At 41.5% G+C, this 144,179-nt stretch overlaps 1 protein-coding gene across 3 annotated transcripts; it reads right to left on the reverse strand.

Annotated features, from left to right (window-relative positions):
- Positions 1 to 51,548: 51,548 nt before the first annotated feature.
- On the reverse strand, positions 51,549 to 111,249 carry CNKSR3 (CNKSR family member 3). Of its 3 annotated transcripts, XM_050893847.1 has the most exons (14): positions 111,174 to 111,249; positions 79,143 to 79,306; positions 71,336 to 71,538; positions 69,899 to 69,986; positions 67,347 to 67,397; positions 66,980 to 67,021; positions 64,960 to 65,079; positions 63,129 to 63,188; positions 60,263 to 60,331; positions 59,371 to 59,517; positions 57,443 to 57,567; positions 54,777 to 54,985; positions 54,214 to 54,303; positions 51,549 to 52,690 (listed from the first exon to the last, which is right to left on the reverse strand). In XM_050893847.1, the coding sequence occupies exons 1-14, from the start codon at positions 111,223 to 111,225 to the stop codon at positions 52,392 to 52,394; spliced, it is 1,719 nt and encodes a 572-aa protein (XP_050749804.1). In that variant the 5' UTR covers positions 111,226 to 111,249; the 3' UTR covers positions 51,549 to 52,391. The 3 variants fall into 3 exon arrangements, with proteins under 3 accessions (XP_050749804.1, XP_050749806.1, XP_050749807.1); XM_050893849.1 differs by lacking the exon at positions 67,347 to 67,397; XM_050893850.1 differs by lacking the exon at positions 67,347 to 67,397 and having other exon boundaries at positions 54,202 to 54,303.
- Positions 111,250 to 144,179: the final 32,930 nt, after the last annotated feature.

Consider the following 144,179-nt stretch of genomic DNA (forward strand, 5'->3'; position numbering starts at 1 on the left):
TGACCTGATTTTACTGATTTAGAAGTCAACCAGTGCTAAGGAACACCAATTCAAAGCTATCCAAGCTTTTCTATGAAATAAGCAGAATAAAACTCATGGATGTGGTTGGGAGGTTGCTCTTTGTTTGGTTGGTTCGGAATTATTTAGGAAATGAATAGAAAATAAATAAGTAAAACTCGGGGCAGGGTTTTTTGTTTGATTTGGTTTTTACTTTGAAAGAAATCTATAAGATTTTGATTTAAGTTCAGCTGAGCTATTCCCACGGGATCTCATGCTGGACCACCCATTCTGTAATGAATTGCAGTTTTTCCTTTCGGAGAGCAAAATCTGTGCAGTCCAACAGCAGATGCTAGGGTTTATTTTCCAAAGATACACAAAGTTAGCAGTTATCCATTTAGGTGAGAGTTCAGGTGATTTCATATGGTATACACAACAAATAGTCAACTTCCTACATGATTTTCCTTTGGCTGGGTGATGAAAGAATCAGTGCAGTGTACAAGATGAAAGAAAATATACCAACTTTTTAGTGCCAGCAAAGTTCCTATAAAACTCACCCCTCTGCATATGAAGGAATCATTCAGTGAAATGGGAGAGGATACAAGATTCTGTTGAAGTGAGCAAGAAAGGATTTCCAGAAATGGAGCCACACTTCAGAAGAATTTCCAATAAGAACTTTTTCCTGTTACTAAAACCAGTATTTAAGATATGTGCCAATCCTCATACATAATATTTGTTTTAGTTTGAAAATAAAATCTTAAAACAGAAAACAAAAACCCACCTACTGGCTTCCAGCAATTTCAAACCAAAAATAGAAAGGCAAACAAATACATATTTTTCTGGCTCCCAACTGTTTCTGTTCAAAAATAGAAAGAAACACTTTCCTTAAATGGCTCAAATTGAAGTTATATCATGATGAGGAGAGATGTTATGGCAAATAATTTCAAGGATGTTTAGAAATCATAGCTAGTATAAACAAGCAGAGGAAACACCTTTAGTTATACAAGCAAATTAACATCGAGCCTGCAATACCGAGCCAGAAAGCAAGGGAATAACAGACCAAATTATAGTAATTATTGTGACATGTGGCCTTTTTTCTGTCGTTTCTTCATTTCATGGGTGCTTTGGGTTTGGGGAGGGTGGGGTGTAATTATACGAACTGCATAGATTTGAATCAGCCACGGTACCAGGAGCAAGAGGAGAAGCGTTAGTTAACTGGCAAGGAAATGTTTCCGCCTGCATGCTTTGTGCCAAAGGAGTTGAAACGGATTTCAGCAGAACCTTCTCAGTGACTTGAACTCAAACTTTTGTTTAGTTTCCAGACACTGGATAAGCAATCTTTGAGCAAGCATCCAATTTTCAAAAACAGCACTGACTTCTGTCTCATTCTAGTTAAGAGTATAATTTATTATTCCCTGTGTAAAGAAAGGTATAAAAAAATCACAGGTTCACTGCAGAAATAACTCTCACACACATAACCTGACTTTATTTCTCCTAAGTAAACACAACCTGAGTGAGATTAGTTACACTGTGAAATGGCATTAGGATTTTTATGTCCACTCAAGTGTACTCAACTGTTGCAAAACCAACATTTCAGAAGGGTTTAACCTGTTTATCTCTGCACTACAGTAAAATAAGCAGGTTTTAATACATTCCTTTCAATTTTCTGGAGGTGTATTGTGAGAAAACCATGTATCCTTTCTAAACAGACAGGTGAATTAGGAGAAGGAGCTGGATAAATACGGCCACTCAAGTAGAGCTAGTCTGTACCCACCTTACTGGATGGTCCAGCATGAATCTGCAGGGGCTGTCTCTGGGAACTGTAGCCCCCCAACCCCCAATATTCCCATCCCAGACACTGCAGTTAGTATCCCCAGCTGAGCTGTGCCCCTCACACGCCCTCTGTGCGATGGTAGGTGGTCACACCATGGCAGCCCAGGAGCGTGCCCAGGGCTGGTGGTTTTGCTGGCAGAAGATCTTCCGAGCCCACAAAAGCTACACCTGAGCTCGGGAGCTTGGCAAGCCAGCAAGAGGTTAGTAGGAGACAACACTTAAGTTCATACCACCAGGAGGGTGTCCTGATTCCTAACTGGAACAGCTGCAGCAGGAGAAAACTTGGCCCAGACCACCACATTTCCCAGCACTCAGGGCGCTACATTACAGACTGGAGACACCCATGTGTGTATCCTTGTCCTGACTTCAGTAGACATTGAATTTGAAGCGGGGGTCTCACCCCCAAAGGTGTACCCTAAGCACCAAGGTGAGGATGTGGGGTGCAGCCCTCTTCCTAAGACTCTCCATTTGCAAAGAGGTAAGATCTAGGAACAGGAGAGGGAAACCCTCCAGCCTACAGATTAAGGCACCCACATGGAAAACGTGCACCAGGATTGCAGTCTGCTGAGATGGATGTTCAATTCACTAAAATTGCAAAGTGGAACAAACCAAAGAGAGAAAATAAAACAAGGCACAGTGAAACCTTTCCCACTTCAAATGGCTTTATAAAGGAGAAAACAAACTTGAATCTCTCACTTCCTGGAGGATAAAATGTAATGGATCTACTGGATAAAAGCAAAGGGGATGGATTTACATTATCAGTTTTTTAAACCATACCTACATTTCTTTGGCTTTTCTTAGAGGTGCCTGAAACAACTCATTTAATTTCAGTCTGAATTGAATACAATATGTCAAAAGTGGTTTCAGCTAAAAGATTTCTAGTTCAAGTATTTGAGGGTTTTTTATTTTGATTCAACAACTGAACTATAAATATCAGTTTGCATAGCTTTATTAGTCCCACTTCACTCCTGCTCTTTCAAGAAGAGTAATAAACAAGTAGGTGCATGAGTAATAGCTGATGCAATAAATGTGGAAACACAGCAAGTGACTTATCAGAAATATCTTGCAATCATTTCCATTTGACTACGTTATCCCTTCTGAAATAAATAGAAATATCTCTGTTAAAGATCAAAAGCAATGTTAAGGGTGGAAAAAGTGGAAAAAAACACTGAGGTTCCAATGATTCTAATTGCAAAAAGCAATCTTAATTCATTAGCAATATTCCTCTTGTGGAAGTCAAAATCCACAAGGCCTGATGCTGTCTCTTACCAGTACAAGCTACAGTGAGTACATCGATCTGCAATATTGGTATAAGCCTGCCAGACATGCCTTCCAGGCATCCCTCAGATGACATCCAGAGTGGGCATATGCCTTCCTGCTTCTGAGCAAAATATTTGAGATATGTAACATGACTCAAATTATTTGTGTTGCAGAAGTACCCAAAATGTGCGTAGCTCAGTTCCTGTTCAGATGACATTGACACAGACTACTTAAAAAAAAAAAAAAAAAAAATCTGTTTTACCAAGCACCAAGTCAGGGCTGTAAGACAACCTAGAAAATAAGCTTTTTTGCCTTCCTTCTGTTTACGTTTCTCACACTGGTCGCCAGTTTTAACCTCTCTGCTTGCTTTCTGTTTATTTGGCTGCCTGCAACAATCCACACTTCAATGGGCAATGAATTGACAGGCGATATGAAACTAGTGATAGTGCTGCAAAAACTCCCCTAAAAAAATCAATGATTACTTAATCACATATCTCACTTACCAGGCATTAGGAATAACATTGTCCTAAATTATAGCAGCGCTTGAAGCCCTGTCCTGCGGCAAGGAGACAGCCTTACATAATAGTCCTAAATTACCACGTTACCTCTAACTGGGGTTCTTGCAACAATGCAGGGGAAAAATAATCACAGTGATTGTAAGCTCATAATTGTCCTTTGGGTTACTAGAGATCAATTTAATCTGACAGAACCTTACCATTAACTACTCATTAATCAGATCTAGTCAGTTACTTAACTGGTTAATTAGCTATATAAATTGACTATCTTACTTGTACAAGGAGTTTCTTGATCTGCAAATTTTCTCTTATTTACTGGCTCACCAGGAAAGTTGGATATTAAGCTGGTGCTTTGCCACGGGGCAATGACAAACAGACACTAAGGCACTTTTCACAAAAGTTCATGGACCATCCCACCTGTGTTAAGTTGTGTCCCACCCACCTTGGTCCCCATGACTTCGTGTTTCCATTTGCAGATGAAACTACAGATTCACCATTAGCATTGGAAACAAGTCCATTAAAGTATTATCATAAGTCATAATTGTCAGAGTATACCTTCAGCTTTGGCCACAATGGATAGATTTAAGCTTGTTAAATAAAAATTACTCTTTGAAAAGCCAAAAGGGTTCTTATCACAGGCCTAGCAGCAAGAAACTGCATTTGTCACATTGTAATACCATTGGTTACAACCTTATTTTCAAACGCATTTGAAATTATTTAATCCCCTCACCTGCAAGCAATTCAAAAAGACAACTTCTGACTCCGTTTGGGAGAAGGCCAGGAAAAACTGGAACAAAGTTCACTGCTCCTGTCTCTGAGACAGAAAGGGTCTGGAGACATCGCCCTGCTTGAATCACGGCCAGGTTCCGTCAGTCCAGCCAGGAAGCCCAAGAGCGGCAGGTTACAGGCGTTGACAGCTCTGAGCAAGCAGTTGCAGAAGCCCACGCTCACCGCCTTCAGGAGGAGAGGGGCTGGAAAGAAAGAAGAGATTCAACAGAAAAGAGATGCTCCAGCTGCCTCTGTGGCCTCATAGACAAAAACAAGAAATCAAAATGGTATGCTTAGTGAAGTGCATCTGCCCCAAATGTGAGTTTGCATGCAGACTCCTTATAGCGTTGAGCTGATTCCTAGTGCTGTCATGTTTGAAGGCCAAGGAAGAGTTTGCAGAAACATTAACTAAAATACTGCAATCACTACTGCCTCCTAGCTGGCTCTTTTGCTGTGGCAGGCAATAAAAGCAGGCAAAGTTAAGTTGGCTGCAGAAATGGGTGAAGAGTTAGTGCACTTAAGGGGTAAGGAAACATTCCAGGTCTAAAGAAGCACTTCCCTGGTGTTCTGCTCTCTTCCAAAGATGCACAGTTCTTTGCTAGCCCAGAAGATAAAACAGAGAGGGGAGGCAGGAAAAAAAAGCCCAAAGCCTATAGCCCCTCCTGAGACAACAATCAAAGGGGTTTCTCTTGAAGCAAGTCCCTTGCAAAAAGATAGAGATGAGGGGGAGGGGGGGAGAGTGAGCATCGTTCCCTCCTCTATTTTTTCAGATCAGCCATTCAGCAAACACAGCTTTGAGGGAACACTGCAAGGTCCAGCACCTAAAGAGAGAACGAGGTGGATGTTTCCCCCAGCACAAAGGCACAGAACCGCCGCACTAATTGTAAATGTGGATCATCGCAGTGACAGGAACCTGAGACATCCTCACTGGAAGGCAGTTCTGACAAACATTTGCTTTCAAGGCATTGCAGAAGGTTTTATGCATCCAATGGAAGGTAAAAATTGAAAAAATTAATCACGGCAATAAGCTGCTGCAGAACATTTTGTGAATTTGGAGGATGAGGTTCAGAGGAAAAAAGAAAGAGAAAAGGTATTGTCATCAAAATGAACCAGGTTTCCCAAAATAAGACTAATGAAAAAAATTTCCGCCAGATAGAGCTGACGTGCGGAGGCTGCCTGGCAAACCCCGGCTTCCCGCTCTGCCCCGCACCATTTCAAGAACAAACTGACTTTGGGGCCCTTTGCCCAGCACAACACAGCGGCATTTTCCTTTTGGAGAATTTTTACCATTTCCCCTCCAGTGGCCATTGGGATGAAAACCCGCCTTGGAGGCAGGAGTCCCCCGGGCGGGGAATGGCCTCCCTGCAGCCCCGCAGCACTGCCAGGCTGCCCGGAGGGGCTCAGCCCCCACCCACACATTGCCAGAGGCATCTCATGGGCAGCGAAAATTTGATTTAAAGCAGCGAAGCCAAGGCTAGAGCAGAAGCCGACCAGTCCTTCCTCTGTTTACAGCTGTTCTCCAGAGCACTGTGGATGGAGTTTTCTCCTATGTCCAAAAAAACAGAGTTACCTGAGCAATATTTCCCGAGCTGCCACCCTGACAAGAGGTGTAACAAGGAAATTCAGTCCCATTACAACTGCCACAACCGCAATGTAATACATCAGGATAACAGGAGCACACTTTTGCCTCCTACATTTGAGAACAAAAGGCTACAAAAAATTGCTACTGTTTGCACTCTCTGAAGCTTAGATGTGAATCCTCTCCTCCTTTCTTCCACTCAGGCACTGTTCATTATATCGACTGCACTATACAAAAGGCCAGTGTTCACACTTCCAGAGAAATGTCAAGAGAACAAGTTTTAAAAAGTAAAACAAAATTGTTATGCTGATGAAGTAAGGAAGAAATAGCTGGGGGACTTGCTGCTTCTTCCATCAAAGACTTCCACTCCACGTTCACAAAGTTCACAAGAAACAGAAGTCTTGAGAGTCCTGTTTGATTCTTCATTAAATCATCAGGAGCATTGAAGAGTTTATCCTCCTTCTACCCTTCACAATACACAAAGTACATGCACTGTACTCAAACGCCACCTCTGCAATAGAGCAATCTCCGTGGGGCAAGGTATAGCAATGGCAAACTGCCCTGGCAGGTTGCACGAGAGGAGGGTGGAGCTGCTCCTGCACTACAGCGTGGTGTCAGCCATAGAGCTTTGCATGTGGTCTTCTTTTCCCCATGGGTGAAAGGCATTTCCCCAGGAACAAGAGAATGGAGAAAACTGGACTGCTCACATCAGAGCTTCTCCAGAGAAATTTAACCAGCACCCGTTCCTCAATTCCACACCCAGGTCCACATGCTAGTATATAACATGGAGTTTCTCCAAGGTCCAGGACAGGCAGGCCAGCAAGCTGGGCAGACAACTGGGAGCCCAGTGCTGTTCTCAGTACGTCTGAGTTAGACCAGATATGGACTGCTGAGAGGCAAAAAGTCACCTCTAGGATAAAAGCTCGAAAATACGATGAGAAGGTGCTCTTAGAAACACTTTGCCCTGGGAATCCAGTTTAATCATCAGTAGCTTCCCTGCTTCTAGACTATTTCAGCAGTAGATTTGGTTTTCTTTTAATCACATTAATTCTCATTGTCTGTTCAAATTGCTACCAGCCATCTTTACTTTGACTTACGTTTGCAACGAGCAAGAGAAGAAAGCCTGCTTCACCACACAAAAAGAGCGTAGTAAGAAATATCTGCTAGAAGATAGCTTCCCACCAGTGTTAAAAGGGGGTCTTGTCCAAGATGGGTAGCATAACAAGCTGGTTGGCCCTGAGAGCTGAAACGAAACTTAGAAAAAAACGATTACTGGTTGCAAAAGATTGCTGCAATACTTTTCTGCAGCTGTCAGCACCTCCAGGCATTCAGGATTTACTATGATTCTTGCTTCTTAAACACTATAGCCTTTGCCAGAACATCTGCACACAGAAATAAATCATTAAAGATGACTATTTGCTACTCCTGCAAATGCAGATCTGACTACATCAGACACTTGCTTCTTGAATCTTACAGAAATGAACTCTTTTCCTTACTCCTTTTCTGTGGGGTTGCCCTCACTGTAGTAAGATGTAAAAGTAAAGCAGTGAGCATTTTTCTAAAGGAGAAGGTAAGATGGTGAAACTATTTACATAAAACTAAAACCTGAACTTGTTCTTTCACAGGAACAATTTCCAGGTTTCTCAGAAGATCTGGATTTTTTTGATGTCATAAGCTGTATGACATCAAACTTTTTCCCTTAAATTCCACCATATTATGGCTCTCCCAACACTTTATACAAAGTTAAGTCTGTGTCTGTCTCTCTCCTTTTTCTTCTAAGGAGAGATCCTCTCTCTTCTGTTTTTCTTCTAGACCAGTCCCCAGCTGTTTATGTCCTTTTATATTTAGATGAGTGTATTCCAATATAGAGTACCTCCATTTTTAAAATTAATTCATATACAAATATCTTTCAAGTTTTACATAAGAAAAGCAAATAGTCAAAATAACTTTTAGACTTCCCAGTGATAAAAAATATTAATAAAGACAAAATAAAATTAGTATTATCATCTATTTAATGGCAATGTATAGCTCACAGTAATTGCAAACTCAATAGTTACTCTTACTTTTATGATCCTTTTTAAATAAATTACTTTAAATTGTTACTTCAGTTTTCCCTCTCATGCCTTGCGACATTTTGGCATCAAAAAAATTTGTCAACAAAACCCTTATGGTAGTACAAATAATTAATGAGAAGTAAATGCTGGGAGAAAAGCAGCTCCATGCTTGGTATTTCCCATTGCAGCAGAGCTATAATTTATACCAGTTAAAGACTCTGAGGCTAACATAAAGATTTGAAACACCCATAATTTAAATTGTCTCAGTTTAAATCAACTCACTTGCTGACACAACTTTCAACACACACTTTTTCTGACACAGGACGGAATGGTGTATTTGTCTTCCCAGCTGATCTCTCAGGCTTCTCTCAAATAAGTGCCACAACGCATCCTGTTTCTGTTGGCAGCCAGATAGCTTCTCATGCCTTCTGACCAGATATTATAAATCAGCACATCTGTTTTGCAAGCATTGTCAAGCACAACAAGGTTGTAATACTCCTGTCTTGTTAAAGTCATGGGAAATATTGGAAAGATTGAAAGATCATAAAAAAATTTGGATACAGCTCCTCTAGGCACGACTGGCAGAACACAACTGAATTACTACCTCATGATGGGTGATGGTGCTTTTTAAACACGTGGGCATGACCAGAAACACCTCAGTGAGCACACAGAGGTCTGAGGGGAACACCTGAATGCAAAAGTCCTGCTCAATACCAGTAAGCACTTCGTCTTTCTAGGCAACAGCTGTTACTGTCCATTCCACCCTCATTTTTTCAGTGATGAAGAAGTATCTTGAAGAAAGTCTAAATGTGAACAAGATAAGCATCACACTTAAATGACTTTAACATGCCAATATGACAATCTTAAATCCCATCAGCTAATGTGAGTTTTATTACGCTAAGAAGTTAACGCCATAATCATGACCACAGAAGATTTCTCATCTTCAAGCTATCATTAGTTCTACTTTGTACTTCTCTTCCACAGACAATCTCAGAGAAAACAATGTTTTCATTTTAAAAAAAAAAAAAAAATTGCTCTCCCCAGAGATTTTAAAACAGAAAATAGAAAAAAAATTGTTAAAAAATATACAGCTTTGAAGGAAAAGTCTTGCTTTCTTACCATGAAAAAATGAAGAGAATTGTAAAACACAAATTAGATACACAGTCTAACAACTACATGACTATTCAGACAAAAATAATTTTTTTTCAGTTGTATTTTTTCACTATATTAATTCCTTTTTTTCATTAATCTTCCTTTTGCTGAAAACTATAGCCCAACATAGGATGACAAAAACATTAAGTGGAATCAAGCCACAATATCATGTCTAAAGTTCATTATGTCCTGATTTTAAAATATTTATTTTTCAAATTCTATTACAGTCCTTAAATTTCAATTTTATAACTTACATATAATTGAGCAATAACATAAAATGCACCCAAATTCATAAGAAGGTTGGCACAAGAAACCCGCTTCTCATGAAGTGGACAGACTTTTGACCATCAGTCTGTGATTTGTTGAGATCAATGAGGAAGAAAAAAATCCAAGCCACTTCAAATAAGAAAATCAAACTACTTCAGAGGACTCACTCTCAAAATATTTGTGTTAGGGGTTTTTTTTAATGTCTGCCACTCCAGAGTTTAAGCCCCGATTCTTAGCAGAAGAAAGTGAGCTGACCACAAATATTAGGATAAAAGAATGCTGAAATGTTGAATTCAAGGTAGCCAAGGCTGAAACTCCACAGGGCTTTGTAAGTCAGGTCAGAAGGTTGAACAGCTGTTCAAACTGGACGTCAGTCAAGTTTTGACCACATTTCATAACGTGTTGCATGTGCTACCAATATGTTCCTGCTGTGTCACTTCATTAAAAGTGAAAGAAGGGGAAGCAGCAGTGGAGAAAAGATACGAACTTTAACTGAGCACCCGATGTCCTTGCACATCCACAGGCAGCAATATAGGACTGAAATAGAATATCATGTGATACAGTACAAAGCAATATTATGGCCCAAAAGTAGGAGCAAAATAGTTAAGCGTGCTGAGTAGCTGTCTCTAAAGCTGTCCAAAGGTTTCCATCAGGAGACAAACAGGCTAGAACGCAACCCCCACCTGAAAGTATATCTCATCTGAAATCATCAAAGTGGAGGAACTGGAGAAAGCCATACGGACTCAGCAATTAACCAATACAAGATCAAGATATCTCTTCTGTGGTTGCAGGAACCCAAGACTGGGGTTAAGTTGCTGTGATTCACTGTGTTTCTAGAATTGTATCTCCACAACGCATCTTTACTGGAAACGCAGTTTATGCCAGGCACAGACAACATGTCCAGAAGACAGAAAACTGCTGGAGGATCTTGCTTACCCCTGCAATGGCATGTACTATGCGGCACTTTACAGTACAGCTTCAATCTTCATCTCAGCAGGAGGAAAAGTGCTCTAAGTGCACTGGTAGTGCACTTGGGTGCAACCCACAAGACTCCAGACAGAGACACAAGACAAAAATCACACCTGAAAAGAAGCCCTCCAGTGCACTAAATTGCTAGTACATGATAATAATAATAAAAAAATTCTGATTCCCCATTCCACCCCCCTTCCCTCCCCTCCCCTCCCAATTCCCTGTTTTGCTCTTAACTGAAGAGATATTCAACTACAAATTTGGGAAGTGCTGCTTCCTAATTACTACAAACATCTTCACACCGTTACTTTCTGAGAAAATTTGACTATTTGACACCATCTCTATTCTCCTTGCGCTTTGTGAGATCCACACAAATCATTCAAAGACTGTATTAGGGAGCTACAGAAAGCTCAGACACATAAGCAAGTTACTATGTGTCAGCTGAGACATATTAACTATGACAGAGATTTAAGCTGAACTGAATTGCCTAGCAGTTGCATTTGCTTTAGATTAAGAGAAAATAAGCACAATTAATATGACTAAGTTGGTATGGTATTTTGATGATGCTTGTACCCCGAAGCTGTTCCTGGAAGAACGTTATAGACTTGGATGCACCAAAGAATAAGAGCATTAGTTTTCCTGAGACATTGCAAGAAGGAACAAGGATAACGAAGCAGCTACACAATGCAACAGAGCAGGCAACTATGTAAAATGTAAAATTTACAGCATTACCACCCAAAATACTGTTGAAGAGACTTTTCTGAAGTATTAGCAATAGGGATTGCAGTATGTTTATTTCCATTATAATGGCCCATGTGTCAGGTACTGTAGGAATATGGAAGAAAAGAGTAGGTAACTCTGCTCCTGGCAGCTTCCAGTTTAAGACAGGATACAACAGGAGGATGTAGACAGGAATCAGATGGAGTCCAAGACAACAGTGAGACAACAGTCATCAGGATCATATGTTGGGTCTCAGCATGCCTGAGGACAGACATTGTCAAGGTTTGTGTTAGTGCCGTAGCAAGCGGCTTTGAAAAATAATGAGATATAATGTTTTCAAATGTTTGTAAAACTAAGAGAGGGATCCCAGGGAGGGAGTCATGCCAAGGAGTTCAAAATGAGAGTTAAGGCTCAGTATGTTTGATGCTACCCAGAAGTGTAAATAAATAGGCTGGGAGATTCAACAAAGAAGCAGAGCGAGAAAATGATCCTTGCAGTGAGTTTCTGAATTGATATGAGGTGGTGAAATTACTTTTGTCAAGGCCAGAGAATAAGAGAATTTAGTAAACGTGACATGAGATAATGACAACTTGGATGGCAGTTTATTTCTGTGTATGGAGAGTGAAGACATTTGAAAGTGTGTGCAAAATTTAAACATACCTTGGAAATGAGGACCTATAAGGATTGAAGAAGGCGCTTAGACCATGTCCTGGTTTCGGCTGGGATAGAGTTAATTTTCTTCCTAGTAGCTGGTACAGTGCTGTGTTTTGGATTTAGTAGGAAAATAATGTTGATAACACACTGATGTTTTTAGTTGTTGCTAAGTAGTGTTTATACTAAGTCAAGGATTTTTCAGCTTCTCATGCCCAGCCAGCAAGAAGGCTGGAGGGGTACAAGAAGCTGGGAGGGGACACAGCCAGGACAGCTGACCCAAACTGGCCAAAGGGATATTCCATACCATATGACATCATGCCCAGTATATAAACTGGGGGGAGTTGGCTGGGAGGGGTGGATCGCTGCTCAGGAACTAACTGGGCATCTGTCGGTGAGTGGTGAGCAATCGCATTGTGCATCGCTTGTTTTGTATAGTCTAATTCTTTTAGTAGTATTATTGTCATATTATTATTATTATCTTTTCTTTCTTTTCTGTCCTATTAAACTGTCTTTATCTCAACCCACGAGGGTTTTTTTTCGATTCTCTCCCCCATCCCACTGGGTGGGGGGAGTGAGCGAGCAGCTGCGTGGTGCTTAGTTGCCAGCTGGGGTTAAACCACGACAGAGCATAATGTCGTTGTCATTAATGAGCAAGGATGATTTAGGAAAGGCCAAAGTTGATCATGCTGGATCCAGCTAAAGGCTGAACCACGACATATCAGAGAGACAGGCCAAACTCTACATTTGGTCAAAAAAAAGACAACTCTGTGTTATAGGAGTAGATCTGCCCTCCATAGGAGAAGAAGCCATGCTGCTGATTGTGAATAAAATTACTCGGGCATAAGGTGCAGAGGAAAAATGGATCAGAGGATAGGATCTTTTAGTAGACCTTAGACAGTATTTTGGGGTATACCAGGACCTTCTGAAAGGCAATTTGTAAGTGTGTCTCAGAAAACAGGTGGAGAACCATTGGCAGACAGAATCATGGACAGTAAGGTTTTAAGAAGAGATTTTCAGATAAAATCAAAGGTAAGTGCCAGGATAAAATGATGGCAGAGAACAGAGGGGTTTTTGGTTGATTGTATTTAATAGAAGAAATAAAAATATATTGGCTGAGGAAAAGGAGAAAGACTAGAGGAGGTTCTGGGGAAAAGCAAGGTAAGGAAGTCAAAGGAAGATGGGCTCTACCCAGATGAGGAAGCCATATCTGCAGGAGAAGCAGCAGTTAAAGAAGTAATAGGTGAGGCAAGGCCACGTCATTATGTTGATTCCCCCCCACACACACACCTTGGAAGCAATCGGCAAGACCTGTTTGGAGAGGAAAGAGACAAGAACATGGGGGAAACTGAAAGTGTATGCACAGAGAAAGCGTGACTCAGCTAAGCCAGAGGCAGGGGATAGAGCTAAAGGAGGACAGACACACTCGTCGTGGCAGAAGAATTCAGTCTATTCACAGGACTTATGCCAGAGATGCCCCATAGCAAAAGGAAAAGAAGCAGACGCTGGAGGGCAGCCAGCCTGTAACCTGATGATAGGAAAGAGAAGTGCACAATTAGAGGCTAGAGGAGGCTGCAGAAAGGAAATATTTTTAGAAATGTATGTCGCTAAGGCATAAACAGTACACACACATAGGCACTTTGATGAGCTATGCCTTTAACCGCATGTATTGCTTTTCAGAAAAATCCTTGAGAGACAGAAATGTGGCTCTGCTTCAGCTGAGAGGGAAGCTGAGATGCAGAAAGGGGTAATAGGTATAGTTTCACATGCAACATTACCTCAGTGCCCATCTCCCTGTTTAGTGACTGTGTAACCACACTCAGCATGATTTCATTAGCAATAAGTGATGCATCAGGCAGGACACTTTCTCCAGACCCATGAACAGTACTAGCTACATTGGCCCATAAAGAGTACTAGGTGTGTTAGCAGGTGGTTGAGTGATCCCTTGAAGACAGTTCCGTGCACAAAATAGTGAAACTATTCAACACATCATTTAGTGACCCAGCCCTCTCTCTGGGTTACTGCTCCTACCTCAGGATACACCACCAACTGAGAATCTGCTAGGACCTCCACATGACAAGCTGATTAGCAGCAGGCTGCACAACCATACCATTTAATCAAGCCAGTGCACAATACTGTTGTCTGTACAGTGTCCTACTGCAGTGTCTTTATCCAAAGCAGTCCTCATCCTATTCACCCACAACCAAGTCACTATTAGTTTAGCTAGATCACATGGGAGTGTGGAAGGGATGGATTTGGTGGGCAAGGGGAAACATCTGGAATTAACAAGGACAAAACAGAGAGCATCTTAACAACTGTGGAAGCTCTTCAGCCCATGTTCGCTCGATGCCTTCCCCAGCCACCTTGCAGGGACTGCACAGACGCTGATGGACAGCGTGCCATGCTGAGCATGCAGCACCTGGCTGCTGCACCCGCTCAGGGAAACACACTCAAAAAAGTGAGATGCAAATGCTGCTTTCTGGCCACTGTACAGCCCAGCAGGAAATCAAGTCTCCCAGTATGCATGGGGACAAGTAGCAAGCAGCTTGCACAAAAAGTTCATGTGAACATCAGCAGCTTGGCATTAATGGCTCTTGCCATTTATAGAGTGAAACAGAGCTTTCTGTCATCCTGTTTCTTCCTGGCTCTGGTACAGATGCTGTTGTGAAGCACGCTTTGCAGACAGTATACATTTTAATGTGCCCTTTCAACTTTCCCACCTACGAAACCAGTATGACTTTCCAATGGAAAGCAGGTGCTGGAACGCAGTGCACGAGGATCTGCTCTCTCTGCTTCGAGGAGCAGACTGCTCTCTCAGGGGCAGCGGTGAGGCAGCACACGGGGAGAAGTCAAAGCGATGCAGCATTTGAAAGCAGAGAGCTTCAACACCCCTGACCCGAGGCACGCAGCCTCCGCCATGCTGCAGGACTTCCGCCTGATCAAATCATGTGCAGCTGTGTCACCAGAGTCAACGCCAAGACAGGGATATGGTGGGAGCTTCTCCTTCCCAGAAAAGCACTTTTCACCTCTGGAAAGTGCAAAAATTTCACCACGGGGTGAAGGTATAGAAAGGCCATTTCATTAGAAGTTACCAAACAATTTCTCTCTCCTTTATGAATTGTCACAAACCATCAAATGTTGGCATAATTGGCAGATAGAAAAATCCTGCTGAACTGAATTGCAGTTCCTGAGCAGGGATAATAAACCTTCCAAGATATCTAATTAATACAATTGAGCCCAGTAAAAAAAATATTACCCTACATCCCAAAAAGAACTTGTTGGAAGCAAGTAGGTAAGTGAATGATTAAACAAGCTGTTAATCTCAACTTTCACCAGAGGCATATTTTGTTGCGGAAAACTCGAGTCCAGAGATGCAGTCAGGGTTTGGGGTTTTCTGTTTCAGTGCAAAGGACAGGATATTTTAATTCCAGCTATCCTTTTGTTCACAGTATGGGTAAGCCCATTCACATGGTACTTTTGCTGTGTCTTTACTCACACAATCTCATATCTATGAGAAAAATATTAATTTTAATGTATTCTGAAATTCTCTTCACATTAAAATCAGAAATCAATCTGCTCTGTGCTGTCACCACAGCACGTTACAGTCTACCCCCATATTGCACCTTAAATACTCTTTACACGATACTAGATTTGCACATTTTTCTCTAGGAACCTAAAATCAATAAAGGAATTGCTTCCATTTCCATATTATACACTTGTCTTCACAAATATCCAATTTACATGAAACAGTCATGACTAGACTGTCACCCTGTCCTTTGATGGATCTGAAAATGTAACTGAATTAAACTTGTCCAAAATAGGAATCATTCACATACATGTTGTCACTTGTCCTCACTCCACAAACAAACTCCATTATTTCTAATGATTTCAATATTTTTAAGTAATCCATTTGCAGTTTTAACCAAAAGGGGGGGGGAGGGGGGAGGGGAAGGAAGGGAAGCATAAGATCTTTTACACAGCCCTTAAAAAGAGGGCAATTACTTGCCAGTGTAAACTTCCTTTATTGTAACAAGTAAGCGTTGTTTCTCATCAGCTAAAACCATATTAAAAAAAAAAAAAGAAAGAAAGAGAAAAGAAAGAAAGTAGATGTCAGACAGAAGCAACTAACATTTGTCACTTAAGAGGGAAGAAATAAGCCACAACCTTACCAGCAAGGAATTCTGACGAACAGCCACACTTGTCCTGCCAACTCCCACCCCTCGCAAAGCAGAGAGGAAACTCTTACAGAAATTGGTTGCAACGCTGAAATTGCCCAAGAGGAAACTGGTGTCTCTTTTACAAGTCATGACTACACAAACCACAAGCCAGGCATCAAAGCAAGTGCTAAAAGCCATGCCTGCCAGAACTATTAATACTAGAACCAAGCTAGGTGGAAATGGGGTAGGGGATGGAACTAAAAAATCAGAAATATTCCCAGATAGCTAGTTTTTAATTTTGTTTGTTTCACAAATGGAAATTGGTTTAAAAACTGTGTTATCAAATACTTCTGAGAAGAGGGTCAGAGTGCATGGTGGGAGACAGGAGAAAGCATGTTATAGGCATCCCGTAACAAATTGCACTATCCAAGCCTCAGTGCAACCTCTGTTGCTAACCCATTCCCCAGAGCACCCCTTCAGCCTCAGTCTCCCAGGGGCCCTCCAAGGTCCAACCGTGCACCCCAAGGTACGGGAGAGTTCCTGGGCAGCCCGAGCCCAGCCATGCCGAGGCCGGGGAGCCCTTGGGACAAAAGGAAGGATGGGGCACGAAGTGCTACCAGTTTGGTTCTTCTGGGTCACCTGCAAGGTGTGTGCCAGGAAACACCATCCAAGCAGGGATGGGGCTGACAGCAAGGTCTGCAGAAGAGCGCATGGGTCTAATAGTTTCAAATCAACAATCTTTATTTCCCATTTTTCCTTTTTGACTAGCTAATACAATGGCAAGCCAAAATTAATAGCCCTATTAAAAATATGAGACAGATGCTTCTGTAAGTTACATTTTTACTAGGCTTGGGGAACAAAGAAAAATAAAAATCAGGACCTTGTAGTTTTGGGTACTTTTCTGGCTTATGTATTCAACAGTTTCAGCCACAGGTATGTGGACTTCAAGGATGAATAAATATCTAACTATAGCACAAATATGTAAATAATTTTCATTGCTCTCTACACAACTCTTTACTTATTTCACATATCACATTAGTCTAGAAAAGACAGAGCACGCACTCTGTTAAATCTCATCCTTCTTCAAAGTGATAGGCACTGCTAAAAATAAGGTAGATCATTGTATGCTTTGAAGTGAATTTTTCCTTTTTGACTCACTGGAATATTACAGACCGGTTTCTTCAAAGCAGGATGGAGGCATGCTGCTGCCTAGGGATTCTCCTGTGTTTCCTCAGATCTCTCTCTGCTTCGGTAGGGAAATTCCAGGGTCCAAAGGCAGGTAAAGGAGACATCCAGAGATCTGAATGCTTTACTATTCATGACACCACAATTACAGTGCCACCTGTAGGACACCCAGAAGAAATTTAATTTGGGCCTTGCTGATGCCACGAATGCCAGTTGTCATAATTACAGGGCTTTCTAGTAGCCTTGGCAGAAGCATAAGAACACAAAAAACAGATGACTCATGTCAGTCTACAGGGAGTAACTTGAAAGCCTTGTTCACACTGAGCAACATACATTAAGTACCTCAGTGCACCCGGAAAAGGATATTTTGCTACAAAGATGAACCTTTGGGGCGGGGGGGGGAGGGATGTGCCAGTACAATGCACTCATAGCTCAGCTACCTTAGAGCTTCTGCCACTGTAGGCAGGATAGAACTGCCACATCCTCAACCGCTTCCAACCAAGACAGACATCACCCCCAAACAGATAAATCTGAGGAAAGTTTCTATTATGGCTGCACACGTTTTTTGTTTGGTTTTTTTTTTTTTTTTTTTTTAACTTTTCCACTTTTAGTTTACTTTTTAAACTATTGACTATGTAACTCAATGCATCATACTTCAGTGACTGGTATTCGCATTGCATGCATATAGTACTTCGCATCAGCGTTGGGAAGCACTCATATATCCTTCAGAATATACTAATAGACTTATTTTATGTTGCTTTCTCCCCCCCACCCTTTACCAACAAAGTAATTTTCCGCTTTTCCAACCCAGAGCTAAAGTGATGTCTGTAAAGACTTCTCTCCAATGTATCATTTGAAGATACACAGTAAGACAAAGGTAAGTATATGCACCTTTGTTGTTAAATTTCCATTAATAACATTTGAAGTGGAAAATACTCAACTGATTAACTTAACAGCTCTGTTGCTGCAAAAAAGCTTAAAAGAGGAGGTGTACGACATGTTCAAAGGCAGCTTCTGCTTAATGTTCAGCTGTGGTCAAAAACAGAACAAAATGTTCAGACAAATGAGGAAGGGAACGGTGAATAATATAATGGATTTAAGAATGCTTTTGTTTAAATCAATGGCAGTTTTGTGTGGAATATTATGTAAAATAACCATCACCAAAAAAAATAGAAAGGATTCTGTAAGACTAAATAGCAAAGAGTGAAAAGAATGATCAAGAATTCCCAGGGAAAGAAAGCTCTGGTAGGAAGATGGATTTTAATGCAAACAATGCTTTGTACTGTGGCATAACTGATAAGGCATTCAACATAAATATTTTAAATTATGATTTATATAGGGAAAACACAACTCTTTCTCAGTCATCTAAAACAAAAAGGGAAGGAACAAACAATTAAAGGTGATAAACAAAATGGACAGAAGGAAGTGGGTTTGAGCACAGTATTTGGAACTCACTGCTGCAGTGAACCAAGCGTGGAAATTGGTGCAGAATTGAAAATATTACTCTGTGAAGCAGGGCAAATAGTGATTCACTGTGTGCGGAGAGCAGTAAATGAGGTGATTTCCAGGAACATTAGGTTGAAACATACATGGCAAATTTCATAGCATAAGAAAATTATTCTCTCAGTTTTACTAGCTTCTTATAGCTACAGCAGTGACAAAGAGTAAGAGACCTTCACTAACTTTTGAGGTAGATGCTGCACATCACAGGAATAAAAATTTCAGTAGGATAAGTGATGCAGAGAGTTAAAAATTATGCATAAAATTGTGCAAATACAGGCTGTAGAAATCACTAGGCTTCCATCCAGGGAGGTGGGGGAGGCTGGAGCAGAAGAGAGATTTCTGAAGGGACTTCCAAGTCCTTGACAGCTTGCCAACATGGCTACAAGGACACAAGAAAACTTGGGGAAGGGAACCACAAAAATTTAGGAATTCCCAATTCTTATTTATCTGGCAAACTCCCTGTGAGGAAGCACAGGATAGTGGAAGCAGAATAACCAAAATCATATGTACCAGGAACATGAGGGCAGCTCACAGAAGTGAGAAAAGTAAGGCTTGGTGAAAGCAGGCAGGTTAAACTACTTTTCCATTGTGTTCTTACACCAGATTTCAAATCCATTGGATCTGGGCATTGCGCAGGGGAAAACACATCTGTCTGGTTAAAAATTCAAGACATAGCGTCTGTATTTTCTCCTTGAGCCAAGCAGCAGTTGTCACAGGAATCGGAAAAAGTAGTGACCCAGTTCACAGCTTATTTGCAATGGAATCCCATTAGACACTGTGTCTTTTTTATTCAAAAATGCTTTGTGAGTGTTTGTTTCTTACCAGACAGGAAAGTAAGGTATCATCTGAGCCTTCTTTTGCCTATTCAGCCAACTAAGTAACCGATGAATGTACCAAAAGGTATGGGAAAGCCACTGAAAGCAGATTACATATCACTTACCAACAAACCCTATTGGCTGCATGACTTCTGCCACAGGCTGCAGAGACCACAAGTGGGATGAGATGAGTCTCAATCAACCAATATGATTCATATTTGCCATATCCATCTGTTACATGCAAACCAGTTGCTGCTGGCACTTAACATTTATGACTGAAATCTACCAGCTCCCACTACCATGAAGTTTTCCTTCTAAGCAGTAAAGATGTCCCAGCTTCCTCTGTGAGCTTTCTTTCCTATTTTAAATTGTTTCACATAATGAAGTGAATTTGAAACTGAGAGTACTAACCAGCCCTTGAACACTCCAGTATTGAGAGAATGGTGGGGTTTTATACACATCACTTCAGTTTTGTATTTCTCTCTCCCTCAGATCAAGTCAACCTGTGGGAGCATTATTTGCAAAATCAAAGGAGAGGCTAAATCCCAGTGTAAGACTTGGAGAATAAAATGCTGATGGACAACATGGGCCTGGCAGCCTTTGAGCAGGGAATGAGCACTCAGAGGCTCCAGCCCTGACTGGCACTGACTTACCACTTGACTTTGAACCGACCACTTCCACAGCTTTACCTCCACACTTTTAAAGCAGGTACACAGTAATTACCTACATTGGAGCAATATTATGAAAATTTGCTCATTAATACCTCTAAAGTGTTTGGGGTTCCCCAGATTAACTGTTTCACAGGAGGGCAGTATATTAGCTATCTTTATAATGACAGCATTATCAGAAAAGAAAAAACAGAACATCTTTAAAGTGACCAGAAAATTGCTTAAATGTCTTGAAAACAAACGGTTGCCAAAGTTAAACATTAGACACTGGTTTTATTGCAGCACTATACTAATCAAGGAGTTTAACATATGTACAGAATCCTAAATCCCACTCTGCTTCAAAGTCATTTCTTGCACAACCTTATGCCACTGCTTTCCCATCTTCTCTGATAAAAAGCCTTCAGCAGTTCCAGTCATTAACACTACTGCTGCTTGTTGTGGTTGTATACGTTCAAAATGCATTGACCTGCCAGAAAACCTGCAACAGCTTCCCATTGTAAATATTGATATGGATAATTTCATCACTAACCCTGTGATAGAAACTGGGTGTTCCAGATACAGTGGGAGTGCGGTGGGCTTGCAAGAAGGCCAGCAGCATCCTGGGCTATACTGATGGGAGCATAACCAGGAGATCGAGGGACATAATTATCCCCCCTTGCTTGGTTTGAACCACATCTAAATACTGTATCTGTTTTGGGATCCCTCCAATATAGGAAAGATGGTGACAAACTGGAACAAGCTCATTAGGGGACACCAAGATGGTTGGAGCTGGAGCACTTGTCCTGTGAGGAGAAGCTGAAGGACTGGGACCTTTCCGGCTTGGAGAAGGGACAGCTTCAGGGACCATCTAACAGCAGCCCTCCACCACCTACGAGGGAGTCAGTAAGATGATGGAGATGGGCTCTTCCCAGTGGGGCATAGAAGGATGAGACACAACAGGCAGAAGCTGAAACAGTAGAGCTTCAGACTGGATATAAAGAAAACCTCTTTGCCCACGAGGACAGTGGGACCAGTCATCCAGAGAGGTTGCGCAGTCTCCGTCCTTGGAATTTTTCAAGACCCAACAGGACAAAGCCCTGAACTAGCTGATCTGAGCTCACAGCTGAGCCTGCTGTGAGCAGGAGGCTGGACTGAGATCTCCTGAGCTCCCCTCCAGCCTGGGTGGTGCAATGAGCCTGTCATTCCCTGTTAGATCCAAACCTACCTCTGACTAGCAGATCATCCACAAACCTGTAGTGAAGATATTAAAAAGTCTTCCCAGAAGTAGAAAGATGCATATATTTTCAAAAAGCAGGATATGTATGAATACACATACAAGTTTAGGAGAACTTGTGTATTTGTGCACATTCGTAAAAATCTATGCTAAAATCCAACAACAAAATATCACTGTTAGGGATATGGTAATGAACTGAGACTATACACCTTGAAAAATACACTCCTTTAGAAGTTTTCTTTTCTCACTGAGCCAACACATCCTTCTCCTTCATTCATACATTTCAGCTGTTCTGTCAATTCATCCAAACTTAAAGTGTTTAAAGCATGTTTTTTCACAGACAGAAGAAGGGATAAGACCTTTATACAACTATGTCATGTTTAAAAAGTATTCGAGAAAAGAGGGGAGTTGCTGGATGTAACATTTTTATTGAGAAGAAAAAAATTAGTTAAATAGGAAAAATAAACCAACCACACACACACTTTTTGCATTCTCGCTCAACTGTTTCTATTCCAAACACAGGGTCATTTCACAAAAGCAAAAATTAAAAAGGAAAAAAACTAGTATATTTCTTGAAAATGAAAATATTTTAAAGTGTTTGAAAGTCTTCAGAAAAAAACCATTATTTTCACATATCTCAAATTTATTTTTTCAAATAACTCTAGAGTTGTGCTCTAAGCTTCCTAAGGCTAGCCCATCTAATTACTTGTAAAGAATTGAAGAGAGAGATGTACCTTTCCAGTGTAAGATAAATAGATAAAAAGCCAACACAGCCATTGACTTTTGTCATCAAGTTCAACAATTCGTCAACAATTCATCAATAAACTTTAATCACTTTGTATGTAAGTCACTGAGAGTGCATTGAATTCAATCATACTTTAGAGTCACATGAGCTGCATTTAAATTCAAATACTGTCATGATACAGCCATCTGAAATGCAGAGCCTTCAAACATCTTTAACTTGCAAAAGGTCAGGTTTTGAAACATTGGTAGGAAAAGGCTGACATATATTGGTCTTTTTGTTTGCACATCTATTTATCAAATAATGGCTTTTCAAATGATACTATCATTAGGTATATACACATCATCTGTATTCATTTGGATTAATTTAATTTCCCAAAATCAAATTCCCTCCCAGCTTATTTCCTTTTGCACATCCTTGGGCTGAGGGAAGCTGACTGCTGAGCTCTCACACCTCCGAGGAGCAAAGGGGATCATGCAGCAATGCTGACATGTTCACCAGGAAGAGCACCAGCCTCAGCTGCGCGTTTGTTGTTTCTCATCGGTATTTTCTGCTGAGGTTGCAAAGCGTCCGCGATTGCTACTTCCTCTTTCTCCCTCTTCCTCCCCCACAGCATTCGTCCCCAGCACAGCAACCAGCCTACCAGGATGAGCGTGAAGGATGCTCTCCAGTCACTCTTTCTGCCCAGCTATGATTTTTACCTTTCCTCCACTCCCCCAGCTTATTTGCATTTTTCATCATCAACAGTCAGTCATAATAAGGTGAGAGAAGGGAATAAAAGCATTTCGCAATACATCTTAGTAAACATTTGAGTCATTGCGGTCTAGTGGTTAAAATCTCTCTCTCTATTTTGAATAGGCTCCTATGCTAGTACCTAAGGACTAGGCTTCAAGAAATGTAATTGAGACTCCCTGTCTCAATTTTTTTTACCATGTCATTTTTCTTCTAGGTTCACATGTGCCTCAATAGGGCACTTCACCTTGGTAAAGACTTAAGTCTGGAGATCTCCGAACATCTTAAGGAAGACAGCTCAGTGTTAAGTCCATTGTATAGATGAGGAACGTGAAAGTGTTAGGATTAGATCGTACCCTGATTAAACAAAAACAAACAAAACCCTAAGAACTTGTGTGACACCTCTACCAACACTTTTACATTGCTAATGACAGCAATTTTGTGCAAAGGTACTGAAACTTCCTGTGGAGGCACACTGAGGATATCCCACTGGTTTCTGCTTTGTCGTAAGGGAGCAATTGCTTAACGAGCTCTCAGAAAAGCCTTCCAAATATTCTTTGATTAAAAAGACAATGTTATCTATGGTATCGTCAACTCTAATTTTCAAGCTCATCACCACAAGCAGAAATTTATTTTCCTTTTACACCAGAACTGATCAGTCTTTGGGCAACCTCCCCTGAAAGCAGCAAGGTTCAAGCCATTGCAAACAAAGCAGATGAAGACCCCTTACACTGCTACTCCACCCCCGCAGCCAGCATGACTCAGTGGCATTGCCACATGCCGTCCTCCCAACACTTCAAGCAGGCTCAGAGCTCCTCCACCCCACCGCTACTCCTACAGAGTTGTTCCACCGCTATAAACAGCTGCTGAGACCCAAACAGCTCATCATGCAAGGCTTTGGGCATAGCAGCACTTCAACAAACACTTCGAGCTCACATATTATATTTTTAGTTCCAACAGTTCCTGTTATATAGGAATTCCCTGTCTATCCAAAAAAGAGACGAAGGGGAACAAAGGTGAATGGTTACAGAAAGAGTGAAAAAGGGCAAGTGGGAAGGCAAGAGAGAAGATGTGATTAGACAAGCCAATGGTACAGATTCCTGCTTTGCCACACACCTTTTCTCCAAGAGCCTGCACCAGTTCTTTGCTGAAGAGTTCAAAGGATCTTTGAAACTTAGAAGAGCACCATATCTTCTGAGGAGCTCTCCATAGCCCCCCAGGTAGTTTCTGCTTGCCAGGACACCCACCCACCTGGTCTTCCAGTTTCAGCTCTCTAAGGAGCTCTACATGTTTTCCCCAGTGTCATCACTTTAAAGTAGTTCCCTTCTTGTTGTACAGCCTGCTACAACAGCTGTAACCACAGCTGTAACGTCCCTGGTGCTCCCCACAGTCGGAAACAACCAAGGTACCCTACGGGCATTCTTGCTTGTCTTAGACCTTGGCAAAGCACCTCTCTGCCTGCCCTGTGTCCCGCCGGCCACCTCCCTGCTACCACTGAGCTTTGGCCCAAATGCCTAGGCCAACATCACTGCCAAGGCTGACACAGACAGTATGAGCAAGGCACTTCCCACAGCTCGATACTACAGCAAGATTCTGCAAGTGAGGTTACAGGTGGTGCACAAGGCTGAGAGGTCCTGGGCAAGTCTTCACAGCACCAGCAGGATCTCCAGAATTGAAGCAAGCTTCCTTGGCCACTGCAAGGCAATGCAATGTTGTTCGAGAAGAACATACATATGCACATGTCATCCCCGGCACTTTCTAGAGAGCTTGACCCAAGGCTGCTATATAAAAAGAAGTATGGACAATCTGGATGTCCCAAGGGGATGCGGAGATGAAGCACTTGTATCTTCAATAACAAGCTGAAGAGAATTCATCCCACTGATTATTATTTTTTCTGAATTACTTACATGCCAGATTTTGAGAGGAAATAAAAGTGGAATTTTTATTCAATGCTCTGAACTAGGTCAGAGTAAAGGTAATCCCAAACCCTACCTTTGACAGTGGCCAACAGCAGATACCAAAACAGAGAGCACAGGAACAGAGACAATGTTAACTGAGGCCTCCATGGGAACTTCTGCCATTCCACAGTCTGGGCACATCCTGAAGGAAGATCTGCACAGCTTCGTGGTATGCAATAGCTCTCAACAGTGTCTCCTTCCATAAACTTTTCTCCTTGCTTTTTGAACCCATTTACACATTCAGCAAAACAAAATCCACAGTAACTCCCACAATGTAAGTGTGTGGTGTGTAAAAAAGTACTTCTTTTTTGCTTAAATTTACTATCAATCAAGTTTGTTGGGGTTTTTTTGTTTGGTTGTGGGGTTTGGGGTTTTTTTTGCTTTTTTCTTGTAGTAAATGGTGCATATTAGTTTTCCTGTGAAAAAGTGGGTATTCAGTGCCGCTCTGTAACCATCTCTGTGCCAGTCATAGCTGGCAGACCTTTATCACGTTACCTCTCAATCATCTTTTTCAAGCTGAGGAGCCCCAATGTACTGAAACTCTAGTTCCCCTTTTCCGTACCTTGTTTCTGACCTTCACTTCCCATCTTTTAATTAGCTGTTAACCCACAAAAGACCTGTAGCTGCCTAGCTGTCACAAGCCTTTGGCAATAGCCTTGCCAAAAGACTTCTGGAAATCCAAGTCCACTGCACTGATACACACATGGGCAAGCAGTGCAGTAGGCCAACAACAACGAATTTGTAGAGCAAAATAGGTGGTGTCAAGGATCTGACATGCACGCAAATATTGCAAGTGAGTATCCATAGTCTAGTCTCATGGACAGAGTAGCAGTGCTCTCCTGGAGCGCATCTGGTTTAATTTTATTCAAAGGATACTCTTTTAGTATAATGCGAGATGAGTCTGTGTGAACCACAGCAAGGTAAGTGGGGATAATCAGATTTGCTTCGGAAGTGCACTCCTGATCTGAATTAACCCACCTATGGCACCACATCCTCTATCAACTGGACGCACCTTCAGTTGAGATTGGCTCACAAATCCAAAGAACTCTGGGTTTGTGAAGAACATCATCTTTACCCCCAAAAAACAAAGTTAGTATTACTCTCCCTTGATGGTGTGAATCCATCTGGTTATTAATTTGCCACTTTCTATTCCTTTGGTACCCTGTAACTAATTCAGGTAATAAATTACATGCCATAGTATATAATTTAGCACTTCTTTTTCCCAGTTGCTTTAGAATTCTCCGTGAACACTGCCAAGTCCTGAAGATCTGTCAGCCTTTTTTACTTATTTGTTTTAAAAGATATTCTTGTAGTAGTTCAGTTTGAGACAGTTCTTTAGATTTCTTCCACACAAAAAGGCTCTCCTCTAGAAACATTTAGTACAAGGGCTCATTTAGCACTGTTTCTTATGGTCTTGTCATCTTTTCCCACTTCTTTTACAACTCAAACAGCATCAAAATCTTTCTCTGGTTTCTGTTTCTAATGATCTGAAAGGATTTTAGTGTGTGTGTGTCGTCCCCCCCCACTTCATTTTTTATGACTTTAGCAATCAAACCAAAAAGACTAACAACTTTATTTACCAGAACTTCTGGTCTTTTCCATTTTACTCTATTGAATATGACTTTGAATTTTTGAAAAACATCTTTTTATTTCTAATAGACTCTTGTAATTCGCTGTTTACACATACTATCTTTTTCATTTTATTACTGGTACCTTTTAATCTTCCTTGACAGGTGATAAACATTTACTCTTAGTTTCTAATAATGGCATGTTTAAACAGTCTTCATGCCATTTCAAACAGCTTATCCTTTTAGCTGCCTCTCTTATTTTTCTTTCAGCACATGTTTTCATATCATTTAGGTCCACTTTTTAAAGTTACTTTATTTGGTTTCTTAACTACCAGATTGATGCTGAATTTGAAGTCACTGTGGTTCCTACACTTGTTTAACCTAATGAAGATGAGAGATGTGATGCTTTCTTTGGCATTCCCCCTAACCAACTGACACCTGGAATTAAATTTTTATCCAGGATGTTTTCTTTCTTCTTGAGAAGCGCTTCCTACTAAACAATCTTTATAATCGAGAGCTTTTGTCCACCCTCAGAAGGAAAATCCCTATAGATTAAGTGCTGATGTTCGCTTTCTCAGAAATCCCAAGTTGGAAGATTAACAATAATAATAAAAACAACAATAACAATTTCACCTCAAAGCCAGGGTGCCGCTGGCACAGCTCAGCCGCAGGGAGCCAGGGCGGCTGCATTAGGCGGCAGGGTGCTGCTGCTGCTGCCGTGCTCTGGGGCTGGTGACACCTGGCAGGAGAGGACAGGAGCCGGGCTCTGCTGGGAAGCAGCACCGTGCCCCAGCCATATGCAGAACAGCTGCTCGCCTCTCCTGCTATGCAAAGCTACTTGTTTAATAAATCCTACGTATGCATGCACACACTAAGCATACATTTGTACAGCAGTGTATTTACAAAAGCCTTTCTATCCCATCCCTTAGGCTGTCTGCCAGACACACTCAACTGCAGCAGTTCAAGATTTCTCTACCGCCTAACCCCACATAAAAAATATGAACCAGCATATGACCCAGCCTCCACCAGCCATAGAGTGTTTTAACTATTAACTACTCATTGGACCGTGGAAGATTTCTATCAGCAGCACACTTCCTGGTCCAGCCACCGTGTTAACCCAGCGCTTCATCCAGCTGTAAAGAGCAGAACGTGACGGCTGGTGGAGTGACCTCCTCCAGCAGGGAGGTAAGCAGGGACCTACGCTTGCGTGCAGGGCTCACCCTGTGGAGAGCTCAGGTTTCAGTGGGAGGCCCCCTTGGACCTCTTGTGCTCTGAGATGAGATGAGGAGAGACAATAAGACATCTAGTTTCTGTGCACAACTCCATCAGCTCTGTGTAACCAAAGCATGGTAGAAGCTGGTTACGCTGGAACAGCATTCAGTTGTGTAAAATGTTAGAGATTACAGTTATACAAGGTATTCAAGAAAGCACTAGTTATAACCATTTTTTAATCCCATGAATGGTAGTCAGATTAAAATTTTTAAGTGTCCTTTCCCAATCCTGCCCTATCACATATAGGGAAATCCAAAAGGAACATTACATACAGCTAAAAAGCTTTTAGGAAATACGTAGGAAGATATTTTGAAAAAAGTGCCGCATATAAATTCGAGTCTACCAAAATCTGTAGAAGATAACAGCTTTGTTCCAATGATTACAACCCAGCAGAGACTCCCCCTCCTGCAGCTGTCTACTCAGCCTTCTGCTACAGAAGGTGACAACAGTATGCCTATCTTGTCCCCAAAGAGACCACGCTCTATACGCCCACAATGGAGCGGGCAGTGGAAACATCACAAACCACAAACCTTGAGCCTCTCTTTACGCAACTTTTCCATGCCACAGCTCAAACCATTTTCTTCTCCCTTCTCCAGTAAGGAGAACTGTGCGCATTCTAATCCAGGAGAATTAAACAGAAATAAGATTTGGACCCTGACCACTTCTGTTACCACAAAAAGACAGTGGAATCACTCCAAACAGATCAAAGTGGTAACTAAAAATCTTAACAGAAGATTAAAACTCATTCTGGACAGAGAAATATCTAACCAGATGTTTTTCTCAGTGCTAATTTGCAGACTTTCATGTTCTTCATTAAATACAGTTCAGATGAATCCTCTGCAGGCACAGGAACTCCATCAAGCAGAGGTCATTTCAAGGACTGAATAACTGGTAGTGACCACCACCATATACTACTGAATGATCCACAGCCACTGAATAGTTAAGAGATTGACAGCAGGGAAGATAGTCCAGCTGTAGAAGAGCACTAGTTTACAATTCAAGGGCTCTCCATTCCCCCATTTGCTTTGCAGTGCTGAGAAAACTTGGCTTACCTCCATCTCAGTTCCCCAAATCACCCAAGGAAAGCGACAGCTGTTCTCTCCTGCAGATGGAAGCATTGTGAAGAGCAGACATAAATCCACTAAACGCTATAGAGAACTTTGGCTCCCTAGCCGTGGGGACTGCAGTCCGCAGGTACCACCCAAAACAAGTATTTGTTATTAGATGCCAATCGAGATCAACCTACCTCACTAACAGCAGCAGTTAGCCTTTCAACCAGAGGAACTAAAAAGATGCAAAGACTACTAATTGCTGACCAAACTCTCATGATTTTAAGTTAATAAAGCTGATGACAATGCCATAGAAGTCAGCAATGACACAGAAGTCAGCTCTCGGTGCAAGAACAGGAGGTACCCTCTCACAGAAACAACTCTGGTCCAGGTGCTACCAGCACTCCAGTTCCCAGGAGCTGCCACGTAACAACATTAACGCCGACGCATTCTTGACAGTCATTTTCCTTAGGGTTATATGCAGCATCCACTTATGATCTCTGACAGCAGAGCCTGAGGACAGAACTAAACTTTCTAAACCTACCGATCCTTCTACACTTCTGTAGCAAGAGTGTTCCCTACACCAAGCCTCCAGCTTCCAGGCACTTACAGAATAAACTCCTCATACCTCCTTTCCAGAGAAGCCAGGTGACGGAGCCGAACCTGTGTGTTTAATTTTAGTTTCATGAGATGTGGTCTCGAGAAAATGCTTCCTTTTACCCACCCTGTTTAAAAGTTTCAGACATTGCTAGATAATAAGGGAGTTTCCCCAACTTACATAATGCTTTCCCTTCTCCTCCTCTTCCCTTACATCCTCCGAGCCGGTGAAGCAGAGGACGCGGACAAAGCCCCAGAAGTCTGCACAAGGAAGAGCAGCGGTCCTTGCTACATTCTCGCCAGTCGTGCTACAGACCTCCCAGACCCGACCAGGAGACGAGGTGAGCGCCGGACTTTCTCTATCACGTGGGGATGCTCCACATCAGAGACAATTACACCTCTGCTCAGCGATTCTCTTCAGAGAGACAGAAGGAAAAGACAACTCCAGACAAACATATACGGTTGCTTTGCTTTCTCTCTTCAGACCTAGTGACATCCCCTTTTCCTACTCTTCAGTTCAAAGGATTGTATTTTACCTGCTGTCCTTACTCCAGCTCCAGGAACATCTGGATCTAAGAAGCAACCGATTGTTCCGGGCAGCTACTTTTTCCAAGCCTCCAGCAGCCCGGCTGCAGCCACGTTCGAGTTGCAAGTGTGACAACTGAGCAGGGAGAGAAGCTCTGGGAGCTTGCTCTGGCGTAAGCTAAGGGTGGGAAGACTGGAAGAGGACTGACGTACCAATGCCTGTATAAGGCCTTGTGACAACTAGCAGTTGTCTCGGTGGTTTTACAAGTATCAGTTGTATTTACTCTAGCTGAAGTGTTGCCGTCTGCAATAGAAATTCAGGTTTCTTGTGGCTGCTTCCCAATTCAACATTCATGAAACAGCCAACACCCTTGGTCAGGATCAAGGCCTCATCATGGTAGATACTAGGTAGATAAAGAAGATGACATCATCCCATCCCAAAGACTTGGCAAAGATAAAGAGGGAGTAAGATGATGGCAACGTTCCTGGAAAGGCAAAAACCAAATCCAACCATGCCCCCTCTTGGCCTCTATCAAAATAGTGACTATGTGTAAAGCCCTGATTGTGTGCATACACGTAAATAAAAATCAAGACTCAAACTCAGAGCCAGGAAGTTGTTTAGCTGAAGTCTGCAAGCTCCTGCCTGTAATAATCTTCCTGCCTTCTGATTAGAGCCAAGAAAAGAGTTTAGCATTTTTCCTCTTCTCTAATCTAATACTATTTGTAAATGCATTTTTCCTCCCTCCTATCTTTCCAGTTGGTTTTATTTATGTAGACATGCCAGTGTGGTAAATTTCAGACCTATAATTTGTGGCTTCCTGACTTGGGGATGGTTCTGAAGTAGTTCTCATGTGGCTGTTCCTCCAGCTAAATATTTACACACGTATACACTGTGCATAGCTTTTACTTATGTGCATGAGCAAGGGCTCTGCATGCTTCACATAATTTTTCAGAGCCTACATGTGTTTCCGATCATGACAACACATTGAAAATATGTGCCTACAAAACACATTTTAAATGTATTTATACAAAACAGTATGTGCTTACCCTTGAGGTGTTTTCTATATATAGAAAAGCTGAAGATTAGACTTCCTGTTCTCATTCTTTCCCTTCAAGTTCTTCTCTTGTTATTCATTGTATCCAGGTTTCCATTACGACTCAGCTATACATTATTTTTCACTGGCATGGAATCAGTTCAAACGTGAATTCTGATAATACACACGTACATGATACAGCATGAGACTATCCCCTAAAGAGACATCTGGGCTTTCACATTTCAGTCAGTTCAACAACAACGATGGTGCAGGAATGAGCATCATTCCCCTGCTCAGTGTCTGCTGAGAGATCACAGCTTACAAGTCTTCAATGTATCAAAAAGGAGTATAGTTATAAATGACTATCAATGTTCATTGCCATCATATTTAACACATACATGCTTTAAATCTCTTTTCTTCAAAAAAAACTCTAATAAATTCAATCTTGTCTACCAGAGTGGTTATAAAAAGTCATTTAGCTCCAAAGCCCTTTTTCTTTGGTTGTTTTAGCTTGTGGATGAGGCCAAAAAAAGTCATTCTAAGTTTTCTTCCTGAAGGCATTAATAAGAAGTTTCACACCTGAACCTTGCAATAAGCTACATGCACTATAAAATGTCAGTCACCCTGTTGACCCCAAACAGGAAATATAAAGAGCCATGGCTAGTTCTTGATTGCCTCACACTTTTGAAAGTATTCACTCTTATAAGACTGTGTAATATGAGAGTTAAACATTACTTTCTCTACTGTGACCTTCCTTTTCCTACTGCCGAGACGCAAGACGGCAGGCAGGCTGCAGCAGCCCTGGGAGCTGCGCTCACAACTTGCAAGTTCCCAGTTAACAGCTATTCACCTCTGGGATAGCCTTCCCCTGCCTATGAAATACAAAATACATATGACCACAGCCTGAAGATGGTAACACATTAAAATAGATGAGATTTAACAAAATGACTCTGCATATTCCATAGCCTTTGGACTAATCTTATAAACTCGAGCAGTCCTCTAAAAGTCAACAGCACTACATAAAGGTATTCACATGCTGATAAATGCTTGCAGGACCAGGGCCTAAATTGAGTAGATTCTACAGACCTCACTACTATCTGGATTTACAGAAGATGATCTATTCAACTTATGTTTCTTTTTCATCATCATTATCTTGAATGGATTTTTATTTATGTGCATGACTGGACAGTCTGAGCTTTTTATGAATACCTGTATTCATCCACAGAGAACAATAAATCATCTTTCTCCCACCGCAAAAGTTTGTCAGGGAGCAGAGAGAGACCCACATAGCTCAGCCAGGCAGCCAAACACCACAAATAACAAATAGGAAACCATGGAAGCAAACAGTTTCCAGAGGACTTGTACACCAGGCTGTTATACACGAGCTGCTTGTCACAATGTTACAAACAAGTCAATTTGTATGATTCAGACTTTTCACAATCTATTTGAGATAAAACAAAAGAGGGCTGAGTGGACCACAAACTCCAACCAGCGCTAGTCACCACTGACAACTCCTCGGTAGCCCAGCTAGCTGAATAGTTACTGTCGTGCTCTCCTACAGCAGAGTCATACAGATAAAAGCCTGACTGCCCAACCAGTCAGACTGCAAGCGCCATCTGCTCACACAGTGATATTTGAAAAAAATGTTAAATAATACAGCAGCAAAACATTGTCAGAAATTCCAGATGAGGGCTAGCCTTTTACGTGGATCCATCTGAAATAAATCTAGAGAAAGTGAGATGAGAATATGCTGTATAAATAATACACATTTCGGTAGTCACTGTCTGCACACTCACACATGACTGAGTTCCAAGTTCCCATCTTGGCCAAAACCAGCAGAGACTGATATAGGGTCTGCCAGGGTTACCAACACAAGATGCTGCAGTTTGCAGAAAAGCACCAGATCTCTCCAGTTGTACCTCTAATGTCCTCGTATGCTCTGTGAAGGGGGCAGGGTGAGGAGGCTCCAGCAGGCAAGCACCAAAGAGTATTGCATCCGAGAGAAAGACCTTTCTCGGACAGACCTTCTGACCAGCGCCATAGGCACAAATGCCTCAGGGCACCAATGCTGAGAAGTCACTTGCTGCCAGTCTCACAGGACTGAGGTTCAGTGGTGGTACCACTGTGCCTGCTTTCACCTCACACGATGACGGAGCTGTGTGGACTCTGCAGACATCAAACATGATTTGGTGCAGGGTATCTTCCTCTTTGCTGTAATCTACAATCCTCCTCAGGGATCTTCAGCAACACCCAGTGCTCCTGGCACAACAGGATAATCAGACAGACGCCCCAGCTCCTCCAGCCATGGTCCAGTCCCTACCACGACAAAGAGGAGGCACCATTCCTCCTCCACCTCCACCCTCGTGAGCAGGACCTGGCGCTGCTGCAGCCCTCTCATGCCGTGGGAGGAGTCCAGTGGAGAACCACAGACACCGGGAGGACAACCAGCTCACTCAGGAGCTTTCTTATAGCCCGTTGGTCCCAAAACAAACTCTGGACTGCACCCTCTCTCACCCATCAACTATCTCTTCCTAAAGAAAATGCCGGGCCCAGGACCTGCTGGTAGAGTCATCAGGAAGAGGAAGGTACTGATGAGGAGCTGTTTTGGGCAGCGAGGAGGCGGAAGGGCACATGATGGCATGTTTGGAAGAGAAAGGCTTAAGCATGTCCTGAATGCACAAGTCTTCCCGACGAGTGTTGCTGTGCTGGCTGTGTGTCCCTCCCAGCTGTGCTTCAGACTCCTAGTGCCAGTCAGATATCAGAGAGGCAGACACTGAGGGTAAGAATAAATAAATAACCCACAGTCTCAAGCCAGAAGCCATTTGGGCTAAGGGTTTTGTTCCCTGAAACATTTACCATGTTTGAGTCTTGTTTTAAGCTTGGAATGGAAAGTCAGACCACTGTTTTACCCAAATTTTATCCAAATCTGCAAATTCATGGGAAAAATAAGACAGGAATTTTAAGTCAAATTCTCTGCTAATAAAACTGAGCACAACTTTAATCTAGTTTCTCCCACTCTGGTAAACCCATAATTTGACACCATCTCTGGTATTACAAATTTAATCCAGAATAATCCACTTTTTCTATTCATTCTGATAAGGGTTTCTCAGGAGAATAAATGTATCTTTAAGACAAAAGGAATTGAAATAAAGTATTTTTTTTAAAAAGGTTAAGTGGCGCCTGATAGTCTACAATCTGTCAAGTTAAGCAAACAAGGAGGGGGGGAACCCTACCTTGTAAATAAGGCAATCACAAATCTAGTTTCTACAATCTGGAACGAAGCCAGGAGCTAAGTGTGAAGGATTGAGAGGAAAATCTGTTGTTAATTCCTTCAAGTGAAAATCCCTATTTAAAAGGCAGAGAACACCAGTTTTAGAAAGGTCATGAAGTCACAGCAGCTTTTTCAAAGCACAACTCTAAATGTCAATTTGACCTCTTTTTAAAGGCAGAGACAGACACAGCTGCACTTGGAGTGTAACCCTTACACTAGAAAGAGAATAGCAATGATTAACAAGATGTTTTGCACTGAACATTGTGTAGACAGTCATAAAAAAATTTAAATACCTACTCAGCAGGCATCACAACCTCAATGATTGTGAAAACTTATTGGTTTATATTCTCAGTTTAAAGAAAAAAAAAAAAACAAAAGCAAGATAAATATACCCCTCGTACAGGCATAAATTTGCAAGTTACACATGAGCTGCGTCATTAAAGCTTTCACTTGAGCCTGTTTTTACCCCCTTTCTAGGTAAGGGGACTTGCTGTGGGGACAGGGAAGTGTGGCAACTAGCAGACCCATGTGCCCTAACTATAGTTTATAAGTCTAAGCTCTCTGGGAAAGGTTGCAGCAAAGGTGAAAGAGTGACTCTGAAAGACAGAGCTGACAAGTCCTGCCATTCCATCTCTGACAAATATTATAGATGAGTGGTTTAAATTTGGGCAGGATTCAAAAATACATGGCTATATATACGTATACCCATGAACGTATACACACGTAAATGCGCTCATATAAAGCTCAGGCAAATTCCACTGAAACTAGGAAGCTGGACTGGAAGATTCACTTTACATTAAGCCTTTGCCTTTTATTCATAAATTAAATAGACTGTGGGTGTTGTGACTAACTGGCAGACGGTAAATTGAGACACTACATGGTGTTTACCATGAGGCAAACTGTTGCTTCTCCTGATTTTTAATTGGAGGTTAATTGAACACTGGCGCACTCCACTATAAACAAGTCCTGGCACTAAAAAACAAAGAGACAAGGAATAATTTCATGAATGTATTCCCATAGTCCATCAAACACTCATCACTTACATTGCCCAGATGTATGCCCAGATACCGTCAAAGGTGATAAACACACACATATCAATAACAATAGTCTGATATTCTGCTCCATTCCTCATCACAGAGGTACCTGATCCTGCTTTCCAAGGGAAGCAAAAGCATAGGGTGCAACCACATTCAAGAACATGAAAGATCTGGCTCTAACTCTCCGAAGCCTTCCTGAACATGTATAGCATAACATGATACCTTGATCCTGGCCCTCCATTTCTATTCACCTCAAACATAATTGTACACACATGCAAAAGTGACTATGAAGTAGATATAAAATGACCTAGCAACATTTGACACACATCTCCTATGTAACACCAGAAGGCCCCGTGGCAAATACTCCAGTCACTTGCTGTTACTCCCAGTCAGGATGCTGGCAGATCACCAAAAAAAAAGACTTCGCAAGAAAGAAGGGTCCTGGCAGAAAAGTGATAGTAAATCCTAGAACAAAACTACTATAGCACCATAGGACATGTAGGTAGACTCAAACAGCGACCAGCTGGCAAAGCTGCCACATTTCAGGCAGTACATATCAGAGCATCCCCAACCTACTCGGAGCTGTACTGTGGCTCAAGCAGAGATGAAAAGACACAAATATCTCATTTGTAGCTTTCTGCATACTTTAAAAAACAGAGGTTATTAGTTATTGTTTTTTAGCTTATCAGATTGTTATTCTCTTGCATTGCTACTTTGCTATGTATATTATTCCCCCCCCAAAAAAATTAAAACAAAACACCCTTAATCACAGGTTGTTCCCACTAATAAATTACCTATTTAATATGTTTATATAGGCTCTTTTCCACAGTACGAGTGATGTTGAAATTGCCCTAATTAAAATATTTCCATTTATTTGCATGACTAATCAGTATTTATCAGTAACATGGCACTTTATATCTTCAAAGCACTTTAATTTCATATAAATGGATTATCTGAAAACTTGCCCAAGAACATATCTTGGAATCTGATGCACAGACTCAGCTATTGCTTCCTAAAATAACTACTGCCTTTACATGTGCATTGAATCACCGTGAGGGTAATAGTGACAGGCCTGAAGAAGCATGTGTGTTACTTATGGAAAGAATGAATAGTCCATAGAAGAGATAAAGACAGCAAACCAGACAGTGTTCAGTGATGACACGGAAAAGCAGATGGCTCAGTCCTTTGAGTGGTAGAAAAGACATGGTCTATCCCACTTCCCATCATGCTTTTTGCTGAAGAGAGCTGTCGTACTCATGTGCAAATGAAGTCCCACATCTCTAAAATTGCTTGCAAGAGACTTGCCACCGTTCTTTCACTTCCTCCTCTTTGGAGCTTTCTACAGACTTGAATGCCAAAATATTCAGGGCATCTGGTGCTGCTTTCTGGAGACTCTGGCCACTGATGACTTGCACTGTGTGGGTAATTAATTTCTCAGTATAATGCCAGCACTGTGTCTCCCCACAAAGCTCTTATCCCTGGGCCCCCCATTGGTTGAAACATGAGGGTAGGTACTTTTTTTGCTTCACAGCTTATTTTAGCAAGGAACTTACATACGGAAACAAGCTACTTTCCATAAGCACTGAGCTACACTGCCTGTCCGCAAGTTATTTTGCTTTTTAAAAATTAAGGATTACAGTAGGAAGGGGGGGGGTGGGGGGGTGGAGGTCTTTCAACTCTCATATCAAAGAAAGCAATATAAAAGAGTAGATTTTGTAAATATGTTGTTTTGGTTTTCAAAGACTAAAATATCTTTTAGAGTTATCAAAATGCTCTCCCTTGAAAACTCAGAAGTGTAGCACCATCCCTAATACTTTCCCTTTGTTAAGGTGAAAAAAACGTGTAGTTCATCAAAATAAATAGCTATGTTTTTCCAATGTTCTGCAAGTGCTTTGACTGAAGGAATGACAATAGTAATTGCAAATGATGATTTTATTCTAGATAACTACAAAACTCCAAAAGTACTGATTTTGTATGTTACTGCTCCCTGTCCTTTTTTCCTGTACGGTGCCACTGAACTGAATCTTCTCCTCTGTTCACTCGATTGCTTCAGGCTCCTTTAAACCGCAAAACTTCACTTCGGTTATAGTGATTTGAAGTGTATATGGTGGCTTTCATCCAGAAAGACGTGAAAGCGCTTGATGAACTCTACCAGGATGCAGTTATATACAGCCTACTCACTTCTCTGCAGATTCATAAGGTTGGAAAGAGACAGCAAGAGATCGTTAAGTCTGTCCCTCCCAGCAGGATCAATTATACTTGGGCTATTCCTGACAGAGGCTGCCTAACCTGTTCTTAAAGACATCAGCTAATGGAGGTTCCACAGCTTCCTTCAGCAGCCTAAAGCAGTGCTTAACTCTCCTTGACATTAGGTTTTTCTACCAATTTCAAGCTCCATGCTGTAATTTAAGCCTATTGTCTCTTGTCTTATAAAAATCTGTCCTATAAATTTCTTAGATAAGTCTTTATCATCTTTGTTCTTATGACACCAATTCAGTCACCTCTTCTTAAGACTATGCAACATCATTTTATTTAGTATTTCCTCAAAGGCCAATGTTTTCTAAGCAAAGAACCCTATAAGAGGGCTGTTGCCCCCTCATTAGAACTACCTGCTGTGGTGAGTACTTCAGGTTATGTGACAGGCACTGCCAGCCCTAAAATGACAGTCACCAAAAGGAATGGAAGTACCCCCGTAGCACAGTCGACGAGAGACTCTCTTGAAGAACCTGCTGAGAACAAGAGCCTCGGCCCTTTTTTCTGTTCTGTGTTGGTTACAAACACAAGCAATTTACTATCATTTCCCAGGCAGATTATTATTCATGCTGACACAGTCACAGAGTTTGGTATAGACTCAAAAGAAGATTTGAACGCCTGCTGGTTGTGTCCCTCTTCAGCTTTGGGAAAAAAAAGAAAAGAAAAATCGAGCCAACAAGAAGATCTCTGAGCAACGTTCTTTGCATTGTTTTTTCCATTCTGCTGCTCTTTAGGCCTTTTAAACTGTATTATTACTATTTAGTACGAAAGTGCCTAGAGGCCAATTAAATCACTGACCCAGCATACTCAGGAAGTTACAACTGTAAGATATGGCTTGCTACAAAAAAAAACTTACGATCTAAATAGATTGGACAGACTGTAATAAAGGGATAGAGCATAAAAAACCCCAGTTAACTTGTTTGCCAATGTAAACAAAATATCCCACAGAAAACTAGATACATCCTATATGTGGAAAACTAAAGATGTTGTAGCTGCGGGGGGCGGGGAGGGGGGGGTGTCTGCAAAACTACTGCTCCCCCCCAACCCTGTCACCTGTGTGTCCCACTCCTTAGCTGGGAGTTTTCCCAGCATTAAACAGCCCTTCACTACCATGGAGCTTAGGTAGGTAAACATGTAAATTAAGTTTACAACATAGGCAGCACAAGAGATAAGTCGAGTTACCATTTTCTGGCTGGTGGCTGAGAGGCACCAAATCTCACAGTTCACCTCCTGATTTCAAGAGGGGAGCAGGAGACACAGAAGCCACCCAGTCTGAAAGATCCCCAGCCCTAGCACAACTCCTATGTCCTCCCCACGAATCACTGCTTGAAATATAACCTATACTAAGCAAACCATGCCTGAAAAGTGTATAAAGCATTACTACTTTAAAATAAAAACACTTTATAACCTAGTTGTAATATATATTGCCTCTTCCCATCCTCTGAACATAGTTTTAACTTACCATAAATCTAGAAATCTCTCAGGAAAATCGTAAAGTTTGCACATATGAACAAAGAGGGCTCCCCCCCCATGGAGACTCCTTCCCGTCTTCCTTTTCTCCCCCCCCCGGCCCCGACTACAGGAAGAGGGATCACCAGCTGCCTGCTGAAGAAAACAAGCACCGAATAGTGTGCATCATTCAGATGGCTTGGATGATTCAGCTTTTCCACGTGAACTTTACTGAAGTTGCACACAAATGGTGCTTTGTGCATTTCTGAATCAAACACGTAATTAATAGTCGAAGTACATATCAACACAATTTCTATTTGAAGAACAATTTTTCATCTAAAATGCAGCAGTGCATCCGCTACCTTAGAACAGCTCCAGTTCTCAAACCTATTAATAATTACATCTACCTGTGCTTATATACTGCCATATCTTCAGCCTTTAAAAATCCATTTTATATTGTTCTCAAAAGTTGCACCAAACAGGGCAGTGGAAAGAGGATCTAGTGACGAGCTCATCATTTTGAAAGCCACCTGATGTGATGTGCATTGGTTTTAGAGTGGGAGGGCTGGGAAGGAACAGAAAAGCCAGATGTTGCAAGCAGTTTGCTCTCCCAGATACAACAGCACAATAAGCAGCAGGTTGATCATAAATGTCCCACAGTTACCTGCAGCTACATTTTGAAAGTTCAAGATATTCTCATTGTCTAGAAACTTGTAGAAGAATAATATTAAAACTTTCCAGACAGTAGGCTGAGAGAAAAAACACACACAAATGCAAAACGCATACACGTTTACTTGGTGTATTTTTGGTTTAGCACTGCTCAAAGATGAAGAAATAGTGCCTGTTTTTACTTCTCTAATTTCCTTGGTCTTTTCTCATTTGTTCAAATGTTCACTTGAATTCTCTTCATCAACAAGATCCTATTTTCATTTCACCCCTGCAGCCATAAATCAGAAACGGCTCTAATAAACCAAACAGATTTCACACAAAAAGTAAAAAGAAGAACCAGACCTAGTGCTGCCTTGGACAGAACCTCTTGCCAGACAAGCCCTGTTTACTTAGCAGGAGAAATGCTTGTTTATCCTGGAGTATAAAAGCAGCACAACCATGTCGAACACAACACTGCCTTCTGCAGGCACACAAGCGTGACAATGCAGAAACTGCCCAAGGTGCTCAACAAGGGCAGCCAAACTGGAGCCGTCTAGAGGAACACACAACTGTTGCCCAAGTGCACGTGCAGCACCCGTGCCACCACAGGCCACCTTGCTTAAACAAAGGAAGGAGGCGGCAACAGATTGAATGGACTGGTCATCACTGGAAGTCGCTCAAGACCTAGAGAAAAATAACAGAAACGTTGCTTGGCCTGGTGCTTTGATCAACAGAAGGAAGCCTTTGGGGTCACCTAGTGTGCTCCTTTCCATTAGGGCAGCACCCGGGATTTTGTCTTAGGGGTGCAAGTTAGGTAAGACTACTGGAAAGCAACCAGAGAACCACGCTTTGGAAGCATCTCTTCTTCCACTAATGGCTCTTGTTTGTTTTTGTGTTTTTATAACTGACTTTCACTTCATTTTAGGATGTAGACACATTATGTACGTCCAACCCGAAGAGCTTGTATCAAACTAGCCAGGCTGGTGCAACTCTCACCTTGCAGCTCCTGCCCCGAGTCAACACTGCCACTCACTCGCCCTTGCCAAGATGTCTCCAATCACACCCAGCTATATGAGCAGAAAGCACTATGAGACCACAGGGTGCCTGAAATCATCTGCATTTTGAAAACATGTCAAATACTTCATTGGAAACTAGACGAAAAATCCACATTTGCAGCAGTGAGCTGTGGGAGATGTCATGTGCTTCGGTTACCAGCAGTGGTTCAGGTTTTCTGAACTTCAAATTTCTGGTGATGGTTTTTTCATTCCCTGTCATTTCTTGATAGCAACGGGAGTACTTCTCATCACGGCTTCCCATCACACTCCTCCTCTTTGGTCAACCACTGGGAAAATGAGGCGTGATACTGAAACCTGAGCCTCTTCCACCTCCTGCTAGAGGCCTTATTCCCCACAGACCATATCCATCCCAAGCACAACAGCAAACTCCAGTCAGTAGCGAGTCAAATGCATTTCTTGTGGCCAGGCTCACCCATGCGTGAGCACCCCCGGGTGTCTGCCTCAGTGCCTCGCTTCGCAGTCTCTCCCAGACAACCCCAGCTTACTTGCCCACTTGGCTTTAATAAAGGCTTTTTGGTGCAGCACTAGGTGAATCATGCCCGTGCTGTACAAGGAGCTCATACGCTGCCAAACATTTTTTGTTTTTTAAATAATGGCTCCCTCACATTACCTCTGCGTTAACACTGTGCTGTGGGATACATCATCCCTCCAAACTGTTCCCACACTTCCACAGGAAAACAAACTTTGCAAATCAAAGAACAACTCATGTATCTTATCACATTAGCCTTTCAGTCTGGTTTTGAGTTTTCTAGTCGCAGATTCATTTGCTATTCAAGTATACTCGTAAGCTAGTTCCGACCTACAGCTCATTGGGATGACAGTCACAGCAATCAAGTGCAGGTTATTCACAAAAGGACACCACGCAGCCAATGTGGACCAGGTATGTGACCCAGCATACCACACCAGCCTCTCCCCTCTCTCCCTGCTAACAGGGAGTGAGTCTCACATGGCTCCCAGCTCACGAAAAAGCCACGCTGGGGGAGGAAGGAAATCCCCTACTTGACTACAGGGCAGCAGAAAGTTGTCAGTGCGGACGCTATTAGTAAAAATCCAGCCCATCCCTGAAAAAAAGCCAGAGAGCAGCCCCTGCGTGACAGCAGGAGACACAGCCACAGAGCTCACCAGTAGCCTGCTGCTTCAAGTGTTAGTGACCAGCCATATCGGCAGCATCCCAGGCAAGCCTTCTGACTGGGAAACGCTTAGGTGCACTAGATCCTAAATGTTTGTAGTGCCTGTCTGAGTTTATTACTTCTAAAAAACTACCTGAATAATTACTCATCTCTTCTGCAACCAAAAACTTTCCAAATTTCTATTTTGCGAGCTGAACCAGAGGCCTGTCACTCAGCTCCTGAGCAGGAGGAAGAGAAGAGAGGGACCGCTGTTTTAGCTGCTGGGCTCCTCGCCTTCTCGTCCCTCCATCCTGCCGAGCAAATGCGCTGACAGCAGGAGAGGGGCAGGCAGGAAAGGGCAGGAGGCCTGTGCGGTAGGTCCGCACCCATCTCTCCAACAGGACCTGCGAATCCAGAGTTACAAAACTCAGAGCGAGGAGAAAAAGCAGACCTTTCTTCCTCTCCAGTGATAAGAAGCTGATGTGTTTGGAGCTAAAGGGCCAAGGACTGCTTGGGGTGGTCTAAGCAGCTTCAAAGCAGAGTATAAGCTAACAGCTTACTAAGCAGAGAGGAATTCTTATGCGAATCCAGCTTGGAAATACTGTCTTGCCGGCAGCGCTATTTTTACTGGAAAGCTCTGGCCAAAACTATCTCGGACAACAAAACAGACTAGATTATGCTATAAATATTAAAAGCTTTATAGCTGTTTGTTTCTGCAATAAATTCCTGGAAAGTCCCTTGGCCTTAACGTAGGGAGGAGAAGGTCAGAGAGGAAGGAAGTAAGGAAAGGGAAATAATTCATTTTGGAGATCATTTATTTTGTTCTCATCCTACTCACTTATAGCAACTTATACCAACTTCCCACCACAAACAAACAAATGGTCAAGAGTTGTGCCAGAAGATATTAAGACTTCTGCGTGTTCAACGAGAAGTTCAGTGGCCTTGGGGAAGACAGTCTCAGTTAGAGCTGCGTTATGCTTAAGAAAGCCATTGATCAAGTTCTGTGGAGAGAAATTTAAACACCACAGTTGCTCTACAAGAACCTGCGATACCTGAACTACAGCCCTCGCTTCCTACTATCATGTAATAAAATCAAATAAATCACCCAAGATGCAGCCACTAAAGTTTGGCTGATCGTTTCACCTGGGTGAAAATCCTTAGTTTCATTATTATTCATTATCATTCATGAAGTTATTATTCAAAAGGTAGAAAAAGGGTTTCTTCCTGTGTTTGGGGGTTTTTTTTGTTTTGGTTTTTTGGTTTGTTTTTTTACAGCTTACAGATAAAACTTTACAGCCCATTTGTGACTACTTGGCATTATTAACATTTTCACTGGAAATATGTGAGGATTTCATTAAAAGCATTTGCACTGGAAACAGCTAACGGGGGATGGAAGAGGGAAACACGTTAATAAGTAGCACCGAGAAGCATGCAGTTACTTGGAAAAAACATTAAATACATGCATCAGTTTAGACTGTGGCATTTTCTGTGGCTCTCTAAATATTTCCCAAACAAAAAAAGCATCTAAGCGAAGGTCACGAGGGTGTGAGGCTCATTACCTGCAAAGGCACTCCCAGAGTACATCAAAACACACGGCGGCTGAGTGCTGGCAGCAAGCACAGCCCACTGCTTCATCAGAATCTCAGATGTGCTCCACAGGTACGTTTCAGCAGTTCCTACTCTGGCCCATCCATACTGAAGGAGGGCTACACTTACAGGAAAAAAATTCAAAAAAACCAAAAACCAAACAAATAAAAAACCCAAACCCAAGCAACTAACCCACTTTGCTGAAAGTGGCACTGTAAATTGGACTTGGTTGTCCTCTGATTCTTTGGCTGCTGCCTAGCTGCCAAACTGCCACCATGCACGGTGAACATTCATCCTCACCAGAGCCCAGGGAACAAACAGAAACTGCAATCACAAACTGACCCCAAGAATTCTCCCTGTAAATCAGCACTGTCCAGCATTTGTTTTATGGTTAATTCCTCCGTCTCCATACTCAGTTAACAAACCATGTAATCACCTAAGAAAAGGTATCTTTGCCCTCTCCCAAAAAATACATATTAGGTTACTCCATAACCACTCCAGGGAGAAAGTCAGTGGCTTACATCATCCTGAACAACTGAAGGTGGCCACACAGGGAGGTTTAAAAAAAAAAAAAAAAAAAAAAATGTTTACATCTATTCTATGTCATGCTAAAACAAACACATTTCTCCCGCTGGCAGGAACTGGAGGACACCCAAAGGTCTGGGTTTTTTTCCTCCACCGAATATGTAATCCTCATTTTTCTTCCTACTTGCAAAGTACGTGCAACAGACAACTCCTGCCTGTTTCATATTTAGTATGCATAACAAAATCCCAACTCTAAGTGATATTGGCCCAGCAATATTGTTTTTAAATTTGACTTTCCACTTCTGGACCGAGTCCAGAGTAACCCAAACTAAGCTTTTGGACCACTGTGTGAGGCCCCGTGGGAATGACACAATCTCACCAGCAGCTACCAACTATCACAAAAGAAGGCAAAACTGATGGTTATGCACTTGCCAGAGAGTTGGATTTGCATTATGCAGGCAACAGGATAAAGAGGGGTTACTATTTTAAACTGATGCAGCAGCAGCGTAGGCAGTAGAATTTGGTGAAATTATATATTGACAGCAGCTCTTGACTGCTTTTGTCATGCATCTTACAGCTCAAGTGCCATGCGTGGAACTATATATAACTACTTTGAGTGACTGCTCGTTTCATATTCCAGCACCACACAAATGTAGCAGTAGAAACAAATGGGCATGTAGCACTTGTGTGGGTTGTTTTCTCTGCAGAGTTACTGCTACACAGCTGAAACGGTGTTCGACACAACACAGACCCATACATTCAGCTTAGCCCAGCCCCTCTTTCTTCATTCTCCAAACTGAGCCTTTTTGGAGTGCTCTTTCTACATTTTAGTTTAAGTCGATGGCTTTCTCGAGAGCTCTTGTCCATTATAAAACCTTACAGCCTGCAAGACGACAAAAGCATTTCTATGTGATGGCCACAAAGAGTGCATGCTCCATAACCACAGCATGAGCAAAGGAAAACTCAGACTAAAGAGAAGAAAGAAGCCACAGTTGTACAGCAGAACAAAGTCATTTTACTCCAAAGGACCCAACACTTCTTTCCAACTGGGCACGAGCATTTCTAACTCACGCTCTGAGATGGTGCACTAGGTCGTACGGTGGAAGCTGGGGAAGAAGTACTTATCTAAGTGCAGAAACCACAAACACAAGCCAGCACCTAGCCTTCTCCAAGATACCAATCCTGCTGGCAAAGGCAGTTCTGAGAACGCATGCACACAAGAGTCTTGCTGCCCAGATCATATGTAAGAGACTCCAAAAACTGACTGATGAATGCAGAAAAGCTCCTGGAGGAAGTAAAACCTGCAAAAAAGGTTTCAGCTGAATTTATCATCAAGGTCCAAGTTAAAGCCCGATGAGGGGTTTAACTTGGTCTATTCAGGATGTGGCCGCAGGTATAGAGCAGTTTGTGAAGACTGCCTCCTGGCAATGTAATAAAACAGGACATAAGATTTGGACAATAAAATCATTTTTGTAAAAAAAATTCTTTATCCTCTCCAACTATAAAGCTAGTCTTTACCATCTGTTTCCTGGTTTGGCTAAGTTTTAGATTCTGCCTCCCCCCCCCCTTTCTGTTCAATGAGCACCCAGCTTATGGAGTATGTTGTTTTTAAAACAAGCCCTGCTTAGGAGGAAGAAAAGGTTATCAGTTCATTGATTAGTATAAAATTAGTATAATCATCACAGCACTCTGTCCACCTCTGTTGCTCATCCAGAATTCAAACACTGATTAATTTCATTATCCATAATATTAGAGGAAACACATTGCTTGAAGAATTGCCCTGAACTCTGTCTCTACAAGCCATTAGTATTAATTTTTATATCTTACTTCCTCTTGCACATTACCATCTAGAACAGTATTTTCTCACAATGATTATGTAAGGGAACACCCAAGGTATTGGTTTGCAAATACTCTACAGACTAAAACAGAAGCCGGCTCAGTATTTCTGAAGTGCACATTCCTGAAACCTCACTACACATATATGCAAGAGTACCAAATATTCTTTTTGGGTTTTGTGGGTTTTACAATCTTTTCCAATTAACTATGTTGTTTTGCCACCGTGACAGAGTATTCAGAGTATTGTGGAGCGCTGTACCATAGCAGGATAAATGGATACGTATGTTGTACTCATTAGGGAAGTCAACCCAAGCATAGTTTTTGTTATAACAGATACATGTACCTTCAATACCAAGAGACAAGTCAAGTTTCTGCAAAATAGCAGTTTCTAACTTGTAACCTACTTTTTTCTCAGACTAAGCCAGAAAGATGTTGCCTGTGACTTATTCCTAGATCTGTGGGTCTTTTTTTTACCCCCAAACTATAGAGCACCCTCTATATTCACTATACACAGTAAGAAGTTAAGTGATCAACATCTTTCAAATTTAACCTCTTGGACAAAGAAAGGGCACTACTCTTTGGGAGTTCAGACTTTTCAGATGTTACCCCTCCCTTTTCAATTAATATGGTACAAAGAGGAAGAGCAGAAGAGATGGGTAGGAGAAATTATTCCACAAACACAGGACAGATTTCACCCTCTCCGAATGAGATTAAAATGCAAAAGGAATGATGTAAAAAAGTTGAATATTTAACACTTCTCCATACACTAGAACTTCTAACAGGAGCTGTTACTGTAAAGAAGAAAAATAACCACACTTAGGAATATTGTGACATGCACTGCTATGGGTCTTTCCTGCATTTTAAACCATTCTCCCAAACCAACAGCAGCATTTCTCCCACATGGTAACGATAGTGGTAAATCTGTGCCATGTTGCTATTTGCTAAACATCAGCTGGTTAATATTGCATGTTGTGCACAGACATAGAGAAAGCTGAGGTTTTTAATCTCTAGTCTTTGCTAGGGAAGAGAGGTCATGTAGGGAAGCAAACGATCTAAAGTCTAAGTGCTTTTCATAGAACAGGGTAAAGGCTGCTCTTAAAAATCTGCCTTCTACCAGTTCCTTGCAACTTCACTTTATTTCTCTTCCTACACCAGTACTTGTATTTTCCCCTCTCATTTGGTGTTCCTGCAGTGAGGGACTTCAATGTTTCTTTGAAACAACATGTAGAACTTTATTAGCTGCCGCTACACATCTGCAGCAGCTTATTCAACCGATTGCATTACCATCCAGTGGCAACAGCACACTTGTTCTCTACACAACACCGAGCCCCTCTCCAGATCAGAGCCAGAGCCTGACCCCCTCCCTCCCCCCCCCCCCCCCCATCTACTCCATCAGTTCTCTTGGAAAGACCTTTCTAGTATTATTAACGTTTTGTAACAAATATAAAGGAAAGGAAATAAGAGCTACATGCTTCCTTCTTTGGTAAAGAAATCATTTGGACATTATTTCTGCATACCTGAGTCAAGAAACACCCTTGCTTAGTGGTCACCTCTCAGAGCCACATACAACTACTCCACATAGCAAGAGGCTCCACAGGATGGAGGAGAGAAGCTTTGGTGTGACATACACCTAGGCAAAGCAGCTGCTGGGAAGTCCTTGAAGATATAAGTGAGGCTCCTTCAGCTAGGGTTGGCCAGACTGGTTAAGAATAATCTTGACTAGAGGAGGGCTATGGAGCAGTGGTCCTCCCTTGAAATACCTGGGCTGCAGGTGGCTACGGACTTACAGCCTGACCCAAGTTCTTCAGACCTCCTCCCCGCTCCATGCAGGAAGAGAGAGGACTGTACTTCCCTTTGAACTTGACATAATTTATGAACATGTGTCTCCCATAGATATTCCCTTCTTTTCCTTCCTTTCTCTCAGGAAAAGGGACAAAATGGGTCAATTAAAGCTCATTTTCACTTTGAATGAAGATTTCTAGAGTGAATGATGAGTGCATAACCATAAAGCCCAACAACAGTTGAAATATTAGAGGAGAATCTTGCAGCCAGTATCTTAACAGCTACCCCTGTGTAGCAAGATCAGATCAGGCCTTTAAAAAGATGCAGACATTTGGAAGAAGGTCAAGTTACATATGTTAGAGAGCTATACAGGCAAAGGAAAAAGGGGTCTGGTGTTTAATTCACCTTACGAAGTGCTTGAAGTTACAGCTGTCTATTTTATTTTTCTTTAAGTTTTCTTAATGCATTTGCTTTTCGGTAATCAACGTCACCAGCACAGGAAGCAAAAAGCTCTAGTTTATAGATATCAGAAAGATTAGAGTCTGCTCCTGTAAGTCTTTCAACTGCACTTATCTCCTCATGTTTCAAAAAACAGAGATATGGCCACTTTTTAGGTCACTGTGTTAAACTGCTTGTTCCCGTAAGTGAAGTCACTGCATTAAAAAAAAGTCACGAGAGGTAGAGGGGTGGGCGAAGAGCACATGTGTCCAATATCTACAATTCATAGTGTAACCCAAAATAGCCTATCTATTACTACTGAGAACAGCTATTGGAGCTTTTCCATCTGATAATGAAAGACAGGGAAAAAAACCCCAAACCTCTGCCAAGGCCAATAAAATGCCAGCTTCCCAGAGAAAGACTCCTACACACCATCCATACATTACATAAAAAGGTTTGCAGCATAGTGAGCAGTAAGCAGTACTTGCAGAGAAGAGTATCAAGAAGTCAAGGTTGCTTACTTGAGCACACAGTAAGTTCACAGTAGTAACAATGTGGCTTTAGCAACAAAAACAAGTGTATCATGTTCTGCTATATTTATTCTGCTTACATACACTCCAATGGCCAAAAGTCCATCAATAATCATAGAATCATTAAATCATTTAGGTTGGAAAAGACCTTTAAGATCATCGCGTCCAACCGTTAACCTAACACTGCCAAGTCCACCACTAAACCATGTCCCTAAGCACCACTTCTATGCATCTTTTAGATACCTCCAGGGATGGTGACTCCACCACTTCCCTGGGCAGCCTGTTCCAGTGTCTGACCACCCTTTTGGTGAAGAATTTTTTCCTAATACCCAATCTAAACCTCCCCTGGTGCAACTTGAGGCCATTTCCTCTTGTCCTATCGCTTGTTACTTGGGAAAAGAGACCGACACCCACCTCACTACAACCTCCTTTCAGGCAGTTGTAGAAAGCAATAAGGTCTCCCCTCAGCCTCCTTTTTTTCCAGGCTAAACAACCCCAGTTCCCTCAGCCGCCCCTCATAAGACTTGTGCTCTAGGCCCCTCACCAGCTTCGTTGCCCTTCTTTGGACACGCTCCAGCACCTCAATGTCTTTCTTGCAGTGAGGGGCCCAAAACTGAACACAGTATTCGAGGTGAGGCCTCACCAGTGCTGAGTACAGCAGGACGATCACTTCCCTAGTCCTGCTGGCCACACTGTTTCTGATACAAGCCAGGACGCTGTTGGCCTTCTTGGCCACCTGGGCACACTGCCAGCTCATATTCAGCCGGCTGTTGACCAACACCCCCAGGTCCTTTTCCACCAGGCAGCTTTCCAGCCACTCTTCCCCAAGCCTTTAGTGTTGCATGGGGTTGTTGTGACCCAAGTGCAGGACCCAGCACTTAGCCTTGTTGAACATCATACAATTGGCCGTGCTCCAGCCTGTCCAGATCCCTCTGTAGAGCCTTTCTACCCTCAAGCAAATCAACACTCCTGCCCAACTTGGTGTCATCTGCAAATGATGGATAAAGCTCAAGAGGGACAAAAAAACCCCAACATTATTTGCCTTTTTGATTGAGAAGCCATGCATGAATGTGTTTTCAATGATCTTGGCTAATTTACAGTGGAAAAACTCAGCTGCATTAGACAAAGTACTGCCAGTAGGTTGAGAGAGGTGATCCTTTCCCTCTACTCGGCATTCATGGGGCCACACCTGGGGTACTGTGTCCAGTTCTGGGCTCCCCAATATAAGAGAGACATGGACATACCAGAGAGAGTCCAACGAAAGGACACCAAGGTGATAAAGGGACTGGAGCACCTCTCCTATGAGGAAAGGCTGAGAGAGCTGGAATTGTTCAGCCTGGATAAAAGAAGGCTCAGGGGGGTCTTATCAACACGTGCAAATATCTGAAAGGAGGGTGCAAACAAGACGGAGCCAGGCTCTTTTCAGTGGTGCCCGATGTCAGGACCACAGGCAATGGGCACAAACTGAAACACAGGAGGTTCCCCCAGAACATCAGGAAATGCTTTTTTACTGTGAGGGTGACCGAGCACTGGCACAAGTTGCCCAGGGAGGTTGTACAGTTTCCATCCTTGGAGATATTAAAAAAACTGTCTAGACATGGACCTGGGCAACTGGCCCTACCCGAGCAGCAGGGTTGGACCAGATGACCTCCAGAGGTCCCTTCCAAGCTCAACTATTCTGTGATTCTGAGAAACTGCAATACCACTCCTGGTAATTTCCAGAAAAGTACTTCTGTTTCCCCTGTTCATAAGGGCCAGCCAACTCTTTCCCTGGACAATCAACTACTGGATACCCTTATGACTGACTGACAAAAGGTCAAATTCAGTACCTTAACTCAGTATGGTTAGGACTTTGCAGCATAGAGAGGATGAATATAGAGAGGACGTTGGTTGGTTGGTTGGGGTTGGGGAGGGGGATTAGCTTGTATTTAGGCAAGGCAGATCTTGAAAGTTTCGTTCTGCCTAAATGCTTACAAATTCCTCTTTCCTCACAGCTTCAGTGATTTAAAGCTACCTGTTAAATTAGGGCAAGCTTATTTCACTACTCTTAGATCAAACTTCAAGAGAACCTAACCGAACAAAGGAAGCAAACTTTTCAGTGTCTTAAAAGTGTGCCCAGGTGCAACCCAAAGAAACAGAGTACATCTGTAGTTTCTTCCACATCAATATGCATGATGCTTCCCCATTTGTTTTTAAACCATGGAAAACAGGACATTAAAGATGAGCAAAAGTTCCATTTTAAAGTCTTCTTTAGACAACATCTCTGACTTTAATCTAGTGCAATAACTGTGATTTAATTTAAAACAGTTCAGTCAATTTGGGGCTGGACTAGACTACACCACAGTGCCTACAACATGGCAGTTTCAGCCCTCTTCTCAGAAGCAGGACCAAACTGGTCTAAGGTTCAACTGCACTGCAGGTGTGTTTGGTCACATCCCTAGTACAGACTGCCATCTTGGGGAGTGGAGAAGAGTGGCACAAGACAGACATCTTATAATCTGCTTTGATCAGAAAGGTCCAAACCAGCCCCCACCTAAATCACCAGTGAGTCACAATCAAATGTAATTGAGAACTGAATTTAACACCCTGTCTCTGTGGGACTGTAGCACAACTTCATAAGCTTGTTGTAACAGAATGGTCACATCTTCACAGCCAGAATTATGGTATGTTTAACACTCACGTTATCACATACAATTCCTGCCCCAGTCCAAAGTGCAAACTAGCATTTAACCTCCCCTCCTTCCCCACCAATTATTAAATATAAATTCTTCTTCTTTTCAGCAAGACCAAAGGAGTAGAGGCTGTTGGCAATGTGTCATCTATGAAAATAGTTAGTCTTACAATTAGCAGGGAATACAAAAGACTTTCTTTTTCTTTTCATTTGACTATTCTGTGCCCAGTACCCCAGACAGGAAGGTACAAACTGTATCTGTTTAAGTGTAAAAAATATATACAACTATATTTAACACTTAAATTACTTTAAACACAACTGTTTGCATGCTAACAATCTTATGTACATTCAGTTTTAAACAATACCTCTTTAATATCCTCTTCTTTTGTTAAACAAGTTTTATTTTCTTCCCAAAATACCCAATGCTACTTTAAAATTCTGGAGGGGGGAAAATTTGAGCTATATAGAAAATAGCAAGATGTCTTACAATTGCAATGTATCATAGCACATATTTTTCATAAAAACAACACATCATTCAAAAACTGAACCACTGTAAAAGTTCTCGTAAGTCCAACAGGACTGTCTTTAAAAGCTTACTTTGGTTAACAGCAAATCATTCTTAAACAATTAAGGAAAAAATATATAGTCTTTTACCACCTCTACAGATGCATTTCCTTGTCATGTTGTAGCAATCCATATATCTTTACGGATGAGCACTGCAGTCGTTCAGTGCTCTTTATTTGTACTGTGATTTCGATAAAATGGATTATATATCAGGTTGGATTGATTTGTAATTAAATTAGTCCAACTTCCTAAGATCTCTGAATAAGAGAACTCTCTTCCTAAGATCTCTGGATATCAGAGAAAGAATGGCAACACTACTACTACTTCCTCACAAGGTTGATCTCATGCAGTACTTGCAACAGCATCACTAAGTTGCATGAAACTGCTGTTTCCCTGCTTATCTTCCCTGGTCAGGTGAGTAACACAAATTTGGCTGAGCTCTACATACTCTGACACCCAGCCAGTCGCACCAGCCTCTGAGCATTCAGACAACTGAAGTGCCACTGGACTTTATGGTAATGCAATGATTTCCTCTGAGTCATTATGCATATTTCAGGTCATGTCTGGCCTCTATATCACTGAAATTTTACTCATTTCCAGGGGAATAAATGCCCTTAGCTTTTGGCCAGGAAGAGGAACTTGATCTTTATCTTTCTTCCTTCCTTGCACTATGAAACCCTCGGATCCATCAAAAATCACAAACAAAAAGGCAAAAATGTAAGATTCTCCAGGAAAAGAACACCGCATTAGTCACTATGCATCAGTTAAGCTGAAAAGTAGAGAAGTCTGACCGATGAGCAAAGGCACTTGGTAACAGTCCTGTGAACAATAGTCAATGAGTCAGCAATTTCAGTCTCGTGATCCAACTGACCAGCAGCGAGGGCTCTGTGGAGGAAGATTTTGTGGACGATGTAACACAGGATTTTTTAGCACCTTCCTCTTGAAAAGGAATTGTTGCACTGTTGTGGAGGTCTGTATTCATAAAACACCTGCTGCCTCGAATATAATCCGTTCCCCTCACTAACTGCTTGTCAGACACTGGCCTTGAGAGGGGGTGTTGTGTGGAGGGGCTTTCTTCAATGATTGGGGGTATCCTTTCATTACTGAAGTACCTGCAGAGGACATCTTCACCTGTACGAACAGGAGGAGGATAACCAATTATTGCTGACTTCAAAACCCTCCATTAAAATTTTCTATTTTTATAAAAAGATCCTGGTTACATTTCAAATTACCTAGATTTTGGTTACCTTTCATAACACATCCGGACATAAGCAGCTGTCAGTAGATTTATGGCTTTTTGCATCTTTAATATTTTTTTAAGCAACACAAAGAACAACAAAATAAATTCACACACAAAGAGGATACTGTTTGACTGTTAAATTTGGGATTCACACACACCAAAACTGCTACCTTCATGCAAATCATCATCATGAGCGAGACCTAAAAAAACCTTCTCGTAACGTGTCATTCAAGATGCTGATAGAGTTGAATCCATGTTTATCTGACTAACTCATGACTAACGTAAGAGCTACAAATATTACTCTGGACAACAGAAATTAATTTTGCAGATAAAGATATAAGCACTTCCCTGGTTTTGACCATTGATTTGTGATGCTTTCTCTGTTTTTACTCTTCCCTAGACACCTGACCATGGTGGCTGCCGCTAGAGACATCCTACTGAGCTAAACAGGCCTTTGTTCTGACCCAATACAGCTTACATACAAGCCTGCAGCACTTAAGTACATTTCAAGTGTTAAAAAAAGCCAACACAAAACCAAAAGCAAAACCAAACAAAAAACCATACACACAAAACCCAGCCCTGCCACCTGGTGATCGTTCTGTTAGACTTGTTACTTAGCTTGTTTCTAATATTCCTCCAGGTTGATGCTTCTTGTTAGCAGCTTCTATTTTTGCATTAAAATAATAGAATTCAGCTTCTGTTTTCCCTAGAATTACACATTAGCTTTCATAACTGATTTCAAGAATAAACTGAACAGTCATCCTTTCTTATTTCCCACTCTAACAGGACTCATAGCCTTTCAGATGCAAAAGCGGGGGAGGGAGAGAAGGGCAGTGGAGGAAGGAAAAAAAGCCACCCAACCTAACACCCAACGTTATGAGCTTCTGTCTCTCTCCCATTCTGTGACATCTGCAGAATATGTTGTTTTCTAACAGCAGTTGCAGCAAAAAGCAACTCCTAAAAGGCCCTACATTTTACTTTTGAGAACAAGCTTGCTTCTGTAACAGCTTCCACAGTAAGCTAAACAAACAGAAAGACTTATCAAAAAAGCAGTTTTATAATCAATATTAAATGTAGAAGAAAGGGAAAGGGGTGTGTGTAAGAGCAAAATGGTAAACCTGTGCTATAAAGAGACAAGTACAGATCTGCCCTAGTCATTCTAGCCTACTTTTAACGCTCATAAGAATTCTAAGACAGGACAACAGAAGTTTGAGCCCCAGCACTGAACAGCCTCACAAATTTCACAACTACCATCTAGCATTCCTACTAAAACCAACAATTGTCATTTTGGATCAGTTTAGCAATATGCAAACGCTAATCCTCCATTCCTAATTTAAACACTTCCATCGAGTTCACCCTAAGGAAATTTTGGAGAGGAAGGGAAGAGAAAGAGGGACAAGACCTAAAACCTTGCCTTTTCTCCCTAGTGCTCGTGGCCTAGAGAAGGGTTCTGCAGCTCCTATCCAGCTCCCATCAGCAGGCATTGACAAAGGACGAGGTTTTCCTAAAGGCAACATAGAGGGTTATGAGGAATTAAGTTTAGGAAACCAATTTTTAAATTGATACTTTTCACAATTAAGCAAAGGGAGAGATACAGCAATAAGGAGTTAAAATTGCAGAAAAAAAAAATCTCAAGATACATTGCTTTCTTATGTTTCACCAGTGGAAGTGCTGAGATAGAACAGCCACACACTTGCTCGTTTACAGGAGCAGTGGACATAAGGACCAAAAGTTATAACCAAAACACATACAGAAATGGCCAATCGTAGCAGCAGAGCCCAGATGAATGACATTCATTAAAGAAATAACAGCATTTAAGTGAAATTATTTCAGATGTGGAATTTCATTCACATTCACAATTTGCACAGACTGCCCTTAATATCCATCAAGTCTAATCAGCAGTTTTAGAACACAAATGATTCCAGCCCGACCAAAGCGTTTATCATAACAGCAATAATGAAAGTGGAATGAACTCACCATAGGACTGTGTTTTTTCCCTCATCTTGGCTGGTAGGATATTTGATTCCATGGGATACCCTGGCAACTGATCCGAATCAGCAATAGTAAACCTTCGCCTTCGACTCTCCTGATCCAGAAAAGAATTGGGAGACTCGGCGCCCTTGGACCCAAGTAGTGGCTGACTGGGTTTGTTGCCTCCTCCATATACAAAACTCCCCTTTTCATCTCTGAAAGGACATTTCACTTCAGTTAGTAGCTTAAAAGAGTTTCATGCTACAGACATGAGTAGGTTTGAAAGATACTTCTAGCACCCAGTCACACTCCTGACGACTGGCATTGTGTTGCAAACAAGCTGAAAAAAACCCAAGTCAGGTGATGGAAGACTGCATTATAAACATATTTACCAGGGAGAAAAGAAAGCTACCCCCCTCATGCTAATTCATTTTTAATGAGCCAGTAATAGAGGTACACACAGAGAATAGAGGTACCACCCCTGAAAAAGCTTTTTACAAGTGAGACCTTTCTGCCCTGAGGGTATCAAAGCTCCCAATTCACTGGCTGTTCAGCATACAGTTGTGACAGAGGACTGCATACATAGATTTATCCACCTCTGTGTAATGGCAATACCTATTGCCTCCATCTGAGGGACTATGCTTTTCAGTCATTATAAGAGCCCAGTAACTGCCACTGAGTATTCATCACCTTCTCTTTCCCCCAGACTCCCCTGAGAGTTTCAGTAACAAAGTCATAGTATATATACGTATGATTTTGAGCAATTTCTGCAGGAACTCCCTTCCCAGAGCAATCCCTCATTCCGAAGGCCAGGACCAGCCATTTTTAGAACCAGTCCTTGCGGGTACTTTTGGAAGAAAAGCTACCCTCCAAGTTAAGATTTGCCTGGGGTTTTTTCCCCCTTCCCTGTACATGCTACAATCTTATTGCTTGAAGCAACCATCAGCCAAGTCAGGCATAAAAATACACAGCTGACTGTCTAAGCACATACATACCCCAGTATTCACAACATACCACTTTTTCCAGCTCTCCATCAAGAACAAAGCTAGAGCTCAGTGAATGGGAGATTCAGGGACTGAAAATTGCACAGAAGTGTTACACCACAGCCAGAAGTGTTACACCACAACCATATGTACACAGAGAGCTCTCCTACAACACCACCATGTGGAGACTGTACCGTGGGGAAGGAAACCAGCCACTGCTCTCTGTCTCCCCAGTGTGGACCCCAGAAGATCCATGCCAGGAAGGGAAGAGAACAGGATGAGGAAGGGGAAAAAAGAAATGACCACACAAATGCACCACAGTTTCAAGAGAAGAGCAGAACATGCAGAGGTGAAATTAAGTAGCCAGACAGAAGGCGAAAGAACTGCCCTTTCTCCTCTTCCTGGCTGCCACAGCTTCCCACATTTGCTTTCTTTAAAAGTCAAAGTCAAAAAGCCTTCCCCTTTCCACACATCATCCAGGACAAGTTTTACAGCTTGCATTGCTACTTTCTTCCTTATCAACAGGGATTCAGGTCTAAAGGCATCTGAAACCAGATATAATTTTGTGACTCTTTAGGAAAGATAAACAAACTGAGCACATGGACATAATTCACCAATGTGCTTGAAACGTAATGATTTAAAGAAAAGACCAAGGCATTCTAAACTCAGCTGCTAAATCTATATGCCTGTTTTTATGCCAAGATTTTTTTTTTTTTTTTTTTTTTTTTTTTTAAGAACTGACCACGCATAAACATGAAAAACGGGGAGGGAACAGGTCAAGGTGGGTCCAACTTCAGTAAAGAGACCCTACCTTGGAGAAACCCTCTCCCCTGGTACTGCCCCAAAGACTGCAATAATACAACCTCTGTCTCTGTATCAGGCATTACATGACAGGAGGCAAGCTCTCCTCCCACATGAGTCCTGCAGCAAAAGGTCAGAGTTTCTGTGCTGGGCTATCTACATGTAACCTAAAGTGTCAGGGCAGGCCAGGAAGCATGCCTTGCCTGAAAACTCTTTTGTCCATCACCTCTCCAAGTCAGCTGGCAGGGTTCTGGCATGAGTCAACATGGACTTGAGAACAAACAAAAGTTAACCATACCATACACCCACCCACCCTCGCTGCCCTGCCTTTTGTGTACACAGGTCTGCATTTTTATAGCTTACACTGCAGGATAAAAAAAAAAAAAAAAAAAAAAAAGTTGAATGAATTGACTCTCCCTTCCCTTCAGTGGGAACATTCCTGTTTTATACAACTTGTAAGTTTAACAATTTAAAACAAGTTCTTTTCTATCCTAACTCCCACAACAGTTACTGAACTTGCTAAAAAAACCCCAACAATGGAAAAAGTTACGGACAAAAATGACTTCTTACTATGTGCAGTCGGATTTAAACAAAATCAAAAACATAACCCCACAACAAAACCAGGGATGACATCCGTTCATGTTTTGGGAACAACGCTGATCTATGTGGCACACAATAATCTTCTAATAATAGAATTTATTATGATCCTGGTAGTTTATGCATTTAAGCGTAAGCTTATGCAATCCTATGCATTTAAGCAACTAGAAGAAAGTTTGCGAGACCTGCAATTTCCTCAAGCTAATCTGCCCAGAGCTCTAACAGCAAGCCAGCTCAGAAACAAGTGTAATAAAGGATTTTTTGTTCAGTAGTGCATGTTTACTTGCATACCGAGGAGAATATGGAACAGCTGGTGGAGGCGGTATGTACAGATCCAAAATCGCTGGCTTCTCTTTTTTCAGTGAGGTATCCATGGTACTTTCTGGTGACTGGGTTGAAGTTGGTGGAGGACTGGTCTGAAATGTTAGACAGCTATCAAACATCTGAGCATTGATTTATCATTCACAAAAAGATAATTCAATAATCAATAGTACCATTTCATCCCCTAGTGAACTACTATTTCTATGCTTAATAAACACATTAAAAACTCTTAGCATTTACATTTTCCTCCACCCCTAGTTTTGGCTAGCTTTGCAATCCCTCCTACAGAAATCCTATCACAGGTAATGCATTGCTCAAGAATATTTTGCTCTTTCCAGTTCTATTTTTCCTGCAAATTCCATAGACAGTAAAAGCAGAGACAAAACCCCTTCTTCTATTTTTAGATCCATTAAAAGAATGCAATTTGTTAAATACAGATATCATCCGCAACACTTACAAAGCCAGCTCATGCTACCCTTACTCCATACAGTCCAATGCGTGGGGCATGGGCAGGAATATGGTAAAGTTCACCACAAATTGCATCAAGGGATATAACTAGGGTAAGGGAAGCAAAGGAAAAATATATTTGGTATGGCTCATCTGAGCAAGTTTGCCATTTTGCTCTTTGTGGCTCAGTTCTACGTCCCCAGCATCTTGCCAGGCTCCTGTCTGCCTCTAGGAGAGAAAAGGCTTGAAGGACCCTTTCACCTTTGTCAGGCAAGAGGACTGCACTCTCCCCTTTTTGTCAAGGACCTGCCCAGGCTTTCACTCTGGCCACTCAGTTAATGGCACCCCTGCACAAGCATCTGCCTTTTACCAGTCAGTACATTGGCGCCCAGAACTGTCAACAGGCTTCTCCAATCACTCATTCCCCTAAGGAAACACTGCTTGGCACAGCCTACATCCCAGCCCACCTCAGCTCTTCACACCAGTAACACAGTCCTTGCTTTGGGTAACCCTGGAAAACTCACAGGGTGGTGGTTTTTTTTCCTTTGGTTCTGATTAAATGACAGGCACGATGCCACAAAAAAAAAGACACAGGCATTGGTGAAAGGAAGGATGAAAAAGGAGTCAAGTGCGCATCTTCTACACAGTTTGAGAGAAGTCTTGACACAGGCAGATCTATGATAGCCATTAGCATTTCACAGGTTGATAAATTATCCTCACAGCTGTAGGGAGACCTGTGTCAGAATAGGAGTAAGAATGGGAACTCTCCCTGGTTTTATTTCAGGTAATCAGTTTAGATTCAGTTAGGTTATTTCCTCCTGTAAGCATTAAGCCCTAAGCTTTCTAATACAACAAGCCATTCCTCAACATGGTTATTTAAGAGTTATTAACATCACTTTCTCTGTCTGCTCATTACCCAATCTGTGAATTGCCCAACAACCAAATCTTATTTAAACAAGTAGTTTAAATAACTTCTTGAAAAACACTCACTCTTTCCCACCCTTCACCAGACTAAAAAGAGGAAAAATATAGGGAATAATCTAAGTTATTTCAACAAAAACATATTACTCTGTTAAATAGAGGAAGCATTCATTACTCTGTGCCGATGAATTCCATATGTATCAGCAGTTTCAGCAGTTTTGCCTCAGGTAAGTTCTCCCAGTGGCACACAGACTGATTAAAATGCTCAACACACCTAGTCCCTTTGTGTATCAAGAGGGCATTATCTGGGTTTAAGAAAAAAAAAAAAAAAGGAAAGAAAAAAGGAAAAAAAAAAGGCAAGAACATTTTCCCTTTTATCTAGGAACCAGAAGAGGACAGCCATTTCACCTAACCTTCCTCGACCTATACTTAAACATGAGTACCTGGGAGCACTTCTGGTATTTCTCTTTTTCAAGTTGTAACCAAGGCATTCCCATCCCAACACTACAGTTGAACCGGCAGCCTCTCACCTGCACCAAGGGTGGTTTCCAGCGCAGGTTCTTTAGTGGAGCGGGAGTGAAATGGAAAGAGCCAGTAGGACGTTTCTTAAGCAGCAGCCTAACTCCAGCAGGATTCTCTCGCAACTTTGCCACCAGATTTTTTAGTTGCCATCCAACCTGAGAGAGAATAAAGGCATCTTTTATTTAGTATTGCTTTTCTGAAAGCAAACAAACAAGAAAAACTCAAATCCCCCAAGTCAAACTGTCTGTTTTAACATGAACCTAAAGAGAGAAAAAGAGATCCAAAAAAGCCAGAATGAACAAAAAAAATTGGAAAGCTCCTTTTTTGGAAGGTGGTTCTTTGTTTTGTTTCAAAGAAAGGTCTCTACTTAAGCTGTAAATTAAACACTGAGATATCAAGCAATGCTCTTTATACCTCAGCTCCAGTCCTAGAAGGATGCATGGATGTACTCAAATTGAGTAACACAGGGATTCAGTGAGCTACTTTTGTCATGTTTCTTTCTCACATTGAAAGGCATTGCTTACCTGTGCTAAACAAAAATGTAATCATTTTATCTAAGTTCCAGATGAAAACGATTTGACAAATACTTGGGTTTTTTTTAAAGCCGTTTTTACCTGCATTTCAGCAGATTGTAACAATGCATTTTAAAACGGGCCTTAAATACAACATGAAGTATTTTAATGATGCATACAGCATTTAAACATGAAATATTGCATATTTATTTTATCAAAACATTGTAAAGAATAAAATCCATTGTGAAAACAAAATGTTAAAAAGCCTCAAAGATTTCAACAGGAAAACACCAGAACTGCCTCCTGACCCCTTCCATTCAGAACCTGTGGGGAGTGAGCTTTGCAAGGCAAGCATAAGGGAAGGTTGGTAAGGCTGTTTGTTACTAACCACAGTTTGCCGATTAACCTGGATCACTTCATCACCAGCATGAATCTTCTGAGATCGATCAGCAGGGGACTACAAAGAGGAAAACAAGAGGCATGTGCTTCAGCAGGTTTTCTTCCCTCCCATAACAACCCTCACCAAGCTAAGTCAAAGGTTGTATCTATAATGAAGAGCATTGCTGAAAGTTTTTGCACAGCTAGATCACACATTACATCTGTTGATGACCTGAGAAATGCAAATGAATTCAACTTGTGATTTATTTTTTATACTAAGGGAACTACAGGGAAAGGGAAAAGGCATAGCCTACATCTGTCACAGGCCAAATTGTACTTAAGTCATGGGATGGTCTCCACTGTCCTTTTGCCTCCAGTTTGTACTGTCGTTTCAGACAGCAGTGGGAGAGGACTGAAGAGAAGACTTCTGTCCTAACACAGCAACTATCTTAAACTTAGCTTTCAAATAAATGTATATTGAATTTAAAAAAAAAAAAAATACACTAAGATTTTGAATATACAGAACAAAGGACCAAAACCCCTCCAACTCACAAAATAGATCCATTGCACTTTCCCTTTTTGTTTCCTAATGTAAATAACAGCTACCAACTTTAATGTGAAATTACCTGCCTGCATCATCAAGGTCAACAGATAAAAATATATGCTTGCACACATCAAGTGTCCATAGACAGGTATTTTTCAAATACCTATCTAATAATAATACCCCTTAAAATACAATTTTCTCGGAACAAAAACCAAGCTCTGGGGAGCCATTAGCAAGGAACAGCTAAACGTGTCAATATTTATTTAGATTTATCTATGGCTGGTGCCATGCACCAGCTATCACTGCAGTTATTAAAAACGGTCTCGCTGCTATAGCACACCAACTCTGACCAGCCTTGACAACACCCAAAGCGCACAGGCATACTACCTTGGTATATTGCACCCTAGTCACGGGACAACTTCTCCTCCCATTCCCCACACCCCATGAGTAATGACCTGGCAGCAGGCCAGCTCTTCCTAGTGACTCCAGAACTAAGCGTTTGGATTAAGGACTCCCTTCTCCTCGTCATCACTCCTTCAGAGCTCAAGTAACTTTTTTGTTAGAAGGAACTGTAGGAATAAACAGTGCAACAAGGGAAGAAAGCATGGGGGAATTTGTGGGAGGCTCCAGCTATCATGAGTAACCCCATTTCTTCATTGTCTTCTTGCTTCCTCTGAGAGGAAATGCCTCCGTGGAAGTCTGCACATGTATGAGTCAACCAAGATCATGAAAAAAATGCCGGGCCAAAGTCAAGTTTGTGAAAAACAAAGCTCATTTCAAGCTGTCCTTTAGACAATCAACAGCCTGTCTGGGGGAGGGTGGGGGACCCTTGCACAGAGGACTCCTACAAGTGCCAGCTAGCACAGCAGACACTGCAATCACATCGTGAGAACAGAGGGAAGAGCAAAGTTTAGATCTAGGCCAACGTGGTGCGGGAAGTCACAAGTAGGACGGCACAACTCAGGAATCCCCTTGGCCGACCAGTGTCAAATGCATGGACTTCCCCAGTCCTTCCAATGTAAAGTACTGTCAATTTTGGGGTGCTATTCCACTGCATTCCAACACATTGGCTTCTGGGGACAGCTACTAAAATATCATTCCAAGCCTAGCAAGAAAATTGAGCTAAGACCCAGCCTGGGTCATCTAAATGATCCCACGCCACCAGAAGGACATTAGTTGTTTGCAGATCTCAGTCACTTGTCAAGTTTTGTTGCTCCAAAGGAAAGAGCTTCCCCAAAGGAAGAATCGGTGTTCATAAAAAAGCAGATGTTTAGGTCAACACTCAAAGCTATAGAAACAATACAGCCCCACTCCTGGCCTCCAAAATGAGATCTATATGCACAGGCAGCTTGTCGGCAGTCAACATTACATTCTTTCACATTTATCAGATGCTGAAATTGCTGTCAAAGTGGACTTGGTCTCTGTTGCAGATCCTATACAGAGTTATGTCAGGGCAATAGCATAAAAGCTACAAAGCTTTCAGTTTTCACTCTGAACGGCAAGCACAGATTTCCACCCACTCCTCCCTGGCCCCTGGACTTGGCAGGGGTACAACTAGAACCACTGGTTCTTTCCTATTCACAAAAAAAAAAAAAAAAAAAAAAAAAAAAGGCATCACTGCAAAAACCAAGTTCCTCCGCTCTTTTTTCTTTCAGTCACTGCTCCTGTAGAGTGCATGTCTGACAACACCACAGCATCACCCACCAGCCTCAGCTGCTGGCCAGAGGTCTGCTGCAATGACTGCCCAGAAGCCTTTAATAAAGTCTCAGCTACAGAGAGCTCACAGTGTAAGAATAAAACAAGCAACCATCTGCAGCAAAAAATACAGTTGCCTATCATGCCAACCATTTCCTTCCAGCAGACTGCCCTTAAAGTCTTACTTTTTCATAGTCTTTTTAGTCTGCAAGGTAGTTTTGTCACTGGACAGCTCACTGATTTCATTACCCATTACTGAATTTAGCACACTACCACCTAAATGTTCCCATTAGGGGAGATCGCCTTGCCAGTGGAGAGCAAATACATTCAAGACTTTGTTAAGCAAGATACCATAAGTGCTCAGAACAGCAGATACAGTAACTTATTAAAGCAACTATTTTAATGCCAAGCATCTGAACTAACTCATGTACTTGCAGAAACTGGCTTAATTAGACTAACAGTGAAACATGCAGACACAAAATATTTACAAGTTGTGGATAAACAAATGATGCATCACACAGTATTTAAAGCAGTAATATCATGAAAGTCATATGTAAAACAGGAAAAAGTAGTAAAAAAGTCAAACGAACTCAAAGCTGTCAGATAGCCTGAGTTAATCTACATTTACTTCACTTACGTTTTCTGTAGTTCCAGTAATTACATGTAATCCATCATAAGTTGATTTGATGTACATTCCCTAAATGTAAGCAGAAAATGAAAAACAAGTTTAAAGGCAAAAAAACCACATAACTTATCTGATTAAACAACTGTTGGCAACAGACTCAAAACATTATTAAAAACACTTAACAATTCACATATTTTCCCTAGAAAAGTGTGTGGTCTAATATTACAATATTCTAAATCTCTTCACAGATCACTTTTACTGTAATTAATTATAATATTTATAATGACTTAAAACACCTAATATATGGAATGCAATTTAGACACACTGTCTGGTTGGCAATACCAAACACTGCTGGTTTTGCTGTCTTGTCGGTCTTCGGCCTTGAACAAAACTTCATTTCCTTACTGCCTTGTCTGCACTAGAGAATTAAAGGTTTTACTAGATGGCCACCAGTTCTCTCCATACAAAGCACACTGACACAGGTGGGCTGCAAATATTGCCTACATGTTCTTTTACAATTTCTCTTGGCAAGTCAATATACAGGCTACCTTGTAACCACAGTGCTGACATAAGCAATTAAAGCTCTGGCAGAACTAAGTATTTGTGGCTGTATATGTTAATGCTGAATGCGAATGCAAGGACTAACTCAGATGAAGCGGGTGTTGACCATATGAACACTAAATTAAAAATCACCAACAGGCTATTAACTAATAATTGCATAGATCTCCCCACAAGAGGTGACCAGTACATTGGTTTCATCATTTATGAACAAATACATCTCTGCTTTTCCTACCTACGTCTGTTATGAGAAGCACTCACATTGAGCTGTACAGAACTGGATGTTACCCAGGAGTCGTAGGCAGCTTATCTGCCTGAAGTTAGCACGCTTGCTTAGAAGTACAAGGAAAAATACAAGATTTTTTTTGCCCCTTCCTCTCCAGTCAATTCCCCTCCCTGTTTGCCTGTCGGTATCAAATTGTGTGCACCTACCTCCTCATTTCTTACTTAGTCCAAGCTAGGCTGACTCTGCTTCATTGTAGCTTGTGCATTAACAAAGAGGTCCCTATAATTTCAAGAATGCATGACTGATTCAGTCAAATCCAGTGGCCTAGGTAAAACTATATAGCACAGTAAAACCATAAAGCTTCCTCTACAAGCGTTCATCTCTTCTGCCTTCGGGGTCGGGGGGGGGAGTGGGAATACAAAGCCACTTAAGAATTTAAATTCCCTCCAACTCATTTTAACATGTCTGTTCCCCAGCCAGAAAATCCACCAAGATTTTAAACTCAGCTTCTCACAACCAGCACTCAGCTAAGCAGCAACGAACTAGATTCAGTAACGTTACACAGCCACTGAACATTTAAAAAGATTCCTCATATTCCTGCTAACAGCAAACCTGAAAAATCCTCATATTCTTCTCAGTCTTGCTATAAGCATACACAAAAACGTGTCTTTCAAAACACAAACATCATTTCTCAGCACCTTCTCCCTCCCCCAGTCCCCCTAGAAAAACAGCAGGTTAAGGTAACCCGCAAAAATAAAACGACTGATTTCACAAGCATCTGTAAATTCCCCAATATCCTGGTTAAGACACAAATCTGCAACAATTTACCATCAAAAATTATATTTGGTATCAAACCTATTAACATGCATACCCATTTCTGGCAGCCACTCCAGCACACCGCCTGACAATTAACCTTCAGAGTTCCACCCCATGCCTCTTTCTGTTCCCTATAGGATATTACTGGGTTTGAAATATCGTGCTACACACACGTATGCAGTGGCTCACAAGACTACCTATTAAACACTGGGGACATCAGGACACTCCAGAATCGGTTCTTACCAGGCCTTCCCCAGGTTTAATGTTGGTTAAATGAACCTCCTCCAGACATGCACACTGGCTCATCAATGGATCTGTAGTTGATCGGATGGTTTTATCGCAAATGCCATTTAAAGTCTTGGCCTACAATGAGAACATACAAAAAACAGTTACAAACTTCTCTCCTGGCTTCTTCCTCTTTCAGTTGTCAAAGATGGAAAGGAAATTAGTTCTAAAACTTGGTACACTAATAAAGCGTAGTTATGAATCACTGAAACAGAAGATTCATTTGTACAGATCTATTCTACATGTTTATCTTCTTACTGTAACCTAGTACAAACAACCTGTTTCCACTAGTGCCACCCCATCATCGCTAACAGATGCCAACATATCCTCTGTTTAAAAAAAATAAACACACAAAATATAGCAAAAAATTGGGTTTGGAGTTTGTTTGCTTTAACCAAACTATAACCCATTAAAAATATTGAAACATTTTGATGCTTCCTTGTGGGAACAATTGACAGTTTTTCATATTGTTTTTTATTTCTGCTATGAGAATAAAATTGGCTGTGTGTCAAAAAAAGGGAGATGCTGGCCACTGACTTATCTGCGCAAAGCTTTACAGTATAAGGTAGGACATCTAGCACTTAAGCGTTTCAGTATTACTTTTCTCCACCATGCCTCTGAACTGACCTCTTCTGGAATGCTTACACAGGCAAGGTTCATATTGCCTTTGACCAAAACATAACTGATCCTAAGCCAACATTACGAGGAAAGGCTAATTCTGACCTTGCATGTGTGTCAGTAAAGTTAGAGGCAGAACAGCTTTGTCTTGTAGAACTTTTAACTAGCAGAATGGCTAATTAATCAGAATTTTAAAAAAAAAAAAACAAAAAAAAAAAAACAGTCCAAAAATCTGTGCCCTCCCTACACTCACTAGTTTCATTAATGCCCCACAGTGTGTTTTGGGTCTTGACGTTAACCAAAGCAATGCTGAAACTCAAAGTACATTACAAAAGCTTAAAGGAGAGGGGAGGAAGGATTAGTACACAGTACAATAGTTAGTCATACACAATTTGGGAACCATCAAGGTAAGCCACCTTTCACAAGGGGTTTGAATCCTTCAGTCAAAGTAGACACATGTAATTACAGGACACGGGTGCTGCCTCATAGGAAGACATTGGTTTGGATTACAATGGTCCCTGGAAACAATAGTTCCAACGTTTTTTGCTTTGTTTTACATCAGATTTATAGAGCAGCAATAAAATAAATCATAACAATGCTTAAGTGTGAATGCGAGGAACTGCTCAAACAAGGGAACTCCAAACAACGCCTACTTCCAGAGTGGGTGTGCACAAATGGAAAAAGAAAGATGCAAAAAACTCCCTTTTACGTGGTCTCATTATTTATGGACAAAATTATTTTTAGTTATTGTGCTACTAAATTCCTAAGCATCTATGAGCTAGCGGAAGGCCTTATCAAAGAGCACAGCCTGGTTCATGTCAAAAGCAGGAAGCGATGATTAACTGTTAAAAAATATAAAAAGCATTCCATTACGCTCCTCGTTTGGTCACACGGCTGCTTCAAACAACCCTGAAAACTCAAGCCTAAGTACAGAGACAGAACTTCAGTTCTGTGGCAGGGCTATTTTTACATAAAGAAGCTTAATAAGGCATAGTGTCTGCTTATTAAGGCACTAAATGCACATCACAGGCATAATTGGTTTATTTAACCTACGATCATTCTACAGTACTACCCCTCCCTTGAAAATTAGAGGTCTACATTCTCTTGAAAAAATAGCTGTGCAATGAAACTTTAAGGAATACTGGACTCCATGCTATTACACACACTACCCGTCTGTTCAAATCTCATTAGTTTCCTCTACAGTAAAGAATATTCACAAAATGGCCCATAACAATGTTTACTTGAATGATATGCCTGTATGTGTGGGATTGGAAAGCTGTTGTCAGTACAAGTCAGCACAGAAACCACCAAAATAAATGTGAATGCAGGCAGCTGAGTTTCAACAGAAACATGTACTTACTACAGTCTGAACTTTATCTTCCATGTCAGCCACAGTGCAGTCCTAAAAACAAAACAAGAACAAAAGCCCTACATTAGCCAATAAACATGTAAACACATCATCTCCGAAAACTCTGCGTAACTGCCACTTTAACCTCGAACTGATATAGAGTTATTCATGCTCCATGGATTAATCAGATTAGTTTCACCCAGTAGGGCTCAGATGTACTGTTAAACAACTATTTTCTGGCCCTGGTAGAAAGCAATAATAAACCTTGAAAACTAAGAGAACATGGGATTCAATTACAGCAGCAGACTATTCCAGAAAAGCAGAACCCTGCACAATAAAACTAGACTCTCAGAAGGCCGGACACACAAGCTTGCCTTACACCAATAAACTCCGACTCAGGCGCTCCTCTGTCCCAGGCATCAAAATGGATCTAAAACATATTGTTAAAAATAGAATGAAAAGTCATTTTTTTAAAAATATGCTATCGATGACATTCCTGAGGGCCAGAGGACTGCACACAAAGCATTATTTACACAGCCCAGGTACAAAAGTCTTTGAACTGAAACAAGTTCATGTAACAAACTACAGAAGTTGTCATTGTTTTCTGCAAGAAGAGCTGAACTAGAGAATGGTATTAGATTCTCAGATTAGGAGGTTAAAACAGCAAGGAAATAATGAAACAAGATTTAGAGTATCTATAAGGAGAAAACCCCCAAACCCCAAGCATTTAAACAAGCTTAAATTCCAATATATTTGCCCTTGACATCTCAACCTGCATAACTACCACACAATGCCCAAGAGATGCATCCAGGAGCTGTGAATTGAAGCTGTTCCATATTTCTGATCATCCTCAACACTTCTTCTGTTCCCTCCTACCTCTATTCTGTGCTTTTAAATACAGCAGTCTAAAAAAACCACATACAGTCCGCCAGATACGGACACACCAGGGATATATAAAACAGCTCAGCTATGTTCTCTTTTGTTTTCATAGGTCTTAACGTCCTGTTCACTGTTGTAATGACCACCAAGGACTGAGCTTACACTTTTTTTACATTCTGTCAAAAGCTTCAAGACACTACTACAAAGTTTAGACTCCAGCGTTGTGCATCAGCATAATTTTTCTCTGCTAAATACATCTGCATGAATCAATAGTGAATGTCACCTATCATCATGCAGCCCAGTTGCTCAATATTGCAAAGCCCTTCTGCTCCTTTTCATTTCTATTGACACTGATTATTTTAACCTTAAAGTTTGCCATAAAACTTTAAGAAACAGTGGAGTAAACTCTGTTCCTTGTATCTATATAGCTGTCATTAAAGTTAACTGGAATCTTACTGCATTCCCACCTTGCTTTATTATTCACCCACTTTTACACATCATTTATGATTATGCAGAGCAGCATTGGTCCATGAGAGCCACACTGGTCTCTTCTCCACTATGAGAACTGACCATTTAGTCCTACAGTCTTATTCCCTAATAAGAAATACTTTTGAAGCCTAAAAACTCACCTAAAGATTTTTCAGCTGTATCTCTTTTCCATGTCAGTGGACTCGTTCAGACCATTCTAATATATCTGCAGTGTCCCAGTACAAAATAGTGTTGATTCTTCCCCCATTAATGCTTTTTCTCATATGCACCAATCCCATTCTTTATTATAGCTCATATCAAATTGGCAGAATACTCTGACACTTTTTAAAAGGCAAGGGTTGTATTTGCCAACTTCCATTCCCCTGCCATCAAATGCTGATTTAACTGACAGATTAGACGCCATTTTTAGTAGTTTTATTAATACAGTTCAGCAATCTCATATCTCAGTTCCTGTAGCACTCTTGGGTGAACACCATCTGCTGCTAGAAACGCCTACTGTTCTACTTCACAACCTGCAAATCTGTAGCTGTAAATCTCTGACTTTCTGCAATTGCACACGCAGTGCCCAAACAAGAAGGGCATTCAGCAGCAAGCCAAACTTGTGTGCCTTTGAACTTATAATATCTAGACACTATCCTTTCACAACGATCCAACTGATGTAGCTGGATGTCATCATAGCTTGACAACTCACAGGATGTTGTTGTCCTTTGACATCATCCCCTCAAAATGGGGAGAGAATCACCCATGTCACAGGACATGGTCCTTCAAAGTTCAAACAATATACAGCCATGAACTAACAGCTACAAGCAAGTTCGGCAGAAACTGAAGCGTGCACACAGGGCTTCACAGCCAAAGCAGTGGCACACTGTCAGAACAGTCTCAAAGACAGGCAGTACTATTCAGAGAGCAAAATTACGTCATTTGCCAAGATTGACACAGTTGCTGCATGTCCTTTTAGCTATTACCAATATGAGCGCTCATCACACAGCTGATAAATGGAAAGTTTTGAAACAAAACACTGTGGTCTCACACTACTGGCAGACAAAGCCTGACTAGCAGGATTTGTATTGTAAAGGTGGCAGCTCCTTCCATTACGTGCAGCATTTCCCATCTGATGGCTAAAACATTCTGTATGGGACAAGACCTAAGGAGTCTGCAAGTATAGGTATAATAACCAATGGAGTCATATTTTTCTTTAGAGTTAGCACTGGTAACTGTTTTTCAACATGTTGTTTGGAACTTGAAAATCTTCAAATGCAGACCAACTATTTCAAAAACTAACCCTCTTTCCATTAAAGCTCAAGAAAACACGAGTAGCTTTTAAACCACAGTCACTCAAGAAACAGCCAGCAACAGCAAAATTGGAAATTAAGGGAGGTGGGAAACCAACTCAGAAAAATGGACAACTGAAACTGACCTTCGTGGACCTTCAAAGTTTGAAGTAAGCTCTCATTTCCAGATCTGCCTTCCAATTACTACTTTGCACACAGCGAGCACATTACTTCCCCAAACACCCCCCTTCCTTCCCTTTTGGAAAGCAAAGAGGAAAAGAAATCAGCTGACCTTCTGAACAGTAGTAGTGAGATCCAAGCAAAGCTGAATGATTCTGTTCTTCATTGACGAAAAGTCAGCAATACCTGTAAATGGGGTCCTGCAACAAGAGAAAATTCCCCTTAGATCGAAGGGACAAGTCTCCCATCCTTACCCTATCAGTGAGGATGACATCCACAAAGGTGTGAGGATACAGTTTTACAATATAAATATTCCTGATTGCATAGTCCTGCTCTGTCCTTGCACCAAAATTGGTGAATGTCTAGTGCTGTGGTAAGCAAGTTCAGAGAGCAAAACCAGAAGAAACAGTCAATTTTCCAAACTACAGTTCTCTCAGCTGCATGCTCGAGTCAGATCACACCGACTGTGTTGTAAAAATCACACCCTTGGGTTTGCCAGTGAGTAGATTTCTAACTTCCAAGTCTGATTACTAAACTCAGACTGGAGAGAACAAAAAATATCTCTAAAAGAAGAAAAATGGATTTTCACATTTTACACACAGAGGTGTAGTGAGGCTCAATCTCAGAGAAGGTTCATTATAGGTAGGGCAGCTTTAGAGACTACAGAGTCTCACTTCAGACCCTCCAGACAGCTGAAAAAGCTCAAAGGGGCATTGAGAAGTAACCCCATCAGGTTGGAAAACAGACAAGCCAGCCATCTTGCTGACAGCAAGTTCCAGAAGAAGTTTAGGGCGAGCTGCCAGCAACAGGGTAAGAAGAGGACCAGGTGAGAGGCACAAGCTGTTAACGTCACTGCCTGAACACAGAACCGACTCCTTGCTGGAGAGCAGGGATATGGAAGGATAAAAGCACTCCTTGCTGCCAGTCCCATGCAGCTCTCCTCCTAACCTTCACTTCTCAGGAAAGCTGGCAAGGGGCTTGAGAATTTACATTCATTCTGTGATCATGGACAGCATCCCTGCCAGCACCTAACTGGCTCCGTTGCCTGTTTGCTTCCGCTGCAGCTGTCACAAAACAACTCTGGCTCTTGCCAGGAAAAAAAAGAAGGGGGGAGAGGGGGGGGACACCAACAGGCAGAGGGAGAGTCTCTCCCACTGCTCAGTTTTCAAATCACAGAGGTAAGGCCACGATTTTAGCAGAACATTAAAAATCCTTTTAGAAAGGGACCTGCCAATGACAAGTAATTTAGACGGTGGGAAGGGGAGAGGAGGAAGTCACATGTATGAGAAACTGACCCGAACAGGAAGACTCCTACTTTTATAAATACCAGTTTGGATGCAATGTTAACAGTTTCACTGGTTTTAGCAAGAGTGGAAGTGCAAGAGTAGGTACTCTAGATTAAATTTGTCCACTAGAGGCCTTCTGGCACCACCAAAAAAGGGGTGAGCAAGATCAAGAAGATGTTTACACCCAAGCATCTAGAAATTGCCCTATAAGGAGAAGCAATTCATTATAGCAGTAAATTAAAATATAAAGATTTTATTCTTACCTGTCCAACCATGCAAGCAAGGCTTTAGCAGCACCAATAAGCTCTACCACAGAAGTAAGGAATTCATTGGGGGGCTTGCGAGAGGTCTTTCCATCGTAATTTGAACTTTTCCTACGGCTGCTGATGTAATTTTGCAGATTGTTGGATGATGCTCGCAGCTTGAGAACCAAGTTCTTCATATTGTCTGTTTCAAGGCCATAGTTCTGCAAGGAATATTATTAAGCCTGATAAATCTCCCTATTGAGTCCTCCTATTTATTATACCACAAGTTACAAACTCATATGGGATGAAAGGTCTGAGAATTTGCCCAATTTTTTTCCGATTTTTGGCAAAAATGCCTTCTAAGATTTGTTCTACACAACAGCCACTAAAGAATACTTTTGTGGGTGCCAAACCCCCTCAGTTTCTGACATTAATGAGATCTGAGGACACTTTTCAATCAGAATGAAGTCCCAATGTCCTATCAGATATCATTTACCTTTAAAATGTAGTTGGAGTAACAGGATTGTGTTGTTTTTCTTTTTATTAGAGGAAAGCAAATGCTATTTTGTTTTCTATACTGTAGTATATAAACACTGAAGTAACATTTCATTCACAACTAAACATAAGCTTAATCTGGCAAGAGATAAAAACATCAACAGGAAGCAAATGTAATTTCACAGTCAAAAGTTGGAATAAATATTTGGATCACACGTTTTCAGTAACTGTGCTCCTTGATTACACCAGTGCAATTATTTGCAAGTTTGAGGACTGCATTAACACTATACATAGTAATTAAAACCATTCTTAGACATCGTATTTTTCATTCAACAGCATCTTTATAAAAATTTATGAAACCTAAAAAAAATCTAAGTCCTGCCTGTAACTTCAACTTTATAAATTCAAATACAACCAAACTACGCTCTGTAAGATTAAAACCCAATTGTTTTAAGCAACACATTGATCATCTCATTCCAAACATGTCAGACATGCTATACTATATCTGTTCTGAAGGCAACTCAATTTTGTAATCAAGGTTTTCTTCTTTTTGCTGTCAGTGCGCAAATGTGTGAATTATGTAGCAATATGTTGCTGAGTATCTTTGCTTTTGATTATCCCACCTTGCAAAATCTCTGTGGGCATCTTCTGAAAGTTAAGTCCCAGGCAATGCTTAGCTCTTTTAGTATAGCTGACTAGTAGTTTTCACTCTATCTACTCTTTCTCCTTTCCCCTTCAAAAAACTAAAGCAAGTAAAGCATATCTTAATTCTATTCAACTCCAAGTTTCCAGGGGTTCCCAATGCCTCCACTCAGGATCACAGCATCACCCAGGCTGGAAGGGAGCTCAGGAGATCTCAGTCCAACCTCCTGCTCACAGCAGGCTCAGCTGTGAGCTCAGACCAGCTTGTTCAGGGCTTTATCCAGTCAGGTCTTGAAAACCTCCAAGGACAGAGACTGCAGAGCCTTTCTGGGCAACCTGATCCACCGTCTGACTGTCCCCAGGGTGAGAATGTGTTTTCTTATACCCTGCCTGAACCCCTCGTTTCAACTTCTGCCCAAAGTCTCTCATCCTCCTGCCATGCATCACCATGAACAGCCCAGCTCTGTCATCCTGCCAACAGTGTTCCCCGCCACGGTAGGTGCTGGGGATCTGCTCTTAGGCCTCCCTGAAGCCGTCTCTTCCCCAGGCTGAAGAAGTCCCAGTCCCTCAGCCTCTCCTCACAGGTGAGTACTCCAGCCCTGACCCAACCTGGTAGCCCTCCACTGAGCTTGCTCTGGTTTGTCCATGTCTTTCCTGTACTTGGGGGTGGGGGGCATATGTAGACTAATGAGTGCTGAGTAAAAGGTGATAATCGCTTCCCTCCCTCTCCTGGCCATGCTCCCAGTAATGCAGCCCAGGATGCTGCTGACTTCCTTGCTGCCAGGGCACACTGCGGCTTGTGGCTCCATTCCCTCCATGGTCAAGCATCCATAAAACAAGATGGAATATCTTAGATTAAGTCATTTACAAAAGATGAAACAGAACCTTTGCCCCATAGAAACCCACCAGTGTAAGGAGAGGTTTCAGTTACTCAGCTACCTTTAAAATACCTACCACCTCCTATGGATAAGATCCCAGTGGGTGTAAGTTACACAAGTGCCTCCCTCCTCCCCCTGAGGGCTCTCAGCAAGGAAGTACCCTTAAAATGCAGCCAGGAGTAGGGGTTGAGAGGATATATCCAATTAAAAAAAATGCCACTGTTGCAACAGCAAAGGATATCCTTAAATTTTCCAGGATCACAGAGAGGGAAAGATTTGGATTATTAAACAAAGTTAAGTACTTGCACAGTCATGTGTGAACTTATCACCTTTTAATTTTAACAAAAAAAAACCCCACAAAAAACACAAGAGCATCATTCAGATGCATTTCTTGCAGTTAGTTTTCTCCTCCTCACAGGACATTGCATATTAGTCTATTTTTGGAGGAATACTTTTTCACCAACAGGTCTGGATGTGGGGTAAATTCCTGTGACCACAAGAATTTGTAAGTAGCCATGTGCCAGAAATCTCCCCCTTTAACAGGGGAATTAGAGGACACTGACACACACCCCACACCCCCCCCCCCCCCTCCTTCCATAAAGGGACAGAAAATACAAAAGATTTTTTTCTGTACAGTGGTATAACCACCTAATCGCTCTGGTCAGAACTTGAGAGAGTCTTCACATATTTAAGTATCTCCAGGTCTTTCTTTCTGTCATTCAGGTGCAGAAATCATGCCCACCACCTGTGGCTGTCTGCAATTAGAGATGGCCCCAGCATTTAAGAGGACACATGTTGATAACACCAGGTCAGCTTTTGGCTTTGGCCCTAAAACATTCACATACTCATTATCACACCTCTTTCACCTGATTTATACAGCAGGTCAGTCTGGTGTGACTTTTCCAGTTCAGCTAGTTTTTAAATAATTCTGTCAAATAGTTCTCAGTTTTGAAGCGGACTTCAGCAACACCGGTGTTGCCTCTGAAGATATAGGGGCTCCACGCTATGACTGCAACTGGTCTCCCCAACAGCCTATCAAGGGCACATCACAGCCAAGCTCTCCAAGTCACTGCAATAAGCTTTCCTACAACTTCCCCCAGAGACTCTACAGAGTGCACCTGAGATATCTAAACCAGCAGTCTGTGCTCTAGGAAAAGTCCTGGCTAAGCACTATGCCTATCCAGCACAACAGGGAACATGCAGCTCTTCAGTACAAGCGACGGAATTCTCCAACTATGGATCAGCCCTGAGGGATGAACTTCCCCAGAACAAAGGGTCATCACAACCCAAACCACCTCTGCTCCAGGGGCAAGCCAGTCTCCTCACCTGTTTGCTCTAATACACAGAAAACATTATGCCCCTTCACCAGATATAGCAATGTTTCTATCCAAGCTGACACTATCTCCACCACCTCACGCATAACCACCTATTTCTGCTATTTTTCTGCTCCTTCACTTGCAATGTCCAGTCTGTTGGGAGGTCTGGTTTGGGAAACTAAACCATTCAAAAAACCTACTCCCTTTCTTACTGTAGTGTGCTCTCAGCTCGTTTAGCTCCCTGAAGTAGCTCACCTCAAGGTCAGGTGAATGCAAGCACAAAAGATCACTAATCAGAGGACAGAAAGGGGTGGAGGCAGCAGTTGACTTGGATTAATTTAACCTGTCATGGAGCTGTAGCCCCAATTCAGGACAGATAGGAATGTTGATAGCATGGCAGCACACCAAACAGCCTTCACAGGGACACACAGTTGAAGTGCAAAGCTTAGCAGGCTTTTTTGAAATATTTCTACAGGATTGAGGCTACAATATTTAACAGATTATTATTTAAGCAACCAAAAGGTTTTAGATGTGAACCAAAAGAACACATTACATTTTCCTATCGCTCCCAATTTAAAACATCAAAGTTGCTTTCATCAAAACACAGGCTGAAGCCAGCGGTCAAGAGCACCCTATGTCAAACATTCCCAAGTTGTTACTCATTAACCTGGGGAGCCACACGCAGGGCTGCAGCGAGAGACAGCATGCACACGTGCATGAGAGAGCACATGTGCACAAGAGCGCGCGCTTTCCAAACTCCATTGCATTTAATGAGAAAAAGTACACTGACCAAAGAATTGCTCAAGGTCAGGCAGCCAACATAAAATTTAAAAAAAAAAAAAATTGTGGCTAACTGAAGTCAAAAGAGCACAGCAGTTGTGTCAGAGCTGACTTGGGCTGATCCAGAGCTCTGCTACTAACCAGGGGCAGCATCGCCTTCCCCTTCACAGCCATGTTCATGTGCCGCAGTGTGATGAGCTGGATCTGCTGGCCAATCCAACTAAAAACCAGCTCTGGGAAAAAAAAAAAAAAAATTAATAAAACCAGACTGAGTGCCTGCTCAAAAGCTGATCCAACTCACTGCATGCCTATATAAACACTAGAGTTAACACAAGGTACTGTCACAGTCACCCATTCTTGCTCTCTCTCTTCTAACAAAAATGCATCCTAAAGAATCCTTTGGATTCCCAACTTTCCTAATAAACTGCACTAAATTTAAGTTGAGACCTCTAGAAAACTGAAATCTTATGAGGTGGTGCATAGATGTGGTGCTTTTGACAAGGATTAGCCACAAAGGATAAGTCTTCATGTATGCATGTTCTATTTTATGTTATGATGTTATATTTTGTTGCACTGCAAATATGCTGGCAGAACATTACTACCAGTGAAATTATCAAAGGCACAACAGTAAAAACTATGTTCTTTTTGTTTTGTGGTTGATTTTTTTTTTGATTGCTTAAAACTAGAATCTCTTCATTCTAACCTCAAGAAAAATCAGCTGCTTTTTTGCTTCCAAACTCTTCCATCATACAGTGTAGGCAAAGACTCAGAAATCTAATCCAAAGAACACATTAAAAGTGAAAATATTTGCATACAGTTTCCTGTTAATGCTTGCATTGTTTTATATTTATTAAGCCCAAACAGGGAAGTCTACTCATCAGGGAATGATGAGTAAGTATTCAGTTTTCACCACCTCTCTAGATGCTTTTTGTCCCAATTATTTGGCTGAGAAAGCTTATTTTCTGGATCCCTGCCCCTGTTTTTGTGGTTTTGCATGAGTTTAGAAAGCATATTTATGTATGTTTGCTCTCTCCTCCCCCAAATACTTCAGTCAACTAAGAAATATCTTCCTCCCATCCCTTTTCTCCCCCAAGCAAATACTGACATCAACAAAAAGGTGGAGGCACTCAAGTTGCTGTATGTTGCCCCCTCTGGGGAATTCAGTTTTTTTGATATGTCCTCTAAATTCCTTAAATAAGTCTTCCATATCTGTTCAGAAAAGTCTACTAGACCAGCTTGAGAGCAACAGAACCGTGTGCTCACAGGAAACCTTCACTTTTTATCCCTGTCCACACACTCTCCTGCTGCCTCTTCAGCTGCAGCTTTGTTGCACGTGCAGCCACTGCTATGAGGAGATGAGGGAACACTGCCTCATCACCAAAGCAGCAGAGAAAGATGCATTCATTTCTCTTTCAGCTATACTGGTTCCAGAGTTCACTTACTGCAGCAGCAAACACCGTAACTTGCAGACATATTTTCAGCTTGGCAGTGTAGCTGCCAAAGAAGGCTCTATCCCTATAAAATCTTAAACAAAAAAAAAAAAGTGTATTTGGAGTCCTTTCTCAAGGAAAGGACTACCTTCACACTGTATTTTTATGACTGATCTACTGAGGCTGGAAAAAAGGTCTGTATGGTCAATGCTTGAAAAGAGTTACTGAAGGAGAAAGATGTTCCAAAGACAGCTGCTTCACTGCCTTTAGTGCCGCAAGTCCTCCTGTGGCGTGAGGGAACCAAAGCACCGATCTGAAGGAAGCTCAGTTGAAAAACTGCCAAGGCAAAACTAGATAAAAAGGGAAATTCTTCTTGAGAACTCCAGACCTGGGGAACCACCAAAACCCCCTCAGCGCCCCCCCACCCCCCAAGAACGACAATTTTAAAAGCCTGACCTCAGGCTGGTCCAGCCAATGCCACATTTCCACAGTGTGAGCTAAAAGCAGGGGGCGGAACAGAAAAAAAAAAATCCCAAACATAGTTCCTTTGCTTTTTAATTCAAGGCCCCAAAAGTTAGGGAAATGTCACCATATACACACACACACAAAAAAAACACCAGCCACTAAAATGATATCAACACACAGACCCACTTTCAAAAGAACTCACACAGGTGGAATAGGGAAACTTTTATTCTCTTACACAAAGAGAAGAGACAGCAAAATAAAAAAATTGGCTGTCACTAGAACTTAAAACACACCATCCCCTCAGGAACAAAATCAACAGTCATTTTATACAACAATCCCAAAAAGTCAAGGGAAGGGGCATCAAGAAGGTGACAAAGGGCATAACTAAAACATGGGAATTCTTCCTCCACGTCTTAAAAGGGAACAAGGACATTTCAGCTGCAATATGTGAACCCTTGTCTAATGCATTAAATTGAGCTGCATTTCACAAAGGATTTCCAGAAACGAGTCTGAGGTCAAAACTTTTGTCTACAAAGGAAATTAGAAGGAAATTGTAGGAGATAAAACACAGCTTTAGGTTCTGGCGGTCATCCAGCTTTGTTCATTTTATTCTAGTGTTTTAAAAAGAAAGAAGAAAAAAGTGCCTTTGGGGGCTGCCACATCCATTACTTCAGTCAGGACGGTATACAGCACACAGTACATTTACTAACTCACCAGCCCCCTTCACTTGCCCGACAGATTATCCCTTCCCACAACATGAACTGCATTTCAGGCTAATTATGTTGTTCTATTAGATTTTCAAGTTAAGTGTTAAAAATTTTTGATAGATCAAATACTGAAGAGGAAATAAAACTTTTTTCAAATATAAGAGCAAGTCTTTGGGAAACATTTCAGATTGTATGAAGTGATTTCATTAAATATACTTCTTTCAGGACAGGCTATCCAATTTGTTCCTGGTTATGGAGTACAAATGATCCCTGCAGCAAATAAAGCATGGATCACACAGGCAATAAAGACTCTGCATTTTAAGAGGAGTATGCTCGGTGCTGCAAGTCTTGCCTAATGAAAGGAAGGCGGGCCAGTGCTGGCCGAGGAATCATCAGTCAGCCTTTCCCACCCTTCTCTCTGATGCAATCATATATACCTCTGGCGCTCATTCGCTGCGTTACATCAAACATCTTCAAGACTATGTCCAAACTACGGCTTTTAAATAAAGCCTGTGCTAGTAAAATAATCCAAAATATATTTATTCTTTGCAGAGTGTGTTTGTTTTAAAAGTATCTGCACAGTTATATATCAGGAGTAAGACAGAGGAACAGCTTAAATTCCAAATCCAATGAGAGTTGAACTCGACTGTAACTGAGTTAGCAAAACATCCCTCATTAAGAACATTTTCTTCACTTTGTACATAGACTACAGAATTGCCTTAAACCCATTTCAACTGATGTGATGAACCATTAGAAGACATACTGTTGAAATGACAGCTGCTGTCTTCTATGACAAATTCACTCTACTCAATAGCAATTTTAATCACTGTGTTCGCTAACAGGAGCCACAAGATCTAACAATGCTACTCAGACAACTTCTTTCTTCAGAAGTGCAGCCAAATGAATTAGCATTGCCTCTTATCAGGAAAAAGTTAAAGAGCAATTAACACAAAGCTTGCAACAATTAAACAAATTCTTACTGTTTTCTTTTACCATAATGTGTAACAGAAAGCAAGAGACACAGGTATTCTGGTTTTATCAGACTTGCCTTAGTTAGTCACCCAAAAGAACACTAAAAAATTCTTTGTGTGTCTGTTCACAACTTAACTAACCAGTGCACACAGGAGATCCACAGCCTCTAGAACCAGTTCCTGGTGTCCAATCCGTGAGATACCCAAGTCTTCAAGGTCCTGGTGAGAAATCTGTAACAGCTGTTCACCATTTATCTTCTCCCGTTCAAATTTATGAACATACTGCTGCAGGCAATCGTCCAGGCCTACCAAAACACAAGAGAGAAAGCAGGGGATGCGATTACAAATGTCTGTCTTTTCTTCCCCTTCCCCCAGTTAAAAAAAAAAACCCACCAACAAATAACACCAAAAAACCACACACACAACAAAAACAAACCCTGTGAAAGGCACAAATTGCAAGTTCATACAATATGCGATACCAAATTATAAAAGAAACTTGCAGTGAGACTGAAGTTGTACCACAGGGGCATAGAAACAGAGCACACAGGCTATGTGGATCTTTGGGTCACCTAAGACAATGCACAATCCACCTGCTCCTTGTGGATCAAGCTCAGCAGGTAAGAACGTCCCTTTGGTGTCTGTATAGGTACAGCTATCAGGGGGCATGTGTAGACTCAGCTATCACAGTAACCCAAAACCCTGAAGGGCAACCAAAGCAACAACAACAAAAAATAACTGACAAAAAAAAAAAAGAAATACAACGCAAGGCAAGAAGGAAGATCTTGCCCAAAGCCTAATTAAACAAGCAAACAAACAAAAGCACAAAAACCTGCAGCTCCCCATCCACTTATATATAGAAGGGCTAAATGAATGATGAGAGGAAAATGGAACAATCAAAGGCAAAGCAATCAAAATGATGTTTGGCTCAAGTCTCATTATTCCCTTGATCTATGAGACCCTGCAGCTTCCTGAATCAGCCATTCCTTCCCCTTGCTAAGGATTAACGGCACACACCAATAAGAAAGCTAATTCACTTTTGTATCTATGAAGTATTTTTAAAACAGTTTAGAGTATTTTGTCCCAAAAATCAATATCCCCAAAATCCTCACTTTAAATTGTGACTCTATGATCCTGTTCCCTACAGTATCTTTTCCCTAGTGATTACAGAAAGGATTTCTGGTTTTCATTTTGTTTTATTTAACTAAACTTCATGTGTTAATCCTGTTTTCTTGTGTATTCTGCTAATTTCCTCTGTTCTTAAAGATCCTGTGAGCAGCAACAACCTAGGGAAAAAATTTGGATGGATGTCTTATTTTACAGATGATGCAGTGCTCTTGATGCCCTGTTCCACTTCAACATATTAGCTAGAGCAAAAGGAACAGATCCAGTTAGATCTGTTTTGTAGAAATACACCACATTCACTGAAAATAGTTGACAGGAGCAAAAATTCAGATTACACATTCAACATCTACTTTGTAGCATCCAGAACAGATACATTGTTTGACCATTACATTTTAAAAAAAAAAAATTGAACCTTTAGCTGTATAAAGGATGTTTATCCGCTACGCTGGCTCAAAAGGAAGCCATTGAGATGGACAGGATGTCGAATGCTGCAGATGAGAAACACGAACAGCATCCTGAACTACAAGGAAACGAGAGCCAGAAGACCAGCACTCAGTTCCACTCATGGAGCTGCAGTAGCAGCCTGGAAAACAAGCACTCCGAGCACACTCTACTGCCAAGAAAATATTTGAGACAAATCACAAGGGGGGGTTCAAGGAGTCACATGAAACATTCATTTCATAACAGCAGCACGAGCAGTCACTGCTGCCTTGCAGTGTCCGGTCACAGCACATCTGTAGATTACAGACTCTCAAAGGCACAGGCTTACTTAATACGCATCACTTGCCTTTATAACGCTCGCTCAGAAATTAATGACAGACACCCTGGCACTTAACAGTCACCCCTTTACATGACTCGGGCAAGCTTAGTTACTGCAGTACATCAAAATCTGGCTGAACAAGCTTGACTCCTCCACGTGCAGAGCTATAGTGCGCACAGCTTGATTTTTAAGCATAATTATGAATGGGAAAACCTGCATGCAAGATGAGCAGAGTCTCCCAGGGCTACAGTAGTTTGGGGTGCATTCTTGTTTCTCCCCATCTGTCTTGGCAAAGCCGCATAAATTTTGAAAATTGAGCCCAGTGTTCTCTTTCCCACAGGCACCAAATTCTCCCTTAGGCTATACAAACTCTTTTCCCAGGAAAAAATAATAAAAAGATCTGGCCTTCATTGTTTAACAATTTATTTTTTCAAAACAAGTTCTCAACCGAGGCTGACATACAGTGCACGTATTTGGCATTCCCAATTTTTAATGCTGTCTTGCAGACCACTGTTTCCCATCATTTGCCATTGTAAGCCCATAGTTTCCATTACAAATTACACAAACACCTAAAATAAAACACTTTATTCAGCATGCAATGAAGTTTTTATTTTTTAAGTTTTTTTGGATGCAGTGTTGCTTTTGCCTACTATCCTTTCTGTGTGTTGACTCAACTTTCTAGATCCTCATTCTATGCTAAAACGAGACACACAAATGTATATATCTCCCCCAAGAAATACAACTATGGCTTTCAGCTTGCCTGTGCTTTTTTCCTTTAATTCATGCTTGCCTGTTCTTGAAGGTCTATTACAACTTCAACAGCTACCTCTAAAATATTTTTTTAATAAGAGTCCTTAAAAACAATACTTCTACAATCACACCATAAGACTACATTTTGTAAAATAAAATATTACAAAATCACACAAATGTTAATTCAAAACAGTCAACACAGAGGCACAGCCGCTCAGCTAGAAATGTATTTAAGATTAAGTGACCAAAACTATGCAAAGCAGGAAGTGAAGACAGACCCACGCACTCATGGCAAGCATTCACTAATGGTTTAAGATGAGCTTACTAACATCAGTGTTGTTATTATTTTTACTGAGAAACATATGGAAAAATCTTAAACATTTTAACTGAGATTGCAACCACATTTATAGTCTATTGTTTAATTTTCCATTGTATGAATGAAATGTTTAAACATCCTATGCAAACCAAAAAATTCCTATTTCTCCAAGAGGGAAAGAAGAGGGAGGAAAAAAGGACTCATAAATCAGTTCAATAAAATAAACTAAATAATATTTAAGTAAAGTTTAAAAAGTCAGCATTCAAATACCACTGGTAATCTAAATGAACTGCTCATTTTTTCCTTCTTCCAAACATCTTAGTTCTTTCTATGTATTCTCTCTGTGAACTTCAGAGCCTCACATAGACTTGGTACTGCCCATTAGCAAAGTCTAAATATTTTTGAGAAACTTAGATGAATTAAAAACTACAAAAAGCAGTCTACATTACTCAGACGCTGTCTTACATGCCATGTCATTTTCAACAGTGCAATATTAGCAGGTTCAAGCAAGAAAATAGTTTTCTCTATTTCCAAAAATATACAATTATGACTCGGACATTTGAAAAGATATCTGTATTTATTTCCTTTACCCACTGAAGAGCCCTTCTGAAGTCTAATCTATTCATTTTATGCTCAAAGTGTGTTTAAAAAGCATTTGTGTCAATTGCATGTGAGAAATCTTTATATTATTCCTTGCACGTACATCAAAATCATGCACAAAAGATAACATTCTTCCTACTTACATAATTGTTAAGAGAATGAGGGAAGATGGAAATAGAAATAGCAATTGCAGAATGTTACCCAAGTTTTACAACAACAGTAGCAGTGATTTTTTGGGGAGGAAGAGAGACTAGTCTAGTTAGTGTTATTCGTATTGTGAAAACCCTTCTGAGGAACTGCAGTGCAACTTGAACAAAACTCCCAAATTTTGGCAGGTGTAGAGATGTGCAATAGATCCTAGGAACTGTCTAGACTTTTCTGTCTAAAATAACCTTCCACCACCACACAAAGCACCCCAGAAGACATTCAATACCTTGCATTCATGCAGAAACATTAGGACAGGGCTTACACTTACAGATTTGCACTGATACCAATCTCAGTCTGTTTCCAAGATTAAGAAAGTTATTTTGAATAAGAACTGAGGGGGAAAAACAACCCAACTTTGAGGGGGTTAAAGGGGAGGCTTGGGTCTAAGCCATACCTATCTGTTTACTATTCAGAGAGAATTAACATTTCTACTGTTGATAGATGTCAGCCATTCCGCAATGACATATCTGACTCCCAAAGTACTAGAGATGTGTATTTTATAAGTAGAATCGTTAAGTGGTTTCATGCTTTTTGCTCAGCTTCTGTGCTGGACATTACCAAATAATTTACCTACCATAAAGCAATAAAAACAGTTAACTAATGTATTATGGCCATAGGTCCAAAACCAGTTGACTCACCACCTCTTCTCTCCTCCCACCATCCTACTCTTCCTCACTCTCTTCTCTTGTGAGACCACAGAGTCTATATACTCCAACATGGGGGGGTGGGGGGAGTAGCAAGGAAGGGGAAGGGGAGATAAACAGGGCAAGGAACTGAGCAAGGAACGGGGAGGGGGAACTGCAAGGTGACAGGGATCGTTTTCCATTACTTCAGGAACTTGAACAGATTCTCAGGATAGCTCATAAAATGCCAAAGCTGACACGAGGAAGCAGGAGGAGCACAAGCCACTTGAACAGAGGAAGAACTCATAAGTACAAGACCTTCTCCTTCTCATAGCACCACCACGGGGATCATTGCTCACTGTCTCAAGGAAATAAAGCCTTATTATTATGAACATGTACTCATCTCTTCTCTATTGGGTGACTAACAAACTGGCAGCACCTGGCGTCTCAGGGTAGCACCAAGGTTCAACTACAACCCTCAGCCCATCAAGGAGCTCCCTCAGACCTTGGACAGCTGGCTAGGTAGGACTGCCGAAGTCTTTTTTTGCCTCATCACCTTAAGAAACACACATTCAAATGTTATAAGAATCTGAGCTTCCCACCTAAGAAAGTCTCTCTTATTCCAGTCTCCCCTTCAGGGTCTATTCAGTTGCCACTTTCAGTCTCTAAAGACTCCTTGCACACACCAACTCCAATCCATCCTCCCAAGCTTTGAAAGATCATCAATTCTAGGAGAATCTTTGACATACCCCATGGTACATGCCATTATAGCATAATTTATATTCCACATCATTTTAAAACTGTTATTGTGATAGATGGAGGACATGAAGTGAGGAAGCTATTTCCAGGACTGGAAGAAATTAATAAAAGAAAAAGCAGGAAGGAATCAAGGCAGCAAACGAACTCTAGAAAGAGAAAAGAGCTACTTCATAAGCGGCTGAGCCAGCACCTGAGAAAGCGAATGAAAGTAAGGAAAAAGGGTCTGCAAGACAGCTGTGAAAAGCTGAAGCAGCTCAGTAGGACAGGTACAGGGTGAAAAGGAAGAAACAGAAAACAAAGGAGAAAAAGAAAACTGTGTGTTTGTTTTCTAATATAGAACGCAGTGGGAAGGTTGTTCCACTCTAACACCACAGATACCATTCTCCTCCTGCAATATTACAGACAAACAGAGCCAGCGATGACTTTAACAAAGGAATTCAAGGTCCTTTAAAAGGATGATAAAAAAATAAATCTAGAGCAGTCAGTGCAAACTTAATTCAGTAACAGTTTGAGCCTAGGTAAGAACTGAATTTCTAGGACCCACATGCCTGATTGTTTTAGCATTTATCTTTCCATAAGTTTTCAGAACAAAAGTTTAGTTATTAGTTGGTGTGAGCCACTTATAGGGGCCAGAAAAGAGCTCAAAGGCCTTAGTTTGCCAAGAAAAAATAAAAGCCTTCAAGAGATCTTTGAATTACTGTCTAGTGTACAAAGGTAAAAAACCCTTCCTCATTCAGTTTTTTAATCCTAGTAGTTTCACAACCATTCATAACACTGCCACCATCTGAAGTATCAATCCCTTAAAAAAACCCACCAGAATTGAAGAGCAAGAGCTGCTTATTATCAGCATCACAAAGTGTCTCCTGCATAAACTAGCTTGTTTAAAAAATAAGTTCTCCTCATGTAGTCAATTGTAAGCAACTCTTCCACATTTCTGTTTAAAACCAAGCAGGCATGGCCTCTTGCCTCACCAGGCATTAGGTCTAGCTTTGCTGAGGACAGGCATTGCCTAAAACAGCCAGAATGATACAGAAGTTTCTTGTCTGTCCCCCCCTTCATACAGGGATGGAGCCAGACAAATTGCTGGCCTCTGCCTGCCAGCAGGGATGCAAAGGGCAGCTCCCTCATGAAGGTCACAGCAGGACAGAGGGAAAGGGCGAAGCCTTCAACTTTGATAATGAGTGCTTTACTGTCCCCTCTGTAATCCCCTCTGACTGACAGTTGCACAGAAAGCCTTTTGCAACATGCTCCTATTTTCAGTATTTCCAACTAACATATTTAGCCTGGAAAAAACAGACTACATACACATGTGTTCACGCTACCTCAAAATAAATCCATTTATTCCATTCAATCCCATAGCTTCTTTTGAATGCAAAATTGAAAGCTTTGCCTTGTAAGAGAACTGGTGGGTAAATCCGGGTTGTAAACCATCCTGACCAGAAGGGCTATGGACACTGTGTTTAACCTTTAGTCGCTCCATATAGATGCAATCTCAGATTGACAGGCCTTCTGCTGTGCTATACTTTTTACCAGTCCTCCCTACAAAGCCATTGAGTGAGTCCATTCCAGCAGGACCATTATCATGCTCCAGACTGTAAATTTGAGGACGATTATAAGCTTCAACACTTCACAGGGTAAATCACGAAGTATGTTAAGGAAGAGTCAAAATAGCTTTTGTCCACACGCTTGCTGAACCCTTCCAAGAACTGCAGCAGGTTTGCAAAGCAAGACCTCTCTCTACAAAAGCCAGAAAAACCTACTCAAATTTCCCTCACAAAATATTTTCAGGAAACTAAGCAGACGTGGAGTAAGTAAGAGTGGAGCCTTTACAGAGGAAAAAATTGTAGGGAGGAGAAGGACACAATAAAGGCCCATAAAGCCAGAAGTAGCACAGAAAAAAAGAGCACTGATTATACATCATCTCTTCCAATACAGGAATTAGGGAGAGCCAATGAAGCTAGAATATAACAGGTCCAAACAAGCAATAAAAGAGTGATTCTTCACACACCAGTATGCAATGAACGTTCAATATCCCTGTGGGTTCAGGGGAAGGTGAACAGGTTCATGAAACAAAGTGCCACAGAAGTCGTGTCTGACTGAAAGACTCAAACAGAAATGGTTGAAGGCTTGAGGAAGCCTACAGAAGGAAACACACAATCTGTCATCTTTCCTATGATCCTCCTTAACATATCCCTTTTTGGCAAACACTCAGGATAGGACACTGAGCTACAGGACACAGGAATTCCACAGCTGTGCCACACACAGCACCAAAGTGTAGATGGCAGCTTCCTTTTAATTACTTTTATCCTACGACTTAAGAAAATTGTTCTCTCTTCACTAGTGAAAGCTACTGTTGGTGTTAGCATTTACTGTAATAGTGACACAAGACTTTCCCAAAAATGCAAAAACTCTATACAGAGAGATGGGGGGGAGGGGGTGTGTATGGACGAAAAGGCTAAACACTCATACTGTATTGTGATATCAATTTAAGCCAAAAGATATAACCAAAGCTTTTACAGACTGGTAAAAAAAACATAGCAAAAATAGACCCTAGTAATACTAGGAAATAGATCACAGTGAATCATACAGCTGCTCTTGTGGGTTGTAATCCAGCTTGAGATACTAACAACAAGTGGGAAATTGCAAGAGTGAATTAATTTAGAAATTGTACCTTCAGTTGACAATGAACGAACTTGCATCAGGACTGCAAAAATATATTTGACATGAGTGAATGGTAGCATACAATAAACTGAGATATAAGTAATTCTATAATAAATGTAAAGTTAACGGTATTTAATTCCAAAAGCATTTCAGCTAAAACTCAAAGTTGAGTTTTCTTTCTTTTTAATAGCTCTTTTTCAGGGAACTCATGAAAAAATTGGGGTGGGGAAAGAAAAACCTATTTCTACTATTTTCCATATGGGGTTTCTTATTATGACATAGCTTTAAGGCTTCAAATTAAAGGCAAAATTAAAATGTAATGCTATAGAAATTGAAAAGTGAATTGTGCTGGCATGCCATGTTTCTAAGGAAAAAAAACAAACACCAAAACAACAAGAAGACACAGCATAACAACATAGATTTAACCAGAAAAATCTCTCTTTATAAAAGATACAAGCATGAAGACATAGGCCAATCATACTTTACTACACTGAAAAACAGATCACTATGCCACTACCACAGAGAGACAGAAATTAAAGTCTTTTTCAATTTGACAGGGTATTGCCTCTAGACATGAAAAAGTAGAGTATATCAGGAAACAAACAAACAAAATCTATTGTATTACATTCCCACCAATTTGAAGGCAGGTGGGTCAGAATACACATGCAGTTATGTTTTTCACCAGCAGAGCTAGACTGGACATCTGTGCACAGCTGTGGGCCCCTGCTGCATGTACTAGGCCATAACCTACTGGGGCTTTGCTGCCATCATGCTCGCTAATGTCACCCACTTCCCTGAGAAAATGCAATTGACTCCACCTCTGAATATCAGGCCATTAAGTATCATTTGGCTTCTAGGACTGAAATTTTGACTCACCTGTGTGCTGGTTTTGCCTGGGATAGAGTTAATTTTCTTCGTAGTAGCTAGTATGGGGCTATGCTTTGGATTTGTGCTGGAAACAGTGTTGATAATACAGAGATGTTTTCCTTACTGCTGAGCAGTGCTCACACAGAGTCAAGGCCTTTTCTACCTCTCACCCCACCCCACCAGTGAGCAGGCTGGGGGTGCACAAGAAGCTGGGAGGGGACACAGCCGGGACAGCTGACCCCAGCTGACCAAAGGGATATTCCATACCATACAATGTCATGCTCAGCATATAAAGCTGGGGGAAGAAGATGGAAGGGGGGGGACGTTGGGAGTGATGGCGTTTGTCTTCCCAAGTAACGGTTACATGTGACGGAGCCCTGCTTTCCTGGGGATGGCTGAACACCTGCCTGCTGATGGGAAGTGGTGAATGAATTCCTTGTTTTGCTTTGCTTGTGCGCGCTTTTGCTTTACCTATTAAACTGTCTTTACCTCAATTCACGAGTCTTCTCACTTTTACCCTTCCGATTCTCTCCCCCATCCCACCACGGGGGGAGCGAGCGAGCAGCTGTGTGGTGCTTAGTTGCCGGCTGGGGTTAAACCATGACAACCCAGAAGGAAGAGGAAAGAGATGAGAGACATCCTTGTTCAGGACTTACCACTCAGCCCCAGGCAGCCAGACTCCGCAGTGCCACCCCAAATACTCATCTTGGGAAAATGGGTTTCCAAGAAGGAGGAATAGGAACCACAAACAAGGGCTCATATTCAAGACCTCAAACACCTGGCAGCATGATATCTTGCTGGCAGCATTTCAGCTGTAACTCTTTGCTAATCCCAGCCACCACCAGAACAGGACTGCTGACCAGGGAAAGATGAAGGATGAAAAAAAAGAAGAAAACTGATGCACACCATTTTTTCCTGCTGACTTCGGTGTACGTTCCCTGTCTGCATCAAGGATTAAGTTCCATGTCATGAAGTAGTTCACACAATACAACACTCATGCTTTGGTTTTCTCTTTTAAGAATCAACTACATCACTCACTGACCAGCTACGCTTGGCGAAAGCAATCTTTCTGTGCTTTAACAGATTTTGTTTGGCAAACTAAATAAATGAGATGGAAGCAGAGCATATCCATATGTTCTCTGCAGATAGACCTGGCACTCTAAGTTTCAACAGAACATCTGATGAAAGCCAACATTCAGCAAATGCATGCAAAACACATTAAAATAGAGAACACACCTGCCCTAGGCAGACAGGCCCAAATAGCTTCCTAGCCAATACCACAAGATGTCTTCAGGGACACTGCTGACAACATCCTCCCCGACTTCGCAGTAAAAACAATATCCTACTTGTGGCAAGATGCAACTTGCATTCATCCCCCGGGTATACTGCAGTGAAGCATTTTTATTTAATCAACTTTTATTGCTCAAGTAGCACCTAAGAACTACTATAAACTCCAAACTGAAACAAGAAAACATCTCTTTGCCCAATATACTAATATGTGCAAAGGTGTGCCTTTGGTGTCTGTTGGTTGCATTTAAAATAGCTGTAATTAAATGGGTTTAGAATGGCTCTCCACTGACACAGAAGCACTTCCAGCAAGTATGACCCAGATCTTGTTACTCTTTTTCACCCTAAGTTTTTACCATTATATCTAGCAATCAGCTTATTCCCCCCAGAAAAATTATTTTAAACCGACAGAGCTTGGTACAGCATACTGTAGTAGACTACTTCAATGGCAGAAAAATTCACATTTAATTGTTACTAAGAGATTGTTCTTGAACTAATTCAAACTCTTTTGACAGCCATTGCACCCAGTGAACATACCCTAGTGTTTGTCACAACCTAAGAAAAATCATTTTGCTGGTGAAGACATGACTGACACTGTCAGCAAATATGGAGCTTTTAGCATGGTAAAAGAATAATCACTCAGTGTGACTTTAAAGTCACATGCATTAGGGGAGGCAAGAAAGATGACTAAATGGCTATGGTGAGAGATAGATGCAACAGGATTTAAAAGGTTTAAAAACACTGCCAGCTCCTTCCTACACCCTAGAAAATTCTCTTCTTTTTTGTTGCTTGCAACTGACGTCCATGACAAATCAAAAGGTGTTGCTTAAACAGGACATCAACAGAAGTTAGTTACTGTGTTACACCAGTGTAGAGTGGCTTCATTAATTCCACTCAAGCAATGAGTGTAGAACTGTTCCACATACATCAGGACAAATTAATGTGTCCTACAGGCTATTAGTGACATAAAGCATCATCCTCACATACTGCGTCAAAACTCTGACAATGAAACTTTCACCAAAGTTTAAGTGTGGGAACTCTGTTCCACCCTGGGCTTGAAAATCTCACTCCTCTTGGATGCTCAGAAGTTGTTTCCCAAGGCACATGGGCTCAAAGAACCACTAAGTTGTTCTCCAGCAGGAAACAAAAGCAAGTGGTAAAATAAAAAGTAAAAAGTGGAGAAAACCAGATGATTCCAGTATTCCTTTTTCTCACCCCACTAAGGCTTTTTCTTCATACTAAGTACACTTTAAGACATGCTGGCCAATACATTTTAAATTATACTTAAACAGGAATTTGCAACTTCTGTAGTCAATGTAGGTCTGTTTTTCTCTCTCATTGAAAAATTAATTGTTCATTCCATTGATGCAAATAACAGCTTTGCCTAGGCACAGCAGGGTTTTGGCAGGAATGAAAGCAGAGTGGTATTCGGCCACTGAAAGCTGCAGTTGAGAAGAATCTACAGACAAGACCTTTGTCCCTCCCTCCGTACAGTGCTAGGCTTTCTAGGGAACCAATCCACTTCACCCCATGCCCTCTCCTGTACAGAGCATACGGGATGACTACCTCAGAAACAAACCACCCATAGGCATACCACAGCATTTGTCTCTTCTGCAGCTAGGTGGCAACAAGAACTGAGGTAGGAGACTAATTGCCATTTCATCTTCAGGCTGGCCCAACACCCCGACTCATTCTCTCAGTGAGGAGGCTACATGCAGGAGGACAACATCACCTCAGAACATTCACTTCATTGGATCCCAGATGGCAAAAAGAGATGCATAGTCGGTTACTGCCAACTCACTTTTATCCAAAACTGAGGTAAAGCTCCGCCGCACCACCAGAGATGGATTTGTCCCAGCCACTTAACATCAACATCTTGACAGGAGAAGGCAAGCTGCACAGATGCCTGTGCCTCAACCACTGCAACAGGACCTTTATAAGCTCAACATCAGCAGCAGCTTCAGCTAGTACAATGGGCTGTAAATTGGGAAAACATGTACGAGGACACACTCTGGTCTGCCATCTTTGCTGTGGAAGTACTGCAGAGAACGAGGGCAGAAAGTTGCAGGGGGATGGGGGATAAACAGCAGAAAGTGGCACAACTATGCCCAGCAGAGCTCATCTGTCAGAGACCTGACTTGTACCTCATGAGACACACACGCACCCCCCGCCCCACGCTGCTCCTCACTGGACCAGCTGCGGACCCCACTTAATGGGTGTGAGGAAATACACCTCTCTTAGAGCTCCAAAGAGAAGCCCAAAATAAATCTTATTTCTGCTACTAACAGATACAGATGTTTTCACTAAATCAATGCAACCGCAGAGAAATACATTTCCCAGAATTTTCCAACTCACACAACCATGCTGAATATGCTGGGTGGTTTCTTTTTTATACCACTGTCCTAACACACACTTTTTACAGGAGAACTTTTACTCAAAACAAGCCTTTTAAACACTTTACCATTTTGCTTACAGAAGTATAATAGCACTGAACCTAAAATAATCTCAATGCTAGCTGTGGAGTCATCCACAAGATTACAGGAACCAGATTTTTTTTTTTTAATGGAAACTATTTAATTTTGTTTTATAGTTCTAGTGAAATACATATTGTAGCTTAATCTATAGCAGGAATATGGAATCATTTAAGTCCCCAGAGGCAAAAACTCTGGAAGCTGTGGAAATTACAGAATTAGGACACAGTCTGTAAGTCATGTTGTATGGCTGAAGACCAGCTCTCTAGTCTCATTCTTCCCATCGTCCATCCCACTCCTCTCTCCAACATCCCTGATCCCCTTCTTTCTCACCTGCACCACACTACCACCCCCTTGCCAGAAAACCTTCCAGGTCCCACCCATAGCAATAGTTTGACACAGAGCCAAACTAGAGGTGATGAGGGGCTCCATCGGGTGCTTCGGCTGTGTCTGAGCACCTACTGGGAGGCACATCAGTGCACCAGAGAAACACTGCAAATAGCAGGCTGGACAAGCTCTGTGTTGTGGACCAACATACACCATCCCTGAGACACTAGTGCACAGCCTGGCAGCAAATGACACCATGCAAGGCAAAGGTTTTGGGAAATATACTGTGTAGGTGCCATACAGGAGGAACCAGAGAGATGTCGCAGGACTGGACTTAATGAATATAAGAAGGCACTTATGACTGATGGGATGTCGGACAAGGGGCAGGGAATGCCACAAAACATAGAGGATAGTGAGGAATAGTGCGGTGTGGGATGGAGGGTTGCACAGCTAGCACTTTAATACATGGTCCTACAAGGTATAGCTGACAATCCTATTTGCCCCTCTAAGTATTGGGGGGGGGGGGGGGGGAGGGGAGGGGAGGAGAAGAGAAGAGAAGATGGGACATAGATAGAGAAGATCTCTGCACTGTCAGTACTTAACAACAAGAAAGTCCCTCCTGCATGACACTGCTCTCACCATATCCCCAGATATAAAATATTCAAGACACACCAAGTGCATTTACTGCCTAAGTGTTCAAAACTGGCTACGCTGTGTCACATCAGTGTCCCAGGCTGCTGGTCAGACAGATGTTATTACTATCAGTCATTTTGCATAATGTTGCTTAAAGTGAAGCAACATTTCACTTCTTACTGAGTGGTATGTCCTTTGGCAGGTTTCACCCCATCCCTCACATCTCCTTGCTCCAGTTTTCCAAGCAGCAGACATATGAAGTTAAACTTACCAAGAGGCAGCTCCCTACCCCTGAACTTTTCTAGCACCTAACTTCATCATTACTATACTTTAAAGTAATTCACAACAAAATTTAAAAACAATTTTCACAACAGCACCAGACATGGGAGCACTCCTGGACAATTTAATGAGCCATTCCCCTTACAAAGTCTTGCCATTTCAATTGTAATGTTAATGTAAACTTCGTGTTACTGTGAATGCATCAGCACCATGACAAGATGAAACATCAAGGTATAAAAAATTCAAAGTTGTCTGAACGAGGAAATGTTTCTGCTTCAGAGAGTTAACCTCAGTAAAATACAGCCACCTGTATTTCCACCTATGTCATCTTTTGCCTACTGACACTTCAAAGCAATGCTTCTTCAGTTCATTATTCTCATGCATTTAACAATTCTCTTTGTCTACATGGCATCACTGATTTCTTATGTATAGTCAATTTTTTTCCTCATACTGAGTTTTTTCTATGTCACTATTTTTTTTTTAAAGAACAATGTTACTTTCAAAGCTTGTTTTAGCAAAATATCTTTTTCTTTGTATGTTAACTTTTTTCATTAGAATTGGCTTTCATACAAAACAAATTAATCAATAATCAATTTAAAAAAAAAAAATCACCATTCCCATGCTTGTCTTGGTTAAGCACAAATTCAACAGCTGAACGGGCAGGAACTGATAGAGAAAGGCAACCCTTACAAGGGGCAAAAACAGGGAGACACTTCCTAAAAACTTACAAGCCACCCACGGATAAAGTGTCTGTTAACCCAGTGGTTGACCCACCTTGTAAGGACCATAGTTCTCCCTCATCCCAAACACTATTACTCCCCATTTCAGTTATATCAAACTTTGTATCAGCCATGTCTACAGCTGTACAGTAACCAAGGGGGAGGATTCTCTAAATTGGATTTTAAATAAGTCTAAATAGTTAACAGTTGTGAAAGTGATAAACTAACCATTTAACAGCCCTACTTCTAAGAGAGTATTAAGTGGACAATCTCCCCTTAAGGCTTTGGAGTTCTGTATTTGCAGAACAGATGCACTACGGGATGAAAATCCCATAAATGGTTTGCATTCTTAATGTCTGACACAATTTAGTCCTTGGGGAGTGCATTACATGTGTACGTGTGTGTCTGTGGGAGATTGCATGCAATCTTTTACAATGAGGCCCTGATCCTGAACCTGTAACATTACTTTAAGCACCAAAAATAACCTACAGTTCTGCTGCTGTATTAAGAGCAGTGATCAAAATGTCACCTATTAACTTTTGCATCACTATGACAGGTTTGTGTTCCTGCTTCCCAGCAAATCCAGTTGCTCTTCCTCACTCTTCTTGGTTACTCTTTTTATAAATAAACAAACCCCACAGATACTTCTTGTACACTTATGTTGATGATTCAGAGCATATTGCAGTTTCCTGAATGTAGACCCTGCTTTAGCTACCCCAAGCACATAATCACAAGGATATGGCTATTTACTTGGACACTAACAACAGAAGATACCTGTTAACAGTAAAATCATACAGACAAAACTCTTCAATGTAATGTCCCTAGCTTGGGTTACGAAGATGTGTGAGAGAAACTGCAACAGTAGGGGAGGGATGACTGCACTTAACACAGTAGTTAATCACAAAGAATGAACTCGATCCAGAAGTCTCTGAAACAGGTGAAAAACAGGCTAGAAACAAACGGATGCAAATACTGCCCTAAAAACAGTGGGTGCAATCATTTTTGCACCTGTTTTTTAAATCGAATATGCTCCCCTCCCCAATTTCTATTTCTAGGGTCACCTAGACATTCATTTCTTATTTTTCTTCTAGTTACTGCTCCTCTGTCTACCTTTCAAATAGCATTAAGTTTTAAAAAAATCAAGCATCCTGTTGGTGCTCAGATGTTTTATGCTGTCCACTACCAGCTATTACAAACGTCAGTGTTTTTTACAAATCAGTTCAAAGAGTAGAAATAATGAGAAGTAGTAAATGCAAAGTTTCACATGAAACTGAGTGCCTTATGTAGCTCCGTAACTAACATTCTACCCTATTCTTCTCTTCAAGTGTAAAGAACTAAGTTACATTTCATGAGCACTGTAAAATTCTCAAAGCTTTGCTGGTCCTTGAAATACAGATTTGGAAGAAGCCTAGCCACTTTATTCTAACAAATACTTATCTTGTCTTCAACATAACTTTCCAGAGCAAAACTGAAATATGGTATGTTCTCCTCTTCTCCTGATCTTTCAAAGGAGTTCTAATTAGCTTAGTCACAGAATGGACTTAATAGAGCCACTAATTCAAAACATGTAAAAGGTTACAAAATTCCTTAAAAAATTTACAATTTATTTTTTCTCTCCTCCCTCTCCCTTTCCCATCTTTAAAAGTTGCATCATTTTTGTAAAAATGCCATCTGATGGATATAAAGACTGTATGAAACTGAAAGGCATGGAAACTTACAAGAAACAGTTTGCCCACTAATAAAAAGATAGTACATTCAACCCAGAAATATCTTAAGTTCTATTCAAATACAGTTACTTGTTTGTTTTGACCAACTTAAAGCTGCCTGAGCAGCCTCTCTCCTGGATGCATACTTTATCTCAAGTATTACAGAGCCTTATTTCCAAGCTACCTAAAAAGATCAAATACCTTCTTCAAGCTAGAGCTTATTTCCACAGCTTGGACTTCTGCAAGTTGATCTGCCGCACAGTTAGTACTGTGTAGCAATCTCCAGCTAGTGATCAAATTTTCAAATTTCCAAATCATGAGAAATTGCTCACTGTGCCCAAGGATGTATTTGGAAACATAAATTCAGAAGTAATACTTTGGTGTGCTACTGTGTAAGGGGAGAGAGAACATATAACCAGGTTGATCCTCTTCAACCTCTGAGAGTACTCCTATTTGTTAACTATGCAGCAATGGACTTTTAAGACGGTGATTTATGGAAACCTGTTTGATCACTGTTCATCTTTGTTCTTCACTTACAGGCACTGTAGTGACCTTATTTACACCCAAGTTAATCATTAGGTCTTACAGAGGGTGGGGAACAGTGGGGGAAGGTAAGGGGTGGGGAGGGGGGAGGGAAAGGAGGGTTTCTTTTCTAAATTAAAGGCATTAGTGATTTTTATAAGTTATCGACACAACAGCAAAGAAAGAGTATCTTACACAGATACTCTCTCTTTATGCAGACTTGGCTTCACATCCCCAAACTGAGACCGCTAGTGAGAGGATGGTACCATCCCCCTGTGCTCTCTACCAAAACTTCCAGAAAACCCACCAACTCCAGCGGTGCCCTCTGCACAAGTAATGGAGGCCCATAAGCAGAAAGCTGTGAAGTACCAACTTATTTCCAAACTGTCACCACAGAGGCTACCAGGCACTCCTGTCTTCTGCTTACCATTAGCTGGCAAAGAATGAGGGCTCCCCACCCAAGGATTAATGCAATTCACCAAAACATTTGCTGCTCTTTGTCACTTCTATAAGCATCTTCTTTACTGAGGAAAAAAGTCCAAAATCCTCTGAAAACTGTTATAAAACCGCCAGGAGACAGTGAGGCTGCTCCTACCCAAGTAAGACCAACATGACAAAATACCACCTGGGAAAGATCACGTAACAGGAAAATACCAGGAATAAAAGGGAAATACAGCCACAAGAGGAAAGATGAGGAGAAATTACTATTGAAAGTTTCCACTTGAGAAATTCACCTAACAAAGACCATTTAACTGACCTTTGAACAGTCACACTGCTTCAACTACAGTAAGCATATAAATTTTTTGCATTATTTTCCTATCTTAGTGTTCATTTCAAATTGACAGAAGTAGCAGTATCTCAAAAGCAAGCAATCCACAGAAGAGGATTATGAGCATATAATAAACAGGGTAACATAGAAGTCTTCTTATCCCCAAGTTACTCTCTCTAGACATCCCATCCCGCTCATGTGAAGTAAGACAGACACATCTTTTACCCCCAACATTTTCAATTCTAATAGATATAAAACTGTCATCGACCTCTTGGTCTGCAGACACTAAACTTCAACTACTGTTTCCCCCTCTCACACACACACAAATTCTGCTGAAAGATGCTGGAATGAGAGCCACAGAAACCAAAAACATGCATTTACTTGCAGACCAGAGCTGACAGCAGCAGCTCACACCCTCTTCCTAGAGGAGGAACTGGCTGGGCCTGGGGAGCTTTGGGACAGAGGGGACCGGCCAGACCCCCACCCAGCCACTCTCCATCTCCATGTTGCAACCTCCAGCAAGGGAAGCCTTTAGAGACGACTGCATAGCACAACTCCCTGGCAAAACAACAACCCAACTTAAAAAACAACCAATCCGTTCCACTCAGAGACAAAAATCAAAACTTCAGCCCACTTTATCCCATCTTCCATCAGCTCATACATCCCATCACCAAGCCTCTGCCCATCTGGTTTACTGTTGCTAACAACCTCTTCACAACAGCATGGATAAATACTCTTCCAAAGGAATAAAACGGAAGCAAGAATGAGCAAAGAATTCAATCACATGCAATATTAATATTAATCACAGTAATTACACACTGACTACAGGCAACACAAAAGCACTTCCCCCTTTGAAGCATACTTCCTAAGGTGGCTGCCTCCATGGCTTGTCAACTTTAATAGGTTAGGCCCCTTCCGTGAGGAAAATAGGTCAACATCTTTGCAGTAAGAGTAATTTTTATAGTCCTTATCAGGTAAAAAAAAAAAAAAAAAAAAAAAAAAAAGGCCTTTGCTGGCCCTAAAAATAAATACTATCCTCAAACAGGTCAAGCACAAAGTCATTTCATTTCCTAAAAGCAGTAACAGTACACTCTACATTACTTGTCTCTAGCACATGAAGCCTCTGTGCCTGATAACTTTATGTGGTTAATACAGCCCAACAACCCCCCCGCCCTAGGGCCTTCATCTCAAACATGCAATTAAGAGCTTGCCTTTTAAAAGTTTCAAGGTTTTTGTGGTTGAAGGAGTAGTTCATTAGTCACAAGAGCTCCTTTTCTTGAACTCTGGTAATTAACACTCTGATGCCTGTTCCCACAGTGGAAACAAGAGGGACCATTGCAAAACTGCCTGCCTCTTGGCTCCCAAGAAGAAATGGGGTGATCCCTTTAATTTGGTTTGGCTGCCTTCTCACACCACCATGTGGAACTGTTTTGGCTGATTGCAGCAAGGTCCATTACTCACATCTGCCTCTCCTTTGTGTATGCACCCTTGCAAACACTGTGATTACTGTTACACCCATGAGCTAGTCAGGGAGCAGTTTGCTGTAAGGCAACAGCTGATGTAGTTGCCAGATAGCCAGCCTTTTAGATGACAACCTCCTACACTGTTACGAAACATTTATGACTAGCACCTTACAATCTCACGGTCACCAGGGAGGCATAAATACAGGCACATGAGAATGATCAGCCATCAGCACCTGCTAATCACAGTAATATGTCATAGCAAGCTGAATGACATTAACAGAAAAATGCTGATGGTGCATACCTCTTTCCATCATGGACAGATCCCCAGGAGTCACTGCTGGATTCTCCTAGGAGATGCTATCATTACTTGGATACATACATTACTTGATGTTAAAAATCCCCACAATATTTACATCAGGAATTCTAGCTTCTTAGGAGTTATTGTTTGCATTATTTTATATAGCACATCAGAGTCCCTTCCATGAGCCAGGACACACAAGGAGTCTCAAGACCAAAGAACAAATGCCCCTGTCCAAAGGGAGCTTGAAACAGAGAGAGGAACATAAGATGAGGAATGACACTCCACCCCATTGGACAGGCAATCTTTTCACTGCACTAGCCATCACCCTTCACCTGCAAAGGGCTCAGAAGGTTGATGCCATCACAGCTGACAGCTTTGAGGAGAGCTTCCCAGCAACATGAAAAGGATCAGAAAGCTTAAAGGTGTTCAGGTAAAGTAGCTGTTGGGTTCCAAACAACAGGTCAGGGAAGATGTGCAGGGCAAGGCTAGAAGGCCTGGCCACAAAGATCTCAGAGTGAAAGCAGCCAGCATACATTTGAAGTAATAAAGGCAGCAGCAGAGAGGGGGGAAGAAAAGACTGATATGGTTAGCACACCTAGCTAGACAAAAAAAAAAAAAGCGAAACTTTGCAGCAGCAAAACATGCTGATAACATTGTCCCAGTGACAGAAGAGACCTGCCTTGCGGCACCCAATACAATAGGCATTTTAAAGCATATCACTGAAGCATCTCAGCTTCCTTTGAACAGACTGTGTCAAAAACCAAGGTTTATCAACTGAGCAGTCAATCACCAAATCTCTCAGCTTCCCCGTATTTTTATAATTGCTTTAAACATCTAAAGCAATTGCTTCAAACAATTAGCTGCCTGACACATTTTCATTATTCCATGTCGTTTTACAGCCCTAGTTAGGTGTGCAGTGATGATGCTACTTCCTAAAATAGCAGAGACCTCATCAGAGTTCAAGTGCAACACCTCAACTGTAAGAAAGCCAAAGGCATTTAAGATCAACGGTGGCAAAGCTGACCGAGGGCTCTGTCTGAATCATACAGAAGTCCAAAATACCACCAACCTGACTAGGAGCCCTACCTCCTTCCTAGATGTAAAGTGGAGTGGAGGAGGGCAGGGAAGAGCCCTATATCTATCTCAGCCACTCCATCTGACATCCTCATACAGTATTTTTTGTGATTATGAAGAGGCAAGAGCGCGAGCAGATATTCCACCCTCTTAGCAGGGTGGTGACAAGATATTTCTGACCCTCTGCTGAAGCTCCAAACAAGTCTTCCTGATACTTTTAAGGCACAGCAAAGCACCATCAGATATTTGTAAGGAAGTCAGTCAATTTGATTGATGGCTACTTGCTTCTCTCATAGCATTTCAGCTAAATTGGGTTTGGTTTGGTTTTTTTGGAAAGATCTGTTACAGAATACAACTTTATTGGTGTATCTTCCAGGGAGTGCATAATTCCTAGGTGCCAGAAGCATCTCTAGGGAAGGCCCTCACATATATGGCTAACAAAGCTTCTAGGGGGATGCCTCAGGCAGAATGAAGAGTTTAAATCTTAACAGAAAACTAGTTTTCAAAAGTTAACAGACTTTTGAGAATACCCAATGACAGGGAGGAATATTAAAGAGCAAAATATATTTCAGTAAAGCCACAAGAGATAATTAACTAAGTTTCCAACTATCATTTCAACACACTCTTAACCCTTGGAAAACTGAGGATGATACTGGACAATAAAGTTACACGCATTATGCTCAATTATACATGGGTTAGAAACCACACAGTCCATTCGGTATTCTGCAGCAACCAAGCCATGTTAATCTGAGCAAAACCTGTAAGCATACATACAAGCTGACAATCTGGGAAATGAGTACTTCTGTGAATGACAGCTCAACAAAAGTCTCCAGGCATGCCTAGCACGGGACTGACTCTACTGGGAGCTGGAATTCCTCTCCAAATATACAGCCCTGAGAAGCCAGTCCTAATCTTATTACACTAAAAGCTGACATACAGTGTTGCTAGTGGTACTATGGCCATATCTCAGTGTCCAACTGTCAATTGCCTTGTTTCAAGAGACAATTTTATACAGAAAAGATGCTCACTAGCTTGGAACCTAGGCACTGTGATGTGCTCTATGAAGACAGAATATTAAACAGCTTCCCAAAATATTCAAGACTAGCTACTTCACCAAAGGTTTGGTTCCAGCAACATCAATGAAAAACATCATTCCAACTGGTTTCCCATCACGGGAAAATGAAAAGAACCACCGTAAGATAGGAGGGTTTCTGCTGTAAAAAGAATCCAAAGTAGCCCCAAAAGGCTGCTCCAAGTGTTTCTAATTATAGCACAAGTATCAGCTACCCTTGATTCAATTACAATTGTTAGATGCTGCCTTTTTGTGCAGTAACATGTGGTGCTGCTCATCTTTCTACGCAGCTTTGCAAGATACTCCACTGATTAAAGACACTGCACTGGAGCTAGACAAAGTAGAAAGGACAGAAGAGGTCAGTTATTAATCACACTTGCATCTGTTATTACTCTCATATGCAATATTTTAAGAACTTTGTGTTAAAATACACCAAATTTTTCATCAGATGCTGAATAGCACGAGATATAGTTACAGCTCTCCCACATACAGATCACACTGATTACATTCAACAACTCTTTTGTACATCACATGCCTATTGACTAGTAGTATTCCAACAGCCCTAAATGCAGTGATACTCTATGTTCTTAAGCAAGCACACACATAATTTTTAAAAGAGCATGCCCCCTCGTTTGTTGTTATGACTTCCTGCACCCCAGCAGTTCTCAGGTGACGGATGGAGAAAGGAGGATCCAGTAACTACAACATTGAACCAGGGCCTGCAAGTTTTCTTCCTCTGCTGCAGACATCATGGGATGGACCTGGTTGGAGACTGACATGCTTGAACTCCCAGGATACTCAACGGAGACCTGCTCAGTGCTTGATGGAGCCCAGAGCATGATTCAGCTCACTCCGAAACAGACACCAAGCACAAAATCTGCTGAGCCACTCTCTAGGCTCCAGTGACTATAACAGGAGTATAGACATCTAAATCTATCATGTCTTAATCCTGATTTGAATGCCATCCACTGTATGACCAGAGGCAAATCACTTTCTTTCACCATATGCTCCACAATGCAGAGCCATAAATTGACACTTGAAGTAGCCCGAACAGATGTTTCAGGAGTTTATAAGCAATGTAACTGCATTAGGGGATGAAAATAGCCGAGACAATCATGCTAATGCTGTTTCTACTACATAGATAACCTACTTCAGCTTAGTTGGACCTGCACTCTGTAAGGTAGGCACACCTCAAAATACCTCATAATGTTAACTCCCTATCTTTAAAATGAAAAAAAAAAAAAAAAAAAAAAAAAAACCACCACCAAAAACAGTAAATTCCTACTGAGAGAGGTGCTGAAAGAATAAAATAAAGACTGCGAAGCCAAAGCACCAGGGACTCTGCAATAATGATGTGTTAAGGTTAAATCAAGGAAAGAATTGCATAAGGCACCAAAAGAACACTTCATCAGCCCCCAGAGACTTTGCTTCTCAAGGCTCTACTCCAGTCACCTTCTCTTGATACTTTTAAAATCTGAATAAAAGTACCACAACTAGCCAGAATCCTACCAGCCAGCATCAGTCTGGTACACATACTCTAATAAAGGAGTAAGCAGCAAAACATTTAAGAAGCATGAAACTATTATAAGAGCAACCATAAAAATAGATCCCCCACTACTGAGAGCCTCCACTGCCAGTGAGTACCTGCTATGGAAGCGCAGCATCCATTTCAGTGCATTTTAATGCTCCAGCTTTGGCACTGCTCCATCAAACCCACACCTACCCTCCCGAATAAGCGATGAATCTCATTCTCAGTCAAATGCCAATATTATTTGTTCCTCCAAGATTACCATTAAATCCTAATCATAACTAAGGACAAACTGTGTTAACTTTTTTTAATGCAGTGATGTCTAACACGTGTTATTGTGAGATACAACCAAAACCAGCAAGAAATAAAAATGTTATTGGCAGGTTTGATTTCCAAGTTCTTGTTTCGATCACATATGGATTTATTTATCTAGTGTTACTGTCTGAAATAGTGTGATGTATAGTTAGAGAAAAGATAAAAGATTGTTTTCAAATACAAGGAAATAACTATGATGCTTTTAAGTTTACACAGGGATTATATTTCACAAGAGGTATAATATTACATCCCCTGGTGAGTACAGCCTAAGTCCAAATACTACATGGAATACTAGAACTTTTAAAGAAAAAAAACACAAGCACAGAATTTATAGCATATTTATCTTTTGTCTCCTCTTTCTTCCACAGTTTCCATCACAGCTTGCATTAGGAATGCCAAAAATTACTAAGTTTTATGTTTTGCCATAATCCTTTTAAAATTGTTTGGTGAAGCTAACAGAATACAAATAGCAAGAATCCTGCACCTTGCAAAGGATGGGCGAGTGAAGCAGTGAATACACGTCACCACTAGAACTACGCAGTGGGGAAAAGAAAAGCAAGAAAAACAACCCCACACATGTCAGAGTAGGTATCTGCATTTCACCAGGTTCCCACTTTTCCTCTACAATACTCTCTGGGCACAACTCCATCCCCTGGTCCCTGCACATGTTTTTCAGTCCACATTCTTCAGGCATGTCTGAACTTGTTCTTATAGCCCTCCCTCCTCAGGGGAAGTCCTGGGGGGGGGGGGGGGGGGGGGGGGGGGGTAAGGGAGGGGAAAAGTCTTCATCCCTTATTGTTCCCTTCTCCCTCCCCACCCCCACAGCCAAGCACAGGTCTTCTCAGCAGTGCAGTGCTAAGATACCTGCTCAGGTACAGCTTTCTGTGTTCTGCAGCAGTGGGATAGCAGCCAACTCAAAATTAAATTTTCAAGGCACTGAAGTTATGATATTGCTGTCCCGATGAAACAGACTGGTAGGTTTTCATTCTTCTATTTACATGTTCACCTGTCACCAAAGGGTTGCCTTTTGGCCATCACAGCAAGGACACAGCTCTTTCACAATGCTAGTTCAGGAGGAGGAAAAAAGTACTGCCAAGACCTGCAGCTCAGAACAAAGCATCTTTGGAACAGGCAATAGCAGTAATATCACAACAGAAGGCAGAAATATTCTCTTGTTAGATAAGGGTCTTTTACAAGCTACAAAAGCTAGAAAGCCCGACAGAAGCTCTTAACCAGTCTGCCTCACTGGCCCACTAGACTTGTAATATATCCAAAGGAGGCAACACCTTGAGCCCTTCCCTTCTGTTCTGGCTAGGAAAGCATCTGTATCAGACAAGATATCTTTTATTTAATGACAAAATCGGCATATTGCAGAGCTTTTCATAAAGCATTCACCCAGCAAACTTCATTCCAGTAATACAAGGCTCTGTGAGATAAGGAAAGATATTACTAATGATAAAAGGATGGCAACCTAAGCAACACTGATTTTGCACACACAAGACAAGAGACATCAGGATCATCAGCCTGGAAGCGTGTACCAACACTTGCTTTAGCAGATGCCTTAGCCCTTGATGAGCACCAATTAAGTTTTAAATGGAGTTCTTTCCTTTGATCAAGGAGCAAGATAAGATCACATTTATACCACAGAGCTTTGATTGCAACAGCACACCAGGTGCTTTGCTTACCTACACCTAACTACAAGTATAAGAAACAGTCCAAAAAACTAAAGAGATTTTGTCATTACAGTGGCAAAGAATTGTCTTCATGTAAAAAGGTATCAGAGAAGCACGTACAAGAAACTACATGAACTCAGCGCTGATGCAATATTATAACATAATTCGGCCAGATACTGAATGCACATCTGTAGACCAAAGTTAGAGGTCAGTGATTTGACCTCACCAAATCAAACACAGATGCTTGTTTTTGTCCGGCATGTGTGACATTTGATGAAAATTAGCTACATTTCATAATATCATAAATATCTATTTTAATAGGTAATGAATGTTTAAAGCCAGTGAAACAGATCAGGCTGATTCAGTGTACCTCCCGCAGATCCTCCAAGCTGTGAAATGTTATTGCTTGTACTCTGAAAAGATGGGGGCAGACATATGGAAACCCACAGGAAATTTCCTCATGCAAAGGAAGCGTGGCCCAGGGATCTGAATGATAGCCTCAGACTCCAAAGTCATCTCACTCTGGTAATGAGAGCCCAAATGACAAAAGGACTGTATACCCTGCCTAACATCAGATAGAGATCCACAGTCAAACAGCATTTTTATTTGAATTTCCTATCTCTTACTGCAGCCCTGTGGACAAACACACTAAAATCTGTGAGCAATCCTGCGACTACAAGAAGCTGGGTCCTGAAGAACTATCATAAATACATGAGAGGTTGCTATAGAGGCCCCAGCTCCATTAACCCCTGTCCACCCTTCCTTTCCTCTCCCCAAGTTAGCCTTGAAAACGTCAGTACCTCACCACCTCCTCCTTTTGACAGGACTTACGTATTTGGGGTATGTGGAGGATAAAGCGAGGAGACACTGTGGAAACACCATCCCTCTCCGGAGGTGAGGCCTGACTGTGCGACATTGTTAGGAAAATGCAAGGTACAAAGTAAGACCAGTATCATCGCTTTTATGGAAAAAATGCAATGGTAATCAACTTTTACCACTTAATTCGCAGAGGTACTGTTTGGACTTATTCATTAACATACCTTCTGTATGAAAACCTTGTCCTAAGACAATGCAGCAAACCGAATACTGAGGAGTCTCGCCACCTCTTCTGCAATCCCTGTCACTAGTCATCGTCTCTTCGACGTGCCTGGAAGGAGCTCATCTGTTAGACCATGACTTAAACCAGGCAATCCAGAAGTTTACATTTAAGAAATCAAAAGGAAAGAACAAACACCACTCAAAAAACCCGACATACTTTTGAATACTTGCTGACAGGCTATATGCACGCATCACTCATAACTGCAATTCATCTAGTAGCATGTGTTGGATAACAGCCTTTTGTCAGGGTCTTTTACTTAAGAAAATAAAACATCATGACAAATTTCAACATACATTTTATCCAGTGCCCTGTACTTTGTCTTCCCTTAGCTCCTGCAGTGTGCTAGACAGCGTACAAACAGAGAGAGGCATGATCCTTGGCCAAGAGGATTTACATGCTGAAAACATGGGGTCCCAGGCAGAAGTGCAAGGAATGAACACGTAACGAGTTATGAAAATCTGACACACAACATTTCATCAAAAATGAGGCTTTTCCTACAGAAGTATCCAACAACAGATACAAATGACTTCCTGTCACTCAAGGAAAAGCTTTAAAGAAAGAAAGAAAAAAGCAACCAACCCACTGGCCAATCTCTGCACCTTCTACTGCGCAGTTAGAAGAAATTTCTCTTAGTAAGTATACCACCTTACATCTCTAGTTGGTTAATACTGAGCAAACATCTTCGTTCTTAACACTACTACCTATGTTAAGGTACTACCTAAATATACCTCGTATACCTAAAATTCATTGTCAGAGTTTCACTACATTCCTCTACAAAGGTTACAATCAACTTTCCACTAATGCCCGTTGTGATTTTAGCATTTAAAATGTTGCTTTTCCAGACATTATGCTGACAGCATTCAACTTTCAGACTTTCTGATGTTTGGTTAAAATAGTTTGAACAGCAACTTAACGGCAAATAAACAGAGCTGACTGTGAACATGAAAAGATTGCGGGGGGGGATAAAAAAAAAAAAATCACAGAACCCACAAGCAGCTCAAGAAAGTGCAACACAGCAAAAAACATGAAAACATGATCTAAACACATGAACAGAGGCCAACTTTGGTTTATTTTTTTCATACACATTCACTGATCTTAGCAACAATGAATGAATAATTTTAAGACTGCAGTAGTAAAAACTCCTTGTGCAACTTATTACTTTGTTTCAACCCACAAATAAATATACATAGATGCATTTAGTATATTCACCTTTTGCTAGTAAAACATTATGGGCCAGTTATACTCAGTATTTCAGCTGAGATCTGCAAAGAGTGGTTATTCAATGTCATTTTCTGATCTATTTAACAAATACTCTATACAAGTATTTTTTACATAACCACGTAAACAGAGGAAAGAGATTCTTCTGCAGCCTCAGTTATGGGCAGCTCTCTACTCTTCTTCACTGAAAGCAAAATACACTGTCTCAAAAAAATGACCAGGGGTTTCTTAGTGTTAGATTTTCCCAAATAATTTGAACACAACAGCATTCACTTGAGTGTACCTAAAAAGAAAAGGAAGGCTAAAAAATAACTCCAGTGCTATGCATTACCCATAATTGTTTCTAAAATCCAGCTACGGTTTGCAGCTCCCAGCACACACAGTTAACATGACTGACCTTGTTGAAATCTCCCTGGGTAAGCAAGATAGCTCTAAAAAAAGAACACCAGGCCTCTACGATTAATTGCTAACTATTAATAAATTAGCATATTTCTCCCTCTTCTCCCAGGCATACCTGTAAATAAATATAGTTGCCTGAAAGCTTTACCAGGAATGGAAATCAGAGTATTTCATGATATAACAGGCACAGGAATAAGTGGTATCCATGAACTACTGAGGAAGGAAATAACCGAACCAGGAGTGCAATAAAGAGACCAAAGCAGACGCGTGATCCCCAGCTAGCCGAGACTACAGCTACAGCGACAAAGGCCAAATTGTAATGGAGCCTCACAACAACGGAGGCTTCTAACCACAAGCACGTCAAACTGTCTTTACCGAGTAAAATTTGGCTTGAAGTCACAACTCACATAAGTATGTGAGGCCTGGGGGCAGGGGGAAGAGACAGATCAGGCTACAGCAAACAAAGAGGAGGCACATCGATGTTGTCTAATAGGACAGTGACATTTCTCACACAGGAGGCTCTATCCCATATGCAGCTTTCCTCCCCCTCGCACCTTTTGAGGAACGACCTTAGCTGTGGGGTTATCAGTAGCCAGGGGCTTCTGAGACCAGAGAAAGTTTCTCCACATCATCAGACTACTCTGTTTCCTTCAAATTGTTGCTACGTCAGTAAAATTAAGTCACTTTTGTGCTGGACATTTCTCCATGTGCACAGCCCTATGGAACTAAACAGGTTCTTGCTGGTTTCTGCATCCAGGATAGCCCAGAAAATTGCAAGTCCACAACCAAACAAATACCAGCAGTGTACTGCAGATGTGCTACAACTTCCATGGCCATATACCTGTACCACAATAACCTGAATAACTCCAGGAATCCCTCTTGAGGAGCTCTGAGGGAATTCAGTCTCGCAGGCACACGAGGGAGTGCTGTGAGATACACATGAGGACTTTGAGCCTGTAAGCATCTTAGCCTGCACAGCAGCAAGACCGCAGGTCAACTGCAACACCATCCAGATGTTAGTTTATACCCCAACAAGGATAAACTCAAAAAAAAAAAGAAAAGAGAAGAAGAAAGACATCTTCTCAGTATAGTCAGGAAAACAGTGCAGGCTATATCATTCAAAGAGCATAAGCTCCATGTCAACCCAGCCACAAGTCAAATCAACACAGCATCCTAGCCAAAGTACCTTTTAATGGCTGAATATGGCCCCTAAATACTATTTGAATTTGTGTCACACTGTAAGAGAAACCTATAACTACACTATGACTTCTTCCAGACAGAAATCGAAGAGGTGCTTATAAAAATATCAGATATAGTTTTCAAACACTGATGCTGTAGCTAGAAAGTTACCACGTCCTTGGTCAAAGCTTGAGAAATGCTTCACCTACACAGAAAATTGCTAGTGAGTAAAAATGCAACTCTTCCTCAGCAGCTTCAGTTTAACTAGACTGACTCTTATTAGCTACATAGCCTGCTACTGTCAGTACAGCGCACTCTGCCAGAAAAAACACCCTTGTTCGCAAAAAATAGCAGCATTCTAGTTTGAATTAGCAAGAGAAGACAAGCAACTGCATTTTGTATCAGCTGTTGTTGGTAACAACAAACACAGCACTTTTTATTTAAAACCTGACTATAAAAATCTAAAAATATTCATGTTCGGCTTACTAATTCTGGATAGGTTCTATTTTAAATTCTAGATGAATGCTATTTACACTATTTACCTAGGAGTGAACAGCTCAAAATCACAGAACAAAACTCTTCAGGATAAGGGTTACCTTATTAAGAAACGTTAGTTCAAAAGCCACTTTAAAAAAAAAAAAAAAAGGGCAAGTTCACCAAGAGCAAATAAGCCAACTGTCCAGTAGTGGTCATACAGCTTACTTTTGGACTTTGCTTTTGGGGGGTTGTTTCACGGAATAGGGGGAAGTTTCCATTCTTCTTTTGGTTTCGAAAAGGTATTTAAAAAAAAAAAATCAATTTATAGGTGTTTGATTGTAAAAAGATTTGGTAAGAAAAAAAAAGTCTCTGGAGAAATATTCTCAGTTTTACGTTGAGCATTAAAATGGATTAAATCAGACCACTTATTTCCGCTAGTCTCTACGTTTTTCCAAGATGTTTTTATCATTGTACAATAAGCATGCATCACTATCTGCAAAACCAACCTCCCCACTGAGAGTTGGCATCTCCCACCACAGTTATTTATGTCATTCTTCTAGAATACATCTCCATGGCACCACAGCACTAACTACAGGCAGCGGATACCACCAGCCAAATACTTTCTCCCAGAGCTTGACCAGTTCAGTGAAGATCCTGGTATCACTCTTCCTAGATGGCACGTGTAAGAAAAATAGCATAAGCTCCCCTCCAATCCCCTATTTTATAAAACTAACCTTGAGAATTAAATATAATATTCATAAGGTAAAATACAGAATATTGGTCTTTGGTCAAACTTAAAATCCAGTGGTTGTGAACTACACAGTAAAAAATTTTCCACATCTCATTTCTTTATTACAGTCTTGTCATGCAGGGAGTGACATAAAATGACGCTGTGCACCAAAGAGGTCAAAAGCTTACCTGGAAACTGAAAAACAGCAGAAACAAAAGTCACCAGCAGTCTTTAATTTATTCCTTTGCATTTCAAAGGACACGTGTTTGCATTAGTCAGAAGATCCACCTCCCAACTACAGCCAGCCCTCAAATTATTCTGCATAACACTAATTGAGGGTCCAGCTAAAGAGTTACCTGTTTGAGGAACCTGCGAGTAAAACAAATTATGCAAGAAAGCAAGCCAAGCATGCTTAAGTATAATAAAGCCTTTTAAAATGATTAGCAGGTTTAGTCTTTAATCTGGCAAGGTAACAAACTTTCAGCGCCCAAGAGAAAAAACACAATGAGGGAAAAGCATTATATAAATATTCCACATGCCAAAGCAAAAAGCTTATTTCATTGGAACAATGCACTCCTGTTTCAACCAATACCAATCAGAAAAAAAAAAAAAAAAAAAAAGAGATCTTTCTCTGGAAGCTATTTATATGTTAACGCATAACTTCACAGCACGTTTGTGTGGAATCCTCTTCTCACAAAGGCTGCTTGGACGGTCCCTCACTGGCACCGGCCCCTTCATGCACATGTTCATGCTCAGGAGGGCTGGGAGTATCCATCTCAGGCTGTATGAAAACATGAGCCTGCTTTCCAAATTTGCCTCAGTGTTGAGCCGAGCTACAGCCAAGTGCTGACCACAGGCAGGCAGTCTAATCATAATCAGCATTATGGTCCTGAGACAGAGGAGTAATGGCTGCTATAAGTAAATGCCGCTTCTAATCCAGGGAAACTTTCACCTCTGAAAACATTCCTAACTTCACATCAACTTCAACTCCTTCAAAGCCTGGGAAAATACTTTATGTAACAAAAGACGATCACACTAAAACATAGTCCGGCAAGAAAACCGAACTACATTTCATAAGTCATAAATCCCTCACCCAACTCATAGCTATTTCCCTTTTGATTTATTCCCTGTAGAGCGGGAACTGCGAGAGCAGCATCCCAATCGGCATTCAGAAAGCACTCACAGGGTCCAACCAGAGCTGACAAAACTGAGGCTTAATCTGCCTTCAAAGAAAAACCCGAAGGCACCCAACGCTGCAGAGGTCCCCCACGACCCAGCACCCGCTTCGTCCCCACCTTCCCTCGCCCACCAAAGAGCTTCCCGGAGCCGGACGCAGGGGCAGGCTTCCCAACGCCTCCTTCACACATTCAGTCCCGCTGAGGCTTTCCGCAGCTATGTCAACATCGTGAACAAACCTCGAAGCTGAGTAGAAAGCTTTGACAGGCGGGAGAGGGAGAGAAACAAGCATACACACGAGAGATCGGGGTGGGAGGGAGGAATGGATGGATGGACAGACGGACCAAGGGGCCGCTATTCAACTCTCCGAGCGGGACCCCAGCGTTTTAATCCCATCACCGTTTAAGAGGATTAAGAGTTCTTGCTTACTTGAACTAGTTCATAAAGTTTTTGCTTAACTTACAATATTGAAGTTTTTTCGACCGGTGAGTGAGTTTTGCTTGAAAAGCTGGAAGTTAACTTACATGGATTAACTACCTGCCTGAAGGAGAACAGTCACCACCTCTGTGCAAGCAGACTGGCCAGCACGACCACAGAAGAAGGGGACCGAGCCCTGGGGAGACCCCACTGCATATAGACGTACCCCGAGCCAGCCACCCTCACGCAGCCCGGTGCAAAACTCACCTTCCCCTTTCCCCATGTCCAAACAGAAACACCCCCCCAAAAAAAAAAACAAACCAAAAACCACAACGCGAAGTACGCAGAAGTGCACTAACAAGTAAGGAGACAAGTCAGGAGGGAGCGGTAAGCCGCCAACTCCCAAGCAGCAAGCAGGGGGAGTCCCGGGGCTCAGCCGCCGGGGCGGCCACGGAGCCGGGGCTAGGGCTGGGGCTGGCACCGCCGCCGCGCTGGCAAAGGCCCCGCTCGCCCCGCCGGCCATGCGGTCGCCCCGCCGGGGAGCCCGGCTCCGGGGAGAGAAGCCGCGGCGGCCAGCGTTACCCCGTCGGGCAGCGGGTCACCCCCCCCCCCCCGAGCCCGACGCCGCAAAGTTGCCGCGGCGCAAACCCGACCGGGCCGGCGCCCTCTTTACCTTTAGTCCAGTCCACCACTTGCTTCGGGCTCCACTTGGTCACCGGCTCCATGGCGGGCTCAACCTCCACCGGCACACAGCCCCCACGGCAGAACGACAGCCCCTCTTCCTCCGGACGCCAACTCGCCCCTTTCTCAAGCTCCCATCCCGGCAGCGCAGCTCCGGGCCGCCCCCTTCCCCGGCCTGGCTCCTCCCGCCCGGCCGCGGCCGGGTCCGCCCCGCTACCGCTCCGCCCATAGGTGCTGTCCCCCGCCGGGCCGGGCCGGGCGTAGCCGTTACGGTCGGTTCCGCCCCGCACTGCGGGGCGGAACCGACCGTAACGGCTACGCCCGGCCCGGCCCGGCCCGGCCCTGTGCTTGAGAGGAGAAACTTCTTGGGGGTCCCTACGGCTTCTCCCGGGAAGGGGAGAGGAAGGCATCTGGGGACAACGCTTTTAAATGCTTTGTTACCTTTCAGACTCTGCCTGCCCCTCCGAGCCCCCCCCCGGCCCCGGGCTGATAGCCCATGAAGTAAGAAAGTCCCCAAAACGTGAAATGACCTGACACTTCGCCTGACGCTTGCGTTTCGTTACTGTCTATGAGCCACATCCAGCTTTGACTTTGTTGGGTATAAATCTGCACGGAAAGGACGCTCTGAAGCAGCACGGTAGCTGAGACCACGCTACAAGACCCCTCAAGTGTGTCATGTCTGAAAGCCACCGCTCTTGGGACCATGTGGTGACACAAATCCCACTTTTCTTTAAAGCGAGGTGCAGTTTTAGCTCCCCTAGGTGTGAAGACCAGCCTGGATAATGTAGAGTATCCAGGCAGAGAGCTAGCAAACAGTAATTACTACTAGAAACAGGAATTGCTGCTAGTCATATCACCCCTACTGTCATATTGACACTGCTTAATTTGTACTCGGGGATTAATGCGACTTTTTTTTAAACGAACATATTTTGGAGGCTTAGGATTTCCATGTACACAAGGGAGAGAAGGCCCACCGCTGAGGTGGCTGTGTCTAGCGATGCCACGGTGAGGAAAGGGAAGGAGCGGTGGACAGAGTACGGGACGTTTCCCCTCGCCGCAGTTTGCACGGGGGTGGCCTGGCAGGCAGAAAGGCAGGCGACTCGGGAGCCACCCGGCATCCTGCCCCGGGAGTGGCGACCTGCCCACGGGGTGGAGCAGTGGCCGGGCTCTTCACCCTGCTTCGGTGGCGGCTCTGTGTGAGTCACGGCCCCGTGGCAATTTTAGCAGCAACTGCAGACTCTCTTCAACCGCGCTTGTCCCAGTATTGGCATTTGGGTTTTTTTATTTCTGATTCCTGCACTTAAAAGAGTCCTTGGGTGTGGAGGCCGTTTCACCATAATAGATTACTTCTGTTTTGCTGCGCTCACTTGGGAGCTACATTAAGCCATCAGCTGTACCTCAGGCTCGCTTTCCTTGGAGGAAATGTGTTGCTTGTGTCCTGGCCACCTCCTGAAGCCCACGTAAGCCCCTAGCAAGCGTCAGCCTCTACTCAGAGGTTTAAGTGCTGACCTCCAAAACTGTGTGCCCAGCATACCGACCTCCACCATTCCTTGCTACCAAACACGTAGCTCAGCCTACAACCACTTTTCCATTAACGAAGCAGCAAGGAGACATGGAGAAACCACGTATTTTTATTGTGTGCATCGCTTAGGGGATCTGGTTCAGCAGCAAATTGCAGCCCAAAGCCCTTTTGTAACGTGCACGAAGGTCTCGCTGCTCCTCTTCCTCAGTGCGGAAGAGCAGAGCAAACTCTGCTGTGACAATAAGACTGTGAAATTTCAACTTGGCAATATTAGAGAGCGGGTAAGCAGCTGGGATTTCAGACTCTCCGGTTTCCCACTGTTTTCATCGGCTCCCATCTCTATCCATCTGTCATCCCTAGTCATGTACTTGAAATGTAGGCTCTTTGGGACAGGGGCTGTCAGTTCTGTGCGTGGCTGCGCAGTGCCCAGCTGTGCAGTGCCCAGCTTTCCCACCGCGGCACAAACAGCTGCCTTCTTGCACGCACTGCTGTGGACCCCGGCCACGGAGTCAAGAAGCGACACTTCACAAGTTCTAGTTTTGGGAATTAGTAGTTAAAAAAATGGACTTTTTGCATGTAGACCTAAAAAGTAGTAATTTCTTCATTCTTTCTGTTACATGCTGGTTGAAGGTGTATTTTTAGTTCTGGATTATAAGGTCAACTCATTCTAGCTATTTATTTATTTGCTTTTTAGTTTGTGAAATATTAAGCCTGTCAGTTAACCTCTCTGCCTATTTGAAAGATTAAAATTCAGCTCACCACGGCTTTAATATTGGTGCAAAAGTTTCTTGATTCCCCATTGAATCGTGGGTCATTCACACTTAAAGAACAACAAAACAGCAGCTCTTTCCCCTTGCAGAGGCCTGAGTAAACAGATGGCCCTTGCTATGTGCTCCACTAATGGTTTCACAAGGGTTAATGTTAACAGCGCTTCTGTCTTAACTACACAGATGCTTCCCAAGGTTGCAGGCAGGAAAGCAAATGTCTCTCGCTGCTGGTGTTTGGAGCATTCATCTGCTGTCATCCTTCTCTGTCACACATCTTGGGCCAGTCCCTCTGTCTGATTTGGATAAGATGAGTGCCATATTTTGTGAGTAAGGCATGCAGAGCTGGTCACTTGCTAGCAGATTGCCAATCTGATAAATCCATTATTCATTCTTAGTATTTTCTGTAATTTTCAAAATGACAAATCTATTTATTTGTTTTTTAAGCCGGACGACATTGCAGTGACTCTCTGTTCTTTTATTACACGATGTCCCCCAACACCAGCTGCTTTACAGCCTGCTCTGGACAAATGAAATGGGGCTGACAGGGGAAGGCAGCATGTCTCCAGTTTCTCAAAGGGATTCATAGCCACGTTGCTTACCTGTGCTACTCTTTTCAAGCCCAGATTGCAACTGTTCTTTTGAGTTGATTTTTCTCATGATTGCATCATCTCAATCTCATCTTTATTTGAGACGAGATTAACTAGTAGTCAATTGGCATGATGCAATTAGAAGTTCTGTTTGTAGAATAAGGTATTTTTGTTCAAAAAATACTCATTGCCAAAAGAAATTTAAAAAAAACAAAAACCAAAAAACAACTCTGTCTGATTTCCAGTACTGCCAAATCAAAAAATAGCACTGCCCCTTTGCATGTCTTCAGATGCTCTGTGGGTTAGTTTATGAGTTTTGTGCCAGCATGGAGTATTAGGAAAGATGTCAGTTCCCTTTCCCTGCTTGTAGCCTTGCATGGAGTTCATTGCTGTGGCAAGGACCAGACTACTAGCTTTCCAGAAGTGCACGTTTTTTCATTTGTTATAGTTTTCCAGCGATAAAAGAAGTGATTTGATTCAAGAAGGAGATTCAGACCAATTGTTTGCTGATTCCCTGCTTTCTTTGTTTTCTTTCTTTTTATTTCCCCTTGCAGACTAGGTTTTCGAAGGGACATCCCGTTAGTTTGCATGGGCAGTCTGGCAACACACAGCTCAATGTGGACCAGGATCATGGTTCCATAGTCATGGACGCAGCACCGTGCACTCTCCTATCACACCACGGCAAAGACTTACGAAATATTCATAAATCCACAGCCGCACCCCTGTCAAGTTGGCAGAGGAAGCGACACAGTCGCTTTGTCACCTTCAGGTTTCTATCCTGGCAGCTGGTCAGCAGGGGGGCAGGTGATTCTTTATAACAGCAAGTCTGCTGGAATGAATTATCCTTTCAAAAAAAAATGTGTATTTGAATCATTGGAAAGGCTTAGCATCATTTCAGCAACTATGCTGGCTCTAGTCTGGCTGAACACTGGACTTACCATTTTATCTAAACACAGGCTGGTTGACCCTGCCTCTTAGGCCACAGTTTTCAATACCAAATCGGTGTGCTCCCAGGTCACCAGCTTGGATCTGAGTCACGCGTGGTAGGTAGATGATCACATTTCTGACAAAGTAGCCGAAGTGTATGACAAGGATTGTATTCAAATTTTAAGCTGGCATCAGGGTGTCAGACAGTGGTTGATCTAGCACAAAGACCTGCTGATAGAGAGAGAACACAACAAAATTCATTGAACAGTTTGGAGTTTAGTGAGTTTGGACCCGGTTATCACTTTACATCATGTGGCTGCTCGTGTCCCCTGACCGTTGCATCACAGTCTGCCCGTTGCCAGACTTACTACCAGCTACCAGAGCTACTCAGCAGGTCCCTTCGCGTAGTGCAGATTTGCGCAGGCAGCAGCAGCAGCTCTGCACAGCTGCAGAGCTCTCTGCCTGCAGGGATGCAGGTTTGAGTCTTAAGCCCCTTTCTCAAAGAGAGGTAACCGCTGTTACTCACCTCTAGAGGGGTGAACAAACAAGTGTTTAGCCAAAGGTCATATACCAAGTTTAAAAAGTGTGTTTTCTGTCCAGGGCCACAAAAAGTTACTTTTCTTACTGATTCAAATTCTTTAGAGCGGTCAGCATATTGCAATTTGTATCTTTGAGTGGAAGGGTTGTTTATCCTGTTTGGCAAAGCGTTGTCTAAGAAGGTTTCACTGTATTTCAGCATATGATTCGTGAAAGGCTTATAGATTTATTTATTTAATACTCACAGTTGAAAGCTGTGAAAATTGACGAATTTAAAGTACCATGAACAAAAGCCAGTACATGGGTAGAAAATCCAGTTTGCCTCTATTGACAATCCACAGACAATCGTTAGGGAATAGTCATTCCCTGACCTTTTGTCACTCATAATGTTTCAGAGTCCATCACTACTACTGTTACTACAAAAAAATTAGGATTTACGTATGATTTTCCAAGCATTACCTTACTCACACACACGGTCCACAGAAGTCAGTAGGACTTTTTGCACAATAGCAAGAGAATTTTACCCTACCTAACTAGAATTTAGAGCTTCCCGGTAAGGTCAGTGAGTATTTAAAGTTCATTTGGAAATTGCAACAGGTAAATTAACTGAGTCAGAGTGACTCAGGTTCAGAACTGGGTTTGGTTCTACAAGCATGTAATTAAAAAAATTCACACTAATGGGAAACTGTTGTTGCACAAGAATCAACATCCTACTTCTCCCCTTGATGCTGGAATTTAGTGATGGATCTCTTCGACACATGACAGCGTGGGAGATCTTGGTGCAGCCTGTTGAGAGAAATAGGTCTGCCTAGTCCTTTTTTGAATACAATGTATTCAAAGAGAGTCTTTTTCAGCTGGATGGGGTAAGGAGGATAGCCTGAGGGTCATCCTGCCTTGAGCACTTACAATGTCCTGGCCATGCCTTCCCTGTGCCCTAGAGAGAACCGACTGACCAAGGTGTACTGTCATTTCATGTAATACTCTCATGAATTCAGAATGATTTTGATAAAGCAATTAAATTTTCAGTAAAACAAAACTAGTCATTTCAGATCGGACCAACTATATAAAAAATCTTGCCTTAAATGAAATACTGACTGCCAAGAAAAGGAAACATCAGAAAAGTATGAATTCTGGCCCCAGTGTTAGCGCCAGTTCCCTTGGTGACCTGGATCAAATCATTTAGTCTCTGTATTTCCATCTCCTCAACACTCAAAGGTTAATAATCTCACATGGGTGAGAAATACCCTGTTTTTCTTTATCCAGTATATTCTTTCCTTTCTAAATAACTGAAATATCTATAGAAATAAAAATAAATTGCTGACTCCAGTTAATGGAAAGATTTCTAAGCTCTGAAATGTTTCTGGGTACAAAGGAGTAAGAAATAAATAGTTAGATAAAGAGACGGATGCAAAGTGGTTCCAATGATTTTGCTAAGTTCATTTAATTTTATGTTTATCCACAGTTGGCCATAGTACAACACATATTGAATAACGAGGGCTATGGTTATGGCTGGTTTATCAGTAACCAAAGTTAAGTTATGAAGTTCTACATATATCAATGGCTCTATCAGACTTCTTGTAGATTTATTATTTTTTTTTCCCATGGTAAGGTTGCTACACTACTTATTTCCTAAGGATAAAGCTGTATTAGATCCTATACTTGGATTGTCCCTATTTTCTTCCATTCAGATTTAAAACAACCTACACAAAGCTCCTAGTTAGGTGAAAGTTGCCACTGCCTGCTGCTATAGGTGTATATATATGTCTACATATAAATATATGTGTGTATATATGTACACTGATGACATTGCCAAACTGAGCTAAGCAGTAAGAAGAAAGGTCTTCTGAAGTTTTTACTCAAAGCAAAATCCTCTAAACTTTATTAAGGTTCTTTTTTTCTTCCTTCAAGAGTGCAGAAATAGGACCTGAATTGTCATATATTTACATTTTTAATCCACTAGGTGATTTTATTAAGTGAGTCTCAAATCACTGCACAGAAATCGTTTCCATCACTGCACCTTGTGCTGAGGTAGCATGTTTTAGAAGAGGATCACAAACCTGTTTTGCAAAATATGAATTTATTATAAATATATTTTATAGTTACTAGAAATTGGATTATAAATATATTTTGGCCTACCTCGGGTCCCTTTACCTGGCTATGAAACTATCTGACTCTCAGGTAAACACAGCACAAAAGTGATTTGTGTAAAATTACAAAACTCACCAATATCAATGCTTAAAGAGAAACTTAAAGTCAATTGGAAGCATTTTTGCGTACAGAAATAGGGAGACGATTTTACCTGGTCCTCGTTTCCCTGCCCAAATGGCACACAAGAAAAAGATTTGTCTTGAACGCACCCCATCAGTCAGTTTGATTGGATACAGAGGAATTATGTTCCCAAATGGAAAACAACTGCTGGGATTTTAACACTAGCAAAGAGAAGGTTATGCTGGTAGAGCGGGGAAAGCACTTTGCAAAATTAGCAGGAGCAGCGTCTGCCCCATCTGCTGCAGATGTTTGTCCAGCAGTCATTTATCAAAGGCACACAGAGGTGGACTCGGACCCAATCCTGCCTGACGCCTGGAGGGGCGGAGAGGGTGAGATGTGGCGCGGTGCTGTACCCCTGGCAGGTGAAGCCGAGCCCCCGGTGCAAGAGCAGAGGAGGAGGCAGCGGTACCGTTGGGCTCCCTTCAAGCACCATGCTGCTCCGGGCTGAGGAAGCATGGGGAGCGAGGCTGCGACAGCAGGCGGTGCGGAGGAGAAGGGTCGCCAGAGCAGACGGGATGTCCCCACCAGCCCTGAAGCCACACGCAGATGGTGGAAACCTCCTCCTGCTGCTGAAGGGGGACATGTGGGCCAAAGCAGGGAAGACGGCCTCCCGTATATCAGAGATGGTGCCAGCACACCCTGTCCCACGCCTGTCTGGAAACTTGCTCAAAATAAGGTCTAAGAGATACAAATTTACTGATGGAAAACCAGAGCTATTCCTGCATGGAGCATGCTGATAGTCCTTTGTATATTGTACTTAAAGACCCTGATTTGAGAAGCCTATGTTCTGCCTAAGTCACTCTAACTCCTCCTCGCCCTCTTACTTAAGTCTTCAGACATCAGGAAACAACAGCCAAAGGGATTTAAAGCCAGGCTGGCTGAATGTGCACATGCAGCAGTGGAACCGTGAGCTAGAAACTCATGGCTTTTTGAAAAGCTATATGGCCTTAAAAAGAAGACAGAATTTCTTGCTTTCTTTTGCAGTCGTCCTCTTGCTTCATCTTTTTAAAGGAAGTTAGATATGCAAGTATTTTAATTCAGCTGTTTTTCTTAATAGCCTAAATTTCTCTGCAGACTCTGAAGTGTAAGAAAGGTGCATTAACTCTACCTGCTAGAGCTTTACTTGCAAATAGAAGTTATTTTTTGGAAGGGGAAAAGAGTAATAGGAAATAAACAAATTATTTGAATATTTGCTTAGCTTTAAAAATAATACTTAAAATCTGAGCAGAAGGTTTGATTTCTATGGGGTTTTTTGCACTAGTTGTCATATATTTAAATGTTTTAAGTAGAATTGGCAGCAGTATCACAACTGGTTACTGCAGCCAAGAAAATCAACCTAATCAGGAATAAAAGACCCCATTAACTTTAGCAACTGTTTCTCTAGAAAGCTGGAAAGCAAGCTACTGTTGTAGTATCTTCTATAGCATTCTCAAATCTTCAGGTCTTAAAACATGCTGCAAACATTAATAAGCAGTCTTACAAAATACCTGTGGTCTTGTGGTTAAGACAGCCCAACTCAATTTCAAAAGAAAGAGGTTCAAAGCCTTGCTCTGTCACAGCCAGCTCATGCAAGACTAAGAAAGACTCTGATCCTGAAGTGCTTTAAATTTAGGCATGAGAGTAATTCTGTTAAATTCAGTGGGAAGAACGTGCTTAAATGTTTTCAGATTAAGGGGATTTAAGGGTACCTTTGGGTTCAAAGTCCAAACAACCCTCCTGCAGCTGCTAACAGCCTCAACTCCGACTGTCCATTGGAGCACCTGAGGAACTTCCAAAAATAATTCCATGGCGTTCCCTGCAGAGGGAGAATCTGTGGCAGAGGGTCTGCTGGAAGGAGCAGAGCAGGGGTAGGAGGGAGAGCAATAATATCTTAAAACATGACTGTTTAACTACTGCTGCAGCTGTCTTGGCACACGTCTGCCCAGGCCCTCGGTCCAGGCTTGGCCAAGCTCTACAAAGCAATGATTATCTTTTGACCAAGGCCTTTTCTGGGTTCAGGTGCTAACTTTGTTCACTTCCCTGTGGCACGTGGGGATCCTGAATTAATAGGCATATTCAGAGTAGGTCTGATCAAACCAGTTGGGTGAAAACGCTGGGGCTCCATCCACCAGCTGGGCGAGCCACAGCCTCACCCAGGCTGTGGGGCATCTCAGTTCAGCTCCCCCCTCTGCCCCACAGGATTTCGGTTTGCTTCCCGAGGCCGTTTCTAGCTACAGGTTTCACCTCCCCAGCCTAGCCCTCGCAGTGTTTCTTAGTGGACTGGCTCAGCTAGTTCTTTCAAAGCTTTTTAGATTTCGTGGCTTATACCCTTTATGTGGCCAGCTCCCCTCACGTGTTGCCTGTGTAATGTGAGAAGAAAGCAAATGCCTCAGCTCTGTGGCACTTGCCCTTGCGGCAAGTGCTCTTGGTACTGGCAAAGTACCGCTATTATAAAACACAGCTTGAAAATGAAATGGTAAATCACACTCAACAGTTTGCTTTGTACATTACAGCTCTTTTATCATTATTGCTGAGAAGTTTATGCCTGCCATTCCTTCACTGAGGAGCAACATTGAAATATTTCCTGTACATTCATCACAAGCTTTATCCTTTAATAAATTACTATATTATGTATAATGCATCCTTAGACTGTACATTACTCTTGCTTCTGCAAAGAGTTGTCTCATTGGTTGTGTTGAGCCTGGGGGGCAAAGTGAAGCCCTGGGGGAGAGGAGCTTGGAGGAATGGAGAGGAAAAAGGGGTCATTTAATCCTCTGAAAATACAGCTTTGCAGAGACCAAAGAGTAGGTCTGTCATTTGAATCAGTGACTGCTCTGAGAGCAATAAAAGTCACAAACAAATGTTGGTACCACAAGTGTTGGAAGACCTTATAAATTATACGAGAAAGGTTAAAGCAATTATCTGAAGTACAATAGTCCTTCTTTAAACATACTGATCTTCAAAAACAGGTTTACAGCCTCCCTTCTGGACAATAATTTTCATGGCAGAAGTCTGGCAAAAAACTTTTGAAACCACATTCAGTAAGTATTCTTTGTCTCCACTGCAAGGATAGTTATGTTTCCTTTCCCCTGCTTTCAGGACTTTTTCCTCAAAATTTGATAATTTAATTAGAAAGTGGGGTGACAGGCAAGGCGTTCACCAGACTGGAATTGCAAGTTTCTGCAAGAATCATGTCTACAGTGGTCTTTTAGTGTAAAAGAGCACTTTGGTCACCTCTTCCTCAGTAACAGCATCCTAAACACAAAACTGGAAGACTTGAGAAAGGTACAAAAAAAGATTGCAGGGCATATAAAGACTTGAACATAACAAAAAAAAGGCATGGAAACAGCTTTAAAACAGCAGATTCAGTGGACAGAAATTAGGCCAACACATCAAATATACATAGTTTATTGTTGACGCCTGAGGCCACAAAATTATTTGGAGTCTGGCTTTCTGTGTGTACAGGATGACAGTAGAAGCCAGACAATGGACTGATGTTTGTTCTTTCAAACCCAGCCACCAGATGAATGGGGTTGTTGTTTTTAAATATTTAGTGTTTCGCTGGAAGGCTGGGACCTCTCACATGCTCCTTGAGAGAGAAGCAGCACCACAAGGATCCGGTGCGAGTTCAAAATCCTCATTTGGCCCTCAATTATCCATCCCTCCCACACAGACAGATCTGTATTTGCAACTCATTAGTTTGGAGCCTACTTTTTTTATTGTGGTTTTGGTGTAGTTTATGGCACTATATATTTTTGGCATTTGTTCTTCAGTTTTAAAGTGATTTTCATGGTCATGGGAGGACGTAGACACCAAAAGCCCTAACAGAGCAAGGCACAGAAGGGTACGGTGTGCTAAGCACATCGGCAGCAGTGGCCTTCGGATCAGGCTCGCGGCAAACCTGTTTTCCCTGCGCAGCCTTGCCAAAGCATCACAGCCCTGCTATATACGGACAATTGTTTGTAAGGACCTCTGCTTGTGTTTTTCCAAAATGACTTACCTTTTCAAGAAAGCAGAGGGGAATTGGCCCGGCCACTGGGAGATGCTTGTTTTAATACCAAGTCCTGTGTGAGCATCTGAGCATCAGTATTCAAAACAAGTCCAAGAGAAAGACTGATCTCACCTATGGTCAGCCTTGGTTAGTGGCTCCCCTCCCTTTCTGTACTCACAGGGAGAGATCACCAGAGGGCAAATGTGTTCAGTTGGGAAGGGGGTTGGATGAATTCCTCCTCCACCGATTTAAATGCAAAGTTCCTGTCAACCATTAGCAAGATTTGATCACCTAAGTCCTTCCAGCGATCTTGAAATACTTCTCTTTCATTTACAGCTTGATTTGGGACATTTTCTGATGGTTTCAAGGGAGGACTAAGGAAGTTTTGCTCAAATTTGTTTGAGAAGAAAGAGAAACTGGGGTTCCTCTAAGCTCTTGAGTTGTTTATTTTGCCCCCCATGGCTGTAGATTGAAAGAGTGGGCAGATATCTCAAAGCTGAACACCTTCAGGTCCCATGGGACCAAATTGGAGGTAATTTTAGCCATGACCGAAAAAGACGCTGCAAGATTTTAGCACCGGAAGTGGGAAGGGCATACTTCCATGAAGGACTCCCAGTGGATTTCTGGGGTGAATTCTGGCTCTGGAGGCCAGGAGCAGCTTCTCCACTCACTGACCCTTAGCGTGGTCAGGATTTGCCCTATAAAGGCCTAATAGACACAAACATGAATGAGATTCTTCATTTACTGCCTACAGCAGGTTTGTATGAAGCCTGCCTCCTTTGGATCCCTGGCAATTTCTTCTGCAGTGTTTGTGTCAAAACACAAACCTCTTCTTAATGAAAAAGGTGAACACGTGTACTGCACATGAAAGCGATCAACAGAAACCTTTTTTCCTGAAAAAGTAGGGGAGAGCCAGGCAGCACTGTGCACCCTTTGTTTACGTTCTGAAAGGAGCCAAATTCAATGGAAAAATAAAATATATATCTCAAAGGCTTCATGACTCCCTTTTCATTCAGTGTTACTGCACTGCAAAATTCTTTTATATAGCAATATTTTACTATCTTGACAAAATTCTAGCTTTATTGTGATCGATTGCTGAGTTTTTATTGCACTACTATACGTTTGGTAACTCAATCTGTAGTTAAGGCTGCTGGTATATGTTTGAACAAAATAGGTTTAGAAATGGACTACTTGTCTGGTGAGGCTTGAGTTTTTTTCTATCTTTGTGTGTACTTATCTACTAATAGGCACAGTTTCACAGTACTGTATATTCGGCTGTTATCACTATGTCCTCTGTTTACTGTCAGTTGAATCATGGATTTTTCCCACTGGTTTTCTTGTTTTGAAGATCTGTTCTTAAAAAAAAAAAAAAAGGCAATTAAATGTGATCCAGAGCAACACAAGTTTGCCAATTTTGCTGAAGCTGCTGATTCAACAAGGTCTTTCAGCATTTGTAAATTTAGGGGTGTGACCGATGGGGCTATTTTTGAAACAGTACCTCTAGTCATATGTTTAAAGTTACACTTGTGTTTATGTACTTTGTGGAATCAAACCTTAATGCTGTGGGCTAAGCTGAGATGACTCATTTAAGGGAAAAAATCATATATGTGAAAAAATATTCCCACTTCCTGGTAAGTCATCAAATAACTGCTTTTATTAAAATTCCAAAGATGAGCTTCTCTTAGTTGACTATACCATTGTAAGTCAGGAAGCACAAACCTCAGTAATGTCATTAATATGTGATTTAAGAGGATTCAACCCCATAAGCGGCAATAAAAAATAGTCAATGTAAAAGATACTTTGTTAGCTTCTTAAGGAAAATCTCTCTAATGCAAAACATAGCTGATCAATGCATTTAGCTAACTTCAAGTGAAGAAACAATTCTGAAAATGTTGGTTCATGGTTTTAAGTAATGCAGAAGGCCAAGCAGAAAGTACTGGTGCCAGATAGTTTACCCCTAAGTCCATAAATTCTGTGAGCATAGTGTAGTGTTGGGTGTTAAGTGTGAAACATCCTGAAACCTTCATCAGCAGTTTGTCCATTGACAGGCAAATTTTCCAGATGGTCTTTGGATGATCACTTATGTTGCTCCTAATTGCAAGTTCCTACTCTATGTGTCTCCTTCCCTGCTGCTTCAATGTGAAGAAAGGTAAAGTCTTTAACCATTAAGCAGCTGGCACAACTTGTGTAAACAAGTCTTAGCACTGCATTTGAGAATGTTTACAAAATTGGTAAGGCTCAAGCAGGCACTTTACTTTTAGTATTTGTTTTTCTACACAAAATATCTCAGAAACAAAAACAGGCAGTGCATTCTCAGTTCTTTCTAATGCCATATGTTTTTTTCATGAATGCCATTTACAACAGGTAGCCCTTACAAACATTGTAGCTGCAGGAACAAAAAGTGCAGATGAACAACACCAACAACAATAAGAAAAACAAAATCAAAACCAACCAAACAAACAAAAACCAAACCAAAACAAAAGTTCCGTGTTTAAGTAATACTGTCTTCCTCTGCCAAGTAAACCAAAGTCTCTAATGGCTGCAGTTTGGGGCTATTTTTCACAGATCTCTGTAAAAAAAAATGTACAGAAATGCATTCATGGAGCTAGTGGAATTCTGCATTTCATTTATCCATTTTTTATGGCAGCAGAACGATAAGGTTTTATTTCTTTTTTTGCCATCATAAGTTCTTTATACTTTTTTTACCTTTTAAAATCATGCTTCAGAAGATTTGCTTTAAATGAAGGAATGAGGTCTTTAGGATATTTGGAACCTTTGAATGACTTCTTGTTGACATATTTAACTGTTCAATCCAATAGAAATAAGATCAGGCCTCAGATGAATCTTCCCCTGGATACATACCACTGCATTCAATTTTCCCATAGTCTCTTAAAACATGCAGTGTTCTTGTGCTTATGCAGATAGTTTTGAGGGAGGTATCACATGCGTGGTTTATGGCAACTTCTGTGTAGACTCTTCAGGGTACACAGACCTCTGTTAAAATACTAAGGAACTACTATTTCTAAAGACCAATGGTCTTATTTGTATCTTTTAAAATGAACTAAGCCACATTTGGTGCTAATCTCAGATATCCCATGTTGGTCTTGTTCTTTGCCAAAGTCTGCTGAAACTTAGTCAAAGTTTTAAGTACTGACTGTCACAATGTGACGTTGTGTACGTCTCCATTTTTCAAATGCTGAAGTAAGGATATTTCATAGTAGTCTCTGTTGACACAGAAGAATGTTTCGTACAGGAAATCAGTGAATGATCTCTCACTGACTTCAATACAAATAAAATTAGATTCAGCATTCTGCACTTCAAAAGGTAGTTATAAATAAATAACCAAGTTATTAAAGAGTTTATCATTTGAACTAAGTGGAGCCTCTGAATCTTTTGGGAAACATCCCTCTAGCTATCATTGATTAATTATTCTTACAGATTTCCCACCTATATATCTTCCCCATTTAACTCCTTAGTCTTCCCATAACTGGCTAATAGCTGATAGTAAAAGCTTCCAAATCTATTGAGATTTTGGTTTCATTTTGCAAGTGATCTATTGCTTTTGTGGTTTTAACTGGGCTACAGAGGTTGCTTAAAACCGAAGGTGGCAATAATTACCTCAGTCTTCTTGGTGGCTTCAGCAGTGACTTGGCAGATCATTTTTAGGAGGTTTATACAAGTGACAGCACCTCTAACCAGACAGTTCTTGTGCAGTCCTGATACGTTCACCTTATCCAGAAGTCTGCAAAAGGATTGTTCTGTTTTTATTTGTCCAAATATCTGGCTATTTACACGCTTGTGAGAAGGAAAAAGAAAGAACTTGAGGCAGTCAAAGTGTTCCAATGAGTCAATCAGGGCAAGCAATACATATTCGATCTGTACTCAGCTTTGAGGAGCTGGATGAACTTATTTTAATTTTTAAAATATTTTCTCCGTACAAGTTAATAACCCTTTAAACTTAACTTATTCCTCTTCCTTCAATGACTCACAATTCCTTAAGCACTTTACTTTTGAAACCTGCAGCTTGGAAAGATTTTAACAGCATCACAGTTCCTGATTTTTGTGGGCTGGTGTTACATTTATTACTCGGAGCTATGTGCCAGTGGTGTACTTGGGCTGATACAGACAATAGCCTGAGGTTAACCTGTGCCTCAAGGAGCTGGTCTTCTAAGCAGACAGAGATAACCACCAAACTGCAAGCACCTGCCTAGCATTGTGGTGGAGAAATCACGTTTTTCTGAGGGTGGAGGTGTCCAAAGAAGAAGGCAGGATTGTTTAGTTTTAGTTAGTAGTACACTGGAGCTGGTACTGGCCTTGCAATGTTTGTGTGTTTTAGAGAAGGAAGGGTATTCTGACTGCCAGGGACAGCGTGATAGAGGAATGGAGAAACACTAGGGGAAGGAGCTGGCAGGCCCAACACATCAAAGAGTGGAAAAGCAAAAAGTGTAAATAAAACCACAGATACTGCAGAGAAAAGTAATAATACATAACAGGGTACCCAGGCAGTTAGCCTGCAATGCCTGCTTTTTGGCAACTTAAACTTCCATGTCTCCCAATAGCCACCCTTTATCCCCCAAATCCCGAGGAAGGAGATAATGTAGAAGTTAGTCCCGAGAAAGACCCCACTCCTGTATATAAGACTCATGTATATAAGGAGTAAGCAAGATAGTCATTTGGATTACACCCCATATTTCTGGAAATGTGTGGAAAAAATCATTCTGCAGAGAAAGAAAGGAGAAGAATCAAAAGGAGAATTTGCTTTTTGATAAAGCAGATAATACAAATTAGATATTTGTCATGATCTTTGGCCATTTGTCTATATTCAGTTCTTTCTCAAAGGTCATTTTGTCATACTGGGCTCAGCAATCCTGTGAAATATAATTAACTCTGTCATGTGATGTAAGACAGAATGTGGTCCAAGTTTAAAGAGAAAGATAATGGCTTTTATCAATTTTTTTCTCCTAAAATGCTTCAGGAGTGTTGTCATAGATCAAATTCTGTGCTGCCAAATAAATACATGGAATTCCTCATACTAGTGGCAGCTGAGCAGCCAAATTCTCATGCAACAAGCTGAGATGGACATCTGTATCACATGTATATTAGCAGAGAAGAAAGAAGACTCATGTATAGCACTAAGTCACATGTATTTTAGCAGAGAAGAGGATTCTTGTTCATGTGTTTTATCATGATGTTACAAACATAAGGAGCATCTGCTGAAACCAATCCTTTTAGCAGAACAGCAACTTTATTTTTGTTACTAAAAGATATTTCAAAGGCCTTATTGCAAAAGGCACTTTGAGGTCTCACTGACATTAATGAAAGTCTGGTTTCAACTGGAAAGGAAAAAATACGATGTTGACCTTATCAGGCAAAGCTAAGCAGAAGGAATATTTTCCTTTCACTGAATTATGTCATGATACTGTATTTTGATTTGTCCTTGCATAGGCTTTCATCCGAGGAGCTCAAGGAAGTTCACAAATAACTAAGTGGGTCTCAGAGAGTAGAGAAAGTGATAAACATTGACTGATTTGTGCAGTCATTGAAAAATCAATAGCAGAGAAAGGCCCAGAGCTCACATCTTCTGGCTGCAGCAACAGCCATGCTGCTGATTCAGTAGCACACTTAAGATCACGCCTGGCTTAAGCATGCAGGTTCATTTTGAGCATCTGAGCACTACTCAGGTGCTCAAGCAGAGAACATACCTAAGCACATTTCTGAATCGTGATCTAACTTTCTTTGCTACCGAGCTTGGTGAAGCTTGCACAGCATCTGACTTCTGTACCCATTCAGTTGGCAAACAAAAAAGCTTCAGGCTCCGGCTTGCCTCATCCAAACACAGCCATCACTGCAAGAGACCGAAGAAGAGAAATCATCTTTATTTAATGAGAGTGGCCACTATCCGCTGATGAATATAGGTGAGATGGTTTAAATTCAGACGCTGAAATGCATCTCAGCCCTAGCTCAAGCCTTATTTATTTGTGTGCACTGGAACAGCCCAGGTACAAGCACTCAGGCTGCATGGCAACTCGGCAGCAGAGAAGATAAGCTCCAGTAGAAAGTGCAGTGGACAGCTGGTGGGGGGGGTACGGGGGGGAAACAGATTGATTCAGTACAAGCATCTGTCAGAGCCTCAAGTGAAGATTGGAAACTTTGAAAGTGGTGATAGCGTCAATCCCAGAAGTGCCTGGCACAAGGTGCTCTGTAGGTTTCATACAACTAAAAAAATCAATGAAAGATGGAATAAATACTGTTCTAGATTTCTAGCATTCCATACAACTGTCTTGTTTTAAACTTCAGTCCAAACCTTCTACTTTTATTCTGTTTTTATCAAAATATTATTTCAACAGTGATGTGTGCAACACAGTTCATTTAAATCAAAGAGACTAGTTGGCAGTGTGAGCTGTGAAGATCAGTTTCTTGTGTCTCTGTATGATGTGATTTATTTCCTTCTGTAACGAAGTGCAGTGTCTGATCAGAGTGTTTCCGAATTGCCATCGTCTGTCTCCCATGTGGCATTTTCTAGTGGCTGGTATTACAGTTGAGCTCATTTATAGAAACTACCCTCAATAGGGGCATAAATTTTCCTCTACTGCACCAAATAACTTCAATGAGCCTTTGCACCTTGATGAGAAGTTTATAACATAGAGTTGCATTTTCAAAAGTTCTTAGTTGTCTTGGTCTATATTTTATTTTCAAACATCTGCCAAAAATCAGTTTGGTTTTTTTTTTAAGCAACATCTGGAGTAAATTCAAGCACCTCTCTGCTGCTATGACTGTACAACACTACACTATAATACTAATAAAACACATTTTTAAAAAAATTTCTCTGTGTTCTGTTAAGCACTGCCTATTTACAAGAACAAGCTAATTTTGTGAAGACAAAGCAGGGCTTTGCGTGTCATAGAAGACTTATTTTAAAACTTACTCAGTTACATGGATCGGTTTGCACCCTTTTCCATCAACAAATAATTGAAAAATATCATCAGCCAATTTGCCCCAGATTTGTAAGCCCTAGGGAACTAGATTTCAAGGGAAAAAAAAAGAGATAATGAAAGTAAGTAATATTACAGATTACACTGAGGCAGGTCTGTTTCCACTCCACTTCCAGATCTGCAAGCTGAGGGGAAAGTAAAGGGATCCTTTATTTAATAATTAGTTAAGTCCTAATTAGTTTCAGAAGCTTAGGGAAGGGAGTACACTAAAATCCTAGCTACGCATTAATTTATGTGGACATTTTCTCTAAGGTTACTAACAAACAGGAGTAAGCATTGCAGGAAAAGATTCATTTGTGTGATGTAGGTAGAAGACACAGGAAATCTTCCAAGCGCTCAAGAAAGTACCCTCTCTTATCTGCAATCATCATAGCTATAGTCATGTTATTGCCACTACTCCTGTACTAACAAACGGTGTTGGCAATACATTCTATTATGCCTTGAAAAGGCAGTTATTATGCTTACCTGGAAAAGACCCACCTGCCCCCTATAGCAAGAAAGTCAGAACATACCCCAACATACTGTATAAAGCATCAAGACACAGGAATAGAAGACAAGGTAAATGCATCCATCTTTGAACTAACCTGAAGACAGCGATAATACAATATGTACTGATCTACCTTGGAGTCTGGTATGTTCTTACAAGGGCACATGGACCAGGCTGGCATAAGGAATTAAGAGAAGAGTAGTTCTCTCTTCACAACAGCTGGAAAGGGAAAGCCAAGCTGACATGGTAGCTTAGTGAATTAAAGCTTTAGCCCGTTAGACCCTGGTGGTACAGCCAGGTCAGCACTGTTTTTACTGTCAAGTCAAATCATGCCCACATAACTTCTGTTTCTGGGAAGGAAGAAATATTTGCATTTATTTATCTTTGCACTAGGAGGCAAAAATTCCCATGAAAGCCATGAATGACTTGCTGACTGAGTTTAGCAGCAAGAATGCCTAACCGTGAAGCCAAATGTGTTGCACAAATATGTTTATTCCTCCAGGTCCATCCTGATTCCATTTTGCATTATTCCCTGAGGTGGACAAAACTCTAAAGCTTGAAAGTAAAATTAGGGTCAGAGTAGTATACAGTCATTGCCATATGGATCCAAGTTTCACAGCATGGAAATCCCAGCTGGTTTGAAAGCAAGCTGGAAATTTTATGAGAACAGATTCTTTTCGGACTGTTGGGCGTGTTTGTTTTATTTCCCTGGGGAGAATGTGGGTTCCCTAAGCCACAGTCTGCATTTAGACTCTCTACCAGCAAACCCTAGAGAGGAAATTCTAAATCATAGCTTTCTACACGCTGTATTTGACAGCGGGGTCTTGGAAACTTGCAGTGTCTCTGCTGCTCTCCTGGCTGAAGCCAACAGGATTTCTACAAAGGGGGCCAACGAAGATGTTACTAATATCAGTTATGATGGTGAATTCTTATCCTAAGCATTCTCCTTTATTTTTCTTTTACAACCAGAGAAAAACCCACCTAGATCATTTCAGGAAGAAAGAGCGTGATGGCATTGATACAGGTTCCTGTATACCTGACCAGACCAGTGTAGAGATGAAAGGCTTTAGACAGATACTATTATTTCCCTCAGTGATTTTGCATCCTTTCTTTATGTTCTTCAATAAATACAATAAAAATTGGCAATATTTTAGCTTGACACCTTCCCTTCAGCAGTTCTAAAGAAACAAAGATTTTTTTTTTTTTCTGTTTTTAAAGGGACTTTGGGTAAATCAAACACAAAATTCCAATTAATTTAGAAGTGGTCAGACATGTCATCTCAGCTTTCAGCATGTCGAGAGAGAAGACTCAGTGTTCCTGGCCACCTCAGCAAACTACTGCCCTGTAGTCACATGATTTGATCTCTGAAAACTCACATTTTTAGGCAGCATATTTACCTGCTCTTCTTCATAAGATATGTATACCAAGAGGCCCAGCCTTTCTTCTAGAGTTGTTTAATTTTTGAACTACTTATGAGAAAACAGGAGCATGACCTACTGCATCTGCTGGAGAATACCGAATGATAATTACATACATCAATATAATAATCAAGCAACATCACCTGTTTTAAAGGTAAGCCAAGCTTAGTGACAGATGGAGGTGAGAGATGGGAAAGGTAAAAGTTGGAGGTAAGAACGAAGATTTCAGGGCATAAATTTGCTTCACCTGAGCTCATTTCTCCCCCTTGCACAAGCTGAAGGTTGGCATTTGGTGTGGGGCTGTCACTCTGAACATCTTTGGTGTTCTTCTGAAACACCTGCACCTCCGAAGCATGACCTGCTGCAGCTGAGCATCCTGTGGAGCTGCAGGAGCTCTCCCACAGATCACCACGCACTACATGCATCCCCGGTGAGATGTAGGCTGGGGTTTTACCTGACAGCTGTTGCCATGTGATGATCTGTATTTCTTCTTGTGGGAAAGAAAGGTCTGTGGGTCCTCTTTGTGGCAGAAATCTCATTTATTTGAGCACAGATGAAAAGCTGAATGTAGCTAAGCTTTGTTTAGGAACATTAATATAACATGGAAATCAATCAATGAAAACATACAGGAGTCAACTTTTACTTAGACTAGTTTGAAGTTAGTGAATAGATCAAAGCAGTTAAAACAAAAATAATGACTTACAAAGACTAATGATAGAGAATAAGAACCTGTACAAAAACAAACAAAACACCTGCCTGAACTTGAGGGTGGCAAGGGAATTATCCACAATGAAACATATTTCCTGAAACATGTTTACATGAAAATTGCTTGGGGGTTGGGAGCACAAAGTAATTAGCTGAAAAATGACTAGATGGGTGAGGTTAGATGATTTGTTTGTCTAGTCAGCATTTTAGGGCCAATGCAATGGAAGCAGAGAAAGGGAAAGGAGGGCACTACAGGTAAAAAAAAAGGAGCAAAGGACACATTTGTTTATTTGCCAGAGTCAATAATAATACCTCATAAAGCTAGAGTGCTTAAATTATTAGAGGTGATCAAGGATCTGTCACTGTAATGCCTTTCCAACAGAAAGTGCAGTTCCCATAAAACTGTTGCTTTCTAGAGGAAAATGATATTTAAATATAATTTTGGGGGGAAAAATAGTATTTTGAGTTGTTGAATTGACTCGAGATGTTTCATTTTAAGTCAGTTAGTTAGTTAAATTTTTTCTCTTTCCTATGGCAAATTGCCTCATACGAGCTCTAGACCAAGCACCTTGCTGTCTTAGCGCTGGGCTGGGCATTGTGGTTTTATAACATCTCCAGTGATGCAAAACAGCCATCACCTGACTGTATGACATGGTGCATCATAGGATTCACTTGAACAGTTTGTAATGAGAGGTATAACTTAACCAGAAAGCTTGGCCCTTAAAATAGAATGAATATTGACTACCATGAGGCAAACACAAGGTTCAGCTGCACCAGACAGTGTTGGTTACGTACTGCACTGAGTGTTTATGGGCTGGAGTATTACAGGAATTATGATCAGAGCACCTGCAACACTCAGAAAAAAGCCACGTAAAGTTTCTGAGATTCAAATGCAGGCTGTCACATATGACAGTAATGCTCACATAAGTCTGCCCTTTCAAGGCTGGGTTGAAGCTTATCCCTTGCAAGTTTTTCTAGTAATCAACTTAACACAGGAAAGTGTTATCCTAAAAAGGTACATAGAAGCGGCTAAATACTTATTTGTGGCCCTGATAAAAGCATTGAAGGCGTTTTAATGAACATCAGTTTCAGCCTTTTGCATCCCAGGCAACTGCCACACCACATTCTGGGCAATGCCGGATCCCAGAAGCGCTGCTATATGCACCCTGGTCTCCTAGCGTGCCATAAGCTTGCAAGCACTGGAGTAATTTCAGGCAATGTCACAACAGGATAACTAACACACACAGAGTGTGTGATGCAGGTGGCATTTCCTGTCTTCCAGATACTGCTTTTAAGGCCCAACTGTATGATCTTTACTGACACTGAATGAGACTTTCCTTTGCATATCGTGCCCTGCCTACAACTAGTCTAGCCTTTATTATAGGAACATACTAATTATTCTTATATTCTTTACTATACAGTACCTCTGCTCTTACGTTGAAGTATGTGTTTGGCAAAACATCACAAGATGACAGCAAGTCTTCTTCATCCTTTGGTGACCACTCTGTCAGCATTTATTCCAGCAACAACCCTGGAAACAGGACCCTTTCCCCCTTATTTTTGGCCTTTTCCAAATGCAATTGCAGTCTGCTTGGAAACCCAGTGGCTCTGGGTGCAAGAGCTCATCTCAGTGAAAACGCACTTTCTGGTTGCATTTGCTTTCTGAAGAATAGACAGCAATGCTGTACTTAGCTAGAGAAAATGAAACTTAGCAAAGTCCTACTTCAGGAAACAAGCATGTGCTTAAATCCCACTGACTTAAAGCCTTCATGCTACCCTTGAAGAGAAATTTTCCTGAGCAGGAGTTTGATACTTTAACCAACTTACATTGTTGAACTCGGTTAATAGGCTGCATGGAGTCCATGCAGATGACTGTAGGCTGTGAGTTTAACACCCTTCCACCCTAATGGAGATCTTCTTAGAAGCTGATCTCCTTCATCACTATTCATGGGTATTTGCCCCCATTATCATAATGCCATGTGTAGGCAGAGTGCACTGTTAAAGAAAAATAAACAATTTAAATTGCCAACCACTGGCAAATGCCCAAAGCTATGCCACCGTCTGCCCACCCCACCCACTGACAAAATAAATTCCTGGCATTTTGCCTAGACTCAGGAATGCTAAATTAAATAAGTATTCCTGGTTGTGCACGCTGAAAGTCAGAAAATCTGGACCCTAATGGAAAAAAAGAGGAAATGAGTCAACATCCCAGGGACTTTCCACTAAGAACCTTCTGTTGCCAGCACCTGGAAATTCACATCTGGGGAGTAAGCCTAAAATCATCCCAGGAAATATTACTGGCTAGCCCAGGTCATATGAAAAGAGGAGAGCCCTGAGTCCCTGAGACTGACCCCAAAAAAGGTTGGAACGCCTTCCCTGAGTTCCTGGAGGAATTCAATTAGACGCAGGGGCACGCAGTAGTTTACGTCAGTAAGAACACCCGGGGATTACGGCAGATTAAAGGCCTGCCATAGGAATTTGTGATGGACAAGGTCATCCACTTCTCCTTTCACCTTTGGGGTAGAGTCTGTCCACAGACAGAGCACAGATACCAAGTCCATCTCAACCTGCAAGGGCAACAGCTGTGTCAAAGGGGAGATGGGACCTGTAACTCCAGTGTGACAGTCTGTGGGGACAATGGTAGCAGCCCTTTCCAGCAAGTCTTACGTCCCACCTAGGTCAAGGCAAACCCCATTAGTGCAATGTGCTGCAGTGTCAGCTCTGCCTCCTTCGAGAGGGGAAAGCTGTGAGTGACCTTGTGCATTGCTTTTCCTTCCAAGCAGACTTTCCGCAAGCAGGGACAGGGATCATTCAGAGCCCAGAAAGGCACAAACAGTCCCTGTTTCTGCATCACTTTCTTCTTTTGATAGCCAAGCATCAAACATGAATAGATCCCCACAATAATTTTCCTATCTGTCTTTCACCCCATCTCTGCTGGTTTACACCACTGTGAGTAAAAGGACAATCAGACCTCACATTTCTATTCCATGTATGATAATCATCATCTAAACAGAAAATGTATTTGATACATAAAGTGCTCAGCTATCAGCTTTAATTTTGTACTAAGAAGAGCCGCTTTTAATTGTTACCAGGAATGTGTGTCAAAGGGGAAGGAACCAAAAATAGCTCTGGATGCAAAAAAAAAGGAAAAAGAAAAGCAGCACCGTAGCTGCTTTTACAATAACACTTGTATGTCTGTTAACCTTAAGGATTTGCCAATAGTAAGGGTACATGTTTTAACTCACTATAAAATGAATGTGCCTATGGGCCAGATTTGTATCTTAGTTATAACTATGTAAAGCAGAAATAAACTTCTTTGAAGTTGTTAGTCTTATTTTGGATTTATAGTACTCTGAGATCAAAATCGGAACTGCGTTTTAAATTGAGATGAGCAGAACAATGAAAGAGGCAAAAGATTCAGATGGCAATGAATACAACAAGATCTCTAACATAAAACTCAATTTTTCTGTGCACAGTGTAATGAAGCAGGGGAACATTGCTGGCTAGGTGGTTCGTATTACTATGTAATGAAGTTAGTATATAAATTATTGCATGCAGACACACATGCTCTCACACGCTATTTCTTTGGCTTGTATTTTCATGAGTTTCTTTGCCTTCTTTGTTCTAGGAAGCAAATAATAAAACAAAATACAAAAGTGAATAATATGTATCCAAATACATACATATTAAATACGTTTGGAAGCATAATGATTATTTTTTAAATCTGTTTTCCTTATTACATGCTGGCTAGAATAAAGAAGACAATGAAATACATGTCTTTCACTTCTGGAAAAAAAAATATTTCCAAAGCCTCTCTGTTCTAGGCAGAACCCAAAGAAATATGTAAAGTTCTGGTATACGTAAGGGAATGCCTTCAGCCAGCATTTTAGAGCATTTTAGAACATCATACTACCAACACGGTGTATGCCGCCTTCTCCTTCCCATAAGAAAAAATAATTAATGAATAACAGAAAAACACTGATGATCAGTGAAGCATCCCATGTAATACACTGACTTTGTTAACTTCTGTGATAAATACAGAAGCTAAAAGACAAACACATAAACAAAGGCCATAATTAATGATGGGTGAAATGGATTTTAAAGTTCTTTTCTGTAATAATAATACATTTATGTACCTAAAAGCACCCAAACGCAAATTGTTTACTAACAAAATATACCTCTTAAACTGAAATTACCATTTCTGGTTGTTTTGCTTTTTTAGAAAGAAATAGCTGAAATGCTGAATAAGGATATTTCTAGTTGATTTAATGGGATCTGAATATATGCAGTCCTCCAAAAGTCAGGGCTACTCTGCTAAGGAAGTATGGACTCAGAAAAGCATCTTTCCCTCCTGATAAATGTGCCTGAGTACTAGACAAGTAACTTTTCACTCAGCTTCCCAAACAAGAAGCCTGGCATACAGAATTAATGACACCACAAATGTGTCAAATGATACCACAAATGACATCACAAAAGTGGTGTCCCATACCTAGCGTATATGAAGGATCCTTTTCTGCATGTTACTTCGTGAATTCCCAGTGTGAATTTGGGTGGTTTTAAAAAAAAATCTATTGAGGATATACAAAACCACCCCAGCACCAGGGGTGGGGTTTTCTTTGCTCAAACAGCTGCTGTACCCTTACGTTCTGCCAGGAAACTGCTTTTGGTGGGGACGCTCACTATTTTGGAGAAACTTGACCACAAAATATGTATTGTTTTGAAAAGTTCGTATTTCTGCCGTTCACATGCAACCAGCTATGGCACACACTGTTCATTAGGAAACATCTGTCTATGGGGTTTTACAGTTGCAAGCATTTTAAAGCATAATAATGATTCTGAGAGTAGATAACTTTGAAACAGTTATAGCAGGCAGGTTTTAATAACTAAATAAAAGTCACACGGAAAATTCGTGTCACTGATGAAATGTCAACATGCTGATGTACAGGAAGACAGAGAAGAACATCCAGTCCGGTAATTACTATGCAATGTTTCTTTGCGTTTGAAGGCCAGAAAGGTACTTCCGTGCAGCAGAGAGGTTCCGCCTCTATTTTACAGAAAAAATAAGAAATAATAAGCTCTTAGAAAAGGCAAATAATTTGCAGCAAGATGTTTTTTCTAACATTGGCCTAGACAGTTTTGATCCAGAAAGGATATAGAAAGAATGGTAATTATATAGGCCAATACTTTTTGCATCAGTTGTACAGCATTTACACATCCTGTGTGAATTTGAGTCAGTGAAAGCTCACTTTTGGGTAACAGCATTTTGGTTGTATTAAACATGAGTTCCCAGGACTGTATTTGAAGGGAGAACACTTATTCCAGATTCTGACACAAAGAAACTAGATTTTGGGACAAATGTTTCTTGGGCTGTAGATACGGGGATGCTAAACCCGAAAAAGTGAATGGAAAAGGAATTCTTCTGTTTCAGTGTGTGACACACACAGCAGAGCAAAAATTCAGCTTCAGCTATCGTCCGTTAGTCAGACATTGAAATTAGACAACTAATCAGCAGAGTCCCCAGTTTTTAACTGCACACTGCGTGTGTGAGATTTGCAACACTATCACCTACTCCTCAGCCCACAACCCCATTAAGGGAAGCAGAGTTCAGTTCTAAAATGTGCTAAACATTTATTTTAGATGCTCAGATTGTCTCTGGAGTCAGTGGCAGTCCAAGGCATACAACACTTCATGGGGCTGAGCCTTTAAATAAAAGCTTCCTCCAGCCTAACAAGTAGAAGTTATGCATCTAATATTACTGTCATGAATGACACTTCCACCTGGAAGAAGTCATCATAGAAAAGCTGCATAATATTTAATAGGAATAATATCTCTGTCATTAAAAAATATTTATTTTATGCACCAAGGAAATCCAGCGCAACCCATCTGTGTGACTTACGTTAGACATATACAATAGACCTACATGCTAATTAAATATGGCAAATAGAGAAAATATTAATTCTTCATCCTTAAAGTTCACATTTCTGTAGTATCTTCTATCAATCACAGAATCAGACTGAGTTACAGCATTCTACTGCCTTCATCCCTATTATGCCTTTATATGTTCTTGGAGATTTTCGATAGTCTCCATAAGAAATATCAAAGCATAGATCATTTAGCAAAGATAATTTGATGATGCAGTATTATTTCTGCAAGGAGGACCAGCTAATTTGTTTACAGTAGGAGTGATACAGCTGCGCAGCAGCAACTGCACAGGACAGGCACAAGCACAGTCAGAAGAGGGACTGTACCCCTCTGGAGCCATCTGATACAGAGACGTCTGACTGTGTAGAGTGAGAATATAAAATTTACTGCAATGGCCTATTTCACCATACTTACAACTGAACTGTGTCTGTAGTAATAATCAACATGATACAAATGCCAAAACAGAGTGATGGACAATTGGGACAGTCAAAAGAACAGGATGTTGGGGTGCCATGAATGCATCCCTCTCAATCTAGGCATAATCTTGATCATTTGGAAAAGCTTTGAATCTCAGAAGCAAATTGTCAACGAAGTGCAAGAATCTTGTTACATTACTTCAGTGTTGACACTCAAAGGGAGAGAGCAACAATTCTTCAACACCCAGAACAACCACACTGACAAATCAATCACTGCCAAGCTTTTACCTCCTGACACCCCTTTCCCAAGTAAAACATAGCAGGAGAACTGTGAGAACCCCAGGAAGGTGGCAGGGCAGATGGTGGGATACATACCATTTGCTGTACATACAGACTGTGCAACCAATGTTGTAATGTCTGCCCTGTGGATCTTACAGTAACTGCTAAATGATGAATATCTGCTTCCATGTTTTACTGATGCTGTCACAGTCACGCAGGGGCATACAGAAGATTCAGTCCTATTCTTTACGCTAGTGTTGTCAAAGATTTTGTCCCCAAAGAGGCTGTAGAGTTGCATTAAAATCTTAAGAAATCAAATAATCTGGAGCAGCAACATGCTTACCTGAAAGCTCATCAGCTTGAGATATTTCAGTTTGAATTCTTTCCCTATCACATCAGAGTGCTTGCAGCCAAATAAAACACCGTGGGTAAGTGTTGCACATCTAGAGGGGGTTGCAATCTCTAAGCCATATAACACTGCCATGGAGGAGGACCTCTGCTACAGACACGCTGACAGTCATAGAATCATAGAATCATAGAATGGTTTGAGTTGGAAGGGACCTTAAAGATCATCTAGTTCCAACCCCCCTGCCATGGGCAGGGACACCTTCCACTAGACCAGGTTGCTCAAAGCCCCATCCAACCTGGCCTTGAACACTTGCAGGGATGGGGCATCCACAACCTCTCTGGGCAACCTGTTCCAGTGCCTCACCACTCTCACAGTAAAGAATTTCTTCCTAATTTCTAATATCTAAATCTACCCTCTTTCAGTTTAAAACCATTACCCCTTGTCCTATCACTACGTGCCTTTGTAAAAAGTCCCTCTCCAGCTTTCCTGTAGGCCCCCTTTAGGTACTGGAAGGCTGCTATAAGGTCTCCCCAGAGCCTTCTCTTCTCCAGGCTGGACAACCCCAACTCTCTCAGCCTGTCTTCATAGGAGAGGTGCTCCAGCCCTCTGATCATCTTTGTGGCCTTCCTCTGGACTCACTCCAACAGGTCCATGTCTTTCTTATGTTGGGGGCCCCAGAGCTGAATGCAGTACTCCAGGTGGGGTCTCACCAGCACGGAGTAGAGGTGCAGAATCACCTCCCTCGACCAGTCTATGCACAGCCAGAAGTTTCCGCAACTAGATTTCATTGTTCTTTCTCTCCTGGCTGCTGAGTAATTTCTTAACATATCAGATTTTCTTGAAATACAAGTACCAGAAGACAATAAAATACAGATCGGGTAGATGCAGTATTTAGACAGATGCTAAAACATCCTATTGTGCATTGGAAGACCATAGCAAGTACTGGCATTCTTTCTCATTTGGTAGAAAGGACACATAATTAATACCATTTAAGGGCAATATATCTTTTCATCCCCAAAGGGTTCCAAAACAAACAAAACACAGTTGAAATGTAGTTGCCCTGAGGTTGTAAGGCAGCATCAGCACATACCAAACAAAACAAGAGAAAAGATGGGAAGGAACATAAAACATTATTATAGTTTTTTCTCCTTAAAACTGTTTATTTGGGTCCTTACATATAAACCAAACTGGATTTTAAACCCGAATCTTACCTGGAAGATTCCCAGCCATTACATCTTTCTTAGAAGACTAGAAGGCCAAGTCGACCATACTGGAGGAAATACAGAGCAAACACATTATAGCCTAAAGTTCAATCCCCAAAAGTTTAGCTAGATTAAAAAATTGTTCCTACCTCTAGGGAGCTTCATGAATGTACACCTCTGATGTAGATGTACAGTAGCACATACTGATGTTTGCTCAGTGTAGTTGACCTCTTCGTAAACCCTGGAAAACTTTGACACCTGTTTGGTCCTGAGTGAATTCAGTTCAATGAGGACAATACAATGTCCTGCCCCCCCAAATACACACATCTTACTTCCCTGGTATTTGTTAAGAGTTCATGGGAAAAGAAGACTCTTGGGTATACAATGAATTAGAATAAGACAAGATCATAAAGGGAACTTTATAACAAGATTATTTTAAAGATAGTCCACCATCTGGTTTTAAGTTTACAGCACTGCAACTCAGGGAAAATGCATTTTCATTATTTTTACATGGAATAGCTCAAACGGGTAAGCATCCAAAATTCAGCAGGAATTTAGTTGTTGTAGGTAAAATGCATGGCCAGTGAGTGAGGGTAATTATTTCCACCTATGATATACTTCTAATTCATTAACTCAAAAGAGAATACAAACTATTTTTTAAAGAAAAATAAAAGTATAACCTTAGTTTGTACTCTTTACTATAAACGTATGGCAATGCAATAACCTGTTGAACAAAAGAAAGTAAAAAGAATGAAATCTAATTCTGCTTTTATACATTTTCCTAAACTTATTGACTATATTCTTATTTGGTGTCTCTGCTATCAGTTGTGATATTGTGCCAAGCCAAAACCAAACTCCTCCTGTCTTTTTGCTGGGATTTAATGTTTAGAAATAATGTTCTTAATCCTTAAGGATTTGTAGAACAAGCTGTCATTTTAATCCGCTGTGATGCAACTTGCCTAGTATCTGAAGAAACTTCACCCATTTCTTTCTAGGTGAAACAAAATGTGGTGACTGTCACATGGGAGTGGAATCACTGCTTACTTCTGCTGCAAGAAAATTCAGGCATGGATGAACCAACCATCTCTTGCTATCTTTTCCTATATACAGCAAAAAAGGACAGTGCCAGTCCAAGCAGGTTTGTCAGTAGCCAAACCCTGAACACAGAGTTCTTTTATGACTTTTCCAGCAATTATAAGGATCAAGCAATAGTTAGATTAGTGCACCCTTGCACAGATAAGCACTGGCTTTCACCAGAAGATCAACACAGAACGCAGAAACAGAAGCCCAGTGTCTCTATGTCCCCACTTACAAAGAGGCACTGCACTGACACATCACCCATTGTATCTGCTGCGGCTTCTCTGAAGCATTCTCATACAACTCCTACTGAAAAAAACGTTATCTGTGTCACCACACACATTAAAATTGATTTTTAGATTCCTCATCATTACATTAATCTGTTTTGTTAGTGAAATTAAATGGATTAGGAAGCTGCCCCTTTCTATATATTTGTGGTGCAGGGAGCTGGATACTGTTCTCAACTCTGTCACTTGACTTTGAGCAACTCACGTAGTTTCTGTCCCAGTTCTTGCAGACATCAAATGATGACAATAACAGTTACCTGTCTGACAAGAAAGTTGTGAAATGCTTTTCATTAATGTTTATAAGAAGGTTTTAGAATTTCATACAGAAGCTCTACAGACCAATTTTCCAGGTCAATATTATTACAGCATCAGAGTCATTCTCCTTTGCAGAACCTGTCTAATCAGTAGACAGACAAAAAATGACATCCAGACATTTACAGTCACGTTGGAGAGGTAAGAGAGGATGATACAGAGAGCAAAGTTTTTGCCCTTGCCCTTTCAAATTATGGTGCTACAACGTTGTTTCTTGTCTCACTCACTGAGGAGAGAGCCTGCCTATGGAAGCAAAGCAAGCCACAACAGTAAATTCCTCCCTTGGCTCTATGTGTGAGAACAATTGAGTATCCTCTTGTTATGCGGTGATAACTGTTCACCCCAAGGACTCAGGAAGAGCCTTGGAAAATTTAGGTTAAAAAAGTAACGATTGTCTGTGATATGGTTTTCTTTTCCCACTTCCAAACTCTGGCTGAATTGTATATCCCTTCATGGGAGGAGCAGAGAGGCTCTAGTTATTCCCAGTACAACTTTCCTGTGTTGCTACTCGAGTTCGTTGCATGACAAAGGTTTTCCGTGTTGAGAAGGTCACTCACACGTTCTTCACTTGCTTGATCCATGGCCAAGCCAAGTCTTCGGGTTCAGTGACTGCAGAGGACTATAACCCTTTCAAAGCAATGAGACACTTCCAGATAAAAAAGGAGAGCAGCTTAACTTAGGAGTGCCATGCCTGAGCCCAAGGTCTCTGCACACCCTGCACAGTTTGCTGTCCTGTTCCCTGTGCTCTACTGCACGGAACAGGCGAGAAAAAATGGGTCCGTTCACAGCCTGGCAGTCAAGGCCTATTTCCTCAGCCCTACCCAAAATCCTCAGCTGAATGTAAATACTAGGATTTGTCTCTTTCTATATTAATTAATTTTTCTTGTCTTTTAACCCTGCAAGTGTCACAGGACAATTAGAAGGATGAGCTCGGAAAATGCTGTTATGGGCTTGCTCTTAAATGCAATTTCCATCTGTCTCCCTCTTTTTTAAAGGGATTTGTAAACCATATCATCTGTCAAAGATAATGGGCCAGTGGAAAAAGCCAGGAAATGAGATTTGGATGATCGTGGTTTTCCTCGTCAGAACTGCCAACCATGGGGAGTGTCTGACTCAGCAGTGCCCTTCAGCTCCTTGCATTTCTGTTTGATTTGGCTATTCAGATGGCAAGTTTGTTGGAGATGATACTGTAAGTATGAACACCGTTGAACACAATAGGGTCTTCACTAGCATCTTCAGGAAATACTGTGTAATACATAGTGATTCTTTTGATAGCAGTTCCCAAATCCCACCTAAAGAAACAGGCAGAAGACCCTCTGTTGGGTATGAGGGTATATCACTTCAGTTAGGATGATCCGAGTGAATATGCTTTTTGCTTTCCTTTTCTGGGGGTCCAGCAAGGAAAAAAAGAGAGTTATTAGATAGCTGGAGGGTGGGAATAAAAGAAAATCCTTTTCTTCCTTATAGAAATATAATATCAAGAATAGCACCCTTGAATCCTGTCTTCCATCCTCTGTCACTCAAAGAGGTATCTAAAGCCACACAGGCCACTGCCACTAGACGGGAAGTAAATTGGAGCCTCCCACAACTGACCCAATATTATGAAAATATGAAGAGGCTACCTCAGCTTGTTCATGTTCTGACCCTCTAAACTGCATTAATTAAGAAAATCAGAGTCAATAAAATTTACCAGATTCTCAAAGGTGAACAAACAATAAACGGGCAATTTCATTGCACTCAATTGCCTTCTCATCTGTCAGTGAAAGGACAGGACATCACTAGTGCCTATAACTAAAACGACTACTTGTGCAAGTGCAGGCTTTACGGACTGTGCAAACAGAAACAAAGAACCTGCAATAGCCAAGATAAAAACAAGTCATAGGATGAATCAGATTGGTGGCTGTGGGAATGGATTTCAGAGCTTTTATGAAGCTATGTGACCTGGCAGGAGCCCAGGTGGGGTGAGGGGGGAACTGAAATAGAGAAGATTTGATTGAGGAAGACATCAATGACACGTCTAGTATTATATATGAAAGTGGGAGAGGTTGGAAATAGATTTTTAGAGTCATCGTCACAAAGGTGGCAGCTAAATCTATGGGAATAACTAAAGTAATCTCACTTATTCATTTATCTACCCACACACGTAGACACCTTTTCTGACTTCCTAATTGACGTTGTGGCCAGAGAAGAAACACTGAATTCAAAGAGGGGCTATTTGTATTTTATTTCTGATCCAGCTGGACCCAAAAGGTGCCAGGAATCTTGTGAGAAAGGCTCCTTTCAAAAAGAAATTGAGCTGTATTTCAGGCAGTGTGAATTATGGTTCTCTGAAACCTCCAGTCATTCGAAAAATACTTTTTTGCTCACTAAGGCAGCATGGTAACTTAGCATGATAATGTGCTATGCTATCAGATAGAGAATTTTTTAATAATTCCTGTACTGTGATGTTTTAAAATACCAAAAAAAGGTTAGTTATTCCATTAAGAGAAAACTGCTGAATCATTTTTTTTCCTTTTCAATTTGCATTTTTTCCCAGGCTTTTTTTCACAGCTTACCCTTTCCATCAACACTTAACTTCACCCCACCTCAAAAAGACCCCTGGTTCCACGCTGTGCTCTCTCACTAATAACTGTGGAGGGGCAGGAGGTACCGTGGCTGGCTCTGAGCTGGATCTGTGCTGGCCAGCCAGCCGCTACCCACGTCGCCGTTAGTCAATGGACACCCTTATGCTGCAGCTTTTTCCTCAGTAGGAACACCCCTCTGGGTCTTATTCACTCTCCGGGCACTGATTTTCCTTAAATGTGCAGGAGCTTCATATCTCTAAGATCTTTATGCCTTTTTCCAAAGTAGCTGAAGTGGTTCAAAAGTTTTAGGCAGCCATTGACAAATACAGCAAAAAAAAAAGAGAAAGGTAATAGTTGTATTGAATTTGGAAGCCTTGAGTTTAAATTTCCTACCCGGTTCATGTCCTTAG

The sequence above is a fragment of the Gymnogyps californianus genome, chromosome 3, assembly GCF_018139145.2.
Source record: "Gymnogyps californianus isolate 813 chromosome 3, ASM1813914v2, whole genome shotgun sequence".
Taxonomy (NCBI): Eukaryota; Metazoa; Chordata; class Aves; order Accipitriformes; family Cathartidae; genus Gymnogyps; species Gymnogyps californianus.

Excerpts from the sequence above, each read along its gene's own strand:
- CNKSR3 (XM_050893847.1), bottom strand. The coding sequence starts at position 111,225 with ATGGAGCCGGTGACCAAGTGGAGCCCGAAGCAAGTGGTGGACTGGACT. Across the intron at positions 79,307-111,173 it reads AGTGGTGGACTGGACTAAAG|GCCTGGACGATTGCCTGCAG; the intron begins GTAAAGAGGGCG and ends GTGTTTTGGTAG. Across the intron at positions 54,304-54,776 it reads GGAAAAAACACAGTCCTATG|GAAAACCTCGTCCTTTGTCA; the intron begins GTGAGTTCATTC and ends TGTTGCCTTTAG.